Here is a 125,509-nt window from a genome sequence, read left to right on the forward strand (position 1 = left end):
GACAGCTGATCGTTGTGGTGGCAGCGATAGCGATATCGATGGTATTATTGATTATAAAATTACAATTAACATCGATGCTGTTATCGATTGCGGCTTGTTACTATCGATTGGATACAAGTGTGCGCGCCAGCGAAAAATTGTTTGAAATGAATGAATGAAAATTCATTTCAAACAATTTTTCGAGAGATCGAAAATGAAAAACCTGCGAATATAGGATATAGATATTCTTGAATCTACTTTTAAAAATTAAACTAAATACAAATATATAAATATACATACCTCTTATACTATTTGTGACACAAGGCGCGCAGCTTGAAGTTGATCAGCTCTACTTTGTTCAAGTTGTCATTAGAATTTGATTAAATTCTGAAATCCGAAGAGATGCGGTGCGTACAAACATGGTAACGCGGAGTCGGGGCCACATCAACGTCAGAGTTCCACTAATGGTAATGGTAATGATTGTGGCAAATCTGCGACAAGTGTCTGCCAGTTACGGACGCAATGTTGAAAATGGAGCTTCGGGGATATGGCAAAAACGACGGCCAGATCAAGACGAATGGCTTGATCCTTCGTCATTGGATTTAAAAAAACCAGTAGTGGACCCCGAGCTCTTGTTCCAACAGCAAGAAGAATTCGATCAATTCGGTGATGCAAAAGTACTGGACAAGGGATACATCTGGGGCCTCAAGCCGAACCCAGCCCAACAGCTGCAGAAGGAACAGAAAAAGAACAAGCTGAAAGACTGGCTAAACCGTTTCCACGAAAATGAAGTGTTAGATGGAGCACGAGGGAACCAGGAAATCGGCGACTTGATTACGGGGCCGGTGATGAAGGATTTCAATGAGAAGAAGGACGAGAGCTCGCAGCAGCTCGAGCAGCGTCACCGCCAAATGGAGGCTTTCAAGAATGCTGCTGCCGATTTAGCTTTTGACCGAATGATAAATATCCAGAAAGAACAGGGCAAGGGCGCTAAGACTGTGTTCCTCCCCCTATATCCCTCTGCAAAACCTTCATTGGTAAAAATTGCTCCTGCAAAACCCTTAAATAGAAAAATCAATTTACCGTCTAAAGCCAAGTGCCAGAAGCCACTGCCATCTTCCCCAGTAACGTCTCGACCAAGCAACTGTCCGGCAACGACTTTTCGGCCACCCACAACCCGCCACACCAAGATGTCCTCTCCCAAACCGTTGGCGCCGCCGTCCAGGCCGAAGTGCAAGCACAGGAAGGGCAAGAAGAAGCCAAAGAAGCTTAGTACTTCCTCAGCAAAGAGCATCGAGAAAAGGATCCTGGCCTTGAAGCAGCATGCCCTTTCCATCCTCAAGAACTTGAACTACCTGGAAATGGAGGTGCTCAGCCAATCGCCAGACATCTGCCCTCGTCACCAGTCCCAGCGGAAAGGCAAAGGCCCCATTCCGAAGAAGAAAACAAAGACCGGCGAGCGACTGGACAGACCTACCCAGCCGTCCTTGACCCAGTCGAAGCTGCATCGTGGCTTCTTCTTTGGCATTCGACCGGCGAGCACCAAGGAGAGATTGGCAGACTTGGCTGCCTCTCGTGAGGAGGAGCTCAGACTGCAGGAAAAGGTGTGGCGTGAGCACCTCCAGCATCTGATGGCCAGAAAGCGGCCCTTCCCAAAGGCAAAGCGGTTCGAGGCAGCCCCAGCAGCAGCCGCTAGCATGCCAGTAGCATCTGACAAAAAGGTCGCCGTTCGAAATTATGAGCTTAATAGCAACAACCGCAGTCCTGCCAGAAGGAAAAAGAAGAAGAGAAAGAAGAAGAGAAAGATGGTAGCTCTACTGGCGGATGATAACCCAATGCGAAGTTGAAGTAGCTTTAATTGCATTTTGTTAGTTAATTATTATATATTTCTCAATATTTTATTTTAAATTGGCGCCTTTTTTTCTTGGAAAAGGGTCACGCTATGAATACTGCGACTAGTATTTTCACAAGGTTAGTGCTGGGTAAGGTTCGTTTTTTTCAGCGGTGTATGTATAGTATATATTGAAAATAATGGGGTATATTTCGGTAGGGTATATTTAATCGAAAAGACCGCGCTCACACCGCACAATTCTGGGCCGCAAACCAGGGTGACTTTTTCTAGTATTTTTAATACTTTTTGCTATTGTTTGAGGTCAAAATTGCACCGACGGTATATTTACGGTATATCGGTATATAATGGTATATTTTGTCGATTTCATCAATATATTAATTTAATTTTCAACGTTATATAGAAATCCAATAAAAGCAAGTATTTCGAATAGGCCAATCATGTATAGAATTGATTCATCAATCGTACAAAATTGAGTGGGCATGGCTAAATGTTCTATATAGATAGTATTATTCAACGGAACAAAGAATTGGTCGTTTTTTGAATCGAATTTGAGTTCGCCGCAGTACGCTTTAGCAGCAATGAGTCCCATTCCATACACACTGTTATGGCAACATTTACTTGAAAACCGTTTTTTGGTCAAAATAAAATACTTACAAGCTATTTAAAGAAGCAATCTTGTAGAAAATGCATTTATAGGCAATACCCGATTCGCATCAGTTTCGCTTTAGCAACAATGAGTCCCATTCCATACACAAATGTTGCTAATTTACCAGCAACATTGCAACTGTTTTTTTGTTGAACTATTTTGCTTAAACCTTGTTTAGTCAAAATACAATAAAAGCAAGGACTAAAAACTGGCCAGTTAATAAGAAAATTGATTCATTAATCGTATAAAATTATGTGGGCATAGATAAAGGCCCGGTTGACAACATTTAAATCCTTGTCGCTCACATTCAAAAAAGTTCAATTTGGCGCGCACCACTCGGTATATTTTTCAAATGAGACCGTATATGAGGGTCATACTGTAGAAACAGGTTTTCGCCGCGCTCCCATGTGGTGTTTTTTAGTGCTAAATGGTATTTTTGTCGTTTATTAATTTCATTTTCAATGTTATATAAAAATCCAATAAATGCAAGTATTTCGAATAGACCAATCATGTATAGAATTGATTCATCAATCGTACAAAATTGAGTGGGCATGGCTAAATGTTCTATATAGATAGTATTATTCAACGGAACAAAGAATTGGTCGTTTTTTGAATCGAATTTGAGTTCGCCGCAGTTCGCCGCAGTTTCGCTTTAGCAACAATGAGTCTCGTTCCATACACAAATGTTGCTAATTTACCAGCAACATTGCAACTGTTTTCTTGTTGAACTATTTTGCTTAAACCTTGTTTAGTCAAAATACAATAAAAGCAAGGACTAAAAACTGGCCAGTTAAGTAGAAAATTGATTCATTAATCGTATAAAATTATGTGGGCATAGATAAAGGCCCGGTTGACAACATTTAAATCCTTGTCGCTCACATTCAAAAAAGTTCAATTTGGCGCGCACCACTTGGTATATTTTTCAAATGAGACCGTATATGAGGGTCATACTGTAGAAACTGGTTTTCGCCGCGCTCCCATGTGGTGTTTTTTAGTGCTAAATGGTATTTTTGTCAGCTATTAGTTTCATTTTCAATGTTATATAAAAATCCAATAAATGCAAGTATTTCGAATAGGCCAATCACGTATAGAATTGATTCATCAATCGTACAAAATTGAGTGGGCATGGCTAAATGTTCTATATAGATAGTAATATTCGACGGAATATCAAAAACGAGGAATATGTAAAATAGAACTTTAATTTGTCAGTATATTTACGGTATATTTTTCAAATGAGACAGTATATTTTGGTATATTTCTGAGGGTATATTTGATCGAAAAGCCCGCGGTCACACCGCACAATTCTTCGCAAACAACAATACGTCGATTTTTTTCCGAATTAAAAATTGAAAAGGCCGCAACAATTGAATAGCTGTGAGTGTGGAGTGTGAGGAAAGATAACATAATGTGGATGCGTTTTCAGTGAATATTAGAGTTAGATTTTAGTGCTAAACTCCGAGGCGTTGTTCCACCAAAACATCCTTCTCTCGCAAAAAGGCGCATACAACCAACGACAGTGGTGTATTAGTGTATGAGTGTTTTGTGTGTGGTGTTGGTGCCGCTCTCCAGCAGAGTTAGTATTATTAACCTGAATTAAAACTCTTCGTGCTGAAAAGATCTAAATATACCCAAAACGAAACTCCCTTTCGCTTCCTGCCAAGCGTTCGGGTAAAAGAGAGGGCAGAAAAAAATTTCGTGTCTCTACTCCTTGAAAAGGAGTTTGCTATTGCTGTCGGTGTTTGTGTGTTTGTTTCCGTGCGTGCGCGCGTGTTTGTGTGTGTGTGTGCTGGGAGTTGGAAACCAAAGAAACGTAATTTAATTAAAATTAAAATTAAACATTTTCTTAATTACCGCAGAGAGTGTAAGAATCAAGTTTCCCTCTGCCAAGCAGAGACGCATTTCTCTTTCTTGTGGGTGGAGAGCGAGCGAGCCAGCGAGTTATAGAGTGAGAGGGTGAGACGAAGAGGCCGAGCAGACGCCGCCACGCACCAATACCAACGCATTTTCGCTGTGGAAACGGAATTAACCAAAATGCTGTGGTAAGTTTTCTTTTTGCAACATTTATTTATAACTCTGCAGTTCTGTTCCTGCTCTCCTCTTCTCTCCTCTCCTATCAACCAATCCAATCGAAAACTCCACTCTACTTTCTGCGCATGTTTTGTTTTACTATTTTTTCCCTTCCTCTTTGCGCCTATGACTTCCGCTTTTTGCTCCGGCGGCGACAGCGGTGGCGGCGGCTGCTGCTGCTGCTTCTGCTGGTTCATCTTCCCTGGCCGTGCCCTGCTCCCTTTTCTGCTTCTTCCTCTCCTCTTCTGCTTCTTCTTTCCATACAAACACGCCCTTTTTTGCGCACCTCGCATGCGTCCGTGTGTGTGTGTGTGTGGATAGAGTGCAGTTTCTAGCCGAATAATTTATGCTTTTTCTTATGCTTAGAGTTTTGCAAATTAGTGAAATGTTTGCTCTTCGTTTCGGTTCCCTCTGCTGGCAGCTTGGCTTCGAACAGCTGTCGCTCTGCTGCCTGCCGCAAAACCTGTTTCCCTGCACATTTTGTTTGTGGGGGGCGACGGCAGAGGAGGCTGTGCTTTAATTGTTACTCTCATGTTACTCTTCCTTCTAGCCTGCTCTCTCTTCCTTTTTCGGTGTTGTTATTCTTCCCCTGCTTGTTGTGTCTAGCTTTACAGAGCATCTGCATTCACTCTTGCGTCTGATGGCTGCTGGTTCTTCCCCTTCTTCCTTAATTCTGCCACAAAAACAAACAAAAACCTGCCAATTGAGTTAAGAGAGCGGCAGCAACAGAGAGCGAGAGAGAGTGTAAGTGTGGGTGTGTGCCAGTGGGTGGGACGGGGGGGAAGAGAGCGAAAGATGCGCAGCATGTGCGGGTGGGGCAGCCTCATTTTCTTCCTCTTTTATGTTTGTTTGAACTTTAATTTATGCCCAGGCCTCAGACCCCAGACCCAGCTTCAGCTCCAAACTGCGGCTTCCTTTTGCCGCTGCCATAGCCACAGCCACAGCCACAGCCGATGGTGCATTGACATTTAAATGTTGCAACAGCAACGATTCCAGCCAAGGCCTGAGCCCATGAAATGGCAGGCAATTTCCATGACTCATTTCTTGTTTTATTTTTTGTTCGCTTTTTGCTGCCAAATGAAGCGGGCCAAAGACCCGCCACTGATACACACACAAACACACACAGACACAATCGTGGATATATAGGGCCAAAACAAAAACCCGTTCAGAAATAGACGAAAAATCCCAGTTACAATTGAAACGGACAATGGCCCGAACGATGGACGCTACTAGATGTGCATTCGCCATGGCTCTTCCTCGCGTACCCTACTATGGCTACCTACTTGCCCTCCATCCATCTTCTGGTCGGCAGCATACGTCTGGCGTTTCCGCGGGCCAAACCAGAAGCACAGAATCTGCCACATGGTTGCATGCAACGAGCATTTCGTAATTGTTCCATTAGAACAGGGGAAAACAGAGAGAGAGAGAGAACAGACCGAAAGAGAGCCAGCCGGCGAATGTCGGTAGCCATTTCTTGGGTGTGACGACACAGTTATTTGAACACCGTTAGCCCAGTTCCAGTTCTAGTTCCAGCTGCAGCTCCCCCCTGCCATCACCATCAGCCTCTCCCTCTCGCTCCCACCAACAGCTGCAATTGGGGACGTCTCAAGATAAGATAAAACCCAAACCAAAGCAAAGCAAAACCAAAACCAAAACCAAAAACACACATGTCCCTCTCCCACCACCACCTTCTCCCCCTTCAGTCGCTGTATGATTCGCTTTCGTTAATAGCAAACACACAAATTTGTTGCTCCATTTCCATTCCATTCCATTTTATCAGCATAGCATACGGATATGTGTGCCAGAGAGGGAGAGAGAGAGAGAGACAGTAGATAGGACACCCTACGCCCTGCCTGCCCCCCTCGCTTTTGTTGTTTACATTACGCTTTTGGCAGTTTTACGATGACTACATTTCGTAGGAGGTGATGGGGTACGCAGGAATCGGTGTTTTATTCAGAAATTCCAGGTATTTCTCGTTGATGCACCACACAAAAACTACGCGGGGAAAAAAGAGTCGAAAATCTGAATCATAAACCTGCTCCGTCACTCCGTCTGTGACTAACGTGAGCGGAGTGTCGCAGCAGACAGCTTTGGCGCGTTGTAGCTGCAGAAACAAAAGCGTAAGGGAAAGAGAGACAGAGACAGAGAGCGAGCGAGAGTGAGAAAGAAGGATGGAGAGGCGGATGGTCTTGTCAATGCATTGAACTCTGAACTCGAGATGCTGGCCCGAGAGTCGAGAGTGGAGGGTCGCCACCCACCCACATGGATGTGGATGCCACACACACACAAAATCCAATTAACATTTCCGCATTGTGGCTGGCTATCCACTTCCTCCCACGTTGGCAGTCCAGCAACAACAAAAACAAGTCAAATCCCAGCCTAATCCCAGTCCCAATCCATTCCAATTCCAATTCCGATTCCAACAGCTTTGTTCCCTCCGATTTCAGTGTGATATATGGTGATGCGGGACCATCATGAGGTGGGGAGAGGGAAGGAGAATCTTGAGACATCATGCACTCTCTGTCGCTCCGTTACCGCTAGCTTCCTTCCTACTTGAGAGAGCGAGGAAATGGCTCCCCTGCTGATGGCACACTTCTGCGGCCTAATGGTTCCATTACTGGTCCCCAACTGCAGCCACTGCAACTGCAACAACAACAACAGCATTCAGCATTGCCATTTTTCGATAAACAATTCTATTAAATATTTGTGGTATGTGCGTCGTCCACTGCATAATTCATGATTGGATCGGATCGGCAATCGGATGTGAGTGTGGAACGTGTTTGGGTTTACTCATTAGACGCCAGCACAGAGCCCCCCTTCCTTCTCCACCCATCCACACAATCTCCTTCCCCCTTCCCCGACTAATTAATATCTTTTCTTTCACTTCTCCGCTTGTTGATTCAATAATTTGTTATTGTTTATATTTCTGTTTGGACTCTTCCTCTCCGCCTCTGCTGGGTTCTTCCTCAATTGAGGAAATGATTTGATTTGATTCTATTCGGACTGAAAATTGGCGAAAAGTGAGTCACAAAGAGCGTGTGCCGTGTGCGGGCGCGGGTTGGTGGGGGGGGGGAATAGATAAGACGATTCACCTTATCGCAGATGGAATTTTATCATATCGTGTCAAGCGGCAATTAACCAACATAACAGTTCATGGAGACCGGCAGAGGGAGGATGGATCTACCCTGTAATAGTTGGGACTGCTCTGGGCATCGTCTGCTGCTCTCAGAAATCGCAACGAGGAAAGGCCGCCACCGACTCAGATTAAACAAAAACATTCAATGGTTCTTTGTGTGTGTGTTTGTGATAATACATACACACATAACATACATATATACAGCATAAATTGTAGATACAACTGAAACGCAAAGAACTGCATAGATAAGCAGAACTGGCGGCGGCAGAAATGAAATTTCGCTTAAGTGGGCAACATTTGAGGCGTTTCGGTGGCATTGTCTTGACGCCCCTCCACAACGGGGGAGCAGGGGAGCAGGGGAGTAGGGAAGCAGGGAACCATGTTGAAGAGGAAGCCAGAATGCAGGCCAAGAAATGTGAGAGAAGAGCAGCCCAGAGGATGCCTTTGCCTGCAGCTGCTCGATGCTCTCTTTCAAGCTTCGGACTCTCCAGCGGGGGGCTCCACTGTACTCGTTGGCCATGGGCAGCGCGTCATACTCAACCACGGTCTCCCCAAGTTGTTGGCCTGGTAATTGCTCTGGCGTTTAACCATTTTTTACGGCCTAGATATGCTCTGCCACAAACAAACACAGAAAACCGAAACAGAAACGTTGAAAACACGGACCTAGCCCCCACCATCACCCCTGCGCCGCCTCATCCTCCCACCTCGCCTGCTTTTACGAGTGGTGTGTGCTTCTTACCACTTCACGGTCTAACGCTTGGCTTGGCTTGGTCTCATACCCGTCCCGCCGCCTGCCGCTCTGTCCTCGAACCGCCGGCAGATGCAGTGCCTCAGATATCCGGAGCCATACAATTCCCCAGAGTTGAAGATTAATTAAAACGAAATTATGATGTTTGCAGCTAATTTGGGATTATCCTAAGAGAAGAGAGTCTTCGGAGAGTACGGGAAAGCTCTGCCGCCCTGCCATTTTCCCGTAAGTCATATATTTGGCCAAAACCATAAACAAATGGGTATTGTAGTATTTTTAGCCTCTATTCTGGGAACGAATAAAACATTGAAAACCAGAAGTTCTGGCTGCTCTTTTTTGGGCTTTCCAGGCAAATTGCGATGTGAAAATTGATCGTGAAAATGTGCAGAGTGGATGAACGTTGGATCGTCGGATCGTCGGATCGTAGTGCGCAGCAATCAAAATTCGTGGAAGGGTTGTTGGGACATGTGGCAAGATCCGACTCCGATTCGGTGCAGCATTGACACCGAAACCCCCCGAAGCGGGTCTCGCCCTATCGTCCGGGGACCTCGCTGCGAAGGCATTCCCCCCTTGACCGAGATTAGGCCCACACTTGGCCCTGGGGATGGAGTGCGATCAACGCGATCCGACTGGCAGCTACCCTGGAGATACGAAATCCGTATCCGAATTGCGACAGCCAGCCGAAGTTCCCGTCAAAGCTGATAGCAAAGTCAATCCAGCGACCCTCTCGTTCTCTCTCTCTCTTTCCAGCCTTCGCACTTTGCCCAATGGAATTGCAAGCACTTGAAGTGCTTCCGGTCTGTGGGGTGGGGAGGGGAGGGGAGCGAGGGGGGGTTCGCCGGTCTGAAGTTTCCAGCACCAGAAACAGAAACAACAAAATGGAATGGAATTTCTTTTTGTTTTCAGCTAAAAGCTTCCACAAAACTTACTTTTTGTTTCTTCCTTCAGTTTCAAGCTTCGTTTTCCTGGAAACGGAACGATAGAGAGGGAGAGAGAGAGCGGGAGCGAGATGTGAGGTCCCCACAGGTGGCGCTCCCTCTCTCTATCTTCCCTTTTTCTCTCCTGCACTGCCTCCAAGGTGTATTACGTGGCAGGTGAGTGGCCCTCGCTCTCTGTCCGGCTGCTCTCCTGCACTGGCCCTACCTTCTGGTGGAATGTGCCTTGCATTGGACCTGTACTTTTTGTAACTTGAACTCTTTTTGTGCCCCCCATCCCGCTCTCCTCTCTCCCCCTCCCTTCTATTGTTATTTCTCGCTCAATTGCTGTGACTTGCAACTGCATTTCTCCCCCTCTCTTTCGGCCTCCCCTCCCTTTAGATTATATTATGATTATGATATTTTTATGACGCTCCTCACTTGAACTTTGTGTCGCCCGCCGCATCGGATTGTGGCGGATGGAAGGCTGGAGGGAGGGGCCGTTGCATTGTCACAGGGTTCCCCGCTGTCTGCCCCCCGGTCCCCTGGTCCAGCAGTGTAATAATTTAATAGAGCTCTTCGCCTTTTGTAGTGAGAAATGTTTCACATTCTGTTCTGCTGGTTCTGTCTGGTCTGGTCTGGTCTGGCACTATTTTTTATCAGTCTGTAGAGGAATCTACAATACAAATACAACAACAAATACAATGCCATTCTCCGCCACTCCGCACTGACAATTGAAACATTATTCAATAATTATCGGAGTTTCTGCCACTCCGAAAAGCCAAGAAACACGAAAGATACGATACGATGGAGGAGCAGAAAAGAAACAAAGATTTGCCGCGCTCCATTAAATGTACGCGCTGTCGGTCGCTGATGCGAGACAACAGCAACAACAGCAACAACAATAATCTGAAAATAATGTTTTCCAAATATGTAGACAACACTTGGCCGCCCCTCGCACCCATCTCCACCTCCACTGCCCCAAAAATTGTCCGCCACGAATCAGAGCGGAGATTATCGACTCGAGAGACGATCGGTTGCCTAGGGTTAATTGCAATGGCGGGGTCTGCTGCCCAGCCACGCCCACAATCGAAAGTCAGTGACCCACAAAATGTTGAAAGAGCCAAAGAGCTTTGGCAAATTAAAATCTTGTAGATACATTTACTAATTTGCAGCTAAAGGCAAAGGCAAAGGCAAAGACAGAGAAGCCAAAACCATGAGAAGATCATCATCATCATGGCTTGCCGCTTGGTCAGCTCTGTTCTCCGATATGCCTGGGAGTTTCATTCGCCTCGCAGTGGCATTCAGGTCAACGGGAACAGCTTCCCATCTATGCCACACATCTGCACATCCATCCACCCAACCATTCAGTCGTTCAGTCGTTCAGTCGTTCATCCCATCCGATCGATTATCGCATCTTCTCTTGCCAAATCGATCAATTAGATCTTTTTCCAGTCGCAGTCGGGAGACTTCTGACGCGCCGCGGAGTACTTGTTCGACCCAAATACGCAGCCAAATTGAGGCACATTTCGACGGGGGCCAACACGTGCACCCGTCCGAGTACCAGTTCCAAACGAGCCCCAAAACCAGTTACCAGCACCTCCATTGGGCCTCGCCTGGGGGGGGGGGGGGAGCAGGGGAGGCACACAACAGAAATTACCGCACAAAGCGAGTGGCAAGAAGACAAATGGAAAGGGAGCCGGACTTAATGAGGATTTGTTTGGACTTTTATGAGGTGCAACTGAGGCTGGCTGTAGGTGGAGCTGTGGCAGGAGTTTCGGCTGGGACTGACTTGACTCACCGGAAAGGCCCTTCGCCATCCCGTGACTAGGACAAAGCGGTTGTTTTTTCCCCTGACAAATCGTTGGTATCACGCGAATGAGGGGAGTGGTGTGGAGGCGGGGGGATGGACGGGTCGGGGGCTGAGTCAGCTCCTAACCCCCGACTGTCTGACATCATCGCGAGACCAGGGAAATTCCAGGGAAAGCCTTGCGTACCGCAAGGAATCCCGCAGTACGGATACCATGGTCGTCCCATGGTGTGGCCTGTCGCCACCCTTGCGGCGAATTCGCTGGTGCCCTTCGGTCGAAATTTGAACTTGCATTTTGTCAATCCATTTTTGCACCCCAGTAGATCCCTGATCCCGGACAGAGTGTACACACTCGTAGCCTCTTCCCCCACCGCGACTTTGATAGAGAGAGAGAGAGCGAGAGCGAGTCCTTTCCAGCGGGGTAGTTGTCCCAAATCCACCCCTCTGTGCCTTGCCTCTCTCTCGTTGGTCTTTCCGTCCTCCCCTTTTTGGGCGAGTGCGAAATATTTCACTTGTTTTTAATTTTCTCTCTCTGCTGCTCTGCCGGTCTGCTGCTCAGTGTTTTTGTTTTTTCAAGTGTATTTTTTGGGTAATTGGCCAACCCTGTCGCTGCAGGACGAGGAGGAGGAGGAGGAAGCGGTACATGTGCGTCCCTCCCCCCGCCCAGCGGGTGCAGGTCCTTCAATGGCTTTTGCTTGCACAACAGACGGCACACGGAATACCCGAAATTAACTCGCAAAATGTTATCCCATTAACAGGACACCCCCCCCTCCCCCCCCACGCTCGTCCCTCCCAATGGTACGAGCATTTCCCATTTCCAATTAACGAGCAACCCTCGCTGTGCCACTCCATCCCCCTGCCGTTGCTCAAAGCAAGACGTTGCAATGTTGCACCAAGACTACTTCCGGCTCCAAAAAAAATAGTTGAGCAAGTGCGTGCCACCAGCGAAGGTTCTATGGAACTATGACGCAAGCAGAGTGGGGGTGAGGGGCAGGGGGCAGGGAGTGGGGCAAACTAGGTCAACATTCTTAGGAGAAAAGCAGAAGCTGAAGCTGCTACTGCCGCGGGGCGTGGCCGCTGGGTGGGCTGCAAAGGAGGCTGCTTCGAGGCTCACCTAGATCTTCTCTAGAGAGCTCTGACCTGATTCCCGCCCTCTTCCCCTCTTACCCACTTCTCCCATTTGGCCACCACATTTGTCATGTAAATTTGCTACCTTTTGGCTCCATCCCCCCCACTCCCCTCTGTTCTTCCATTCTGTGGTCTTCTATTATGGAACCATCTTTTGTCACTGTCCCGAAAGAAAGAAAAAGTAAAAAGCCCCCCCTCCCCCTTCAGTCCCCAGTTCCCGAGGGTGGTGGAACTGGGGATTCTCGTTCTGGTTCTATTCCACAGTTTGATTGTTCCGCGTCTCGGGGTCACCGGGCTTTCGGCTTTCGATTCGCTAATGATTAATTCAGAGTCGAAGCTTTCACTGCCGGCCAGCACGGCGATGGTTAATTGATGATCCATCCTGCTGGCGGCTGGCAGTATTTTTCAAGGTTCCAATCCATCGATTTATCGATGGAGCCAGAGGCAGAGCCAGAGCCAGAACCAAAGGGGATTGAAGTTTATTAGATTCTCAGAGAGTTGGTTGACCTCCATCGACCTCTCTCTCTCCCTCGCTTTCGTCCACAGAAATTGGTTTGTTCATTACGCAAAATGCCTCATCAAAAATGTATCTACAGCTGCGCCGAAAAAAATAGCACCAGGGGACTAATGTTTCTATATTGACGGGTTTAGCTTAAACAATGGTTCTAATGAACGTTGTTAAGACTAATATGTAAACTTTAAGGTATAATTTATCGTATCCCAGAGCACTGGTATGATTTGCAAGCTCCAAATGAAAATATTTGAAAAGAGAAGAATTTTATCAGAAATTTGGGCACCAACAAAAATAGCACCAATTTACAAAGAAATCAAAAAAACTATAAAATACAAGGAAACTTTCCAAATTTTTTTGTTAAATATGTTACTTTAGTTGTATTTAAAGGTTGGCGTTTTGTTGTAAAGCCTTTGGCAGCAACAACAGCAGCTCAACATATTGGCACTAAAGCTCACCTAATTTTCGCATCTTTTCATTGGGATATTGATCCACGAACCATGCAGGATACCCCAAAGATCTTTATTGCTCTTTGGTTCCGCACTAGCAACATATTTTTTAACTTGACCCAAAATATTAGCAATGGGGTTCAAGTCTGGAGACTCTGAACAGGCCAATCCATTGCACTAAGAGAATTGTGCTCGAACCACTTTCGAGCTCTCTTTCTAGATCGTTTTGGGTCATTTTCCTGCTGGAAGACACACAAAACAACTCTATTTCGTATTCTGCATAAAGAATAAAGAATGACTGTTTCTTTGATATTGACAACAAGTCCCTTTTACACCAAAAAATAAATTTTGGCTTTAGTCGGACCACAGGATGTTTATCCATTTTCTTTGGCCCAACTTCAGTGCTATTTTGCATACCAAAATTTTGTTGCCCTATGCCTTCCCGTGAGAAGTGGAATTTTCCTCGGACTACGAGTACCCATTTTACGTTCTTGTAAACAAGATCTAACTTTCCTGGTACTTGCCGATTTTTTAAGATCCTTGCTTTATTGGAAACATATTTCAAAGCATTTCTAATCATTTCTTTTGAACAACCGACAATTTGTCAAACCTTAGCATAGTTCCTGCCTTCTGAAATGAAATTTTTGATCCCTTGGCTTTTTCCTTCACTTTAGTGCTACTTAAATTTTGTAACTTTCTTGTCACAATCACCTAAAGTCACCGATTTTTAATTCAGTCAATAACTTAAAATATCAAGACGCTCAGAAAAGTAGAAGCTCTTACATAAAACAGTTGCTGGTGCTATTTTTGTTGGTGCTCCATTTCGCTCCTCTTTCGCAAAATTGCCTAAAGTTATAAGAACCGTGAGTGTGTGTGTGTGTGTGTGTGTGTGTGTGTGTGTGTGTGTGTGTGTGTGTGTGTGTGTGTGTGTGTGTGTGTGTGCGATGTGTGGCCAAAACCATCCAAACAGAAAAAACCAGCAAAAAAAAGTGTGTGGGCTTCTCTGCTCCTTCGATGTCCTCTCTAGCGGAAATTGGCAAACATTTTGCAGACTGTGTGTGTGTGTGTGTGCGTGTGTGTGTGTGAATAAACTATCTGCTGGATAGTCACACGTGCCTGCTGTTGATTTATGAGACGATACTCGACTGTGCCAGACTGCCACTGTATCCTCTCCGACACTTGCTCCTCTCTTCCGCAGATCTCAGTGTTCCAGAGCAGAAGGCAGCCGCACGAGGAACCGACACTCCAGCCCAGCCCAGCCCAGCCCAGCCAGAGGAACGGTACAGAGCCAAGTGGAACGTGATCTGGGATCCCCCACCTTTAGATATAGAGAGAGAGAGAGAGAGAGAGAAGCAACTACTAGAACGATAGCCGCAGCCACAGAAGAAACCAAATTGAAATGACGTAAGTTTACATTCCCCGACTTTGGCAATCAATAGATACTTTTTCTACCCCCCCGCCATCCATCCCACTCCCCATTCATTTAGAGATTCATTCACGTCAATCGCCCGTGAAGGACATTTCAATTATGAATCCCATTCAAATTGAGTTCAATTCACAGATTCCTCCTCCTCTGACGTCTCCTCCTCCTCCGTCTCCACCACTTTCCCACCTTGACGGGTCTTGGCACCATCTTTCACGGAATTTATGGGTCAACTTTCAACCTTTTTGTGGCTCATTTGCCCCAGAATTTATGCGAAAGCCCGCACCCAGGGGAGCGGGATGGACAGTGGACGACGGCGACTCCTTCCTTCCTTCCTTCCGTCCGTCCGTCCGTCCGTTTTTTTTTATATTTTATTAATCCCCATAATTTGTTTGTTTGGTCTAAAGCGGGGTGCGGCTTCCCATTTGGGGAGCTCTCTCATCCGATCCGATGTCTGTTTGCTTAGTCAGGGCTAAAACAGTGCCCCCCCCCCAGACCACCCCATCCACTCCTCCCCCCACTGGTGGTAACTGAATTGTGAATAAGCAAAAACGCAGCCAGCTTATTTTTTTTTGGGCGTGTCATCATTTTGATGTCTCCAAGGAAATCCGGCCCTCGCTTTAAACTTAATTTCAGCGTTTCAGCAGCGTCCAGGGGCTGGCTTCCTCGTATTCCGTGGTCCGTCGGCCGTCTGCCGTCGGTCTGTTCTATCGTATTTCGCGGCTCATAATGTGCATGCGGTGCCCGGTGCCCAGTGCCAGTGCCAGTTCCAGTTCCAATTGCGCCGCTCGATGGGTAACATTTGTCCCACGGACCACGGATCGGAGCTGCTCGGTGAGGGACCATCAAGGTACTCGTCCAAACGGATAGGGGGCTGTGGCAAGTGCTTTGTTCCAGCTTGGAGAGAGATTCCCTCTCTAATTGCTGGAAATCATTAATTGGAGGCTCTTATCGAGTGCATTAATCGATTCGAATCGATTCGGTTTTGAGTGCGGCAAAGAACTTCTTCTGGGAGTCTAAGGGGGAATCAAAAACAGAACCCAAATAGATTGTCGGGGTATGTTATTTGTGTGTTGGACAGACTCAGAGATTAGCTGCAGCTTTAAGCTTGAGAGTGCCAGAGTGCCATGATTCCAGAGTCGATTCCAATTAGCTGACTGCACCACAGCACCACTCATTCATTCATCCACCCATCACCTGTGTGTGAGTGTGGCGAAAGGGTGACCCAAATCGCAATCTCTTGTCGTCGGAGGGATTATTATGATGGAGCTGCCAGCGGCAGCAGGAATCGCTCCTTCGTGCAGTGATATTGGATATTGATTCCGTTCCGTTACCCCCTTCTGGCTGTTTGCCTGGAGTAAACTGTTTCCATCTCCTGGCTGACTCCGCGCCCTGCCCCGCCCTGCCCCTCCGCCCCTGCAACCTACTTTCTGTGCGGTGATTGCTCACATGTGGGGCCTTTTGTTTGCTTTGTCGCTTGTCTGCCCGCGGGTCTAACCCCCGCCCTCCCAGACACACAACCAATGGAAATGGTATTACCAAAATATCAGACAAGAGAAAAAACAAAAATATTTAGTTGCCAAATCATTTAAGCCGCGGCACACGCTTAGGCCTAGACCCTAGACCCTAGACCGAAGGCGGAGCGGGTCTGAGGGGCTACCATTCTGACAAAGCCATTAAAGCAATACGATAATCGGCTGCCTCAAATCGGGGCAACAACAACAATGTTAATTGGAAATTACATTCAAGAACTGAGACGAGAAGTTGAGGGGCAAAAAGCCGAAAGCCTCAACGCTGGAGCTCTGAATCTCTGAAACTCTGAAACAGATCTGAAGCTCAAGACCTCTCCAGACCGGAGCACACAGTCGCGGGATTTACAATTTTATATGAATTTTTCATAGCATGCCACAAGCTGTGCACCGCCTCTACCCCTCCACCCCTCTGCCCCCCTACCCGTCTCTGCGCTTTCCGCCGCCAAAGAACAGTTGAGAGAGAGGCAGAGGCAGAGGGAGGAAGGAATAAAAAATACTTGTAATAGTCACTCGAGGGGGAAATATAAATTATTGAGCTCGTTTCTTAAGTAATTATCGCACTGGCGGACAAACGAATGAAACCACCAACTGACTAACTGAACGAATGACCAAGTGACGAACAGATTGACGGTCATGAGAAGTTGTCGCTGTCTAAACAAAAGATTGCCCGCCAGCTTTGCTCTGGGACGCTTTTCGTATACCCTTTCGAAGAGACTATGGAACTATTCGTAGCCTGATCTGGTATAAACCCAAGGATAAACCTCAAAGATAGTCTTTCTATCTCTCGAATGTGCTTGTACTACGCCTCTAGATCTGTTTGGGAGATCTTCTGGGATAATACTTGCCTTGCCAGAGACTGCCTCTGGTATGAAGCCCGTGAGGCATGTTGCAGCCTCTGTTGACTAAGCGATCTGCTCCACTACCTGGCCATCTCTCTGGGTCTCGCTCATCACTCATCCGCCATCATCTCATCATTTCTCATTATTTTATTGACTTTGAAGAGTAATTATTTGCCTTTTAGACGGATTCAAAGTGCTCAAACAGAGCGACTATTATCCACTCGCTCTCCAACCATCCAACCATCCATCCATCCTCTCTCTTCTGCTCGCATACTCTCGCTCCCGCTCTCGCTCTCTTGCTCTCTCTGTTGGCCATTGGCTGGGCGGGAGAGTGAGCGTGAGACCCGTCGTCGGGGCCAGAGAGTTGTCTTGGCCTCCGACTGGTGCGAGTCGAATGCCAGAGCCGTTTAGTTTAGTTTCGTTTCGTTTCGAGCCGCAGTCTCAATCTCAATCTCAATCGCGGTTTCAGTTGGATCGGACGTGGCACGAGAGCAGAGACACCGACCGCAGACACCAACAGATCCAAGATCCGAGTGGGAAGAGGCAGAGCCAGAGGCAGAGGCAGTGGCAGTGGCAGCGGAGCCTAGACAAACATAAATTGGATATATCTGAGATCTTTGATAGCTGATCGTTGATCGTCGGTCGTCGGTCGTCGCTTTCCGAGTGTTTTTTTGTGTCTGTGTGTGTGTGTGTGGGATCGTGGGATCCCAGCTGTGTGCGTGTCTGCCGCCTCTGCAAATATTGGCCAACAGTTAATGGCCATGAAGAAACTCTATGCCAAGACCTCGTTCAGCAGCAAGAAACCCAATGCCGTGGTGGCCTCCTCGGGCCCCATCCTGGCCTACCACCAGTCCTCCGGCCCCGCCGGCGGCATGTGCGAGTTCCAGGCCCCGAAGGGTGTCCCCGTGCCGGCACCCGGGGCTGCCACACAGCCCGCCGGGGAGTTGATTCGTCGCAGCCAGAGCCTGCACCGCGTCAAGGGCCTGTCCGAGTACTACAGCATCGAGGAGCTGCAGGAGCTGGATCTGCTCGACTACCGCCACCCCATGTACCACCACTACCAGCAGCAGCAGCAGGAGCTGCTCCTGCGCCAGCGGTCGGCCTACCACGAGCACGAGCAGCTCGTCCTGCAGCTGCCGAAGGCCGACCGGGGCGCGGCACCCATCTACGAAGCGCCCCACCAACAACACCAGCGATCCGTCCAGGATCAGTCGTTGTATGTACAGCCACCATCAGCCACATCTGCCCCAGTTGCAGCACACACGACAGCCACTCCATCCACATCCACATCCACATCCACATCAGCATCAACCTCCCATTCCAGTGCTTCGTCCTCCTCCTCGTCTTCGGTTATATTTTCCACTCTACGCAAATGCGTTTCCCCCTCCAATCCAACGACCTCTAACCCGCCGGCTGCATCTACCTTCTGCCCCACTTCTTCCACGAGTGGCGCCACTTCATCCGCCTCCGCCTCCTCCTCCACTTCCACTTCCACTTCCTGCTACTACCCTTCTAAGGCTGAGCCATCGAGACTTGGCTGTTCCATGTCGTTCTCAATTAGAACAATCCCATCATCATCATCAACACAGCAGCAGCAACAGCAGCAGCAGCAACATCCACATAAACAGCATCTCTACAGCAACATACATCATTACCTGCAACAACAGCAGCAACACAACAGCAACAACAACATGCAACACAACATAATACAGAAACAACAACAGAATCAGCAACAAATCCTCCCTCAGCGTCGCCATAATTCGGTCAAAGATAAATCCATTGGGGGCATGACAACAATTTTTGCGTATGTTTTGAGTCCCCCCCACAACACTTTCCCCACTGCCCCTCCTACCCCCTCTTTGGCCCTTTCGCCAACGTCCTTGGGGGGGGGGGGGGGGGGGGGGGCTTGGGTGTTGCAGGGGTGGGGTGGGGTCTCTCCGGCACGTAGCAGCATAGCTTGGCATATGGCAATGGATGAAAGAATTCGTCATCTCAGCTTCGTTCTTCATTTCAGCGAGAAATCAAAGAATTCGCTTTTACTGCTACACGTAGACGTCGCCCTGCCCCCCTCACCCACCCCCCCCCCACTGGCCCCCACTTAATCATAATCATAATTATAATTTAACGCCAATTAAGTTGGAAACCACTTTCGTGTGTGCTGCACCACAGAAGCACACAACACAACGAATCTGCATGCAGCTTAACGCACGACTAACTAAAGTGCCCCGCCGTGCCCAATTTCACCTGCCTCCCATTATAGCCCGCCCCCTGCACCACCCCAAAGAGAGCAGCAGTTCAGTGCTCAGTGCTCAGTGCTCAGCAGCGCCTTCCCCGATCTCCAGAGCTACAGAGCTGCCACATGCTCATTTGTTTGCCAATTTTCGTTTTCTAGGATTACTCACCTATGGCCAAGGAGGGGGGAGGGGTGCGGGTGTCAGGGGAAACACAGGCTTCACTTCACTTTCGTTCGAAGCAAATCGAAGTCACAGAGCACAGAGCCCCCTCTGGCCACCCCGCGAGTAGTTATATAAGGAGATCTACGGCACAGCTGTGGCCGGAGCTCGGGTTCGCACAGAGATTTCTGCCTGCCGTCTGTCTGCCCCGTCCGCGGAGCTCCATATAAGTGCAAAACTACTCGCGGCTTTTGGCTTGGACCAGGTCTCGCGAGTCGCCGAGCTAGAGTCTGGCTAAGGCGAGAATTCTGCAGACTCGACTCGTTTTGTGGTCGGTTTCTGTTGCTGCTTTTGCTGCTGCTGTCATTATCTCTTTCCCCCACTAACACACAACTCGGAGCAGTGCAAGACAGCAAAAAAACAGGCAGAACCGAGTCGCGGGGCAAGTCAACAACTCGTCATCGCCTTTGCATTTTTCCAATGAAGGCGTTCGTTCGTTTGTTCATTTGCTGTTTGCCTGCCTGCCACATGTTTGCTCAAGTACCCGATCCAAACCGATCCCCTTTCCGCTTTAATTGTCAACTGAAGAGAAGAGGGAAAAATGCTAAAGGTTGAGCATCATCAGAGCAGCAGCATATTAGAACTTTCATTAGAATCATTTAATCGTTCCGTGAGACTCGAGAGACGGAAGACTGGAGACTGTAGACTGTAGACTGGCTGCATGACAGGTGTGTGAGCAATTCCCTTCGCCGCAAGGCAAAGAAATGCATTGCACTTCCTGTGTTCTCCAGTTCTCCAGCTCTCCAGGTGTGGGGAGGGACTGGTGGTATAGATACATAGATCAAAGCACTCTCGGGACGTGGAGTCGTGTGAAAAGTGTGTGGATCGGAGCAAAGCGGATCCACAGAAGAAGAAGAAGAAGAAGAAGCTCTAATGACATTCCGTTTCTTGGAACAGACTCTGGGAAATCCATTTAGTAATTGTTATTGATCTCTTCCTTTGAACTCATTATATCATCATTCTCTTCTCTCTTCTCTCCACTCTACACCACTCCACTGTCTAATCCTCTGTTCTGTCTCTTGTGATTCCAGTGAGCAGAGCATTATCGGGGCACGCGCCTCTGTGATGGTCTACGACGACAACCAGAAGAAGTGGGTGCCCTCGGGGAGCTCGTCGGGACTGAGCAAGGTGCAGATCTACCACCACCAGCAGAACAACACGTTCCGGGTGGTGGGACGGAAGCTGCACGACCTCGAGGTGGTGATCAACTGCTCGATCCTGAAGGGGCTGAAGTACAACCAGGCCACGGCCACGTTCCACCAGTGGCGCGACTCTAAGTTCGTCTACGGCCTGAACTTCTCCAGCCAGAACGATGCGGAGAACTTCGCCCGGGCCATGATGCACGCGCTGGAGGTAAGTGCCGCTTGCTCGGGCCGCTTCCCCACCCCATCTATAGACCGTCTCTCAATCGCTGCAGGTGCTCAGCGGCCGGGTGGCCAACAACCCGGGCGGACAGCCGACCAATGGTAACGGGTACGAGGAGGACATGGGCTACCGCACCATGACCAGCGAGGATGCGGCCATTCTCCGGCAGAACAACGGCATTGCCGGCCACATCACGCCCTCGGCCCAGACGCCCACTTCGCAGACCAACCAGAACAACATACCCCAGAGTCCGCCGACGCCCCAGGGCCACCATCGCACCAGCAGGTGGGTACCGCTACCATCTCTCATCCACCGCCTCAGGGATCGATTCCCCATTCGATCGCGCACTCATTAATCCATGCTCTCACTCTCTCATCCTCCCGCTCATGCCTCATCCTTGCATGCGATCCTCCGCTGAAATTTGCTCACTAAAGGAATTCCCTTAGCGCACCGCCGGCCCCCCAGCCGCAGCAACAGCAGCAGCAGATGGCCCCGCCCGGACCACATTACAGACCGCCCGCCGGCAACGGACCCACGCCCAACGGCCTACCGCCGCAGGTGAACCCACAAATCCCCCCGGCCCCGGGCCAGGCCCTGCAGCAGCCGCAGCAGCCCCAACAACAGCCACAGCAGCCGTACCAGCAGCAGCAGCAGCAACCCGTCTACGCCGCCCAGCAGCAGCAGCAGCAGATGGTCCAGGCGGGCTATCCGGGTCCCTCTCAGGTACGTCCAGAACATACATACATATGTCCAGATCCTGGCAGATCCCAGATTCAGATTCCTCATTTCGCTGCCACGTGTTTGTCTTTCTGTTTCATTTCATCCGCAAATTGGCTTGATCCACCCCTCTTGATCCACCCGAACCGTCCGCACCACCTGAACCCACCACCAATGCTCCAATGCTCCAATGAAACACCATCAGTACCAGCAGCCGCACTACGTGCTCTCCAATTCTAATCCCAATCTCAATATGCATCAATACCCGACACAGCCCCCACAGCAGTCTCTGCCGCAGCAGCAGCAGCAGCAGCAGCCCCAGCCGCCGCATCAGAACGGGGGCGGACCCATTTACGTGGTCTCGCAGCCCGGCCACGGACACGGCCACATCCCGAGCTCGGCCAGCGCCAACAGCGTCGTGTACGCCAGCCAGCAACAGATGGTCCAGCAGCAGCAGCAGCAGCAGCAGCCGCCACAGGCGCCGGCCATGCCCGCTCCCGGCTACGGTCCGCCCCAGGCACACCCACAGCCGCCGCCGCAGCAGCAGCAGCAGCAGGCGGAGAATCCGTATGGCCAGGTGCCGATGCCGCCGCCAATGAATCCGTCACAAGGCCAGATCCCTCTGAACCGCATGAGCAGCCAGGGCGGGGGCCAGCCCGCTGCTCCAGCCCCGCCCCCGCCGCCGCCCACCTTCGGCGGAGCTCCGCCAGCGCCGCCACAGATGTTCAACGGAGCCCCGCCTCCGCCACAGCCGCCGGCTCCACCGGCGCCGCCAGCCATGGGTGGACCGCCAGCTCCGGGTGGTCCCGGGGGTCCTGGCGCCCCTCCTCCACCGCCTCCGCCCCCGGGAATGGGCGGAGCGCCCAAAAAAGATGACCCCCAAGCAGATCTCATGGGCTCACTGGCCGTCCAACTGCAACAGTTCAAGCTCAAGAAGAACAAGGTGAGTGGGGGACCCATCCTCCGGCATTGGAAGATCCTAGTAAATTATATAATCGCTTATGCCTTATCCCTTATCCCTTATCCGTTCTCCGTCACAGTCCACGACCTCCGCTCCGGAGAACAGTGGCAGCAGCACCTCGAGTGGAGGCAGCGGAAACTATGGCACAATCGGACGCAGCTCCAATGGCATGGCCTCCATGATGGACGAGATGGCCAAGACGCTGGCGCGTCGTCGTGCCCAGGCCGAGAAGAAAGAGGTGAGTGCACTGAAGTGGGCGTTTCCATTTAGCTAATTCCTTGTTCTTTCCGTTTTTAGCCCGATCCTGAGCCCGAGGTGAAGCAGCGTCCGTGGGAGAAGTCCAACACGCTGCCCCACAAGCTGGGCGGCGGTGCCGGAAACGGCTCTGGGACGAACGGGCCCAACGGCAGCTCTGGCGGAGCTGGCAGCAACACAACGAACAGCGGCGGGGAATCGCCGCGACCCATGCGAAAGCGCTTCGGCAGTGCCAGCGAGGAGACCATTCTGAAGGTGAGAGATCTCTTGGAGTTTTCCCTTGAATTCGGCACAAGAGGCTAATTCTTTCTGTTGTCTGACAGGTGAACGGCGATGGCCTGTCCCTGGCACTGTCCAACGGAGACTTGGAGACACTGAAGGCTGAGATAGTGCGCGAGATGCGCCTGGAGATCCAGAAGGTCAAGACCGAGATCATAGATGGTGGGTGGATTAATTCCTTCTCTGATCTGCCGATGGTTTCTAATAAAACTTGTGTGTTCTTGCAGCTATCAAATCGGAGTTCAATCGCAGATAGATCAACACATTATCAAGATATGCGTGGGCCCCGCACTCCCGAAGGTCCAAGTCGGAGGAGCAGCAGCAGTAGGAGCAAGCTTGAATGCACTCGGTGACCGAAGGAGTGGGGAGCGATGGCATGGGCATAAATACGTACACAGAAAAGATACATACGAGTAAATATGTATAAAGCATATGCTCTAGGTTATATGTAGGGTTACATAAACACAAAACACAAACACAAAACACACACACAAACGCAGAATAGGCGTATGAGGTGGAACTTTAGTCAAAGTAATTATATTTTTAGTGGGAACTGCTTACCGACTTTTAAGTTACGTCTACGTATACTTCTATCTATTCGGCGACCCTCAGTATGTAATTAACTCTACAATTGTACATTATTTTGCATAAGTCTAAACCAATTTTAGTGTGAGAACCAGAATTCTTTCGTTTATCCTCTCCTCTCCCAATCCCTCGCTCCCACCAAGCGGATTTCTTTTAGTTTGTTCTCTGTCAACAGTCCCCCCTACCCTCCCTACCAAATTTTTTTTGAACCACTTTTGTAATACATACCATTTTGATGTATCTCTCTGGATCGGTGCACGAATACACAGACACAATCAAACACACGAACACCCCATATGCATACGTACATATAAAAGAACACCCTTTCATATATACATAACTTTATATAGTACCTATATATGGGCATGGCATACTCATTAACCAAACCTAAAAGAAATTAAGTATTACGATTGGAGGCGAGGCGAGGCGAAACAAAACTATTCCACAAATGTCATCCATCAACGCTCTCTCTCTCTCTATCTGTCGATCTCTCATACTCCCCCAGTCGTCTGGTCTGTGGAGGAGCAACGAGAGAAAGGTCACTTCACTGCATTTCCCCCCGGACAACAAAACCGAAACCAATTTCCTAAGCACACGATCTCATACGAACTCAATTTAAGCAACATCGGAACAAGAACCAGCAAGTCTTCAGCAAAAACAGAAACAGAAACCGAAACATCAACAGTTCAAAGCGGAATTGAGTGCGGTGTTCAGGACTCTGACTCTCGAGCAACTTAGCGTTAGATATACAAGTAAACATGCATTACCCCTGCGATCTAAGCGATCTATACAGCGAAATTAGAAAGCTAAATAAACAATTGACTGCTGCGTATTATACATACATAAATATATATATACATACTGATATATAAATATAAAAGAAAGCCACTAAATATTGTACACTCCTCCTCCACTAAATATTGTACACTCCTCCCCAGATTCGGCGGTGGGCGAGCGCCTTCCCGTCCGATCTTGAACATATGAGTACCGATTTCAACTTCCATATACATACGACTAAGACTAAATAGTGAAATTATTGAATGAACGCAGATAACGAGGATGCGCGGAGGGTCTGGCCTGGCACTAGGGCAGAGGAGGAGGATGCGGAGTAGGAGCAGCAGAAGAGTTTAGTTCTTAAGGCATACAAAAGTGAAATTGTTTATTAAGTGGACAAGAAATTTATTTATACTGCGGATCGGATCGGATCCGATTGGATCGATCGGTGTAGTTGTGTATAATTCGAATGCATATAAATACGTTTAGTTTTCTGTAATTTAACGATCATTTGATGTAGTACATATATATTGACTGTACTGTGCAAGGTGGCGTCGATATGCAGACGTACGTACGAGTACGAGTATGAGTATATAGATTATATGGAATACCTAGTTATATGGCGGCCAGACGCGTCAGTCGGAGGCGTATGTAAATGTTATGATTTTTGTATTTTTATATATGATCTTTGCTGCAGCGTTGCGGCAACAATGGCAGGCAACAATTTAATATTAAAAACACACACGTAAACTATTTTAAACAAGAGAGAAGGAGATCGAGCAGATCGAGGATACCCGTGCGCGGAGCGAGCGCATACTTTTTATGTATTAAATTAAATATATATATTATACACTTATATACAACAACAAGAATATTCAATATACATACGTGGCGAGGCATATGCAGATGCAGGAAGAGACATTGAGCAAACATTGACTTGAGATCAAAATATATATAAAGTAAATCAGCAACGGATTCATTTAGAACTGTAAGAGCGGCATAAGTTATAGCGGCGGAGGAGTCGAGTCGTGGCGAGGCGAGGCGAGGCAAAAGGAATAGAGGCGCAAACATTATATGCATATTCAACAAAAAGAGCGTACAGTGAAATAAACAACCAACGTTTGTATGTGAAAACCAAATGAAAGTGTGTTTTTATTACTAGTTTCTTTACGGTACACAGCGTTTTTGACCATCTTTGCCGAAAACTTTTCGTCTATGCCCATCTCTACCGTAGACTACACGGTATGTTGGAGGAATTACTTTTTACTCATTAAAAATTTACTTAATTAACTTAACTTGTAGCAGGTGCAAGCCCTGTGGCACATGGCAGCTGTTCCGAGAATCGACAGCTCCCACATTTATAATTACAAGTCCCCAATGCCACCAATAAACACATTCCTGCTTGCGTCCACAAAACTTGCATTCATAGAGAATTTGAATTTTTAATGGAAGTAGTTTGTAAGAAAATGTACGGAGCACTAATAGATGCAATGCAAGTCTAATGGCGTCTTCATGGGTATGCTCCTGGGTGTGGCTGGGGCGACAAGGAACAGCAACAATGACCCTCAAGCGTTTCGTACGAATACAAAAATTTAAATTCTTTCATTTCAACATTGAACCAAGTTCAAATTCTCCCGCGCTGGTTCTGTGATCTAAAAGCTTTCTCTAACAGACCTCTGTTGAGCGAGAGAGGAACTCAAAAGCTTACAGTCCCTTACATTCAGGATGACCGTTTACGGCATTTTTAATACTTTTCGGTATTTTTTTGGGTAAAATTAAACCGAAACCAATCAACCATACATTAAATTAATAAATATAGGAATATTTAAGAAAATATACCATTTGTAAGAACAAAGGGTATAAAAACTTTCATATGTAGGTTTTTTTTATTGTATTCCAATGAACTACACTTAAATCCGCTCTTTCACTTTCAAAAAATGTATATTTGGCGCGCACCACTCGTATCCAGTCGATAATCGATAACAAAACTTGAATCGGGTAAGGACCTCTTTCACCCGGCTCACACAAACATGTTGCTAATTCCATGCACACATACCCTGGGGGAAATGGATGTTATAGAACTGTGAATATGTTTGTCATCCCAGGCAAAAACAATGTATTTTCAATATATTTTAATATTATTCAATATTATTTAATATTATTTTCAATATTTCCACGATATTTTAAAGCTTATTGTCTTCTTGCAGAGACCAAGAATAGGTATCAGGATCGAGATCATTTACTCATCATATACATGAATATGCCTAAAAAATGTTAATTTGAGAAAAGGTCTTTATTAGTTACGTTTTATCTCATATCAATATTTATACTTTCATATAAAAATAACAAAATAGGGTATACAAGGGCCTATACTACGGCTTACACGCAATATAGCGACTCTTTTTTTGTTAAACTTTTTCGTTTAAAAACTATTCAATCTTGTAGAAAATTTATTCATCAATGGGATAAAACTAATGGGGCATTGCTGAGAGATTTAGTTAGTCAGCATTATTCAATGGAATATCAAAATTGAGCAATATGAACGAAATTCCTTTTCCGTTTGTTTTGATTGACCTATTTCGCTACTTGTTTTTTGTTTGACTTATTTCGCTAAAACTTCTTTTTACGCAACATGCAATAAAAGCAAGTATTAAGAATACACCAGTTAAATAGAAAATTGATTAATTAATCGGATAAAACTAGGTGGGCATGACTAAATGTTCTATCTAGCTAGTAATATTCGTCGGAATATCAAAATTGAGCAATATGCTTTCCAATACTCGATGGAGAACGATTAACCCATTGCAAGACAAGGGGGTATTTCAATTTTCCACCGAAAATAATGAAAATTTAATAATGTTAGCGTAGTTGAGGTGAAAGTTAGCGTGGCTATTTTTAAGTTTAGAGGAAAGATGGCATGCATCCACAAAACGAGTTTACAATCATTAATATTTTCCGTCACTTGCCGCGGGGGGTTTAAGTGGGCTAATCTCGATTTCTTATCGATATACGATAAGTCAAAGTTTAACGAGTAAGGTTGGTTGTTTTTTTGGTCTCCGGGAAAATTAATGAAATAGCGGCGGCAAAAGTTGTACGGTAGCGTTCTGAAGAACACGAAAATAAAGAAACAAAAACAACACTAAAATCATCAAGTCAAGTGTATTCGTGTGTGAGTGTGTGTACGTGTGCCTGGGACTGCATTGGTAGTGGAATTTTGGCAAGAACCGCAAATATTTAAAAAGCGTTGCAAAAATAAAATACAATTTACATACATATAAGTGTGAGCGCGTGTGTATGTGTCTTAACATAAAACAATTTGTAGAAATGTCAAACTCGAAATAAGCAAAAATCAAACGGTATTAGGGCTGCTGCAACAACAACAACCGCAGCATCTGCATTGAAGCTGCAAACAGCTGATCCGCTCTCATTGATACTTGTGTGGTTGTTGTTGCCGCTGTGGCTGAACATTCAAATGTTGGCCAAGTATTTGGTGGCCTCTGCTTGCCTGGCCTAAACTGGCTACAATATGTGGTGGCTAGTGGCCCAGTAACGTGGCAGTGAAATCTAGATAAATCTGAATAACTAAATCTATATATTAGGGTGTGTGTGTGTGTGTGTCAATGTAACGGCAAACAGCAGCCAGCAATACAGTGGTACTCCAAACATTACGATTTCTTATCGCAAGACATTGAGAATTTGAATAACAATATAAACGAGTTTCATCAAAGCGGAAGCAACCCTCAAATACACACAATATAGCATTGAACTTTATGTCTTATGTGAAAAGAAGACGTGACAAAAGATCCGTTTGTGTCTATCTCTCTTTTAGTTCATTTTACGTGCCTTTGTAAAATTCATCACAGCTCTAATCGCCTCCCCGACGCCTATAACCCTTGGGCATCCAAAGGAGCAACGAAATAAAGTGATAAAAGCATCCAAGGATCTGTCCCGCTTTGCCGTCACGCAAAGAGTGCCTTAAATAAGAACGAAAGAGATTACAAAACGGCGTTATTACTAAACGAAAATAATCGTCAACGTTTTGGTTAATTTGCCCCATTTATGGGAAATTGGCAGTGCAAAGGTTCTGGCTAGGAATACTTACGCCACCCTCCGCCGGAGTGCTAACGTGGCCTTTGGCATTAGCTGATTGGTGGTGGCCCGGGTGAGTAGAGAGAGCGAGAGAGTGGACGATTTGCTTACCATGTGTTCCAAGCTTTTCCAACCCACTCCACTATTCCCCTATTGATTTGCATTACATTACCCCCACCCAACAACCTGTCCCAACACACAAGCAGAGAAATTTGTGGCCCAAAAGTTTCTTTAATTGGAATTTATCGAAATTTTTCGGAGCCCCCTTCATTCAGGTGGCACGTGGATTGGGTCATTCCACACAAACACACACACACACACACACACACATCCACTACATATTGTTGTCACTAATCAATCACAGAGCATTTTCCATGCTGTTTTTCCCCACCAACCCCGCACACATGAGGAAATTTGGCTAAACGAAGAAATAGAAACGGCAAAATTTACTGTTAAAATAACATGAACAGATGATGTTAACATGCCTCCTCCGTGTTTCTCCTTAATAATGCAATCTATTTTTACTTCCACGAAACATTACAACGCACATCCTGCGGACAAACCAACAACAACAACAACATCAAAACTTATTACACCGCGCTGCATGGTAAGTAGACCAACCAACCCCCTGGCCCCTGCCATATTCGCGCCATCCATCCCCCTTTTTGCGCACATACTTAAATGGGGAGTTCTCCCTGGCGGATGGGATGGGCTGGCTGGGTGGACTCTCTTTGGGTGTGTTTGCTGCGCGGTAGGAAGATGTGCCAGCGATCGTCCATGCGATAACGAGAGGGGGGATGGGGTGGGGTAGTGCGTGCGCTGCCACTCCAACCCCCATTCATTCGGTTTAAAAGCCACCCCCAGATGTCGAAACTGTGTCACAGGCTGTTGAAGCTGCTGGCGCAGGAAAAACCGGGCCGACGGTTTTGACGGCTGCTGCAGTTTTCCGGCCTCACTCCACAGCCTGCACCCTGCACGAGCCTGTGCCGTGCCGTGCCTCTCTTATACCGCCTGCCTGTGTGTGTGTGTGCCGGCAGCAAAAGCTCCGCTTCTGAGGCAAAGCTTTCGGAGGATAACAAGTAAACAAACAAACGAAATGGACCCATGAAACTTTGATGAATTCTCCTCTGGGGGCTCCTCCTGGGAGCGCGGGAACGTTGACAAATCAATTTGAAATGTCGCTCTGTTCACACGAATCCTCAATTATTGATGGTTGGCCTGGCAACCCCGGTTGGCCGCGGGTCCTGGACTGGTCAAAACACTTGGTGGCGGGGTTAAAGTGCCTCTCACATAGGCCGAGCAAATTACTCCGCACAAAAGCGTGGCATTCATTTGCCGACCAATCGGGAGACACAAAATCAATCGAGGACATATGTATCCTTGCAGCCATGCGTAATCCGTTCGCTTCTCTGGTCCAATTTTCACACTCAAATCGATTGGTTCCTTGCCACTTTTGCGAGCTTTAATCGATAATTGGTGTATGGGAACGGAACGAGTTTTCACAGAGAACATAGCACAGAGCCCAGAGTCGAAAGTCGAAAGGTTCTCCAGCTCTCGCTTGTCTGAGAGTTGGGCAAAATACTCGTAGCTGTAGCTGTAGCTGTAGATGTTGTTGTGTCTTCTGAACTTTGTCTTTTGTGTCGAACTCTGGCTGTTGTGTTGTATAAGCACGCAACTCTGGCTCCCGCCACCCCTTGGGGGTGGTCATCGGACTGCATTGGGGAGTAGAGTGCTTGCGTGTTGATGTTGGCCCCTCAGCTCAGTCGTGCCCCCGTGTCCCCATAAATCCTCATTCGCTTATTACGCATACGCCCTGTTTTGGCAGAGCTTCCAAAAATAGACCCAGCCTTGACACGCTCGAATGGCAAGACAGCCAAAGGTCAACCGATATCGGGGAATCGAACGAGCCAGAAATTGAAGTGCAATTTGGTTTATGCCAGGCACTGCACGGCAGCTCGATTAGATCTCGATCCCCATGCCCCTTCCTCAGAGGCAGAGAAGTCGTAGAGAGCCTAGTCCGATGCCTTATCAATTCGAATGGAATACTCGCATAGAACGCTCTGAATGTTCGATGGGATGACATCATCGAGTGTCTTTTCCACGGTCTACGGTGTCGTAATTTGGCACATTTTATTGACCCATTAATAGGTGAATAGGAGACAGCCTGTTGCTGGTGCTGTCACTGCCATGGCGAACTCCCGAGATCCGTATCGAGCGGCACTTCACATTCATTAACAACAATTAAACGCGATAAAAGGGGGGAAGAAGAAGGCGAAGAGGCGCCTTCCCTGCGATAAGATTAGAAGGCCAGAGTCAACAAAGGTGGAACCCCGTCTGCAGTGAGTCAAGTGGCAGACAGATAATCAAAGTCCCATCCCCCCCCCACAATTTTGATTCATCTGCGCGGCACGACCTTCGCCGGCGCTGGCTGTGGCTTGTATTCCGATGGCCGATTGCCGATTGCCGATTGCCGGCTTCGGATTGCCGCACCCCATCATCATCTCTATTTATAGACGCTTGCCGCTTGGCTACGCAATCAATATTCAATATTTATTCGCATTTTGAATGTGATTAGCTATTCGGAGGTGCACTCTAAGTGTTTGCAATGCCCCAGCCGCAATCCCCTTAGAATTTCCCCATTTGCGGCATTCTGTGAACACGCAGGTGAGGCAGCTGCTCACCCGAAGGGGGCATTCAACCCGAACCCTTTGACCTTTCGAAGCCAGCAATTAAAACGGAAGTGCCGGCAACCTGTTGCTGTTGCAAGCTCCGAGCGGTGCGGCTCTGGTGGCTCATTAAATACAAGAGAAAGAGTGGCTTCTGGGTTGCCCAACAAAGAGTGTTGTTTGCATGTGTTCCCACATGAAGTGGCAGTGGCAGCCAAGAGGTTTTGCTTTAATTAACTTGGCCCCAACGGCACTTCTGGCCCATCATTTTGGTAGCAGTTTCCTCTCAAGAATGTGCGTGTTGATCCCAGAAGAGATGTGGACACTCCATACCCGTTAGAGGATGGCTGATCGTAGATCGTACACTGCTGGGGCACTGCTGGGGCTGTGGGGCGTGACAGACCGCCGCCCCTTTGGCAACGGGCGGATTCCTCTGGTGCCCCGATGCTTTTCTTGGGTTAAAAATACCCGAGAGAAGAGTACTTGTTGCTCTCGTAATCGCCCTCTCGACGCCCCATTCAGACCAGGGCGAGTGCCCCCGCCGAAAGGGGTCAATAGACGCGCCAGTGGCTGCGAGTCTCTACTTGGAAAACCCAGAGCCAAAGCAAGAGAATGCCCAAAAGTCAGCAGCGCAGAAAGCCCAAGAAAACAAGAAGATTCTTCCGAGCCACAAGAGAAAGACAAGACGAAAAGATATATAAATAGAGAGAGGGAGAGAGAGAGAGAGAGAGAGAGAGAGTGAGAGACAGAGACAGAGACGGAATGGTTTCTATTGATATAAAACAGATTATCGCATGCAAAGTGGCGTTTTGTTATTGTTTTTTTCGCGATTGAGCGATGGACAAATGGCCGAAATGTTTCGCTCGGCATTTTCCTCTTGGCAATGGCAAGCTTTTCACGAAAAGCTACAACAGATGGGATGGCATGGTGTGGGGGCAGCAATCGATGGGGCACGAACTGAACAATGTTCAAATATTAACTGCAACAAGTGCCAAGGCAGACGGAGGTGGGAGGTGGGGGGGTTGGCACAAGTATTTTCTTTTCTATTTTCTTTAGCCGTTTTGTTGAATGCAAATTCTCTCAAATGGTTTCTAATAAATCCGTGTATAGGGGTCGCATTCGGCAGTAAGAGAGAGAGAGAGAGAGGCAGACAGAGAGGGGGGCGGGCGGGAGGGGTGGTGCGGTGGTACAGAAATATCTAAAAATAAAGCCAGAACAAGCGCAGTATAAACAATCCGACGAAGTCGTAAAAAGCGCTTCCCATTCCTCCCCTCCCCTCCCCACCCCTCCTCACCTCGAGCCCAACCTCCGATTCCCTTACGTCATTTATTCTCTCTCTCTTTCTGTTTTGTGTATCTCCTCCTCTACTTTTCGGCGGTGTTTCGCTGCGACCTAAAAAAGAATAAAGAATCATGACGTCAGCAGCAGTCCCAGCATGGAATCGTTGAATCGTTGGAGTTGGAAACGTGCCCGAGTCACGAAACAGAGGCAGGGGTAGGGGCCGGGGGCAGGGGCCGGGGGCAGGGGCCGGGGGCAGGGGCCGGGGCTGCCTCCCATCTCTAGGGAGAGCTGCTGGCGTCGGCGCACGGATACTTCTCTCGTACGAGTGCAGATCCCATTCGGATTCGGATTCGGATTCGGATACAGGCAGACAGGGTCGACAGTTCAGTTTCGGTTTGGTTTCCGTTCGGTTCCGTTTTCTGCCAACGTCTTCGAGTTCCTACAAATCCCTATTTTTTTTTGGTGCAGAGTTCCTTCCATAAAAGATATTTCAAAGATAATAGATTCGATCCGATCCGAGAGCTATTGGGTCAGTGGGTGATCCTCCAGCTGGTTTCCTTCTTCTACTGTGGACACGACTCTTTGTGAGTGGCGATATTTTTCATATTTTCATTTTCATGAAAATTGTTCGAGTTCTATAAATAGGCACGCCCAGCGGTGGGGCTGCGGGTAGGATGGGAGGGATGGGAGGGGAGGGGAGGTCTTTCATGGCATACAGAAACCATGGCATCTCTCATCTGTTGCTCTCTCGCTCTCTCTGTCTGTGGCACATACCACGAGTACAACTATTTCTCTGTCTGATCTTCGGCAGAACACCGACTACAACGATGATGAACCAACGCCTGGACCTCGGCTGGAACTCGTCCGTCTGCTGCTAAACGATGGATCTTGCAGACCAAATCGATGACTATATCTGTTCGTTCGAGGGACTTGGTGACTTAACAATGGACTCCCTAGCCATCTTCATCTTTCTGTGGGCCGTGCTGGCCCTCTTCTCCGTCTGGCTATGCAAGCTGCTCTACCGCAAGTATCTCAACAAGGAGAAGACGCCCAGTGCCGCCAACAGTCGCCAGAGCAGCGTGGCCCCCGGGGCGGCCGCCCTGGCCCTCGGCGGCTCCTCCAAACCGGAGAAGCGACTCTCCGAGCCCAGGGACATGCTGGCCACCAAGAGCAAAGTCGAGGATCTCTCCAAGCCTCTGACTGGCGCCTCGGCTGGCCGTGGTCGCTCTTCGGCCTCGCCCCTAAGCGGTGGTGCCGCTGGCGCCGCCGGACCGCGTCGCCGCGTGGTGCGCCAGAGCTCCACGGGGCCGGAGAATCGCAAGAAGCGCTATGTTCCACCGCCCTCCAATGTGGTGGGACCCGAAACGGTAAGAAAACACACACATTTCTCGAAATGGAGCCCTCTATAATCTGTGTGCCTTTTGTGTCTCTTCAGAGCTCTGTCACGTGGACCAGCCAAGTGTTCCGCTGGCTGTACAGCGATCTAGTCATTGTCAACGAGCTGCTCATGTCCTGGGTGATAGCCATCAACGACTCGCTCCGCAAGTCTGTGGAGGAGGTGAGTGCCCATCCGCCGGAGTGACATCAGCAGCCAGCCAGCCGGCTTTGACATCATTCACGCCACCTTCCTGGGGTCTGATGTCATGGCCGAGCTCCAGCTTGGTCTACAGCGTCCATTGACCTTTGTTCTTCAACTTGAAATCAGTGTTCGACCCTCCCCCCTCCGCCCGTCTTCCCGCCCGCCCGCCTGAGAGCTCGCTCAGCCGTAACCGATGTCGAAACGTGTTTTTCTGTTTGTTGTTTTTTGCCTCTTACATTTTTTTATCGCCTTTTACGCGCTCCCCAGCCCCGATTCGGAGCCGGCCGTAGGCCAAGGTCAGCGCGGAATCGTTAGTCACTCTCGACTGAGCCTCTGACTCGCGCCCCAAATGCGCTCACTTCTGAGCCCCAGTCCCCAATCGCGTCGGGTTACGTAATGCGCAAGCAATCCCCAAAACCAGATATCTGATTCTCTCTCTCTCTCTCTCTGTCTGTCGCTTGCAGCATGGAGTGGCCGTGGAAGTGGTCCGAGTGCTGCCCGATAGCCCTGCTCCGGGCCTGAACAACATATTCTGCAACTGCGATGAGACTAATCCTGCGGACATGGTAAGTCGTGAGATGAGGCCCCAGACTGGACTAATTTCGAGTTTCCACAGCTCATCACGTTCGACTGCGACGCCATGCCGGTGCTGCAGGTGAAGACCTTCCGCCAGAAGTCGGGCAAGGTGGAGACCTCCCACTACAAGGTGACCGTGTCGCGATTCCGCGCCCGCATGGCCATCCCCATGAACTACAACAGTCTCAAGGGCGAGATGCGTGTCGAGGGCTATCCTGATGTGAGTGTGTGCTGTGGCCCTCCGTCCATGGATAACCTTTCGTCTTTCGTCTCGCCACAGGTGCGCATTGCGATGAACAGCGTGGGGGCCATCAAGGCCATGGACCAGGACGAACAGCAGCTCCAGACGGTCATCAGCGACATCCTGACGACGGCCCTGCGCGAGACCGTCTACCCCGTGGACTTCTCCATCTACTCCACCTGCCCGCGGGCCGAGGTGGAGCCCCTGGATCTGCCCGTAATCTATCCCGTTCACTATGACTCCCTGGCGGTGAGCGTTGGGAGCAGTGCGGAGTGCAGCCTCTGTTTGTTGTTGTTTCTGTTTCGTGTTCGACTGTCTTTCCAGTTCGTCGTCATTCCACACAGAACTCGAAAACAGGACTCTTTTTACTGTACAGTGATTCCACTCTGTTCCCCCTTGGCTCCACAGACAAACAGACAAACAGACAAACAGACACTTCTCATTGCTCCCTCTGTCTCCACCACCCCCCGTGTATATCTGTCATGGCTTCGTTTATGGAATTCGCCTTCTTTCTCTCGCCTCATCCCCCTCTTGTTGCCATGTGCGTATCCGTATCCTGCCAGTAAAGAACTCTCTCTCTCTCTCTCTCTTTTGCGCTCTCTCTTTTCAGGGGAACCAATACTTTCAATATTATTACAATTTCTAGTGAATGTCACACAAGTTGCTAATTAAAGGCGAATTTCATAAGCCCTAACCCAAAACAGCCTCAGTGTCTCTCTCTCTCTCTATCTCTCTCCGTCTCTGAGCCCCCTCTCTACCCACCCATCTCTTTCTCTCCTGTCTGTCTCTCACGCACTGACTCATTGCATGCTCTGCCTCCTCCACACACAGCACAACATGGAGCACCATCTGGGAGGCGTGGGTCTGCGGGACTCGCAGCACATGGTGTCCGGCAGGCGGCTGCTGGTGAAGATCGTCAAGGGCGAGGGCCTGAGGGACGCCCACGACCCCTATGTGGTCATCGAGATGGACGAGCCGGCCCAGAAGAACCAGACGGGCACCCAGCGCGGCAGCAGACCCTACTGGGATGAGCACTTCCTCTTGTGAGTCTTTGAACAGCAGATCTCCTGCTGGGGATGCCCCGGACTCATCTTCCTGTTTTGTTTCGTTTCGTTTCGTTCCAGTGAACTCTCCCCGCAGTCTGCAGAGATACTCTTCGAGGTGTACGACCATCCAGTGATCGCCTCGGATCCGCCCAAGTTCCTCGGACTCGGCCTGGTCGGCATCGACGAGCTGGCCGTGGGTCCAGCCTCCACCCAGCTGCTGCAGCTCCAGCCACGCCCCTACGAAACCCAGCCCGTGGCCGGGGCCATCACCGTGGACTTTGTGTTCATCGAGGGAGTCGGGATCCCGGCGGGCGCCCGTCCACAACGCCTCAAGGAGGCCCTGCGCCTCAGCACGCCGGCCATCAATGAACACATCCGCAACGGAGCGGACCTGGCCGACGCCGCGGTCCGCGCTCTGCAGGACGGCGCCCTCTCCGCCACCGGAAACGGGGGCCAGCCCAGCAAGAGCACCCTCATCATCCACAGCGTCCAGCGGGTGAGTGGGATGCTGATGCTCCACCAAGCATTGACTCCATTATCTCCCGGTCTCCCGGCTCCCGCTGTCTCTTTGGTTCTATAATTTCGTTCTCTCTTTGTTTCTTTCATTCCATCCCCCGATCCCGCACAGAACTCGGGCAATCCGAATGCATTTAAGGTAATTCCAGACCCGATCAGCCTCGAGCCTCGGTCATCCGTTTCGTTTTGAGTTCCATTGAGTTACTGCGTCTCTAACCCACCAACGACCCACCACCCACAACCCCCTCATGATGAGCACCGTCATGCAGGATTAGAATCTAGTCAAGCTAATCTCAACTGTTTCTCGTTCTGTTCCATTGCTCGTTCTTGCCTAACCCCCGCGCTTCTCTAACCACGTCCACGCCCACGCCCCCGTTCAGGTCGAATTGAACAAGGATGGCCGCATCTTTGAATCGCCCACAGAGCTGGACCAGGCCGTGGCCCAGGCCTTCGAGCGGGCCGCCAGCGAGGCAGCGGCCGCCAAGGCCGAGCAGCTCCAGCTGGAGCTCGAGCTGGACCCCGGCACGGAGGTCCAGCCGCTGGCCAGCGGCGGCGGTAGCGGCGAGCCGCACAACGAAACAGGTAACGGTAGTGGTACCGCCAACGAGGACAGTACCGCGGAGGTGAGTTCAAGAGAGTTCCCAAAAGACTTGGAGAAGTTCCATGGCATGGCATGGCGTAGCATGAAGTTTACAGTTTTCCCCGCACCCCCACTGAGTCCTCTGTTAATCTCTGTGAGTGTTCTTCCAGTTCGGGCAGCCCAATGCAGCCTCCTCGCCCATCGGCAGCGGCTATCACAACAACAACAACCTCAATGGGAGCAGTGGGCTAGCCGGAAATGGCAGTGGCAATGGCAACGGAAACGGCAGCTCCAACATCAATGGCGGGGGCTACAGCATGAACAGCCTGCCGCGGAACGGGGCCCATCTGGGGCATCTGCAGGCGGATGAGGGCATGGACGTGCTGGACGACCGCGGGCGCAGCAAAAAACGTAATTTCTTTGGCACCCTGAAGAAGCGGCTCAGCCGCTCCAAGACACGCACCCTCTCGGCAGATCAGCCCAATAGCAATCACAAATCACTATCAGCCACCAACTCGAACTACGCCAATACTACAACAACATCGACAGGACTACCCCGAACCGCCACCGGAACCCTCAATGGTGATTCTTCCCGTTCATTATCTGTCGATCGTGCCACTCTGTCCAAAAGCAATTCACTTGGTAATTACCCAATCGTCCACCCAGTCCCAGCCCCCAAGCACCAGCATCACAGCATCCTTCCCAGTTCTAACCAGCCATGCATCTCCCAGAGCTTATCCGCACATTTCGGACTTTTCCTGCATCTAATCCGCAATAAACAATTGGATCAAGGGTTGGGATAGCCAGGACCAGGACATCCATCCCATCTGACGTTCAATCATGTCCCCCGTGCATATCCCAGCTGTTGCCTCTGCTGCCCATCTGTATCTATCCCAATGTTTAATGGTTAATCTATCTATCTATCTGTCGGCTAAGCACCTACCATTATGTTTAAGTCTTTGATCGTTCACTTGTATCCGCATCTGTATCGTTAACCGTTTTGTATCTATATATCTTGTTTGTCTTGTCTTCTCTCTTTATCTCCACACTCTCTCTCTCCCCATCAAATGCTAACCGAACTGTGTCCCAACACAAATCTGTATGTATTCCACGGTCCTCCACCTACACTACACACACACACACACACACACACACACCAAACACACACACCAAACACACCCCAACACAAACACGTTTGAATATTTTGAAACATTTTGCAAACATTTGGCTTTATTTTGGATTTGGATATATTGCGTTTTTGGATCTGCTTCTCTTCGGTTCGCATACGGCTTTAACGATCATTATTTATAATTATTTCTCACATTCTCTTTTGGTATCTTTTTTGTTCTCTCTCTTTTTATTTTCATATGAAAAAAAAAACATATAATTTGGTCTAAACCGGTTGCTTGGTTTGTGTGTTACTCTCCAATCTGTACACTCCACTGTGGGAAATGCTATTCGAACACACTATTAAAACGAAACACTAAATTACGCAGGACCCCGCATGGGCATTGGCTCCGCCATCACCGACCATTCACGACGCTCTTCAATTTCAGAATCCTCGGCCATCTCAGGTTTCTCCTCGGCCAGCAATAAGACCTACGTACACGAGGCCTCCACCTTGGTCCTGGAGACCAGCGAGAACGGCGTGAAGAGGTGAGTGCTGAACCGAATCGAGGTCTTCCTTTGATTCTCACGCATTGCATTCGTTTCAGCCACTTTATTGTGCCTTTGGCCATTGCCCAGAGACCGCGCTGGCGCCGCAAGGGCACCAAGCTGCACATCTACAACGCTCACACCTTCATAGCCAAGCATTTGAGCGGGTAAGTGGGACAACTGACTCCCCTTTAACCTGTATATTCTTATGCCATTCCTCTGGCTCTTACAGAAGCGGCTTGCAGTGCTCGATCTGCATGAAGTCCATACCTCGGAGGCCGGGCAAGCAGGGATACGAGTGCCGCGACTGCCAGCTGATCTGTCACAAGCAGTGTCACATACGGGCGCCCCAGGCCTGTCCCAATCCCACGGTGCTCTCCATGGAACTGTAAGTGGCCGGGCATCGCTGCCCCCGGGCTTGGTTGCGCCACCTCCTTCTCCCTTCTTTAACACTGACTTGGGGAGTGGCCCCATACTAATTTACTGATTTCGTTTTATTTTTTCTCTTTCCACACACACAAAACACACACAAACACACAACCCTTTGATCCTTTTAGAAACTCCTATCCGGTACTCACAGAGAGAGATCTGAACCTAGTTATCTAAAGCATTATCTATTTGTCTACCAAAACTATCTAAATACTCGTAATTCTTCTTTTGTAAAATCCGCCAAATGCAGTTGAATATTTACCACGAGCAATGGCAATTTTTGATTTACTTTAACCGTGGAATTGGCCTCGGCAGAGCGTTAAAAGCTCTGTTTAAATTTTGCTTGATTTATGTACTATTTTGGTTCGGCTTCTGCTGACTGCTAACCATCCAGAACGATCATCAGATCATCCCATATCCGATACTTATTCATCCATCAAGCTTCGCCACGCTATAAATTCAATTCAGTTCCTTCTGTTGTCTTCTGTTTCGACACTAATCCGAGCTCTTCTCTCATCGCACCACTCGACCGCCACACAACCACCTACTCGCACCACCACCACACGGACACAGGATGGCCAGTGAGCAGTAGGCTTAAGTGCAGCAAAATCAACTTAAAACTTAACCATATTCAAACTAGTTTGAGGGCGGCAGCGGCCGACATTTAAGAAAACAAAAAAATTCTCCTTCTTCTGAAAACTCCTCCATCCGTCCTTCGAAACAGCCTCAGTTCTAGATTCGTTCGGCTTTGGGAGAGAGTTCGAGAGTTATCCACTCCTTAGGCGGGTAAGCCATCTGCATGGAAGTTCCTTGTTCTGCTCTTGCTCCACCACTGTGTTGTGTACTAAATTAACACCCAGCTCCGTTCCGTTTCGTTCGACTCGATGCGGTTCGCTTTCGATGGTTCAGGCTGTTGCGTGTGATTCGGCAAGATCTTTTGTTGTTTGAAGCTTTTTATACCCCTGTTTAGGGGTTGATTCTGTTGGATGTTCTTGCCTCTTCAGACTCGACTAACCCAATCTCTTTGCGTTTCCTTCACAGAACCAACATTAGCTCGGCTGCGGCGGATCGGAGTATACGGAAACTGTAAAGGAGCCCCCAATCCATCGTCCATCCCAGCTCCGACGCCGGGTACACTTAATCGAATTACTATGCTTAGAAGGAGGAACACCGGGACACTTCGGCTATTGAAATCTTTGATACATTATGTTATTTATTTATACACACACACACACACCCACGTGCAATAAGTTCTTTGGTTTCGTTTTTAACCTTTCTCTGTGTCAACAAGTAGACCCCTTTGAGATTTTTTTTTTTGTATTTTCTACAAACACGAATAATAATTGTACAAAATAAGAGCGAACTAAGAATTTTTCAATTAAAATTACTGGTAAAAGTACATTTGCAATTTGAATCGGAGTTGGTTGGGCGCCAAAGCAATATCCATATCCTAAATACGCTTATCGCACAAGAATATCGAATCCTGTCAATATCGATGACATATCTAAAATAAATAGCAGAAAAATAATATGAAAATGCCCTGAACTGGAAAAATATATCCAACCAATCTTTCAAATTAGTTTGGAAAACAGAATTTCAATGAATTTAAAAAAATAGGGTATAAAAATGTCCATTCCATCGGCTGACCAGCAACAAGTGTTCAAATGACGTTACGTTGCACACTACGTTTCATTTCATGCCCACTACGTTTCAGCTATGACCTTATTTGTTAAAATCCTATTTTATACACAATCCCAATACGACAGAGCCTTTAAAAATAGCCAGTCATGTGGGAAATAGATTTATCATTCGGATAAAACTATGTGTGCAGTGCTGAGGATCCTATTTAGCTAGTAATATTCAACAGAATATCAAAATCAAGGAATATGTTATCTGATTATGGACAGAGAACGATTAACCCACTGTCGACTAGTGGGGGTATTAAAATAAAATAAATTTTTAACGAAGTTCGTGGTTTATCTTAAGTAGAAGGGAAAGACAGGAAGAAACCATTTATAAAAATTATTATTTTTCGCTGTTTACAGGGGGCTCAATTCATTCTTTCATCGGTATATTTACGGTATATTTTGCAAGTGAGACGGTATATTTCGGTATATTGCTGATGGTCCGACGGTATATTTTATCGAAAATAAAGTCAGAACAGAGTAGAAAACGATCGTAAAACTCCGTTTTACGGACTTTAGCTTTTGTGTATAGAGCTTCAAATAACCGACGAATAATGTTTATCGGTTTCAGTTATCGTGCTACACATCAGCTGGGAAATAACCTCTTATCGATTTCGGACTTCAGTATTTCATTGAAAGGTGTGTGACCTAGCGGGGGTCCATACGAATACGGTTCTGGAAAACATGGAAATTGATTTGGGTCTTGCCTACAACTGCAGCTGGTCACACTGGAGAGAAGAACAACAACACTTTTGTCATCTATTAATTTCATTTTCAATGTTATATAAAAATTCAATAAAAGCAAGTATTTGGAATAGGCCAATCATGTATAGAATTGATTCATCAATCGTACAAAATTGAGTGGGAATGGCTAAATGTTCCATATAGATAGTAATATTCGTCGGAATATCAAAATTGAGCAATATGCTTTCCAATACTCGATGGAGAACGATTAACCCATTGCAAGACAAGGGGGTATTTCAATTTTCAACCGAAAATAATGAAAATTTAATAATGTTAGCGTAGTTGAGGTGAAAGTTAGCGTGGCTATTTTTAAGTTTAGAGGAAAGATGGCATGCATCCACAAAACGAGTTTACAATCAGTAATATTTTCCGTCACTTGCCGCGGGGGGTTTAAGTGGGCTAATCTCGATTTCTTATCGATATACGATAAGTCAAAGTTTAACGAGTAAGGTTGGTTGTTTTTTTGGTCTCCGGGAAAATTAATGAAATAGCGGCGGCAAAAGTTGTACGGTAGCGTTCTGAAGAACACGAAAATAAAGAAACAAAAACAACACTAAAGTCATCAAGTCAAGTGTATTCGTGTGTGTACGTGTGCCTGGGACTGCATTGGTAGTGGAATTTTGGCAAGAACCGCAAATATTTAAAAAGTGTGACCGAAAAATTTTTCGTTCGTGAAATTATTATAAATTGACAAATTGGCAAAATTCTCCGTCGGCCAAAAAAAAAAAAAAAAAATTAAACAAAAAACTCGTCAGTAGTCACGTGCGTCGGGTGCGTTTCTCACAAATTTACAAGCAGCAGCCAGAACAACAACAACAACAACAACACAGTCGTCAGTCGACGCCCTTGTTTTTGTTGTCGCGTGTGTCGTCGCAGTTCTGTCTGTCTCTTGTCTGTCCATATTCCTAATGGGGCAATGCAATCTATTCCTGTAGTCGAGCGCTGAGTTTAGAGACTTTTGGATCGCTTGCCCCCGCAAAGCGCAAGGCGCTCACCACCCCCCCGCCAAAATACGCTTTCTCTCTTGCCCACTGCTAAACGCTGCAATGCGTTTATCATTCTACGCAAGGTATTTTCAAGTGGAAGGTGGAACCAGTCCCAGCTTTGGGAGGCCGCTCTGCCCCACTGCCATACCTTTCGATTTGGCATTCCTTGTGGTTGTGGTTGTTGTAGTTGTTCCTGGCTGTTTGATTCGGTTTTTGTTTCCATCATTTTCTGCGTCACAATCTCGCGAGTGTCGCTGCCGGCGCAGCCGTTTCCCGCAGCCGTATCCGATCCCGTTCTGGTTTTTTTTTTAATTTCGTGTTTGCTAATTTCAGTTTGGGCTAATTTCGATCTGTGTTCGTGCTCCCGTCTATATTCAACACGGATTATATATGTATAGACAAAGAAGTCCAGTTAACGTTACGCAATTGAAATTGTGTGTGTGACCGTACGGGAGTGTTTGTGTGTGTGTAATCCGCCCGCCTGCCCCTCTCTGCAGTCGGACAAAATGCAGCACGATCTCTATCGATGGGCGTCCACAAGTCATCAGTAAATTAAAACCAAAGAAAGGGAGTCGCTAGTGAGTGAAAGGCACAGCAAAGCACGCGAAAGAACGGGCCCAAAGAAGAGCCAGAGAGAACATCAGCTGGGTAGGCTTCGACACCTCGAATTCGGACTCCGATCGGGGGACTCGACTCGGTCCCAACATGGCCGCCGCGCACAGCCACCACAACGCCAACCTCCTCAGCTCGGACATCTCGCGGCGCAATCCGCAGGACGAATACGAGCTTATTCAGAAGATTGGCTCCGGCACCTACGGCGACGTATACAAGGTGAGTGATGCCAGAAAAGACACGGGGTACGCGCAGGGGCGCCACTCGGCGTAGCACGGTATGGCCTGCGCTCGCCATCTATCCCGGGAATGTTTCGCACACACAAAAAACCAACTGAAAGCGTGCCTCTGATTTAGAATGCTTCTCCTCCTCCTCGCCCCATCTGCCCCATCAGCCGCTTTTTGTTTTTCTTTGCATTCCTGCTGCCAGCTTGGGTGCATGTGCAGCCACCGTCTCCCACTTGGCACATTCATTTGTACATCTGTTTTCCACCGCCTGCATGCTCCACTCTCCACGACTCCCCCCCTCTCCCATCCTGTTTTCCCCGAGTTATTCCAGCACAAAATATGCGCAATTTTAGTTTTACTTTTCTTTTTTCCCTTTTCCGCCACTGCTGTCTCCCTGCTGCATGCTGCCCGTCGCAGCCTTGTGGGGAAATATGACAAATGCTCTCTGCCCAAGAAGCTGCCCTTGGGCCTTGGGTCTGTGCTCTGTGGGGCGTGGGCAAGGCGTGGCATAATGCATTTTCGCTGTTATGGGGCGGCTCCACTGCTCCAAAGAGGAGACAGCCCTGATCCACAGTGGTGCAAAATGTATACGGAGGATCCAGATTACTCTATTCGATAGGTTGCTTCATTTATTATCGGCTATCGGGGTCACCCATGAATCTGATGCCCTCCTCTCCTCCCCTTTGCTCTTGCATTGATTATGGGGATTAATATTGGGAATGTGTTATTTATTTGTGTTTATCCACCCCACCGCTCCCCTCCTCTTCTCTTATTCTGGATTGTCTCTCGCTCGTTCTCTTGGAAGAGGAGGAGGAGGATGCGTCATCCGCCAAGTCGGCGGCGCATGCTTTAGCTTGGGTTTCGATTTCGATTTCGATCTCGGTTTCAATTCCAATTTCATTTCCCCTTTTTCCATTCTTCGTTCTTCTGTCTTTTGTTTTTCTTTTGCGGAATTTTTTGTTGCCAGGGGAATGTATGTACACACAACATGCATACAAACATGCATACATACATGCTCACATAGACATCGCATCATCAGAACATTCCGCTGGCAATTCTCATTTCATCTCTCATACCTCCGCTCCGTGTTTACAAATCTCTCTCCTCTCTCTCGTTGATTTTTTTGTTTACACAAAGTTTTGGCATGGAACACACTCGTTTCGAATATTGTACAGATACTTATCGGCCAGAACCTACACTACTATATACATATTTATGCGTCTCTGATAGGGAATGGGGCCCAAGTGCTTGGGCAATCGAAATGCGTTCTCCCGTTTGCGCTCTCGTTTGCAGCTCGTTTCGCGATATCAATTTACAATGGAAATGTGTGTGTAATATGCAATCATAATAATGGCAAAAATGTTGACAGGCTATTAGGCCATGAAGAGGGTAGGCAGGTCGGGCAGGGTTTCCATTGTGCCACCAATTGCTCATCGATTGATTCCTAATACTCCATCGGATCGGGAAAACAAAAGAGTGAGAGAGAGTGAGCAACTAAATTGCACCTGTCAAGGTGTGTGTGTGTGTGTGTGTGTCTGTGTGTGGGTGAAGGTGTTCCAACAAGGCTCTCATTACCGGAAACTCGAGTGCGAAACGAAGCAGAGGCAAAAGTCCAATAAGTGGACTCTGCTGCTCCAAGGAAAGCGCACAAAAGGAAAAGTGCTCGGTTACAGTTATGCAACGGAAAGTAGTACAAATACAAATACAAATACATACATATCTTATGCGTGCCGCCACTGTGTATGTGTGTGTGTGTGTGATTGCCTTTGCCAGGCACTTGACTTCGCCACACAATATGTCCATTGTTGTTGCTGCTGCTGCCGCCGCTGCCACCGCCGCCACACTCCAACAATCATCCTCGTCATTGTCGTTGTTTCTCTCTGGCTTCATACCCTTCGCACCCCTGGGGTACCCCGATTATCAACGACTTTTTGCCACCATTCAGTAGTAGGATCTGTGGAAGCTTCTGTGCTTCATGGGTGCATCGTCATGGATCAGTTGGAATGACTAAATCGGGACATGGAAACAATCGACCTGCATGCAGGGTATCCACAGAGCTTCTGTCTTCCAGCCCTGAAAGACCTTTTCTTTTGATTTTATTTTGTTTGTGTTTTTTTGTTCATGCAACACGCATGAAAACATGAAAAAATTGGCGCAAAGCTCTCGACACGAGAGAGAGAGAGAGACGGAGGGAGGGAGGGAGGGAGAGAGAGAACGAGACTTGGGGGAGGCTAGAGAAAATTACTAGAGAAAAGAACGAAGTGAAGTGAATTTGAAGCAGCGCCGAGAAGTGGCCAAGTGGGGGGTGTGGATGGGAGGGGCAGCGCCAGGGGTAGGGGGGGACGGAATGAAGGAGGTCACGTAGCAGACGCATGTGTGGGCGTGGACCAGAGAACATGCATTCGTTTGTATCTCTATCTCTATATGTATCTGTATCTATGTTTGCTGGGAAATTGCAGCTTTTTTTGTTGATTTGTTTTCCCTTGAATTTACCGCTTTTTCCCTCTCCCTCACCTACAGTATATCCTCTCTATTTCGCTCCATTTCCAAATTTTCCACAAAACAAAAACAGAATCAAAGCCAAATCATTTGCACCGAAAAAAAACCAACAGCTTTGTGCAGTCTAGACAACGGAGGGAGGGGGCTACGGCTGAGGGGGAGGCATTGTCTGTGACTTGCCGAAAAATGCTTGCCTTGAACTACGTTGCGGTACAGCAAACAAGAAGAGAGCCAGCAGCCAAGCGAGCAGGATGTGGGGAAGGGTGGTGGTGGGTGGTGGGGTGGTGGGGGTGGCAAAAGGCAAACAGAAAATGTCAAAGGGTTTCCCTAGCCTTCCTTGGATGTTCCTTGAGCAAAGAATAGCAAAGGATCTTCTGGGTTTCGCTGGATGAATAAATGAATGAATGGATGGCAGGAATGGATGGAGGGAGGAGGGAGTTGGGTAGGCAGATATGCAAATGGATCTTGACACGCCCACCTCCAATGGGCGTTGAGCAAACACTGAGACAGTTTCAACGCCTCCGCATTCGGTTCCACATCTAGTGCCACATTTAAATGTTAAATGAGGAACGCGGCAAAGTTTTTCCTACTGGCAGGGAAAACAAAGCGCAAAATGTGTGCGGGAGTGGGTAGTGGGTGGCAATGGCAACCCTTAATTTAGCAACAACAAAGCGCCATAACAATACAAGCAACGACTGGGTGGCAGGGAGGCAGGGTGGCAGGGTGGCAGGGAGGAGGAGGACCAGTGGCAGCGGTAGAGGGACGTCGCCATGTTGACCTAATTCTGCCGTGGCAATAATTTGCACGTCTTCAACGGGTTAGAGGCAGAGATGGGGGGGGGGGGGGGAGCAGGGGCAGGGCAATGGCAGGAGCTGTGGCAAGCGCAGGGGTAGGGCCAAAAGGGCGCCCGACTGTTGCAATGTTTTGTGGCGGCTTGTGGCTGTATTCTCTCCCTCTCTCTCTCTCTCTCTGTCTCTCTGTCTGTCTGTGCCTCCATCTGGCTATGGGGTGGTGTTTCAGTAGCTCCAGCTGTGTCTAATGTGGATGCACCAACAATTGTGGCAACATGTTATCCATTTCCACTCATTACACGCTGCTGTTCATCGACTTGGAGGCAGGTGTGGGGCCAGATATCGATTGCCATATCCACCGATCGAACCCAAGGCTTTTCCGATCAAAATTCAGGATCATCTTTTGCAGCTGTAATCCTGGCTGTCCGCTGTCGGCCGTGGGTGGACTCTGGAGGGAACAGTGCCTTAATTTAGTTTGAACATAACACCGTACGTTCCTCGTGGGGGGCAACACGAGACGGGAACATCAACAATTTGTGGCAATTAGCAGGGACACTGCCAATGGGGACACGTGTTCAAGTAGTGGACCATCCGACAGCCCCAGCAGACCCAAGGGGGAGTCCAGCAGGAGTCCAGACAGATTTCCCTGGCATCCTGGCAACGTGCCACCTCTGCCGCTTATCGTTGCCTCCATCTGTGTGTACTTTTGCTCCTGCCGCTTGTCCACTGAGCCTTAACTAATCCAGTCGGCAAATCAACTCAAATGTACGAAAATTTAAATAAAAACCCAACTCCAGGGACTCCCCTTTCCCCTGCCCCCTGGCCCCTGCCCCCTACCCTGTCTCTGCCGCCGCAAAACCCGAAAAATCCCAGTTGTGCAAATATTAGGATTGCCTGCGGAAGAAGCCTTCTCCTGGCCTTTTATTCCATTATCCTTTCGCTTTGAAACATATCAGAAATATTGCATCCCCCGCACGGACAGCCCCTTGGCCCCATCACCGACATCAGCAGACGTCCCCAAAGTCAAATAAAAACGAGGGAAAACACGCACCAAATAAAAGAGATTTTCCCCGAGTCTAAATCGCAATTTTTTCTTGGCCGTGTTTAAAGTTGGGTTTTTTTTCACTTCTGGGGTGGCGAGGCAGACACGCCTCCCGTTGGGGTAGGGAGAGGGGGAGTGGGAGTGGGAGTGGGAGAGGGGCCTTCCTTTGTCGCTTTTTGCTGGAACATTGTTTGGAACTTGTCACTTGTCCTCCTCGGGCACTGTCCCTGGCTCTGTCCTCTGTCCTCTGTCTCTGGAGCAGGAGCAGGTCCTAGGAAGCGGCAGACGCTGCTGGCTAATTTCACCTTCTTTCTAGGTCTGTGTCTGTGTCTGACTGTCTTTGACCCCGGGAAGGCTGTGCAACGTCTAAATGTCGCCATTCATCTTGGTCCAAATGTCTTGGAGGGAGATGTCCTCCCTGCTGTTTCTGCTTTAGTTTTTCCCTTCATTTCCTCACTCATTTCCGTTTGACATTTTCCTTGAATATTGGACGGCTCTCTCCTCCGTTCCTCCGTTCCTCCGTTCCTCCGTTCACTCATTCGATGGCTACTTCCCAGGAGAAGCTGAAGTCGGGGACCCGTCTGAAGAGCAGCTCCCATCAATTGGATGTATGCCAGAGCCTCAGCCTGCAAATGGTGGGGAGGGGGGCAAGTGTTTACAGCCTTTCTAGCTCGTTATTTGGCCAATTTCGTAAAGGATTTAGCCAGGGTTTCCATCTTTTCTCGTAAAGTCTGCTCCTGCCTGCTTCCTCTCTCTCTCTCTGTGTGTGCGTGTGTGTGTGTGTGTGTGTGTGCATATGTATAGTGTATGCCAAAACTTTTTCCTTCATTATAACTTGGCTTTGGCCCCATCCTCTGCCATCCTCTGCCCCACTCTCCAAGAGTTTTGCAACGCCAAGAGTTTTGCCATATTAAAATCATCATCAACGGCGTCCAAACATAAACTTATGCAAGTGAAGACTTTCCTTCTGCCCACCACCCCCCCCCCCCCCCCCCCCCCAGCCCCCTCCACACACAGCCCCCTCCCTCCCAGAATGAAGTGGGAATAAAAAATCAAACGAATATTTCAGACATAAAGTCACAAAGTTGTGGATGGCGGGCGGGGCAGCAGCGGCGTTGCGCAGGCGCCAAAGAGTTGAAGCTGCTGCATGTTGCACGGGAGAGCAGAGAGAGAGAGAGAGCGACAGAGAGCTATCGATGTCATGCTCGAAGCTCAGCGAACCACCGGGTAGCGGGGTCTTTGGAGAATCACTGCCTGAAGCGGGAGAGAAAGAGAGAGAGAGAGATGAGATGCAAGTAAAATGAGCTACTTATAAACTGGAGGCAGGAAAGGGCTCACTAGCCAGGCAAAAAGTTTTGTTGTTTATTGCTTTGCATAATTCCATTAGCCACCAAAACCAAAAAGTTGCGACGAGTCGAAAACTTTCTGGCCAAACTAATTCCCATTAAAATGTGTAATTCCAATTTGCAGTCTGTTTCCAGACAGAGAGAGAAAGAGAGAGAGAGTGGGGGAGAGTGGGGGGGAAGAACAATGAAGAAACCCGAGTCTGGGGCAAAGGGGCAAGCAGTGGGGCATGCAAATGGGGCAATCGATTTGCCAGAGCCCAGCTGTGGCTCTACTAATTATGGAGTCCACAAGAGAGCGAACGAAAGAGAGGGATTCTCGAGGATGTCTGGCCCCCCCCCACCCCGCCGACTGGCCGTTGACAAAATAATCAAAACAAACAAACAAAAATAATGATTAACCTTTAAGGAATTTGCATAAACTGAGGAAGAAAGACCGCGGCGGACCTTCAGAATAATTAATGAGTGACAAAATCTCCAGAGAGAGAGGGAGAAAGGTTCTTGGTTTAAACCGCAAAACACTAAACTGACTTTAATTGAGGGAGACATGATGAAATTATTAAAATTATTATGACAGTTGGGAGAGAGAGAGAGAGAGAGTGCAAGAGAGCGAGAAGCGTGACGAGAGCTGGAAAAAGGCGAACAGTGGGAGGAACAACAAGAGACAAAGCCTGGATACAGAGGAGGGCCTTTCGGAGACACAGAAACACAATTAAACGAAATAATTGCGCTTGAAGTCGAGTCTTTTCCTTTGGGGAACAGAGAGGGGAGAGATGGGGAGATTAAGAGAGCGGAATATATTCCTAGAACACCATATGTGACGGGGTGTGTGTGCGAGAGCGGGAGAGGGAGAGAGCCAGGGCTGATGCTTCGATTCTTAAAACCGTTTTTTTATTGAATCTGAAAACAGAAACCGAAACATAGAAGAGTAAACCCATTAGGGGAGGGCTAAAGGGGGACAAGAGCCACCGAAGAGCCAGCCGACGGGTCGTCAAAGAACAGCCATCAAAAGTAATACCCGACGAACGAGGGGAGAAATAGGGGGAAAAAAAAACTTATTGAAGTTTTATTTGTAATAGTAGGGCACCGAAGGGGGAGGGGGGGGGAAGAAATGGTTGGAAAAAATATGATAAAAATGAAGTAGTCGCAGACAAATGGCACTGCGCGGAGAGACCACGAAGGAAGGTAGGGAGGGGAACAAAGACAGAAATACGCAGCAGCAGCAGCAACAAAAAAGGGAATGGGGAAAAGAACAACAATAAAAGTAGAAAGAATAGGCAAATGAGGAAGGAGAGAAGGAGGGAAAGAGCAGAGAGGAACCAAAGGAAACTTCAAGTCAAATAAAAAGTCTTTAGCAACGCTTTTGCCTCATCTAAAAATGTATATATACATATGTATGTATGTATACATGTATATATGTACATATGTATTTGCCATTGTCTGTGGCCATGGAGGGGCCCCCGCCCCCCTCTCTCTGGGCTTCTCTCCTGCAGATTGAGTCTCTGTCCAATAATGAACATTGTTTGCCTCAAGTTCAAAGTTTGCTGCTGAAATGCGCTTCATTAGAGCGAGCGAGACAGTGGGCAGTGGGCAGTGGGAGGGATAGAAAGATACTTAATTTGAATAAAAGTTTTGCTATATTTTACAAACACCCCACTCCACCCCCCCGGTAAACCGCCTCTGCTATGCGCTGCTCTCTCTGGTAGGCATCTGCGTCTGCCGATGAGCAGAGTACCGTTCCGTTCCGTTCCGTTCTGTTCTTAGATGCCTTTCATGAGAGAGCGAGAGGCGGATGACCTTGAGCTTCCAGCGCTTCCAGCGAAAAGATAAATGTGCGAACGGAGCAATCGAGATGACGGATGACGACCGCTGAGCGGTAAATGATGATGAAGCGGGCCGCAGGCGAAGCTCATTTGAAAGTCGCGCGACTGCGTGAAAAGCTTGAGCTGCTCTCTCTCCATCACTCTCTCTCTCTCCGCGCGCTCTTTCTCTAGGCTGCTCTTGATTTATGCCTGTAACAGAAGGCAGGCAGAGGTGGCGGTGGGCGAGGGAGGGGGGGGTGCTTGTTGATGAAGTTCCTTTTCCAGCACATTACGTAATTTAATGCAGAACGCAAACTGTTGTCAAATATTTTATGTTGCACGCCACATTTTTGGCTGCCTCTCAAAAGCGGGCATTGTTCCTCCTCCTCCTCCTCCTCCTCCTCCTCCTCCTCTTCCGCCCCCAACGAACAGCCTCAATCTTGAGTCCTGAATGCTAATCTCCCAATATAAATGTTTTCCATTTGCGGCAGGTAAGCCGCTAGATTTCGCCCCCTGCTGGCCCCTCCGCCCTTTTTTCGTTGCAAATCAATTTTCCTCTTATCGCTTTCGGTTATCAATTCTCGGGCAAGGACACAGAGTGGGGGACGTATCCGATATGGAAAGTAATTGCCTACAACATGGCTTGCCCGCTTGCCCCACATTTAAGGCACTCAGACTCCGATCTAAATGGATGAAAATTGTCAACTATCGAGCCGTGCACCCCACCCCCCTCCCCCTCCCCCCGCTTCCTGCAGCCCACTGTGCCCCAAAGTGGCGCCAAAAGTAAATAATAAAATGGAAATATTACCGAGGCGTTGGCTGGGCTTCTGCTGCCGGAACTGATAAATATTCGTTTTTGGGGGCCAAAAGTTTTCTTTCAAGGGGAGGGGGGGGGGGTGGGAGGCGGCGGGGGTTTATGTTAGGAAATGAAAAGTTTCCACAGATTTTCCCTGGTCTTAGGCTTAAATTATGAGCCGTAGAGACACTCTCAATGAATTTATGGCCAACGGGAAAACTGTCTGTTTTCTGTCTTTGAAACGAAGCAATAACCGTTAAGAACTGTTCTGCCTGCCCCTCACCCCCACCCCCCTCTTGGCCTGGTCGTTGGTCAAGCAGTCACGTTCCGATGGAGAGCCAGCCAGTGGCAGGCGACAGAGCTATTGCTCATTTCAAGGTGATTGATGAACAAAGAGGTGGCAGGGGGCGGGGGGGGGGGCAGGTAGCGGGGAGAAAGTGATAAAAGTTGACATTCGACGCGTAACAGGTGGTGGGTGCCCACCAGAGGGATTGTGGAGGAGGGGGAGGTGCCCAAGAGGCAAGGGGAAATGGCAGAGAATCGATATATCGATGGGGCGGCACACACACAGAAAGCTGTTATCTCTGTGTGTCTGTGGGGGAGGTACTTACGCAGGGAGGGGGGGGGCAGACATTCCCGAAAGTGTGCCATTGGCATTCCCAACGTGTGTCTGCCCCTGCCCCTGCCCCTGCCACAGCCATAGCCTGCCTGGCATATTAAAGCCGACAAGTATCCCGCGCCGCTTGATGTTCATTCATTTGCCCCATTCACCCGGTCCTCCATTGAGTCGGAGACTCGACGACTCGTCGACTCGACGACAGAGGCTTGCATCAAACAGGGAAATTAGCATACTCTTGGAAGGTGGATGGCTCGAGGGGGGGAGGCAGAGGAAGAGGAAGATGTTGACAAAACAACGTTTGCCATTTATATAGGCTTATGGCAGAAGCAGGGGGCAGGGGGCAGGGGGCGGAGGCGGAAGCGGAGGCGGAGAAGTGCTTTAATTACGCTGCCTCTTGGCTGGAAATTGCCTCTCTGCCACACCGTATCGACAATGATGTGGCATCATCATTAATGAGGCATCTTGCTGCTGCTGCTGCTGCTGCTGCTGCTGCTGCTTCTGTTGCCTGTGCAACGCACTCTTTGTGGCATAATTTGTTGCATGAGATTTTGTTGCTGGGCTTTGTTTCCCCTGGATTCCAATCGGATTTGGGCGTTTGGTTTATTGATACAACCGATGGCTTCCGTACATGCGGCACATGTCTTCCGGTCTAATTCCATTATTCCCAAAGGTCCCCCCCGAACGCACTCCTGAGGTCAGAGGTTATCAGTGCAGCTGGAAAATGGCATTCGATTTGTTATTCTGATCAGAGATGCATGTGTGTTGTGCCTCCTGCTGTTGTGGCTATGGAAATGCATTTCCCATCGTATCCTTTGGGGTCGTTGGCGGGTGGCATGGGGGCGTGTGTGGGGGCGATGCAGATGCAGATGTATCCGGCGTGACAAACTTTGTTGCGTGCACTTTGGTGTAAAGAGAAAATTGCTGAAATTTCTCCTGAATTCCCTCCTCCTTTGGGTATGGGGCAGGGGACGGGGACAAGGACAAGGACCTTTCACCTTTTTGCATGCATGCTGCCGCAGGGCAAGTGGCACACAAAGGGCTACCTTTTTTACACGTGTCTCCGAGAGGGAGAGACGGGGGCACAGCCTTCGTCGTCCTTTGAGTCCTGTGAAATTGTTAATATTTCGATGGACTCCATAGAGAGAGAGAGGGAGGGGGGACATTCGTCCTTTGGCAGTTGTAGACTTTTCAATTTGATTGCCAAACGAAAGGCGTTCAAGAAGAGCAGGTGATGCCTGCTGACCCCCCCTGACCCCCCCTGACTAAAAGTAATTAAAGTATTTTCCCAGGTCGGAAAACAACGCTCTGAAAAGGGGGTGGGGCTGGGGGCTGGGGATGGGTGTGGCCCGCAGCTGCCGCAAATGATATTCAATTTGTTGGAAATGTTTTCCAGGCGGACGGGCGGGCATCAAAACAACAAAATGCTACTAGAGGGGTGCGGAGGGGAGGGGAGAGGCAACATAATATGCATAAAGTAGGAGACTAGGACTAGTGGTCTCTTCCTTTCGAGCCTGTTGTTTTGCTGCTGTTTGGAGGCCAACTTTTGCCGAGGCGGAGGCGGAGGCGTCGGAGGAGCAAAAACTTTGCCCAACACTCGACATTTCTCTCTCCTTTTTGGTTTCTATTCCTTGGAGAAGGAATGTCCAATGAATGCAATTTGGTTAAGTGAGCCAAGGCCCCCAGGTTCTCCGGGCGGCGGCTTACGGATGATAGATGGAACGGTGGAAAAAACGGAAAAACAAGAAGTGAAATGGAAACAAAGTGGAGCTGGGATTAGTTTTGGCTAATTGAATCGTGCGTTGCAGCGGGTCAATGGGTGGGAAGGGAGGCAGAGACGGCACTTGGATAGTGCCATCTTCCAAGGGGGGCGGGGCATCTACCCCTGTCCCCTCCCCACTGCCCCCACTTTTCTGTCTATCCATCTGTCGTTTCTGTGAGTTTTCTAAGCCCCATCCAGGGAGGAGGCTGGGCGGAGGACTCTCTTTGCATTTGGTCTTACATTTTTGATGGCTCCACACACACACACACACACACACACACACACACGCACAGGAACTGCGTGTGTGTGCTAATCGTTTATTTACGAGCCATAGCCAAAGCCGGAAGCCATGGGCCATGTTGTTGGGGCTGCTCCGAGTCCTGCGAGTCCTGGCAATTAATAAAACATGAACTCAATTAGTTTAAAAGGCTCACCGTGATCGAAGGGCATAAGCCAGTGACGGCTGACGGGTCGATGGATTTCTGGTCGAGAAGAGCGGAAATTACACAGCGAAACGTTGACAAAGTGCAAGAGAAAGCACAGAGAGAGAGGGAGAGAGAGCGATAGAGGGGCCTAGGAAGTGGGTGAGAAAATAGGTTTCCTTCAATTAAACAGTCGCCGCGACAGCGAGATCCTTTCTGGCTCCTGGCTCCTGGCTCCTGATTTCTGCTTCATTTTCCATTTCCTCTTTGACCTCCTTGCTGGGGCAATTAGAGACGCCAGGCAGACAGGACCTTGTGACCATTCGCTTGACAAAGCCTCACAAAGAGAGGGACATAGGGGGTGAGGGTGGGGGGCAAGGGGCAGGGGAAATCCTTCAACATCGAAATTAATTTACTTCTTTCTCAATTTTCTTTTTCAATTTCGTTTTCGTTTGGGTTTTCCGCTCTGCTTTAGTCCTGTTTGTTTTTCCTTCCTTTCCCACTGCCCCGTTCCTGCCCCGTTTTGGCCTTCTGCAATTAGCCCACAAATCTCGCAGCAGTCGGAAAATTAAGTCCGAAATGCATTCGATTCAAGAGAAAGAGAGAGAGAGGGAGAGAGAGGGAGAGAGAGAGAGTGAGGGAGAGCCCGCTGCTGGGCAAAGTTTCTCTCATTGAATTTTAAATTCATTTTAATTAAATTTGTAACTTTTTCGGTCGCGTTTTAATAGTCTGGCCTAATCGGAGAGAGGCTGCAGACGGGGAACCCGGGGAAAGTTTCCCGTCTCTGCTCAAAGGTATATTTTGATTGATGCGACCACGCCCATCAAAGGGAATGGAACGCCTTCAGCCCCCCGCCAGTGATCCGGAAGCGTAAGTTTTAATTGCACGGCCGGACAGTGGGCGGCTGTAAATCAGGACAACATATGAGCAGATTTTGAGGAGGCTCTTCATCGTGACGTTGCATAATTTATGGACCGGTAGGGAGCTAGAAAACCGAGGAAAATCTACAATCAATAAAAGCAAAAACCACAACAGACGAGGGAGAGCGGAGCGGGGCAGAACGGAACCGGGTTAATAACGAACCTCTCCGTTAGACAAGAAGAAAATGGAACAGGAAATGCGCGTCCTGGTGCTGGCCAGGAAAGTAATTTTGCACGCAAGCCCAAGCCTGCCAGGGAAGGGGGGAGGAGGAGGGGGGGGGATAGGTAAACGGGGAACACAGCAACGGTAATGGGAATGAGAATGAGAACGAGAACGGAGTGCTGTGGGTGGTGAACGCCCTTCTCCTGCTTACTTTTGCCCGGGACTTGAAAGTTTTCCTCTCCTCAAATTGATTGCCAGGACAATGAACTCTGACTCGAGCGTTGCAGGAGGAGAGAGTAGGCTGGGGGGGGGGGGGGGGGGGGGGGTATCTTCTATGCACTGATCGACGCTATCGAAAGATGATTCGTTTTCCCATTTCGCCGAGATATTAGCTCCTCGAAACTTCCCTCCTCCTTCGCACACTTTGGCTCCGACTTTGGGGGGAAACTTTCTGATTGCACTTTTTGGCGGATGGACAAAGTTTTCGTCCTTTGTTGTCGGTTGCAGGGCGAAAAGGGGCGGGGCATAGAAGTGTGTGGTTTCAATGTAATTAAGTGCGACACTTAATGCCTATTCTGCCACGCCCACATCGCAGCTCTAGTGTGGCCACAGAATGCAGGCCCCGTCTGTCTGTCAGTCTCTGTCTGTCTGTCTGTCTGTCTGCGGTGGCCAGAGTCCTTTGTGTTTTTGTGCGGTGGAATCATCCTTCTGTCCCAAAAAAGTGTTATCCCCTCACAATCCCCCGATTACAGTCCCCGTTCCCGTCCCCGACTTTGAAATGACATTTTTGCGTAGTTTTCCGCTCATTTCTCTCTTTCATTTCTCCTTGTGTTCTCTGCGGATTGTTTTCATCCGTTTGCATGGCCATTTTCCCACTAATTTCCCCAATTGTTTATAAACACGAGCACACACATACATATGTTGTGTATATCTGTCACACACACACACACACACACACACACACAATCGAACACACGTATTCGAACACACAAAATCCCACCGCAGGCGTCCATGTTGTCGACGCTTTTTGCTGCATAAACTCGGGCGCACAACTTTTTGCGGCTTCCCCCTTCCGCTCCCCCCCCTTCCGTGCCCCCCTTCCGCTCCACCCTTTGTTTTAACGTATATTGAAATTGAGGTTAGTTTTTGTTGATGCCTCGAGCATCAGTGTTGCTGTTGTTGCCCGACCGATAAGACAATTTAAAGTTTTTAAGTGGTTTAAGTGCCACTCCCCGGAGGATGTTGTACGATGCCCGCTCTCCCCCCTTCTGGGGGGGGGGGGGGGGGATGGGAGAGACTAACTTTACCGTTAATGATGATGATGAAGTGTTGTCCAAAGGGGGGGGAGGGCAAAGGGATTTGGGGGCACAACATATGGCCAGGGGAGCAGCGAGAAATGCGAGAAATTTGCCAATACAGCGACGCGAACAGAACAGAACAGAACAAACAGCCAACAAAACGGCAAGAATTTCTCTCAATCGACTGTGCCGTGATTCTGCCTCTCCGCCCTCTGCCCTCTGCCCACTCCCCACCCCTTGACTGGTGGCTGGTGCCTATGCTGCCTCGTCCAAAAATAAAATGCGCTCTGCGTAAACAAACAGTTGGTTGCCACTGCCTCTGCAGCCTGCCCTGCCCCTTGCCTTGGGTGGAATACCCCTGCATGTGGGAGGGTATAACAGATTTGTACAAAGTCATGGCCATCTTTCGTTTTATACCAGAGCGCCCTGCACCTACATACATATGTTTCCGATCTCTTATCTCTTCCTGAGCCGAAGAAATTTCGTCGCACCTTCGTTTGTTCTGATCTTCGTGCTTTCGGTTGAGCCCGATTGAATATGTCTGTCCCAACGATTAACAGCTTTTGTTGTTGCGAGAGAAGCGAATAACTTTGCAAAGCTTTTCGCTTAAGCAAACAAACAAAGCCATGCCCAGCTTTCGTTTTCTATCAGTGCTATGTACCTGCACGCATGTTTCCAAAGGTGTGTGTTTAAGAGAGAGAGAGAAGCAGCCGATCTCTTATCTTTCCCTGAGCCGAACACATTTCGTCGCACCTTCGCTCGTGTGTTCTGTGTGGTTCCTGCTTTCGGTTGAACATGTCTGTCCCACGATCAACAGCTTTTGTTGTTGTTGTTGTGAGAGAAGCGGAGAAGCTTTTTGCTTAAGCATCAGCACACAGAAACAGAACCGAGCGTGTCTTTTTCGTCCACTTTGCATTGTTGCTGGTTGTCTGTTTGCTATGCAAAAAGTGTTTTCATGATTGAGGGATGTGTACAAAATGCCCTAGGATCCATGGATATTCTAGGGTATGTAAAGATTCGAGACGCCCCGAAGGCTGGCCTTCCTTTCTTGTGTTTTTGTTTGTGTTCTTCCCTCTTCAGAGCGAGAAAATATGTGGAAAGGTCGATGGATCTGTGTGCGTGTGTGTGTGTGTGTGATGGATGCCAGAGATGTGGCTGGTGGGGGGGGTGCGCCGTGGCAGACACTTGATGAACAGCGCCAAATATCCAGAAGAAATAAATAAGCAAAAAATACGAGCAAATCTTGTTTCAATAACGGATTATTATTCGATTTGGACCCATCCGTGCCGCCACGAACCCGACTCCGATTCGAATCAAATTTGGGAAATATGCTCCACGCTCTCCTGCACCTCCCACTCCTCTGCTCCTTTGACGTGGGCCGCCATGCTTTCGCTTGGCTTATTAGATGAAAATATGGAAATGTTGCTAAAAACTAAAATTACATTTTCGACCTCTTCCCGTTCCCGTTTCAGGTAAGCATCCATGGGCGTCCATTAGCATCGAATTTCGAACATCAAAGGTGGACTCCGGACCCGGATCCCGTATCGCCGTAACTATTCGAATCCGCGTCCTGGCATCGCAGGTGAGCGACAAAGCCGGCGTTTAATTATGCCCCTCAAAGGCGGCAGATGCGCAGCGTCCAAAAACTGTTTGAACTGCGATGGAAAATTGCATGGACCGGCCACGGATAAAGGGGTTGTCCAGAAAAAAAAAAAATGAGAGGGGGCGGAGATAGCAGCCGAGCAGCTTAATTAAATTGCAATTTTCCCGCCGGCGACAGCAACAGCAACGGCGACAGCGACAGCGACAGCGACAGCGACAGCAACCTCGATGGCAAAGTCAGCAGGAAAATGGTAACTGAAAACTGAAAACTGGAAACGGACAATGGCAATGTCGGAGTCAACAATAGTTCGGGGTCTCCGTCCTGTTGCTGGGGCTGGGGCTGGGGCTGCGGGTGGCGCTTGGGGCATAACACGACGCGACAGAAGAGTCGTGTGAAAATGCTGAAAACAACAAAAACAGCGCCACAGCGGCAGGCAAAAAACTAAAAGTGACCCAAAAACAACAACAACAGCAATGGAAAAGCGTGAAAATTCATTATTTTCCCGAGGCTCTCGAAGTGGCAAAAACTGCAACTTTTGTTGCAACGCCAAAGGAGGCATGAAAAATGCAAGCAATGTGCAACAGCGGCAAAAAAAAAATCCAGTAAAATGCTTCAAATGAGGCAAATGAAACAAATGAAAAAAGGTGGCGAGTAGCCACCTCCGGGTGGCTGGGGGGGAAGGGAAGGGAAGGGCAAGGAGGAGTCAGAATATATAATATTTTCCATCCTTCACCCTTCAACGGCTTCGTGCCGTGCCGTCCTCCACTCGAGAAGCGAAGAGAAATCCTCAACTCAATCTCAATCTCAATCATTTCTTGTCTGCAAACTAATTTCTCTCCCGCTTGCTTTGTTCTTTTCATTCATCTCTCTCTCTCTCTCCCGTTGTCTCTCTCTGGGTCGTGGGGGTCTCTCGAGCTCGCACGCGTTTTATCGCTTCGTTCCGTGTGCCAAATCTGGAGGAGAAGCAGTGAAAATAATTAGAATATTGGCTCAATTGTTCGGAAAATGTGTGAGAGCTGTGCAGAAGAGCCGAAGAGCAGGGCGTGCGCGTCGATAATCAGCATAAAAATCGATTGAAGCACTGGAGAGGCCAGTGGAAGAAGCCATTGATGGGGTCATCAGTGGGAACGATGATGTCGATGATGGGGCTGATGTGGATATACATAGATGATTATGTGGCTATGGCTCTGTGGCTCTGGCATTGGAAGTGGATGGAACTGAATGATGTGCATTCTCTATATAGTATAATTGGGGCTTCATCTCTCGCCTGCTGTTCCTCCTCCTGGTGATCCAAATGAGACGCGCGTTTGGCTAATGTGGCAAGAAGAAATGTGAAATTTGGGGAAAATAATGTGAAGGATTTTCCCCGTTTTCTTTTGTGTGTGTGTGTGTGGGCGACGGATACAAATCGCAGGGCCATAAATCAAGGGCAATTCCTTGGCCCCAACGGAACAGATAAGCGCCTTTATGAATGGATAAATGCCACACCCGAGCCTCCTGCCGGCGCGGGGGTCACTAAGGGGGGTGCCCCACCGTGGGGCTAATTGAATTGCCGCCTTCTGACGTATAGAAAACCTACTTATCGGATGTGACAACATTTTGTGGGGGGCGGGGGCGGGGGTGGGGCCCAATCCTTTCTATAATTCATAACACCGCAGCTTCCTTTTTGTGGGCGTCGTCGCCACGTTTGTGCCTCGGAGCGGTGCGAAAAACCAATAAAAATCGCACATAAATTGCGCCCAAGCATGGCCCCTCCTGCTACTGCTCCTCCGTTCGTCCTGGGCTCCTTGAGGCGCTGAGAAGACACAAGGAGACAAGGAGAATCGCTTGCTTGCGTGAGCTTTAAATATTATAGCATACTTTTCGGCGCCACCGTCGCTACTGCAGAGGCGTTCGTGCGCAAATCCTTGCTAAGGATAAGAGGGGGAGACAAAGAGAAAGAGAGAGAGCAAAAGGCAAATGTCGGAGGGAGGGAGGGAGGAAGTGGCGGACGAACAATGACTCGCAGCTACTCCAATATTTACGTAATAAAAAATTCAATTTAGCGAAAGTTTAAAAAAAAAGAGATAGAGAGAGAGTTAGAGAGAGAGAGAGAGAGAAAGAATGGAGTAAAATTGGCTTCGATGCGGATGCCGGATATGGAGTCGCGTCGCATGAGGCAGCTGCAGTGGCAGCTAATGCGGATGCCACTCCGCCCCCTTGGAGCTCCTGCGCGGAGCACATCAATTTCGATCCCCTTCCAATAAATTCGATTTGCAAGTGCCGGGCAAACAGACCCCCCCCTCGCCCCTCGCCCCTCTTCCCGTGGGTCCATCGATTACTCTCTGATAGTTTGTCCCGTCGCCTCCCCTCTGGGGATTTGCGTGCCCCCTGCTCAATTTTCAGCTTGAAATGTAAAAAGTAAAAACTATGCAAAATTCGAAACTGATTGCGCCCGAGGCGAATGACAAACACACGCGCGACGGACGCACAGACGAAGCACCGGAGCACCGGAGCAGCGGAGCACCTAAGCAGATACGGGCCCGATATACATACGTATATAAGTAGGAGCTCTTTAAGTGTCGTGTATCTCAGTGCGAGTGCCACCAGTACAGTACAATACAGTACAAGGATGGATGGCTGTGTGTGTCCTGTCTTGTGTCGTGTGTCGTCTGTCGTGTCGTCGTCTTGGCTTCCACTTTGACAGAGATTTTCCTGCTCTTTTTACTGCTGCTGGCAGCGAGAGGACGCAAGATCCTTGAGAGCTCGCACACACACATGGCTCGCATGGCTTGCCGCTGGGCAGCCAAGAGTGATGAACGAGGCAGAGGCACAGGCAGAGGCTGAGTGCTCTCCCTTGAGGGTTCAGGGTCTTTCACTGGCCCCTCACTCAGCCATTCATCCATCCATTCAGTCAGTCAGTCTGTCTGTCTGTCAGACGTTCCTGATGTTTGGGCCAATCCGTGTGCAACACGCTTCGCTCCGTATACGTGTGCTTGGGGCCAGACAGTGCCCCACTCTTCTGGCCGCTTGTTGATAAGCCATTTATGATTACGGCAATTGATTGGTGACTCCCCCGTCTGCATTCCTCGGCCGATTGATGATTACAACACGAACAAATTGAGCCGCCGCCGAACCTATCGCTTTCAGGGCCAATCAAATACAAGTAATAGATGTCTAGAGATGTATCTGAGAGATACATTTGCTGGGATGCTGGGATGCTGGGATGCTGGATGCGATGCCTTGTCGATTGGTCAGGCGGTAAATAAATTAAATTTCCGCCACACTGTCATCAGGTGGCGATTGGGGGGCGGGCGGGCGACCCAGGCGGATCCCATGAATATTTCATTCGTTCCTTCGTTCCCCCGCCCTTCGAGGCCATTGGTCCTCGCTGCCTGTTTGCACTCTGCTTTATTAGCTGGAAATTTATGGGGTATTTTGTATTTCCCGTAGCGGCAATTGCATCGAAGTCACTTCCTTTTGCCCTTGCCCCCCCCCCCCCCGACTGGCCACCGCCTGGCCACCGCCTGAGGCGGCATCTGCTGGAAATTGCTTATCAATTTATGCAACGGAGGTGATAAATTTCTGGCCCGCCGCCTCGGCATTGTATCTGCTTGCGGCACGGGATGGGCCAGGAGGGAGATTATGCAACCGCAGCTGCTGACCCAATTCGGACTCCGCCCAGGATGGCATATGGGATTCCTCTAGACTATTTCTGTAGCTGACCGCAAACGCGGCGACTCTTTGGCCATTTTTAGCCGCTGTTCCCTGCAGCTCCCTGCTGCTCCCTGCTGCACTCTGCTGCTGCTGTATTGTTGCCATTCCGCGGCTATTTTCAGGCAGACAGGCAGAGAGACACTTCTTGGATACAGTGCCACAAATTCATTTGCGCATCATCATCATCGTCGAGTCGTTCAATCGCAGTGGATGCTTCTGGTAAAACAAGGCGAGGGAGGAGTAGGAGACACGGCAGACTACACCTTGGATGGAAGCAGAAGGCAGAGAAACCCAAGGAAATTGCCAGGAGAAATTATTTTAATGCCATCAACAACACGACAAAAGCACGCCAGAGCCAGGGCCAGAGCCAGAGACCAAGACAAAGACAAAGCGGGGTTAAGTGTGTGGAGGCAAGGAGCAGCCTGGGGCATGACAAGTATTTTCATTAGTGTGGTGGGTCCCCCCCCGGGCCCCCTGCCGCAGCGCCCTCGTCTCCCGGCCAGGCATTTTACTTTCCGGGTTTTTGTTTGGTCCTGGAATCCCCGTGCGATTTGTAGTTTAATATGCATGGGAAAAGCATAATTTAATTTCCATGATTATCCTGCGGGATCGCGACCTCCACCGCTGCCATATGCCTGTCACAGCCTAAACCTTCTCTCGGAACAGAGAGAGAAAACGGAAAAGAGAGAAGACCTTCTTCCACATCATCCGTCTGGGTCTTAGTTTCGGTCTCAGAATCCGGTTTATCCCTCGAGTCTTTGGTGGTAATCCCTGCCATGCCCTGCCTTGGGATCCCTTTGGATTGTTGCGTGCGTGGCCAGGATTTGGGACTGGGCCCCAATTTCATTTGTCCCCGGCCCTTGGCTTTGCCTAATTTGCCGTCTAATTGGAGTTGGACGCTGGCAAATGGCCCGGAAAGGCTGAATCCGTCGTATCATGCACGGCATGGGAGTAATTTCTAGCAGGGAATAGCATTTGAGGGTTTGGAACCTCTGGGAAACCTCTTGGGAATCGAACAGGAGAGGCTCTCGTTCGATCAGCAAACAGATCTCTACGGGGACTGTGCCCCTTGGGTGTGCCTTGGGTTCAGCGAACGAATTTTATGGCCAGCTGAAAATTTCTTCCGCTAATCATCCGTTTTGTGTTTGCTCGACTTTTTATGGCTCGTACGGCACACAAATCTCTCGCGTTGAAAGGCGAATTTGTAATCGTACGAGTGCCGTGCCCCACGTGCCCCCAGCACTGCTTCGAATCGAGGCACATGCAAAAATGAATCATACGCCCCGTTGTACCATCGAACCAGCTGCTCGTAAAGCAAGAGGGAAAGAGGGAGAGGGAGAAGGGGGGAGGTAGGTTTTTATGCGTCGCATTTCGCACTTTGTACCTCTGTGCCCCTCCTCCTTCGCCCCCTTCTTTCGGTTATTTCGTAGTCGCGACACGGAATCTCTGTAGCGGCGGACATCCGGCGGGACGTTGCCTAAAAGCCGGGGCAGCACTCAACCGAGGTAGGGGTGGGTGGGTGGTGGGAAGGGTGCGGTAGGGGCTGTCAAACTTTAATTCATGCAACAAAACAGAGCCACTTGAATCTCTTTTGACTATCTTTCCCTCGCACTCCTCCCCGGAGGCTGTAACACGAGGCAACTTCTTGTTTTGTCTCTCACTCGAGGTGCCAGCCCGAAGGAGCACAGAGTTGACAGGGGGCATGGGGCATGGGGCATGTGGCAGGCACTCGACCAGAGCAAATTAGTTTAGCAGCTTGCAAAATGTGCGAGAACTTTATGTGACTGACTTAATGAGGTGCAGGTGAAGGGTTCTCTGTTCTCCCTGTGGCACACACACCCAATCCTGCCCCTGCCTCATGCATATATGCAACGGGTTGAAAGGTTACTGAACATCCTTTTGACTGAAGGTAAAGGAAAACACAAACACCACTCGAGTGATGGTCGACACACTTTGTGGCTGCCTCTATGGCTCTCCTCTCCGGCGGAGTATCCTCCACCGTTCCACCGTTTGGCCTCCTGACCAAAGCCTATAAGAGAGCGTCGCTCCGCTCGTCAAGGCTGCTCCTGCCGGCTCCCTCGCATGTGGTTGAAGGCCGAACCGAACTCCAGCATCGACTGGGCGCCACGCCCCAATGTTGTCAATGCATAATGCTGTGCGAGTAAAGTAGCTCATGCATAAACCAGTTCGTTAAAAATTTTGTTGCTTCAATTAGCCTTTCGAGGGCTGCAGCTGCTGGATGGAGGCTTCGACGGAGTCTCTTAATATGTGAGGGAGAGTGCTCTATAACTCGCTCTCTCATTGCTCCCCCTCCCCCCCCCCCCCCCCCCCCCCCCCTAGCCCGGCCACTTATTGAAATTTATGAGCAGAGCTCTCGAAATGAAATTAAAGCGCAAATTTTGAACCTGTTGACCGACGGAAGCCAAGCCGGGCCACCGACACGCGTGCCATACGCGTATGCGACGCCCACGCCAGCACCAAGATGGGGCCATCGCCAGCCAATGGCGATGGGCAATGGGCGATGATGTGCAAAAAACGTTTGAAATGAAAAGCAAATAGCAGAAGGCTATAGGGGGGGGGGGGGGGGGGGGGGGGGTCAGGGGAGGGCTACGCCTGTAATGGGACGGAGATTGGGGTAAAGGCGTTTCCAGAAGCCAAAAGCAGCTTGTTTGAACACGAGAGTGTGAGAGAGAGAGAGGGAGAGACGAATGCTCTGTGACACATAAATACAGAACAAACTGTAAACGAGCTCTTGAGGTGCGGATACAGACGAGAAGCAGTGCACGAGGAGAGGCGGAGAAGAAGCCATTAATAACTGTGAAACGGTTGAGGCAGCAACGGTTAATCAAGAGACAGTCGAAAAGTGGAGCACAGCATAGCCAGTGGCGTAGCGGTGCGGCGGATGCAGGGGCTGGGGGCTGGGCGTTGGCCCACTGACCAGGACAACACTCTGAAGGACTCGACAGTTTCGAGCATAATCCCTACGAATGTTCCGAGAGTCATTCGAGTCACATTTCGCTTATTTTCTCGCATGTCGTGCCATCGGAAAGCTCTCGCCATTAAAATATAAATTCCGAGCTTTACGTGACCCACTGTCCGCTGTCAGATGATCCTATCCCCGTGCCCTCGCCTCCCCTCTCCCACTGGATCAGAGCTGCTAAGTGGCGAGCTGCGTCACGCCCGCCTTGTGGCGTGGCTTGGGTTGGGGTTTGGTTGGGGGTCGCATGCAAATCATAAACAATAATGGATCTAATAAGCGCGATGGTCTATGGAAACAAAGCGCAGGGTGGCAGAGTCCTCTTGTTAATGACCCTCCGAAGGGTTCAAAGCACTCGGGAGTCGTCTGTCTGCCTGCCTGCCTGAGCGAGAGGTTTAACTGGACATTTCCCTCATTTACGCCGAAGCTTTGTGCATGCTCGGTCCTGTCCTGTTGTGCATTATCTTTGTTGTCTGCCTTAACGCAGCTCTCCCGTCTTCCTGCTCTCTCCCTGCTCACTCGCGCTCGTTGCTCTCTCCCTGCCCACTCCCGCTCGTTGCTCTCTCCCTGCTCTATCCCGCTCACTGCTCGCTGCTCTCTTCTTTCTGTCTGCTGTCTTTCCGAGTCTGCTTCTGTCTCCCTGTCTCTCTTTGTCTCTCTCTGGCTGCTGTGCATTTAACTCGTTTTATCCGCTGGCGCCGCGTTCGAGCGAGCGCTCATTATGAATATTATCGCCTGACGGCAGGCTGTTCGTTTGCAAGGTATGTAAGTGGTAGGGTAAGGCAGAAGCACTTACTGTTTCCCTGGAGAAGGGCAATGCCTCACCCTCTGCCCAACCGCGACAGACATGCGGGCAGAGAGCAGGAGAGTTACAGTTGCACACGGCTCATCTCTTTGCTTTGCATCTCTTCCTTTTTAATCTGTTTATCGACTGTCGGCTAATGAGATTCTCTTCGGCGAAGAGAGTGCACCAGTGCACCAGTGCACCAGTGCACCTCCGCGGCTGATTATCTGCTAATTACATCGAATGCGCACATGTCAATCCGAGCAGAAGAGTCATGCGGGGTCGAGTGTTGCACACAAAGCAAATTCGGGTTCATTACCACCGCCCCCGTCGACTGACCCTGGATTGGCAGAGCAGAGGGGAGGGAGGTAGCACCCCCTCAATCACACCACATTCCGCAATACACGAATAAACAATTTGAAAAGCTGACATAATGCCCGCATTAAGCGGCAAAACCGACGGCGAAAAATGGCAAATATTTGTTGCGGAAAGTACAATATGGAAAAGAGGGAACAGAATCTCTGGAAGCGGAAAGAGGAAAGCAGAACACGGAAAACAGAAAACAGAAGAAGCGACCCGCAATAAGCCGCGGAGGAGGAAGAGCGGGAATGAAAAAAGCTGTTCTATATTTGGCAGACGGCATGCGTGGGCGTGGGCCTGAGCGTGGGCGTGGGCCTGAGCGTGGGCGTGGCTGATACGACAACACACAGAAATTGTGCTCTGAATGAAAATACTGCACATTTTGATCGTTCCCAATGTTGATTCAGTTGGGATAGTCCCCCCCCCCCCCCCCCCCCCACCACCGCTCCAAACACTCACGTATATCCTGCCTCTGACGGGGTGTATCCAATGTAGCATCGATTGGGGGCCTTTTTGATTGATTGATTGTCTCATATTTTTTGGTCATCCAATGGCCCTGTTAGCCCCGTTCGTACGATTGCGCTGGCAATCGTCAAGATGCCAGCATTGTCTTGGCAATGACCCAGACCCCCACCAATTGTTTGGAGGGGCGCCAGCGCCAGCGCCAACGCCAGCAGCCGCCCATTTGCCTCACTTCTGCTTCTTCTTCTCTTTTTTGTTGTTGTGGTTTTGCGTGAAAATTGCCGGTAAATTGCGAGCTCATCGATAAACTCGAGTGGATAATATGAGTTATCGCGGCTGCCGGAGAGACTCTCGAGTGGCATGCCTCTGCCCCTGCCCCGCTCCAGTGTCGAGTGCTTCTCCATTCCTCCAGTAGAAATTCAATTTCAATTGAAAGAGAACCTAAAAGCGAACTGCATTTAAATGGGCTGTAAATTGAATCAAATTCCCGCAGGGGGGGACTGCTGTCAGCTATACCTCCCCCATCCCCATTCGAATAATATCATAAACAATTTGCATCCATTGAAAAATAAACGAAAGCGGCTCTGGGAAACGTACAAGGACAGGATATGTGGACACCGCGACGTGGCCGAGGACGTTTGCGATTTAAGCTCATTTCATGTGATGTGCAAAATGAATTTCCAGCGGAATCCCTGAAACTGAATTAAGTCCCCCACGTGAAGGACACCACCTTAAAAGTTTTCCAGCGCTGACAGAGAGAGAGGGCAGTAGGGTATGCCATCGTCTAGACCTCACCGTATCCCCTCCACGCCGTGCAATTAGCAAACAATCCGGGAATGAAAATTTGTGCTTAACGCGTAAAATGCATTATGTAAAATAATGTAAAAGAGCTCCCCCCCCCACCCCCCACCTCCTTTGGGGCCGCAGGATTGCTTGCTTATCCAAGCATACACTCGTATGTGCATATGTCGGAAATTGTAACGATTACACGCCGGACGCACACAGACACACACAAACAGGAAACGGCGTAACCAACCATTCATCCATCCATCCACTCCTCTCGCTTGTAGCCAGAGAAGGGAGGGAAAGGGGGGGCGATCATCAGCTATTGATTGGTTCGGTCTCGGTCTCGGGACCTGCTTTACCGCAGCATACATTACAGCGGGGAGGGGCAGGGGGCAGGGGGAAGGGGGGTTGGGGCATCGTATGTTTTTCCTTTGTCCTGGCTGGCCGGAGGCTGGAGCATTTTTCATAATAATTACACGCTGAAGGGCCGGGCATAAATGGCTTTTTAATATATCCCTGCTTAATGGCCTTTGGACAATGATTTAATACATTTTTAATTAAAATAAATATGCAGAGCGACGGAAAACAGGAATCAATCGCAGTCGCTCCTCCAGAGGCGGAGATCAGAGCGACAAACAGTCCTGTAATTGAACCCCAAATAAGTCGTTAAAAGTTTGTTTGCGATGACTTTTGCAGTCGAAAGTTGCACAAGCAAACACCCCACTGCCCCCCACGTAAAACTAATGGTTGGGGGGGAGGGATGGGGGATGGGGGAAGACGTTGGGTTGACGTTGGCGCAGCTCATTATAAATTTGTTGATGCTGCATATCTTGGCGCTGGCGGGCGGGTGGGTCTATCCTTGAAGGATAGCAGCATAGCAGGATGTGCTGCGCTCACTTCCTGACAGGCAGTGGAGCAAAAGCAGCTTCTACCGGCTTCTGGCTTGGCTTCTGCATATCAGCAGCTTTTTATGCTTACCACAGCTGGGGCAGGAGTGGGAGTGGGGAGTGGTAGTGGGAGGCAACACATTTCATTTTCATCTCAGCTGCCAACCGCCAGAAGCCGCAGGGAACTTGTCTAAAAATCACGCATAATTTATTTACCATAAACAAGACGAGCAGAACAGAACAAGAACAAGAGGAACAAGAAGAGCCGACGATGGCCGCCGCATGACAAGTCGAAGGGAGGGGCTGTGTGGCTGTGTGGCAGTGGTGGCAGTAGAGGCAGCGGTGGAAGCGGGAGAGCCTGCTCCTACAGCCTGCTGTAAAGTATGCAATACAATTTTTGGAAGCAAGCCCAGATTGCAACAACATCAAAAATGCAACAATACTGAAAGGGAGCGAGGAAGGGAGGGGAGCGAGGGAGGGAGGGGAGCGAGGAAGGGAGGGGCGCGAGGAAGGGAGTGGAGGGTAGGGGAAGCGAGACACCGAGAAGCAATCAGCGTGGCATAAAAAAAAAAAAGAGAACCTAAGCACGATTGAAGCTGCAGCGCAATAAAAATCGCTTTATCTTCATTAAGTCGAGGAAGATATCATTGCAAGTGCACCTCCCATCAACCCCCCCTCACACACACACACACACACACACACACGGGGGGTGGGGGAGGCGGGGGAGCGCAACACACAACAGGCAGGACAAACAACAAGGTAGCCACAGCCAGAAGCCAGTGCCAGTGCTGAAGTCCCATCCTGGCTGGCTAGCAGCCACAGCATTGAATAATAAATGCAACGAAAATAAAAATAAGAGCTTCTGCTGCTCCTCGGCCTCCCCCTCTGCCTCCTCCTGCCACAGGAGGCGGAAGCCAGCAAAGGAGTGAAGTGAAGACAGCCACGAGGGGGGGGGGGGGGGGGGGGGAAGGAGGCAGTACAGAATAAAGTACATGACGCAGGGATAAATGGTGGAATCATGTAAACGTTACACCCACACACACACATACACACAGCCTCACGTCAAGGATAAACAGAGCCGGCCGGATGGCAGGTGAGGGAAGGGCTGAAAGGACGCCAGAGCCTCCGAGTGGATACATGCATTGTTGGTACACAGTGTGTGTGTGTGTGTGTGTGTGGGCGAATCCTTTGCAGACCCGCCAAGGCTGGTGCTGATGCTCCACCCCCCCCACCCGAGGACTGACGGCGCACCAGAAGGAAGCGAAGCGAAATTATTGCAACGAGCGCCGAAGTGGAAAGCCAGACAGGGACGCCGACACGGACGCCGCGCGGCTGCTCTTAAATGGTATCCAATGGTCACAGTGGCAGCTCCATGGCAATCGAATTCCATTTAAGATCAACGGCTGGGGCTAGGGCTTGGGGTTGGGGATGGGGATGGGGAGGATGTTCGGTTCTGGTCTGATTACGATTACAAAATCAGAGAACACGGCAGACACAACCAGGCCCCAGTGGCAAAGGTCAAACAGATTGAAGCTCTCCATAATTGACTGTAATTAAAGCGCAGTTCTGTCCCCCCCATCCACTCATCCCTCCCCTCCCCATCTCCCCACCTTCTCTTCTATGAGAAAAACCAATTTGGCTCAGTTTTCCCCGCTACCAAAGGAGCATTTTAATATTCTTCTCAGGCGCTGCACCTCCCCCATGGTGGATGGTGCCCCATTTCATTGTTCTATGCAAATAGTACAAACGGTGGAGAGGGGAAGGGGGAGGGGGGATTCGGCGTCGTGGTTACAATGCATTTTTATGGCGAATGCTTGCTAAAAATTTATTGAAAACGAACCAAAATATTTGCATGAATGAAGATGAACAGCGTTCGGGATGTGGGATGTGGGATGTGGGGCACAGGATGCTGCAGGATGCTGCAGGTGCAAGTGCAGGTGTGCTGCTGTTACAAGCCAATGAACAGGGACTGCCATCATCACTTTCATTGCCATTGTTCCATGTTCCACGTTCCATTCCTTACGTATTCATTCATTATTCACAGCCCAATTCGTGATTCACGATTCACGATTCCATGTGCCGTCTCTGATCTCCGTTTTCCCATTCTTTTGCTTTTGCAGGCGAAACGAATACAGAGCAATGAGCTGGCCGCCATTAAGGTCATCAAGCTGGAGCCCTCCGATGACATACAGATCATCCAGCAGGAGATCATCATGATGCGCGACTGCCGGCACCCGAACATCATCGCCTACTACGGGTCGTATCTGCGGCGGGACAAGCTCTGGATCTGCATGGAGTTCTGCGGCGGCGGCAGCCTGCAGGACATCTACCAGGTGACGGGACCGCTGTCCGAGAACCAGATCGCCTACATGTGCCGCGAGACGCTCAAGGGCCTGGAGTACCTGCACTCCATGGGCAAGATGCACCGCGACATCAAGGGCGCCAACATCCTGCTCACGGAGTACGGGGACGTGAAGCTGGCCGACTTCGGGGTCTCGGCCCAGATAACGGCCACGATCAACAAGCGGAAGAGCTTCATAGGTGAGTGGAGGCCCCCCTGAGGCATCTTCTGCCATTCGATTTATGCAGATTCACAGATCGATTTCGAAACGGGGGGGAAACGTTTTACGCCAAGGACATTGACAGGCAACGAATAGTCGACGATTCAGGCTACGAGTTAAAGATGGAAATGGAAATACACAAAGTGTTTATCAATTGTGGGACTCTGTGCTGCCGCTGTGTCCTGGCAACAATTGCGTTTAACGCTTCTCGACTCTGGACGCTCGACAGAGAGGAGGAGGAGGAGGAAGACCTGTCAGAAATGACAGAGCACAAAACCAAACAACAAACAGCAAACAATCAGCAGCAGGACAAAAGGATGCTTGGGAAATGCTGGGAGTACTCGAGCTCCACTGTAGGGGAATTATTCGAATCGGCGATGCACAGTGGGGCCCCCAATTGAATGCAATTCAATTAGGAGCACGCATTATAATGGATCCCGAAATATAATCAAAACGTTATAAAGGCGAGGGGAGTCCTGGGGCTTCCATGGGGGAACAATTCAATTTGCAGGACATTTCAAAACCAGACGGAGATGCAAGGTGGAGGACTCTGGAGGGCCCGCCACAAAAGTAACCATTCGACCGACCAGCAGGTGGTCCGGTCTTTGTTTGGCATCCTGCTGGAGATGGGACTGGAGATGGGGCTGGGGATGGGGATGTGAAGGAATGCTCCTTGTTGTCGACCAAAACTGAAGCACAAAAGCAAATAATCTTTGAAAAATGTCCTCAATTCGAGAATCGTTGGCCGACCATTGGTCGGTCTTAGTTTTGTGGATACTTCTTTTGTGGACGGCTCCGGCTGCAGTTCCTCTGCTGCCTACCCCCCCCCCCCGCCCCGCCCCTTGGAGGCCTCAAAGGCCACTTCAGCTGCTTATTTTTTCCTCCACTAAGAGATTTCTCCGTTCTATTCGGTTCGGGTTCTGCTCCTGTTTCTGTTTCTTTTCTGCTGCACTGAGCGGAGCTAAGCGGCTTTCAGAATCCCACAGAGTGGGGGCAGGAGCGGAGCTGCCTAATGGGGAGCAAGCATGTGCAGGCGGATGACAGGCGGGGGGGTGGTGGTGGGTGAGAGTGGGGTTAATGGATGCTTTAAAATGCTTGCCAGGGGCTTTAAGCCGAAACTGAGGCGAGGCCACGCGTGGCATACACAATTTGAATGTAAATAGCAGTTTATCAGAGCCAGGAGGGGCGTAGGAGGAGCTGGGAGGGGCGTAGGTGGAGCCAGGAGGAGCTTGGGAGGAGCCAGGAGGGGCGTAGGTGGAGCCAGGAGGACCCTAGGAGAAGGAGGAGTGTCTGCCACTCGCTGCGTAGTTTGTCATGACAACTTGCAATCTGTTGAAGCGCAGAAGGAGCAGCACGATGATTGGCATGAGTCGCCCCGGAGGTATGCTCCTCCCCCCCCCCCCCCCCCCCCCCCCCCCCCTCTTTGGATGGGATGCTGCTTCGTGCCACGTCATCGCAGGACCTTTTAAGACTTGGCAAATGGGATTCTGCGGTCTCTCCGCGTGGCCTCGCAGCTCACAATTAATTATTTCAAATGCCTTTTCTTTGCACTTAATTAAAAATCCTCGACCTGACTGGACCCAACCCAACCGGAGACTCCTTCGGGCAGCCTTTGACACTCTCCGGGTAATTAAGTTACCACTGCCCCCTCCCTCCCCCCCCCCCCCCTGCCTGCCAGTACCTGGCTTAGAGTCCTCGAGCCAATAAAAGCCAAAGCCGAAGCCAGAGTTCATGACATTTTGAGTTGCGGGCGGCGTAAAACGGAATCAGATTTGATTTAATTTACGCCAAATTGGATCTATCCAACGCATAGAAGGCGCTCCACAAAGCAGTTTAACTTTTAATGCCGTCTATTGTCCTTTGTGCTTTGTCCTTTGAGCTGGCACTCGTAAAAGACAGCCCCATAAATTTGAGCGCCAAGCGCTAATTTGATTTCGGATTTATACGAATGGACGAGGTCCACTCCACGGTGCAACGTGCATCGGTTAAGGGGGGAGGGGGGCTGAATCCTCCAAGTTTAACGACCTTGAGGTCACACTCTCTCCCCATCTGTCTCTCAGTGCAACACTCTGTTTCTTTGTTGCCACTTTCGGGTGCATTTTCATGATGTTTCAGCGCTGAGCGAGCATCTTTTGTGGCACATGTCAATGGGGGGGGGGGGGGGGGGGGGGGGGGGGGGGGTGGGAGGTGCCACCGAGTGTGCACTGCAGATGACAGCAGCAGGAGAAGGGGAGCCCTCGTAGGTGCTGTCTAGGACATGTTTGTGTCTCTCTGGCTGTCCGCCTGTCTGCCTGTCAGTGTGTGCGCCAAACAATGTGACGTCCGCTTACTCTTATCACTTGGAGTGGTTCCCCCCAACCCACCCCCCCTATCAGTGGTGTTGCGACTGCTGTGACAAATGTGGTGATAAGTACACACACACACATTCCCCTCCCTTGCACCACACACGCTCTGCAGAGGAAACCGGGGGTCAACCCATCGCTGGGGCCCTCAGCTCCTGGAGAGCCCATTTTGGGTTGCAAGTCTCCTGGCAAAGCAGACACTATCCCGCCCGTGAAGGGTATGCCGCGAGGGGAGGCAGGCGACAGCCTGACGCTTTTATTATTCAATAAAAAGGTGCTTACGTTTGTGTTTAGTGTCATTAACGAGTCAATGGCAACAAACGACGAGCAGCAGCAGCAGAAGCTTCCACCTCGTTGCCTCCGAGACGCCCATTACCCCGCCCTTTCCTCTGTGGCACAGCCACAGTTATGCCATAAAGATGAATGTGAATGTGAATGTGTGGTGGGTGGGTGGGTGGATGGGTGGATGGGGCGTAGGCGTGGCCGTGTGTTGTCTTAATGCCTCCCAGGACGCGGGGCTGACGGAAATGCGTCTTGGCATTAAATGGGATGCAGCCTAAAAGCCTGCCAAGGCCCACATCCTCTCCTCTTCCGTTGGCTTTTTAACAAAATGATACTTGACTTTCTCTTCTCGCCTCTCGTCTGTTTCCATCCCAATCCGTATCTGTATCTCCGGCTGTGTATCTGTAGCTGTTTCGTCGTGTATCTGTTTGTGTTGCGCCTTTAATTAAAGTGTGCGGAACACTTGGCTGAGTCCTTCATCGATGAGCTTCCATTCCGGTTCGGTTCTCCTTTGGAGAAACCCGTCAAGAGCAGAAACAAAGCCAGGGCCCAGACCGAGACCAAAACCGAGTCGGAAACTTCCACTTGCAGCAGCAGCCTTGGTCTCCCCCCCCCGCCCATCAAGGAGCAGGCATTAAACTTGATTTTCCACCTTCGTTGTGGCTTAATTAAATTGAAAATACAATTAACTTTGAGTTCGTGTTCGAGTTGGTTCGCTTTACCTTTCACCATCGCCGGGGAGATGAAAATTCATTTCACAGAACTTTCGAGAAAGTGCGACAACAGATGCTCTGGCCCTGGTTGGGGCCATTGGCTGCAACATGGCGTATGAGTAATGGACGCAGGATCATAAAACGTGCCCCCGAAATGAGGCGCCCCATCCTGCCGTGCTCTGCATAATTCAGCAATTTGTTTATTCGCACAATTTGCACAATTGGCAGATTGCACCGTGAAAAAAAAAAAACAAATTAAATTATATTATATTAAAAACAAAACGAATGCGCATGAATAAATGACATTTGCGGCACATATTCGGAGGCAATGAAATTAAATGTGTGAATGTTGCATAATTAGCAGGAATCGCCTGCCATGCCCCAACCAGTGGCAGCTGCATTGACAACCGATTCTCCTCCATTCGCAGGGACACCCTACTGGATGGCACCCGAGGTGGCCGCCGTGGAGCGCAAGGGCGGCTACAATCAACTATGTGATATTTGGGCCTGTGGCATCACGGCAATCGGTGAGTACCCCCCCCCCCCCTCTGCGGCTGACCCCCTTTAACCACCCTTTTTGCAGAGCTTGCTGAACTCCAGCCACCGATGTTCGATCTGCATCCGATGCGTGCCCTGTTCCTGATGTCGAAGAGCGGCTTCAAGCCGCCCACACTGGGCAACAAGGACAAGTGGAGTCCCACATTCCACAACTTCATCAAGACGGCGCTGACGAAGAACCCCAAGAAGCGACCCACCGCCGAGCGCCTGCTGCAGCATCCCTTCGTCCAGTGCGAGATGTCGCTGCGGGTGGCCAAGGAGCTGCTCCAGAAGTACCAGAGTCCCAATCAGCAGTTCTACTACTATCTCGACGGCGAGGAGGAGGTGAGCAGTGGCGCCTGGTCAGCCCTAGAAGGTGGAGGAGGGGAAGGAGCTGATGGCTTCCACAGCCTGGCTGTGGCACCTTTTGTGTAATTTATTTACGCTTTTAGTGTTGGCTCGATGACTCGTTCTCGCTCTCTCTCTCTCGGGCCTTGGTGGCTATTTACTGGGCTTCCCTGCCTTGGGGCTTGGGGCTTGGGGCTTGCGGCTTGCGGCCTGCGTCCTTGCAGGAGAGACCAAGGACCAAGATTGCTTTCTGCTTTCTCAAGAACAGAGATTTAGTGCGCCATTAGACACCTTGGGAGCCCCAAACTCTAGGTTTTGCCGGCCACTGCCCCAATTTATTCCCCCCCCTCCAGCTGTCTAGACAGACGGGCAGGCAAAACTTATTTAACGACAAATGCAAATGGAAAATCAAAATCAAATTTAAATTTAATGTCCATTTCCCCCCGCACCCTCAACAGCAGGCTGTGCTTGTCAGGGCTTGTCAAGTCATAAATCTTCAATTTGTTTCGATATTTCACAAACTTTGAACGAAAGGAGGAACTCCACCCCCAAGAGGCGCGCAGTAGATATTCAAATTTTACTTAGTGCCCCACGTGCCCCCCGTGCCCCACATTCCTCGCGTAACTTGAAGAAAGTAATGCATGACGCTCCAAAATTCCAATCCCAATATGATTTTGATTTATGGGCTTCCATCGCAGGCTGAAACTTTGCGACTGCCACTGACGATGCCTGCTTAGCTCTTTAGCGTTCTGCCCTTGTTAACCCGCATCCTAACGTGTCTCCTCCCTTAGACGGTGGCCAGTGTTCCGCATCGGATACCCAGCAAGATGACATCACGCACCAATGGAGTTCCAGCCCAGAATCACACGCTGAAAACAGGCAAGACTCCGACGCCGAGAGGCGGCTGCCAGGCATTTGCTAATCTCTCACCTAATCTCCCCCCTTCCACACCGCAGCCATGACGACAAACTCCATGTGGAACGAGCGATCCTCTAGTCCCGAGACGTTACCCAGCGACATGTAAGTCCAGCCCTTGCACCGCGATCCTCCTCCTTTGTATCCCGCGTATACTCGAACATATCTCTGCTCTGCCTGAACCTGTGCCACAGCTTATGCCTTATTTCTTAAGTACTTGCGCGACAACGGGTTCACTTTGCTTCAGTTTTGGTAATTTGGTTTCAGCTCTCACACACACACACAGACACAAACACACACATACACACATACACTATATATGTAAAGCCGGAGGCATTCGGAATCCATCCATCAGCCATGGGATCCATTGTTATCCACTTGTCTGTTTCTTCTCTTTTCTTTTGTAGATCAAGACCAAAATTAACGGGCACCCTGATTATGAAAATGTCCCTAAGGTTAGCGAAGGCTTCCACCAGCCACCAGCAGAGCCCCAGATTGGGGGAATGCCTCCCCCCCCCCAGCCGTTTGGGGGCTGGCACTGCGCTTCCCTCTGCATGTGGCATGTAGCTTGTAGCTTGTTGCATGTTGCGCTTTTTATGCACCGCCTGACTGCTGCCCCGCCGCAGCACGCGCATTGTGTAATTTGCCCCGGCTTACAACTTGCCACAGTCAATTTTACAGCTGCTGCACGTATCCCCAGAGCTGTGTTTACTTTCGTATTTTGCTGCATTTTCATGTGTGTGGCAGCGGCACACGCTTGCGCTTAGTTGCAGTTACGTGCCGGAGCTCTCGCAGGGTCTGTCCGGGCTTTCAAACTTGTGAATTTTTCATCCATTCCACGGTGGAGTCTGTGTCCGAGTACGAGTCCAACTCAGAGTCCGAGCCAGTCCCCAGAGTGTGTGGCTGGCTGCCTGGCTGTGTATGCCTCAAACTTGTGGGATATTTAATTGGCAGCCAGTCGGAGTAATTACTTAACCAGGACGGCGCTGGGGCGCCACTAAGTATGCTGCACCATAACATAATAAGCAGTCCCAGCGGAACAGGTGGAAAAAGCGAGAGAGCGGCGGACAGAAGGGCCAACTGGAAACAAGAAATAAATTGAGTTCAAGGAGTAGAAACTTTTGCCAGGAAATCAATTAACGACGGAGAAGAAACGGAATATCGAAGTATCAATCATACGCCATGTTGTACGCCACATCCACGAAGGCAGCTTCAATATGCCACGAGCTAGAGCTGGAGAGATGCTCCGGATGATGTGCCATTTGTCATATTAAACGATTACACATTGTTGCCACGCTCCCTGTGGCAAGGCGTGGCGTCAAGGGGCAGCATGCAAAGTGCTCGATGTGGCAAACACTTTGCGGCAGCCGCCACTTGAGCGCGCGCGTCCCAGACAACAAAAGGCAGTGCCTGGCTCTGTCTGATGAGTGCGAGTACTACTCATGAGTACTCCTGCCCCTGCCACAGCCACTGGCACAGACAGGCGGCGACTGTCGCGATTCTGCTGCCCAATTTTTATTGGCTGCGCCAATTTTTATGTACTGAGAGTCGCCTACAAGCGGCAAGCGGCAAGCGACTTGCTGGCTAAGTGCCACACCCTCGTTTCCGCTGAATGGCGCCCGAAAAGTTGGTGGGAAAAAGCCTGTCTCGTCTTACTCGGCATCCTTCCTGCTGCGGTTGTCATGGTTAATTTCATTTAAACCGTCATAAGCGGAAAGTACAACAAGGATACTTTTTCCCCTTTTTTTTTGTTTACGCTCACACAAAGGCGGCGGGCGGGAGGAGGCGTAGGAGGCGGGGAACATTAATAATTTCCAGGGCGGAGCAAAGAACATCCTAATCATGGGACACAGGAGAAGTTAGCCTGATCCGTTTAATTAGGCCGCAAGGAGCGGCTTCCTTCCTGTTGCTGCTTTTCCGCTTGGGACACACTGAACGAAGGCCTATCCTCTGGCCACACGAACCACAAATACACTCCGATATACCGATAAACACACACAGAGATATTGTATTTATAAGTAGTATAGTAATGCTTTCGATACACGACGATCGGCGGGCAGTGGCTTTAGTTTCGTTTTGGGGCTTCGCCCTGAACTTTCGAGTAATTTTCCAAACTAAATAATTGCGTTTACATTTTCTGGAGTTCTTTTCGCTTTTGTTTTTGTATGCGAAACTTAACACAATGAAATTTTTGTTTATTTTCTTTATCCTTTTTTCCGTATCTTTGTTTTTTTTTTTTGTATTTGATTTCCGTAGGAGCCTCTTACAGTATATTGATGAGGAGCTAAAGCTAAGGTAACTACATCCCCCCCCCCCCCCCCTACCACCACAATACCCTCAAAATACAAATATTGCGAGCGAACATCAAGGCTCTCGGTGGTCCCCCGTGCCACCCAACAAACACCACACACAGCCCCCTGCACACCCCCAAGCGCACCCACACTTACACACACACACACAATAGACTTTGATTTAGCGTTAAGTTCATTTCACATACTTCCACTTCTTCCACTTCTACACTTCTCTACTCCTCCACTTCCATTCTTCACGAGAGCAGCGCAGCCGGGGAAATGCAACTTTCGGGGGGCCCTGCAGAGCACCTCTTCCGCTTCTCACATGTGTGTGTGTGGGTGTGGGTGTGGCATCCATCAAGAATATGTACGAATATCTGCAGAGGCAGCATCATTATCGTTATGAACCAGACCAGCAGCGGCAGCGGCAGCGGCAGCTCATCATGTGGGCCGCTTTGGTTTATTACAAACTACCGTACCGTATCGTCCCGTCCTGTCAGGCTGTCCTGTCCTGTGCTGTCCTTTCCTGTCCCAGAAATAGCAACATTTTCATTACGCTTTTTGTTCGGCCTTCATCCATTTAAACCATATTAAGTTACGGCTGCTGTTCGGCTGGGCTCTGTTCTGTTCTGATTTGCCTCCTCCATGAGTGAGTTCTTCTTTTTCTCGTGGCATTCCCTCTCTTTGTTTACTGAACTTCTTTTGGGGGCGGGCCTTTGTTTCGTCGGGGCTTTGTTCGTGCCTCTTATACCGCCTAAACTTTTGCCTTTGTCTAACGATAGAGAACGAGGCAGTTGCACAATCCGGAGAGGGAGAACGAAATGTTGAGCATACGCACCGTGGGCCGGCCCCATCGATGGCTCAATTATATTCCTGGGCGGGCCAGCAGAAGGCAATTCTCAACTAATTTATACAGAACAATTGGTTTATATTTTGGGCGAAATTTATGCCCCGATCCGGTCCCCCATTAAATGCGCTCGATTTGTCCTTTGTCCCGAGTCCCGAGTCCCGAGTCTGTCCGCACACCCTTTTGCCCGTGCATATTGTTTATTTATTTGATGTGTGTGCAAATGGGCGTCGCATTGGTTTTATTGTTATTATTATTGCGAGTATTTCTGGACATCCCAGTGGCCGTCAGGCCTAGTGCGAACGAGTGCTCCCAGGGACCTGTCGAGAGCGTAACTTTGCTGCTGACATCCGTCCCCAGGACTTGCTCCTGGGGCTCTGCACTAAAATATGCCACATGCCACATGCCACAAGTAGAGGCACATCCATACTGCGATTGAAGATGGAGCCTGGCGGATGGGCATCTTCGGGGGGCGATTCGGGGGGGGCAGGGAAAGAAATGATTGCCCCAGGGAATGGGAAAAACAAATTGCAATTATGTTAACATAAACTGAAAATTCACGAAACTAATTCGGAAAATGGGATTCCTCCGGTCATTTCCTGACGATTCCCCACACTCCAGCCCCCCACCCTGTTGCCTGCAAGCAGCTGCTGAGGCTGAGGCTGAGGCTGTGGCCCTGCCTCCTGTTTGTTTTTTGGGGCGTGTTTGTTCTCGTCTCGTTCTCGTTTTGGGGCAAAATTGTTCGCATTTTGTTTTTCGAATTAATTTCCCCAACAATTTCTTCATTTTATTCGCTTTTCATTTCATTTTTGTGGCTCCTTTTCTTCTCTGGGCGTTCCACATTTTAGTTGCTCTGTTGCTCTCTCTCTCTCTCTCTCTGGGCTTTTCTCTGTCTCTTTCTGTGGCTACTGCTGTGTTTCTGTTTCTGTGCATTCATGTGCGAGGCTATTTTCTATTCAAGCATTTCCATCCGCATGTGTGTCTGTGTGTTTGTGTATTTTGCATCTCATGCATAATTTATGGCTTCATATTAGTTTATTTATTTATCTTGCGCCCAATGCAAAAAACACACACACTCTGCCGCTCCAACCGCCACGGAGAAACCAAATAAAACCTCCCTCGATGGGCGGAATGGCGGAGGCGTGACCAGGAGAGCCGACGCGTCGGCTGGGCCGCAAATAATTTCATTAAAAGCGTAATCCGCTTACCCGGGCTCGGTCTCGACCCTGGGCTGGTGGCTGCAGGTGCGGGGGATTGCGGCTGCGGCTGCCCAAGGGAGTTTATCATTTCGATTGCATGCGCTGCACACACACACACCACACACACACACTTGCATGCCTGCTAACAAGAATGTGGGTGGAGAACAGGAAGAAGAACAGCATCCATCACCATCCAGGGGGATGAAGGATATACAGCGGCCTCCTCTCTGTCCACACTAGACACTAGACATGTCAGACCCCACCACCCACCCACCCAACCACCCCCCAACCAACAACAACAACAACACCCCCTTCACGCTCACAGAATCGAATGTTTTGCGCGGTTATCGATCGAAGAAGCTCAAACACTTGGCATTCTTTTCTCTCTCTCTCTCTCTCTCGCCCATGCTCTCTCTATCCCGCATTCTCTCTCTCTCTCTCTCTCTTGACGTCTCTCCGCGTGTCTGCTGTGTCGCGATCCTGCTCTGCAGAGCCACTCTGCCATTGCACGACACGGGATTGAAAGATTCCATCGGCCCCGAGTGCAGCTGCTCCTCCCACAACGGGATAGTTGGCGTAGGAAGAGGTGGAGGAGGAGTAGCAGGAGGAGGCGGAGGTGGAGGTGGAGGCGGGGCAAACGGTAGCAGCAGCGGAGGCGGTGCCAGTGCCCAATATGGAGGCGGAGTCGCAGTCGGAGTCGGAGTCGGAGGAGGCAATCATCACCAGCAGCCCCACACCCACCATCATCATTACCATCAACTGCAGCAGCAGCAGCAACAGCAGCAGCAGCAGCATCCACAGCCACAGCCACAGCCACAGCTACAACCACAGCAAGCACATCAGCAATCGCATCAGCATCCACAGCATCAGCATCTCCATCAGCTCCATCAGCAGCAATCGACCACCGCTTTGACATCGTCCAGCACCAGCAGCGCCTTGGCCACCTCGGCGGCCCACAATCCCAATTGCAACTCGACCCCGATCAGCTCCTCCGCCTCGCTGGCCTCGATGCCGGATCTGAGCTCCTATCTGGGCCTGGGCCTGGGCATGGGCGTGGGAATGGGCATGGGCCTGGGCCTGGGATTCTCCAATCTCCGCACCACGAGCATTGGCGATGGGGACGACGACGGCCTGGTGGATGTTGACATTGCCATGAATAACGCTGCTCCAACGACCTCGGCTGCTGCCGCCGCCGTCCCAGGTTCAGGCATGGTTACTGGGTCCGGCTCTGGGTGCTCCGCCTCTGCCGCGCATTACCTGAGGCACAGCAGCAATTATCGCTCCGCTGCGGCTGCGCAGGCGTCTCAGACCGCCCATCCTGCCCCCTCGCCGGCGTCTGCGTCTGCGAATCCGAACGTGAACGCGAACGGGCATGGGCACGGTCAGGGCCAGGGCCAGGGCCATGGCCACGGCCACGGGTTGATCTCATCCAGCATATCGTCCTCCGCGTCATCAGCTTCGTTTTATAATCGCCTACTACTCCTCGATAATTCCAGCGGCGATGCAGTTGGCGGCAGCGGCGGAGGTGGAGGCGGCGGCGTCGCCGGCGGCAGCTGCGGTGTCGGTGCCACCAACGGTGTCGAGGCCGTTGCCACATCCCCGCCCGTGACGCAATCGATCGGCGACGGCTTCGTGCATTCCAGCTGCCCTACGGCCAGCCTCGGAGCAGCGGCGGCGGCCGACGACGCTGCGGCCAGCAGCTCCTCGCATCTCTACCAGAATCTGCTAAGGAGCAGCTCTGGAGAGACACCCGGCAGTGGAGCGGCGGGCTCCTCAGCGGGCACCAACTGTGATTACCGGCACGAGAGCAACCAGGTAAGAGAGAGAGAGAACCAGGCGACGTAAAACCCCAATGGGAGCTCCCATTAACCACCCCCAAACTCTCCTCTAGAACGGGCTGGAAGACTCGCCGCGGCGGCATAGCTCCATGGATCAGTTGATCGGTCTGCTCAATGACATGGGAAAGTCTTCGCGGACACGCAGCCTCAGCGATGGTGGCACCCAGGACGACGAAGAAGGTGAGTGCACAAGGTAATCTCCAGAGGAGTCCAGTACTAATTCCAAACCATCCCATTGCAGTGGAGAAGGAGGCGCAACCAGATCTGCTGAACAACACACCTCCTGTGCCGCCGAAGCGTTCGCACAAGCGTCGCCACACGCCGCCCAGGCCCATCTCCAACGGACTGCCGCCCACACCCAAGGTGCATATGGGCGCCTGCTTCTCGAAGATATTCAATGGCTGCCCCCTGCGAGTGCACTGTACCGCCTCGTGGATCCATCCAGAGACGCGGGACCAGCACCTGCTGATCGGCGCCGAGGAGGGCATCTACAACCTGAATATGAACGAGCTCCACGACGCGGCCATCGACCAGCTGTTCCCGCGCCGCACCACCTGGCTGTATGTGATCAAGGACGTCCTAATGAGTCTGTCTGGTAGGTGTCCGCTTGGCTTGGCTTGGCTTGGCTTGGCACATATTTCGTCGGCTATCGCTAACGATTCCATCGCTATTTGCAGGCAAGTCCTGCCAGCTGTACAGGCATGATCTGGTGGCTCTGCATTCCAAGCAGACGGTGCGATTCTCGCTGCACATGAACAAGATCCCCGAGCGGCTGGTGCCCAGGAAGTTCGCCCTCACCACCAAGGTGCCAGACACAAAGGGCTGCACCCAGTGCTGCGTAACAAGGAACCCCTACAACGGATACAAGTATCTGTGCGGGGCGACGCCCAGCGGCATCTTCCTGATGCAGTGGTACGATCCGCTCAACAAGTTCATGCTGTTGAAGCAATGCGAGTGGCCGGCCATCAGCATCCTGGGCGGAGGTCACGGCTGCGTTCAGAACGGACACACGCCCGTCTTCGAGATGATCATCACGCCGGAGCTGGAGTACCCCATTGTGTGCACGGGAGTGCGCAAGGCGATGAACGGCTGCCTCAAGCTGGAGCTGATCAACATGAACAGTTGCGTTGTGGATGCTGCTTCGGCAGAGGGCATGGGCAAAGGAGGTCTAAACGGGATTTGTCTTGCAGGTGCCAGCTGGTTCCACTCGGAGGACCTGGAGTATGACGCCATGGCCACGATGGTGCCGCGACGCGACCTCCTGAAGGTGGTGCGTGTGCACCAGGTGGAGAAGGACGCCATTCTCGTCTGCTATGGCAATGTGATGCAGGTGGTCACGCTCCAAGGCAACCCCAAGCAGCACAAGAAGATGGTATCGCAGCTTAACTTTGACTTTAACGTAGACAGTATTGGTAAGAGATGGCACACCCACCGCTGCGCCTCCACCTTCCATCAGTAACCGCCACACTCGACCATTCTCATTCCAGTTTGCTTACCAGACAGCGTTTTGGCATTCCACAAGCACGGCATGCAGGGGAAGTCGCTGCGCAATGGTGAGGTGACGCAGGAGATCAAGGACATGAGTCGCACCTACCGGCTGCTGGGCAGCGACAAGTAAGCACGATCCATGATCCATTCAGTTGGTATCACATTTGATATTCTCTTTTTTTTGCAGGGTTGTTGCCTTGGAGAGTCAGCTGCTTAGGACTGGCTCCCTGGGCAGTGAGGAGGGGCACGATCTGTACATTTTGGCCGGCCACGAGGCCAGTTACTAGGCGCCCGCGTAATCCACTTGTTATATTTTAAATATAATACGCTACACAATACGTTTTAATGGCAAGCAGGCGCCGTTGTCGTCGTCGTCAACTAATAACTGTAATTTAATTACTCGTAGAACTAAGAATTGGATTACTGATGATAGATGGATGGTATATGATAGACGATAGATGATAGATGATAGAGCCACTTACATACACTTACATGTCGAGAGTTCGATAGCTACTTAGCGCAATTTTATCGCACGTAGAGGCAGCATCCATACGCAAGAGATCCCACACAACCAATACACAGAAAAGTCTTAATCCCAATTCATTGCGCTATACTTTGCCGATACACTCGATATATATACATACAATAGATACTTGTAAGTCTAACAGTCTGCGTCTGCTACGTTGATTCCGTTGTAGTTCTATTTTTGTATTACAAAGAAATGCTTTAATTTATACAACTAACTTTAATGACCTACCCTACGGTAATCAATAGTTATGTTAGAGATTTGTGTACACGCTTCACAAAGCCAATAAATACGTTTATAAATAGTCAGCTGCGGGCGAAAGCAACAGAATCCAATTATACATATTTATACACACACAATTATATATACATACATACATTACGAGATCCACTAAGGCAATTAGAAACTAATAAATATTACATAGTCTTTAGCAATTGTAAATCGCAATGTTTTTAGGTGGTTAAATCTGCTTTTGAATTGGCTCAATAACGAAATTGGTAGGATTCGATGCGATCTGTTGCACATCGTGAGAAGGGTATGAATGAATGACGAGTATTTAGGAATGCAAAGCAGATACGGTTTGTTGGGAAACAAAAATAGAAAGTAAGACTTTTCTAAACTAATAACACACAGAAATTACATGCAAATTGAACACATCAACTAAATGGCTGAAACGGCCCCTATCTGTATTGTGTGTTAAACTGATTGTCGTAGTCACGTTTATAGGCTATACGAAATCAAAAAGAAAACTTTCCGAACAGCACATTACGTCTTCAGTTGTAAAAATATTCTCTAGATCTTAAGTTATTTAGTTCTTATGACAAAGCGTAAAACCGAAAATTATAAACTAATACAAAAAAAAGAAAACAGAAACACAAAATTGTTGAACTCTAGTTTAGTGCAAAAATAAAAAGTATTTGAAAAAACACTGTACGAGCGGTTCAGTTTTGAATTTGGCGCCCGTCAAAACGCGCTATGGTATTTCTCACCAATGCGTTTTGTCTCACTCACTTGCCAAACGCACTAGCCCATTTAGTGTCGGTCTCACGTGTTCCACACATTTGTTTACAAAATTCTGTTCAAGATGCCGTTTGAAGTTCCTCCCTGGGAAGATGGAGCCGAAATAATTGACTTTATGCCGATGACCTCGGCAGGAAACGGAATTGGTGCTACAAAGAAGTCGAAGAAAAAAAAACCCAAGAAGAAGAAGTCAAAGGCGACAGCTGAGGCGGAGACTGCCACGGCTAATGGCGGATTTCGCTACAGACCTGGTGGAGGACCCTTGGCTCCGCCAGCAGACACCTCGTCCGACGATGAGGCTGATGACGAAATGCGGGCCATGCACAAAGTGCGATCTGGTCGCGTGGAAAAGCAGCGTCCTCCTGTTCAAACGACGAAAGGTGGCAAGAAACAACTGGGACTCAAGCCGGAGCTGGCGCAGGCTGCACTGGAGGCAATGGAAGTGACGCCGGCAACCGCTGAGGCGGCACCTTCGCTGGCCAACAAGCTCCAGACGGAGCTCCTGGGCGGACGCTTCCGATACATCAATGAACAACTCTACACTATGAACAGCCACAAGGCGGAGGCCATGTTCCGCTCAGATGCCTCCGCATTCGATGCCTACCATGCCGGCTACCGACAGCAAGTGGAAAAGTGGCCAGCGAATCCGATAAATCGCATCATTAAGACTATTAAACGACTGCCCAAGACGACAATCATTGGCGACTTTGGCTGTGGAGATGGCAAGCTGGCCCAGTCCTTGCCCAACAAGGTGTTCTCTATGGACTTGGTGGCATCTCGAGGCGACATCATAGCGTGCAACATTACGAACACACCGCTGGAACCACAATGCCTGGACGTGGCTGTCTATTGCCTCTCGCTCATGGGTACCAACTTAAACGACTTCTTTCTGGAGGCAAACCGTGTGCTCAAGCTCCATGGAAGCGTCTACATTGCGGAGATTCAGTCGCGCTTTGAGGATGCCCGAGACTTTGTTCGTAGCGTCGGCGCCTGCGGTTTCGATCTCGTCAAGAAGGATGTGGCCGTCAACTACTTCTACTTCTTCCACTTCAAGAAGATGCGGCATGTGGACAAGTCGGTCAAGCTAAAGCCATTCTCTCTAAAGCCTTGCCTCTACCGCAAGCGATGAGGATAAAGGTAAAAAGTGCATACATTAATTAAATGTAGATAATAGAAAGGCGTAATAAAATTCAAACTTGTAAATCCAATCAGCTAAATCGTACAATTGTTTTAAAGCGAAAACAAAACCGCACTGGAATTAATATAATTGAACGCCTAATTTAGTTATACCATTTACCATGCGTTCGAATGCACCTAACACCGTACCTTCTGAAAGAATTTACCATGGGCTAGCGAACCACCCTCAAAGAAGACCGTGAGAAACTAACAAAGAGAGAGCCATGCTCAGTTTTGCGTTTCAGTGAAGTATCTCAATATTTTTTCAACTGCGAATCCGAACGGTTGGGTTTGGGCCTACTCGAATATTATTAAAGACGGTACGTTTCGGGTTGCCAGCACTTGGCCGAGAAGCATCTGCGATCCGATCCCAAGATCCCCATTGCGAATAGAAAAGCGCGCAATTCGCCAGTGTGTTTAAAAATAAATTGGAAATTAATTTGTTAGCTACCACTTTCCGTGCAGTTTTCTAGTTCTCCCACTCGCCCACGCCTATATTCCCACCCTCGCTCCCCCTGTCTATCGCTCTCTCTCTCTCTGTCCCTCTCTTTCACTCTAGTCTCTATTACTCACTCAAACTCACGTAAAATTTCAACAGGTATTCAACGACAACAACAAATTATCTTTTTTCGCGTTCAAAAGAAAAAAGTGTCCAAGAATTTGTTTATTTGCATAAGCTTGTGTGAGTGCAGTAGGAATCGAATCGAATTGAGAACGGGAATCGGGAAAAGTAGTTGGTGAAAGTGAAAACAAGAAAAAACAGCTAAAACCACAGCCACAGAGTATCTTCATCTACGTATCCTTCCCGTGGATTATCAAAAGGATTCTAGAGCGACGACTTCTTGGTGAGTATCTGAAAGTTCCACCAGAATCGCGCCTTTTGCTGGGCTGCTTAGATTTTTTTTTTTTTTTTTTTGGGCTGTGGTCGGGAGTTTTCTGTGGCTTTCGGTCTCCGTTTCGGTCTCATTTTATGTTTCCGACACACACATATACACTTGGGCCAGAATGACTTCATAGCCACTCACTCACAGTTACATACACGGGCTGAGAGAGCCGCTCTCCGACAGAGCCAAAGAGAGGGAGAGAGTTGTTTTTTGGCCATAGTTGTAGTTGTAGCGCTTGTATTTGTATCTGCAACTGTATCTGTGAGCTATCAAGCTTTCCGAGTATCTTTTGGCACGGTATTCTTTCCATTTCTTGTTTTGTCCACTGTACGCGTGTATTCGTCCCACATTGTTGCTTTTGCTGTTGCTGTTACTGTTGTCTCGCCTTACTCCACTTTTCCTTTACCGAATTTTGTGTTTTCCTCAGTTCCTTCGCATTTTGCCATTTGCTGTGCCGCCAGCCAGAGGCATTGCAACAGGGGAGGGTTCCAATTGGACAGTGGTAGTCAAGGAAACGTTCCACAACACCGATCAGATACAAATGTATCTGAAAGCAATTTGTGCCGCCCGTGTGCGTATCTATACATAGAGGCGTTTGTAATTTTGGAATGCGACTTATTTCACAGGGTGGATAGATCCCATCCAACTGCGTGTTCCATTTGTCCCACGTCTGTCGCTTTATAGGGGCTACCATGTCGACGTCACTGGGACCAAAATAGATCGCCTGGGGCCATGGGAATCGATCGGCGCGCCGTCGGGCAGGTTTTCAACTGCTTATCAGCCATTGAGCGGGTTTTCGCATTGGCATTTCGATATCGAAGGCCTAGCATAGCAGGAAAACCGCAAAGCCTTTAGCCGTACCGTACAACTAGGGGAACACGGCTAGAATGCGGCTGATAAGATAGCCACCAAAACAAAGGCCATGCGTGTGTGTAGTTATGAGTTATGAATGGCAGGTGACTGTGCCCCTGCCTCCTCAGCCATGCGTCATCGAAGACCAAGACCAAGACGATTTTCACAATCCCCGGAAAACCTGGGGCGTTGACTTGCCAACGGTTCTTCGGGGGGGCGGAGCCGGGCCTGGCAAGAAGTTGTTTACGTGGCAGCGACCGCGAAAGGGGCTGAAGAGCTCTGGGCTTTGACCCAAATAGTTGTAGACATTAACATAAAGACTTCTTCATGCAATGTACATACATATGTACATAAGTGGAAGCCAGACAGAGAGAAGCGAGCAGCGAGAGAGCGAAGTGGAGCTTGCATTAGAAACCGGTTGCAAGCCAAGAAATTGGCTGCACAGCAGACAAACAGATAAAGCAGCCGAGCAAAGCAAACGAGCGCTAGACCTGCAGCTGGGCCTGGGACCGGAGCTGGCACTGGCACTGAGGTGAGGAGAGTGCCAGCGACTTAATGCTAATAACTGTACAACAAAAACGAGCTACGAAGCAAGTAGAAAATTATCATAAAATCCGAGCATACTCGTAGTGAGTGACAGAAAGAGGGAGAGAGAGAGGGGAGAAGGAGAGCGAGAGCGCTAGCTAACGACTTGGCAGCACGCAAACATGGCCAAACAACAAAAGTCGGAATCAGAGACAAGTCAGCGAGTGGAATGGAATGGAAAACCTGAATTCGTTGGCGGAGAGGCAACAAGGTGTGTCTGGGAGCGTTAGAAGCTCCCCAGAGAGCGTTCTCCAGAGAGAGAGAGAGTGAGTGAGTGAGCAGCTCGAAGAGAGGCGAAGAGCAAGCCTGGCTTTGAGAATTGAATTGCATTGTAAACTGATGTTTTAGGCCACGGGCCAGAGTGGCAAGATCGCATCGATGGGGAGATGTCCACGAGTCCGAAAGTGTAATCGAAATATAGGATGCTTCTCTCGTATTCTTAGCTCACTCTACCAACCCCCCTTTCCCCCTCCGCTCTGCCAATGGAACCAATCTAATCTGTCAACAAACTCAATCAGACGGAAGGCAGCTTTTCCAGCTCGCTTCCAGCTACTCTGCCTCCTTCCGTGCGCCCCCCCCATCATTTTGCATTCTATTTTTATTTGTTGTCGCATCGATTTTTACTTTTGTTCTGGAACGGCGGTTGTGTCGCTGGCGGGACGTCCATAGGTCTATGATTTATGTGAAAAGCGCTGAAGTGGACAAAATTCTCCACTGTGGCGGCTGTTTACTTGCCGGAGCCTTGCTCCCAGCCCTAGTCGGGCTCCGCCCTCCCATTCCGGATGAGCAGAAATCAAATTGCGGTGATGTGGGTGCGGCAGTGGCAGCAACAGCAGCAGCAACAGCAGCATCGACTGCATTCAGAGTTCGTTGGCCAAATGGAGTCGAGTGCTTTAAATAGCTATTGACAGAGTACGGGTGTGTGGGTGACGTGAGGGTCTCTCGCGGTTGTGCTAGCTGTCAGCGAACGCCGATCAGAGCATGCTGGTAATTAGCCAACCGACACTGGGTAAAGCTGCCACTTGAGCTGGCCAAAAGTGGCAGGCGATGACAAGAAACCCGTCACGTCTGCTCAAGTATCAGCTCGGTCCACTTTTGTCGATGGCCAGCGATTACACTTCGTGGTCATCCCCGCTGCAGGCCCCAGGCTGGTGCTCGATACGGTTGCGAAATGGGAACGGATCTGGCTTATCGGGTCGCCTGAGTCGCCTTCCTGCACGGCTCACACAAATGCAGTTCCGTTCTGCCGATAAGTCACTGAGTTTCCCAAGACAGAACACACCCTCTTGCCGACTGTATTGATTGACCCACATACACGCACGTCCAGAAGGCGCGAATGTTTACGCGTTTCTCATTCGATTTCCCCTAGCTCGCACCCCAAGAAAGCAGCAAAAAAGAAGCCAGAGAGACCCCGAGAACTCCAGTGGAACTTTCAGTGTTGCGTGAGTCCAGAAATACCTCCCAAACTCCCAAAGATCTCTGCTCGCGGAAGCGGGGCCATGTTTATGGACGGACGGATGTTGAGCACTAGCCTGTCAAAAAGCCACTTTGAATAGCAGCACATTTTAGACACAATTTATTGGCAACGGTTCGTTGAGTTTGGAAAATGGCAAGTCCGACAAGTTTTGTGCATTTTACCGGCGAGGAAAAGCTTAATGCTGATGGGCTTAAAGCGAAAGTTCATTCAGAATCCGGGCAGGGCTACCGAGGAGTGCTCCGCATACCCTGCAAACTGTCATGACGGCACCGCCAGGTGACATAATATGATGACAGACTGTCAAGTGGAGTGTGAGAAGTGAATGAAATGAGTAATAACTATAGATACACCAGCTATCCGTCACTCATACTCCCCCCCCTTCGGCAAGCGTTTGTTTGCACAGACCCAATGCAAATTGAATTTGATTTAAGTTGTATTAAATGAAACTTAATTAAGGAGGAGCAGACGCAGCTGAAGCAGACTACGCCCAGAAGCACTCGAGAGTGGCAGTCTCAATTGGGATGACCGGCGAGGGCGAGGGCTAGGGCGAGGGCGAGGGCGAGGGCGAGGGCTAGGAGAATCTTTTGTTGTGCTGTTCATTGTATGTGGATGGAACTTTGTTACATTCATAATATGTATACAGAAATATTCTTCTACATGTGTATGCACAGCGCATAGTACGTGCCGCATTGTTTGTCCGTCCATCCGAGTCTCTTTCATACAGATGTATCTATTCGCACCCCGACTACAGCATCGCCGTCATGATTAGACACTCGCCCAGAGCCAGCTTCTGGCTCTCGCACTTGATGGATTTCACCTCGACCCCCTTCAATTGAAGCGAATGCTGTTCTCTTCTGCTTTTTTGGGTGTCGGCACCTCTTGCAAATATTTCAATATACTCTAGAAATAGCTCTCGATTTCATGGCATATTCTGACGCTGCGACGATGATGATGTCATCGTTAATGCGATATGAGCATAAGGAGCATGCTCGTGCACAAGTATTACATGCTATCTGCTCGATTTGTTTTGGATTTGCTGTCAAACTAATTTGCAATGCGGTGCCCGGAGATAATGAGGCTGATTCACCGGTCGGCGATGATCACTCAAGTGTGCCCTCAGTCACATCTCGCTACCGCTCTCAATCGAATCGAAGCCAATCTAAGCGAATTGCAATTACGAGTACCAGTAACAGCAATCCAACAATTGCAACCTTCTCTCGATGATGTCAACATTGCGTATGCGCAACCTTCAACTATGGGAATAAACACACAACACAGAACAGCCGAAATAATGCTATATAGAGCCAAACAGACACACTTACATACACATAAACATGCTCCTCGTGATATACAGAAGAAAAAAAAATAAATAAAATACAATAAATTAGATGTTTGTCTGCTTTTCTGGTTCTGGGTCTGCTGGTCTGCTTCTCAACATACATATTTTTTTGTGAGTTTTCGTATAATTTTGAACGCACGATGACGCCACCAGAGTTTATTCTCTTTGGGGTCGTGCTGTCGCCCCCCGTCCGTTCTGTCCGTTGTCCGAAATTGAAATTGTGTTGCGATGTTCTTTGAGACTTTGTTTTTGCGTTTATACTGTAAATTTTGATCGCTGGAAATAGTCGTTCTCCGCAGCTGTGCCTGTAAGTCTGGTCCATCAATAAAACTCTGCAAAACTGGTTCAGCTAGCTCTTTTTCTCTCAGTGAGAATACTCGTGCCGTACCCCCACTCATTTGCATCGTGGTATACCCCATTCGAAATCAATTAAACACTAAATTGAACTCGCAGTGCAATCGGTCGGTGCATCTTCTGCCAATTGACTTTCATTCCTTTCCCGTTAACTAATGCCTCAATCAGCGTTGATTGAAGGCTTCAAGAGGCTTCTCTGGGTGGGGCCAGCCCAGAGCTCGGAGAGAGCACACCGATAGCGACGTTTCACAATTTCAAGTCCCGCTAAACGTAAACCGCAAACGGAACGAGAACGGGAACGGGATCCGGTGAATGCGAATGCGAATGGGAACGGAATGGGATAAGAAGTAGAACATGACGCAGCCCCGACTAGCCGGCTTATATAACACAAAACACACACACACACCCACATACAATCGTATTCGATTGTATCCAACGTTTGTCATTGCTGAACTTCAAGAAACGTGAGCTTGAAAAGATCATTTGACTTTCAGCTTTTGCATAGGACTTCCGCTGAAAGTCCGCTCAGGCCTCGCTTCAGGCATACAACAGCACTAATTAGGATCTGGGAATCTTCAGCCTCTGATGTGCTGTTTATGGCCTGGCTCGAAAGCTTTACGAGTACGCGACTCGTTTCAGTCTGCACTTGTTAGAGGGAATGGCATGCGGCTGTGGCTTTCGCTAGTTAAACTTTAACCATTTCAATTCAGCATTTAATGGGCCTTTTCTCGACTTCCCCATCTTTGCAGCTCCCCGACAAAGCGCTAAATCACTGGGAGCTGTTGCAGAGAAACTACTGAGCCAGCTTCAAGTAAGTACCGACTAGAGCCCCGCCAGCGACATGTCTTCGCATGACATCATAGTCGCCACGGCACAAGCGCTGGCTGCCCCAGAGGGTTGAAACCCCTGGTAGCTGGTAGCTTCCTTGCTGGTCTGTGCCCCATTTTGTTTACGAACGCCAGGCGCCAGGCAAATTGAGCAACTTTATGGCATGTTTTACGCTCTGGCTGCAGACGCCTAATGAGCGAGGGCGCCCACACACACACACTCGACCAGAAGGAGTGGGCACATCCGGCCGTCCCCTTGTGCTGGGAGCCAGGGGCATCGACTGTTGCACCAACTAAAGTTTTCCCTTGCTTGCAGCGTCCTCCAAGCTGCTGGCGTAGCCCCCCAGAAGAGAAAGATGCCAGCGGAAATTAAACCGTCCGCGCCCGCTGAGCCGGAAACTCCGACCAAGAGCAAGCCCAAGAGCAACTCGTCGACGTTCTCAAAGGCCGCTCTAGCCCGCGTTACCCTCCTCGATGGGTCCATTCTGGACGTGACCATTGATGTAAGTATATATACATATTCCGGCAAGCGCGACTTATCGCAATGGCAATCAATCACACACACACACACAGCGGAAGGCCAAGGGTCGCGACTTGGTGAACTCCATCTGTGCCGGCCTGAACATCATTGAGAAGGATTACTTCGGTCTGACCTATGAGACGCCCACAGACCTGCGCACTTGGCTGGACTTGGAGAAGCCCGTGGCGAAGTTCTTTCGCACAGACCCGTGGCCCCTGTCGTTTGCCGTGAAGTTCTATCCCCCGGAGCCGTCGCAGCTGCAGGAAGACATCACGCGCTACCACCTGTGCCTGCAGGTGCGCAACGACATCCTGGAGGGCAGGCTGCCATGCACCTTTGTCACCCACGCTCTGCTCGGCTCGTATCTGGTCCAGTCGGAGATGGGCGACTACGATGCCAAGGATATGCCCACTCGCGCCTATCTGAAAGACTTCAAAATTGCTCCCAATCAAACGCCGGAGCTCGAGGAAAAAGTCATGGACTTGCACAAGACCCACAAGTGAGTGAAACGCATTCAAAGCTGGTGCTGGGCATCATTTGACATATCCTACTCTTTCAGGGGCCAATCGCCTGCCGAGGCTGAGCTGCATTACCTGGAAAACGCCAAGAAGCTGGCCATGTACGGCGTGGACCTGCACCCGGCCAAGGACTCCGAGGGAGTGGACATTATGCTGGGCGTCTGTGCCTCCGGTTTGCTGGTCTACCGCGACAAGTGAGAGCCTCGCAAACTGAAGCCCAACAATTCGCTAATTCGTCGTCTCTTTCGCTTGCAGACTGCGCATCAACCGCTTTGCTTGGCCCAAGATCTTGAAGATCTCGTACAAGCGTCACCACTTCTACATCAAGATACGACCGGGCGAATTCGAGCAGTACGAATCGACCATTGGTTTTAAGCTTGCCAACCATCGGGCCGCCAAAAAGCTGTGGAAGTCCTGTGTGGAGCATCACACCTTCTTCCGCCTGATGACGCCAGAGCCGGACAATAAGTCCACCATGTTCCCCAGGTTCGGGTCGAAGTACCGCTACAAGGGACGCACCCAATACGAGACCAGGGCCACGCCCGTGGACCGTACGGCGCCCAAGTTTGACCGAACCCTATCGGGGGCGCGCCTCACGTCGCGCAGCATGGACGGTAGGACTTGACTAGCTATATCGCTATATCGCAGTTCTGATGTCTCTCTCTCCATTCCCATTTAGCGCTCGCCATGGCCGAGAAGGAAAAGGTGGCTCGGAAGAGCAGCACCCTGGACCATAGAGGAGACCGGGCAGACCGAGGAAATGATGCGGACGCGCACAGCCGCAGTCCAATAAAGAACAAGAAGGACAAGGTAACTGACGCTGCTGACTGAGGATTCCGGCTGGCACTTGCCTAGCTTGACCTTAGCTTGAGATGAGATGACCGTGTTTAACGATTTTCGGACCTAACAAAATATTTTTTGTACTTTCTTCTCGGTTTGTTACTAACTCACTCACAAACCAAACCAAACAAACACACGCACACGCACTTACAACCACTAAATACCGATACAACAACATGGTGTACATCTTCGTCTTGGTCTTCGTCTCTGGTGACCCACCATCCATGATAATGATAACGATAATGATAATGATGTGCTCGTAATTCTGCCTGCCCCCTTTGTGGCCTGAACTGACTCGCCCTACCACTCCATACTAAAACCCCGAATCGTACATCCCCCAAAAACTAACCAGTTAATACGCCAATCGAGCACCGGCACAGGTTCGGCCTCCTCGCAGAGCTCCCTCGAGGGTGACTACGAGCCCCGCATCGAGGCGGCCGACGCAGGCTCCGCCGAGATCGAACTGTCGCCCCAAGTTCAGGTTAACGTGAACACTTTTCTACCTAAACCGTATCAGAATCGATTACTTCCCTCGATTTCTCCTAATTTACTTCTTTTCGGCTTTGAACTCTCTGCTTATCGAATGTTGTGAGCTTAAGTATGAAAGGATTTTATTTGAAGACTCCCCCGAGGTTTATTTGTTCCGTTCAGGGCTTACCACTTGCATATATATCTCTCTCTAAATCTATATATTGTTATATATTATTGTATTTTATCAATCTTGTGAACATATTAATTTATTTATTTTTTGCTTTGATTTCATAAACGACTTTCCCAAACCCCGGTAACCACTGAATGCGCAGTTCCTTGATCTTGAGATGGTAATTTCTGTACAAACAAAAAAAAACCTCCTAACTGTGCCGTCAATTGTAGTCCTTAAGTCCTTTTCTGTGTGCATTCATTTACTCTATCTTGATATCCGACTTCTTTGAGTGTTTATCTATATTTTTTTCGTATTTTGTGGCGTCAATATCCCCCAACCTTTCCCGAGCTGTAAATACCATTTAACCCACTGCAGGCCAAACAAGTACAGTCTACACAAAACAATCATTGAGCAAGTAGTGCATATGCAAGTCCTCACATCCCCATAGCAATTTCCACGCTTGTATATTATTCTTCATTTATTTTTGTGTAGCAAGCCCCCGCCCTTATATTGCACAGCATGTTGCCTTTTCTCCCGAAAATTCGTCTATTCCGTCTATTGCGTCCACGGTTTTGGAATGGGCTCTAACTTATTTCTTACTTCCCGCAGGACGAGGAGAAGGAGGCCAAGCTCCGAGAGAAGAAGCTCAAGGAGAAGGAAGAGAAGGAACGCAAGGAGAAGGAGAAGAGAGATCTGGATGAGAAGAAGAGGGCAGAGAAGGCTGCCAAGGCAGCCGCTGCTGCTGCTGCTGCTGCCGCTGCAGGGTCGGGGGTCAATGGTGAGTATCTTTGAGATGGAACATAAATGAAGTCTCATTCTTCTGCAATTGTTTAGGCAATGACGAGCTGAACGACTCCAACAAGTCCGACAAGTCCGGCAGACGTGTAAGTATACATCCGATGTTTAGATATTAAGTCTCGTAACTCGTAAGCTAAGGGATAGACTCGCACTGAATGCGCTCGACCTTGTGTACATATCCCATCCCATTCCACCCCAACCATACCCCAAACACCTCACTTAAGTTTTACCCGTAAGTTCCGTTCCGATAGTTTGTAGATAATCCGAATCGATCTTAAGTTATCCTTATTATTATTTACGTTGTGTACGAATTTTAATTTTGTTTTCTCCCCTCCAATTTATCTTTCGTTTTATGTTTGAAACTTTTGATTTGTCGCCATTTGGGGCCTTCACATGCGACCAGGGCGTTGGCATATTCTCCTCGGGTCGCAAGAGCAAGAGCGGTTCACCATCGAAGGATGGCAAGGACAAGTCCGGAAAGGACAAGGACAAAGAAGTGGGTCGACTTGGTCTGGTAGTTACTTCGGGTCTCGGCGAGCAGGAACAGGATGAGGCCAACAAAAATGCCGCCAAGAATCGCGGTTCGGCGACTCCCGGCGTCACACGTCCCTATGAGTACGCTGTGGGTACCGACGGCAACACTAGCCCCACACGCAAATCCTACACACCGGGCGGCTTCCGCTACGACCAGGATCCCAATGCCAAGAACCTTGGTGCCGATGGTCAAGAGCAGCTGTCGCCAACGTCACAGCAGAAGAAGATTGGCTTGGCCTTCAACTATGCTCCGGGCAACGAGAATGCCCTGAAGGAGACGGCCGAGAAGCTCAAAGCTGGACAGCTGTCACCCCGCACCCAGGACAAGCTGAACCGCGGCCAACTGTCGCCCAAGTCCAGGGCCAAGCTCCTGCAAGACGGCAATCTTTCGCCCACCACCAGGGCAAAGCTCCAGGGCAGTGCTGTGGATGCCGCCGCTGTACCCTTGAGCGATGCCCAGAAGCGCTCCTATTCCCCAACCAAGGGTCCTCAGGGCTATTCGTCCGGGGCACCGGGCAGCTATAAGCCCATATCTGATCCGACATCAGATTTCCTTGAGTCTCAGCGCTACAACAAGGAGCCTGGCTACGTGGGCTTGGGTGATGCTGGTGCGACTGGTGCTGCTGATGTTGGAGGTGCTAAGAAGCCTGGCTCGCCCACAAAAACTGGTCCTGGTGTGGTTGCCGGAGCAGGAGCAGGTGCAGCAGCAGCCGCTGCTAAGCCTAAGAAGAAGCGCGTGAAGATAATGGTCATTATCTCGAAGTATGATCCAGCTACAAAACGCATTGATGCCGAAAACGGAACGATTGAACACTCGACAGGGATCCTGGATCCAGCTACTGGACGTATCGATACCAAGTATGGTGTGATTGACCCAAAGAAGGGCACCTTGGAGGCCCTCAACACTATGACGGGAAAGAAGGAGCTGTTCCAGGGCGATGTGGACATTAAAACGGGCAACCTGCACTTGGTTTCCGGTGTAGCAGATCCAAAGACGGGACGCCTGGATGACACGCTTGGCCAGATTGTGTGCATAACCCCGCAAGACAATCCGGTAGTGGAGCTAACGGTGATCACCAGCCGCATTGATCCCGCCACCGGCAAGATCGATACCGTCAACGGGGAGGTTGAGCGTTCTCTGGGAGTCCTGAATTTGGATACTGGCCTGCTGGATACCAAGTACGGAGAGATTAATACCCGCACGGGAGAACTGAAGGCCATCGATCCCAAGTCCGGAAAGATCGTGGTGAGCAAGAACGTCAAGGTCGATCCAGGCACTGGCCAGATCACCATTCTGGGTGTCATCGATCCTAAGACCAACAAGATTGATCCCAGCCAAGGCCGCTTGATCGAAGTGGGCCAGCAAATCGACCCGATAGTGGAAGTCACCTCGCTGGCTGGCAAGTTCGACTCGAAGAAGAACATCATCGATGCAAAGACCGCTCAGGTGGAGACTTCCGGCGGTCAGTTCGACCCGAAGGCTGGCAAGATCGATACGAAGTACGGCCAGATCGATCTGGTCAAGCACACGATCACCTTCAACGACCCGAAGTCGGGTAAGACAGTGACGCGTGACATTAAGATCGAGCCTGCCACCGGCCAGATTGTGCTGAAGAACCAGATCAACCCCAAGAACAACAAGCCGGACAAGGACTATGCCAGGATAATCTCGCTGAGGATCGTGCAGCAGCGCGTTGACCCCGCAACCAAGGCACCCATTGCCCAGGTCAGCGCCGCCAAGGACAAAGACATCATTGTGGATCCCAAGTCGAACCAGATCTGGGTGCCCACGGGTGCCAGCGATCCCAGCACCAAGGAGCAGCAATACATTTCCAGCAGCGTCGACCCGAAGACGGGCTACGTCATCACCATCTACGGCTACCTGGACCCCAAGACCAACGAGATCAAGAAACAGACCAAGCTAGACCCCAACACGATCAAGATCGAGCCCACTTCTGGAAAGATTTACACTGCCACCGGCGAGGTGGACAAGGCCACGGGTGAACCGCTGTACGCCGCCACTCAGGTGGATCCAGAGTCCGGCGAGGTGTACACGAAGCTGGCTCGCGTAGACCCCAAGACCGGAAAGATCGTCATCGTTCGCATCCTGCTCATTTCCAAGACCGATGAGCGCGGCCGCCCAGAGGAGATCGACCCAGAGACCTGCGAGATCGATCCCGTCTCCGGGCGTGTTCTTAAGTTCTTCAACAAAACCGTTTACGTTTATAATATGATTGACCCGGTTACTGGTGAAATTGTGCAGGTCGACCCCAACGATCCCCGATTCGCCGGAGCCCGCACCACTGTGACACATACGATGACCCTTACCGGCGAAATTGACCCCGTGACGGGTCGCATAAAGAGCGAGTACGGCGACATAGACCCCAACACGGGAGACATCGACCCGGCCACAGCCGTAACAGACCCGGTCACGGGAAAACTGATCCTTAACTACGCTCAGATCGATCCGTCCCACTTTGGCAAGCAGGCGCAAGTGCAGACCACCACAGAGACGGTGCCCATCACCCGGCAGCAGTTCTTCGATGGCGTCAAACACATTGGCAAGGGGGCACTGCGCCGTGACTCCGAGGGCAGCTCGGAGGACGACATGACCCAGCAATATGGCAGCGATACAGTCAAGGACATTGTGCTAAGCAGTCCAAGCCAGGCGGGCGCCAGCTCCAAGCTGGGGAAGCCAGTGAGCACGCCCACCGTAGTAAAGACGACAACGAAACAGGTGCTGACCAAGAACAACGACGGCGTCACACACAATGTGGAGGAGGAGGTCCGAAACCTGGGCACGGGCGAAGTGACCTTCTCGACACAGGAACACAAGGTTAGCAAGGGATATACTCTTCCTCTCCCTCTCTTTGTCTCTGTATTTCATTGTCGCCTTTATTCTAACGCTTCTAATAATTTCGTATGCCTCCATTTAAGTTTCCATGAACTTTCTTTCTTTGCTATTTGCTGTTGTTGTTATTGTTGTTGCTGCTGCTGTTGCTGTTAAATATTGTTGAATTGTACGCACTAACCCCACCATGAATCACGCAACTACCGTAGGCTGATGCAACACCAACCGATCTGAGCGGCGCTTATGTCACGGCCACCGCTGTCACCACCCGCACAGCCACCACGCACGAGGATCTGGGCAAGAACGCCAAGACCGAGCAGCTGGAGGAGAAGACCGTCGCCACCACACGCACGCACGACCCCACCAAGCAGCAACAGCGCGTCGTCACCCAGGAGGTGAAGACGACGGCGACGGTAACTAGCGGCGACCAGGTAAGACCGATCATTGGCTCCAAGATCGCATGACTGCACTTTTCGTTTTGCATGAATTGATTTGATTTTCCTTTCCTGATTTGTATTTGCCTCGCTGTTGTGACTGTTTTGCGTAACTTAGTATCAGAGACGGGACAGCGTTTCCTCGACCAGCTCGGGCGATTCGGGCACGCCCATCGATGGACCATATGATGGTTCTAGTGTGGTGCGCACAGACAACCAGGTTTGTTTTGCATCCCCTCCCGCCCCCTACTATCTTAAAAATCATAGCCTAAGGTGGTGTATGGTGTGCATGTTCGTTTCTAATCTAATCTCTCTCGACAGAAATCTCCGCTTTACTCGAGCGCCGCGACCACATCCACTGGCCCCCATGTGGAGAGCACCCGGGTGGTGCTTGGCGAGGACACACCCGGATACTCGGGACACGGCGAAATCATCTCTACCCAGACCGTGAGCAGTAAAACCCGCACTGTGGAAACCATTACCGTAAGTACTTGTGGGCCACCGACCAGCCCTGGCACTGACCCCATTCGCTGAGTGCGTAAGTATTCAGAGGTAGGCTCTTTTACTCGAATCCCTCTACAACCAATTTCCTGTGCTCGTACGCGCTCCACTGTACTATATTCCATGCATCAGTCCCTTGTTCGAATGGGTTCAGGTTGAGGCATCTTCCACAGAACACGCTAATCAGATTTACCAGATGGTTATTGACTCACATCATCACATCCTTCCTTCACAGTACAAAACCGAACGCGATGGGATTGTTGAGACCCGTGTGGAACAGAAGATCACCATTCAATCCGACGGAGATCCAATCGATCATGACAAAGCTTTGGCAGAGGCAATACAAGTGAGTATTATGCGGAATACATACTGGAAGTGTACTGGATATCCAATGACGTACTTTTGTTTTGCAGGAAGCGACGGCCATGAATCCGGACATGACAGTCGAGAAGATTGAAATTCAACAACAAACACAGTAGATTTTATACCTATTTCTAAAGATTTTCGAAGTAAACAGCACACTCCCACTCACTCCCAACACTCAACCCAACAACAAACATATACACCGACCCACGCATAAAATTACAACTAAAAATACAAAATCGAGATACACAGCACATGCAGTACACCTTTTATACAACCTATACGAGTATCTATATATTATAACGCTAACGAGCTGATGACCCACATGACATAAACACTAAGAAGTTTTGAAGTATCGTATCCGCAACCGTCTATGAGAAATGCATCCACATGTTTATTATTTTTATTTTTTTATTACAACTGTTGTTTATAATTACTCTTTATTATTAAATATTGAATGTGCAAGGCAACGTTGAAAAGAAACTCTATATATTGTAAACCACGATTGCATTCAAATACAAAAATAAAACCTAAATGTACACACAAAACGAGTGCCGGCTATCATCCTGAAACAATCGCGGTCTCAAAGGGACGAGGACTATTCGCACTTGCTGGAATTGCCATTCATTTTCAATAAGCCACAACGTCTGAATATTTGATGAACAGCCCAGAAGCACCGGCCACGGCGGCGAAGATATGAATCAGTAATGCAATGGGGCTGCATTTTGCACATGGATCCGGGCGGCGGGCGGCGGGTGGCCCGAGGCCCCACCCCCAGCGTCATCGCAATTAAGTGAAATTACCGGCCAAATAGAACACAAATGAACCCATTGCGACCCGTTCAAGCGCCCCTCCAGCGATAAGGACCCTGCATTAACATGAAATCCAATTCGCAGTTGCCTGCCACAAAGCGCGTGACGACTCGTGAGCTCCAACGGGGGAAAACGATTGTAATGCAATATTTGTGCATCCACGCCGGCGAGAGTGGGTAAGGAGAGTGGGCCTTGGCCAAGAATTTCGCTTTGCTATTTTTTGTTTCAGTTTTTCTGTGCAATTTTTAAGTCACGATTAAGCCAGAGGAGCCCTTGTGCTGAAGTCAAAGGGTCGGCATAAAAGGCGTAATTAAAGTCGAGCGTACAAGGTGACTGACTAATGCATTGATTCATAGTTTAGATATAAAGTGCGCTCCCCACCGATAAAATGCCGAACGAAAGCCGTTCAACTTGTGAGCCATGCCGTCAATTCGTCAGTCTGTCAGCCAGGCAGTCAGGCAGTCAGTCGGTTCACTTGGGCTTTGGGGCGCCTGCGGTTGCCTAGAATTTGCACCTGCATGTTCATGCCAACGCCCCTGCCCATGCCCATGCCCATGTCCGCCCCGGACTGGCCGCCACACACAGGGACACGATAACCGCATTGAGTGCTCTCTGCTCATGCATTTTTAAATGGCCCGCTGGAAAAATCCTCTTGCGAATATTTCGTTTTTCGTCCATGCAGCTATTGTTTTGACGAGCCTGCTGCATATTGCATGTTGTTGTGGTCAGTATAAAAGTTGTGGCAAATTATTGCATCAAGTTGTTGCCATTGTTTTAGTTTTTGTTGTACTTCGAGTTGTTATTAGTTGAAAGGCCAGCGGGTTTCCGAAGAACCCGAGACGCGAGAAGGATTCACAAAGTAATGGAATATCTAAGTAAGGCCTCTATGTGAACCTGCTGATTCGCTGATTCGATGATTCGCTGATCGTTGATTCAAGCAGCACAGCAAGGGGGTGTCCCTACCCAGCCCTGGCGTCCGTAATCCCCAGTTGGTATCGAAATCAGTGCAAAAAATCAAATGCAGACCGGCAATTTCAGGCACTCCGGCGCGACAACGCCAATTAGATTTGATGACGGTTGCGCTTAAATGTTATAAAACAAAAGCGCAGCACAGGAGGTGGTGGGAGGGCGTTGCGGCGGGGGTGGTGTTATCGTACAAAGCGAAAAAGAATGTTAAGTGAATGCAGTGGGACCGCAAAATGTCATGCGAAATGCGAAGGACCGCCTCCACCCTGCTACCCCCCCGAGAGGTGGGAGCAATCCAATTCTGTTTCATGAAACTGCAATTTGCATGTCTGTCTGGTCATGTTCCCGCTGCCTGTCCGTCCGTCCACGTATCCTTCCCTACCCACGTAGCTAAGTAATTGCCTTCGAATGGACTGCATGAAATGGACAAGTTTTTCGAGTCCTCCTCCTTCCAGGGGCACATGCACATTCGGGATTGCGCAACAAGTGGAGGTAATTATTGAAAATATTTGCATGGCAGCTCCCCCGAACCGGGATAGTGCACCCTTCCCGTGGTGAACCCGTTCTGTTCTCCAGTTGTTTGTAAACAAATGCCCAAACTCCCGGACGGAGACGAGGAAATTTCCTAACGCATTGGAAGTCCTTACGCTCTGAACAAGGACGACGCATGCGCATGCATGCTTTGTAAGTGTTATACGGGGATTTCTCCTGCGAAAGTTTACTTGGGGAAATGCTTACAGAGAGGAAGTTAGTAAATATTCGAGTGGGTGATGGTGATCCTTTCGAGGCTCTAGATATAGCGGCTGACTTTCTCTGAACGTACGAAAAAGAAGCGTTTATTGGAGTACAGTAGTCAATCTCTTTTTAAACTGTAGCCTAGAATGCGGCGCGCCTAATTGGCCCCTCACGCCACCCACAACCACTTAACACATTCCTTTTGGCTAATTAATAGACCATACTCTAATGGAATTTTCCGACAGGCAGGTAAACTGCTTCACTGGTCAATCGGCCAAGAAATCATCATTAGGCCTTTGACAGTATATTTGATTTGGTACGCACATGACGTCCCACAACTCCCTGGACAAATATTGAAACGCCGTAATTAGCGCTGGACACATAATAAGGCATGCAAGTGATTAATTAGTCGAACCGAACTTTTCCTGATTAGTAAGAAAGCATTTTCATTCCTTTTCAAAAGACTGTCTGTATCGACTGTATTTCGAATTCCCGGCACGCAGATCGCATAAACCTGAAGCCGAATTTGCAATCAAATTCAGAGAACGATAAAGGCTTAACTGGCCACTGGACCACGGGCTGAGCAATTTGGGTTTATTGGGTTTATTGGGTTTATTGGGTGCACAAATATTGAAAAGAAATTTGCGCTAAACGCCTCAAATTGCCAGCGATGATGGCCACACGTATCGAAATGGCAATAAATGCAAATGAAAAGCGATAAACACATATCCCAACAAACACACAGAAGTCAGGCCTACCTCGGCCAAGCCAACCCTTAGCTCTGACTCTCTCTAGAGTCAATTCGTGGCAGAGGGTTATGGTTATGAACAGAACGGGTTAACAAAAACACATTTTCAATAAATACCGATTATGATGAGCCGTCTCCGGCCCCATTCGACCACTTGGACGAGGATTGGACTTTGGCAGTTTCGATTTGGGCATGCGAAATATTGGACTGGCGCGTGGACTTTGTGGACTCGGTGGACGGTGGGGGTGGAGGGAACATATGGCTGTTTTCAGGTGGGTCATTCGATGGCCCATTTATGGAATTATGCCACAACATAAAAATTTGATGAGCTTCAGCGTTACAAGTGCTCTGGTCCCTGACTATCGACCATCAGCTCATTGAAAAGTGAACAACAAAACCAAGAAAAATTTCCACTGTTGGAAATTTTGTGGGCTCTTACGCAAGTTGCGGGCCCCACTCCTTGAACTCCATCTATTTTCTATCCAAATTGTCAGTTGCCTCAAGCATTGCATGTCTTTGGCATACGTGTGCCATGAAAAATTCATGGTCTCCGTTCACTGTAGTCCACATAATTAGACGGGCTGCCAAAAAAGAAAGCAATTTCGAAAGTATGGCATTTTTTGTCAAACTGATAGATACACTATGCTCCATCAGTAGGGGCAGCACTCTGCAATTACCCATGGATCCTGCTACTTTACGAATGCGAGTGTATGAAAGGAACACTGTTCGCTTGTCTAGTATACTCCCTCACTTCGTTCGGCAGCGGGTATGCAAATGGGGCACATGTCCAGTCGGGACCTCCCCCTGACAGGGGACGATTAGCTTTTTGTATTGGCTGTTGCCCCGAACCCAATAGATAGAGCCCATAAAAAACAATGCGGCAATCGTTAGATTTCCCCACGAAGATTGCGGCCGTTCCATGTCCTGAAATTTGCGCGCTTATCACTTTAATGTCAGTTGGTCGCCGTGCACCATGTGGGCACAGGGACACCCGTTGGTCGTTTCGCGTAAAGGTCATTGTGTTATTGCCCCCGCCCCAGCCCCATTCACAACCAACGTAATAGCGCACAATTTATATTATTAATGCCTCATATGAGTACGAGTATGAGTGGCCAGCTCGGGAAATCCTGAAGGCCCCACGGAGGTCCGCTGAAGGTCCCTCGACTTTGCCCAGTAAGACATACAGTTCTAGCTGTGCCCCCTCCATTAAAACTACTTTTTATCTATTTTTAAGTCGTTATTAATACTTTTAAAGCAGCGGGTGTCTTCCAGGAGCCAATCTGAGTTGTGTTTCAATATCGTATTTAGCTAGAGAAAAGGATACCTTTGACGTATGGCGCTTGGTGGAGGGGTGTTAAAAATAAAAGGCTCGTCACGGCAGCTAATTGACGACAGGGCTGTCTATTGTCCACTCGCTATCGTAGGCTCCCGGTGGGGGTGTACTTAACAAATTGCTTGGCCCAGTGTTGCATAATGAATGAAGTGCAAAGAGAGAGTGCTCGGAAAACTACGCAATGAACTGTGTCCACATACTACAACGCCCGAACTTGGACTTCATTTTTCGCGTTGCTAAAGAGGTCACCATATCAAACAGAGTTGGGTCAATAAAGCTCCCACCACCGGGTAATTTTGGACCTTTGTGCGATTGACACACGCATGTCAGTCCCCATTATTGGATCTCAACTCCACTCCACTCCGCATTACCATTACCCCACTCCTGTACTCCATCCCGAAATTGCGCATTGCCAGCAGGGTTTTCTTTGCACCTGAACTGGAGTGACACACCTCCACCCCTAAACCAACTCCTACCCTAACCCCTAACCCCTACCCCTCCCCGTTCCAACTGGGGCACACGCCCACCCATCGAAAAAGATAATTTACCAGTCGCCCATATCGATCGTGTGAAGCGCGCAATGCTTTTCCTTTCCAAATTGCGTGCCGTGATGTTCAATTTTCCGTAGAGTGGACAAACGAAACCGCAAATGGAAAAACTAAACCAACTATTCTAGATACTCCAGCAAGGAGGCGGGACAAAAGCAGTAGGTGGAGCGAGCGCGTGTGGGCGGGGGCGGGGGCGGGCGGAGGGTATCCGACATGTGTGCCGCACACATGAATTATTAATCGACAATTGCCGAAAATGTCCATTAACCATCTGGGGGTAGGAGAAGGAGGCCACGAAAATTTCAATTGCTGACTAATGAAAATTATGGCAAACGGGGTTAGTTTTTCCATCCACATGCAGGTGTTTTCATTTCTTTACCTTTTTATACCCTTGCACGGGGCGAACAGTTTGCTGCGTATTTACAACCATATAATCTCTTTTTGGGTCTTTACGAGCTGATGCTACCGAGCAATATCCGAATTTCAGACCATGTTGCACATTATTTAGGATATTTCAGGTTATCCGTTTACTTCAGAAAATGGGCAATTAATGTTGATCGACAGTCTGGATCCTTCTGGTTCTGGGTTGCTAGGCCCTTCGCCGATCTGACTTTGATTAGCCGAGATATGGGCCCATGAACTTGTGGCAAAGCCGATCGACAGTCTGCATAATCCCGATCCTGGAAAGTGGGCCCGTCCGGTCCGATCCGGCCGTATTTGCCCGAGACAGAGTATATGGGCATCGGTCTCTCAAAATTTACCCTATTTTCAATGGCAAATGACCATTTTCGAGTACTCCCTCCTATACTGGCATTAAATGGCCTATATCTAATTACCCTGGGTCCCTGGCACGCTCTATTGGCCAAATGATCAGTTTTGTTGTAATGAGTTTTCTATCAGCATCAAAGTTAGTGTCAAATTTTGAATGACAATTATTTCTAGATTTGTGTGGAGCACTCAAAAGCAACGAGCAAACGCAGAGTATCCGGCATTACAGCATAAATCTCCCTAAGAGCAATAGCAATACAGACACCGAAGCAGCTGAACCAACACGAAGAGTTGGCCAACAGAGAGTCGGCCGGTTTTGAGTGAGTGTAAGAGAGCGAACTGTTTCACTGACGTGTCATTCAACTCGATCGAGAACCAGAAGTAGCCGCTAAGAGCCGCACAGGTGAGCGAAGCGTAGGGGCCTCTCTCGTCGTGGCTATAGCAACTAAACAATATCTGTTGAGCGCAGCGGAAAAAGGCCAAGAGGTAAGAACAAAAACACTCCGTGTCGAATTTACCTCGACTTTGCTCTCGCTTCCACCCGCAGTCAGTTCGCGAAGAGGGCCGGCAGAAGAAAGGTCAAGTTCACACTATATTCTGGCACAAGAAGTCTCTTCTGCACATACAAAACACGAATACAATGATGAGGCTACTGGTGACACTGCTGCTGGCGGCGATTCTGGCGCGGCATGCTACGTGGGCAATCTCGTGTGCCGGCTGCGTGGACTTGGACGAAATCAACTTTCAGAATACCGTCGAGCGCTTTCCGTATGCCGTGGTCAAGTTTGACATTGCGTTCCCGTACGGGGAGAAGCACGAGGCATTCGCTGCCTTCTCCAAGGCAGCCCACAAGGTAACTGGAGAGCTGCTGGTGGCCACTGTTGGAATCAAGGATTATGGCGAACTGGAGAACAAGGCACTGGGTGAGCGATTCGAGATCGACGACAAGAAGTTCCCGGCCATACTACTCTTCAAGGGCAGCGTGGAGCAGTACATTTGGTTCCCCAGCCACTTGGATGTGACACTCGACAACCTGAAGGCCTTTGTCAGCAGCAACACCCCGCTGTATATCGGTCGCGAGGGCTGTCTGAAAGAGTTCAACGATGCCATCAAAAACTACGCAAACCTACCGGACGATGCTCAGCTTAGCTTGATTGAGGAGCTGGAGACCCAGCAGGAGAAGCTCTCCAAGCCGGAGGAGAAGCTGAGTGGCAAATATTACGTGTTGTACATGCGGAAGATCAACGAGAATGGATACGATTTCCTCGAAGAGGAGACTAAGCGACTGCTGCGCCTCAAAGCCGGCAAAGTGACTGCCGCCAAGAAGCTGGAGCTGCAGCAAAAGCTGAATATTCTGGAGGCCTTTCGCGTCCACAACCTAACCAAAGCAGCGCCCAAAAAGGAGTCATCCAAGGAGGATCTGTGAGCCGCCAGTACCCCCTGTACCTTCTGTAAAAACATAACAACATTTTAGTGATCTTCAAGTACACTCATTCTATTGAATCAGATTTGTATGTACATTAAAGCTTAGTTTAAACATATCTGCGTCACTTAAGTGTTTTCAACTACGATTACACTACGCAACACCAAATTCAAAATTTGAAATAAAAAATACCGCTAAAAATTATCAATTTGAAAGCTTAATATTTTCCATACGGTAAGCTGAAGCTACAAAGTTCTTGGGTCCGATTTATAGCTGCATTTATCAGCTTTTCAGAACTGCAATGTTCAATACAACCAGATGCACGATACTTAAATTATGTAAAAACATAAAGAACTACATCTGAAAAAAAATTTAAAAAAGAACAGTTTTTGAAAATGTTTTCAAATTAACCTTACCATAGAAAAAGATCAATTTTGTTGCCTAGTGTAATTATTGCTATTGGAATGTCAACTTTACATGGCTTCGATCTCTTATGTATTTTTACATGTATCATCGGCAACTAAATGTTGGGTGGCGCCAGTAGAAATATCGCCCGGCCAATTCTCGAACTAAGACCGGATAGCATTTTTCAAAGCATATTTTTGGGTGAAGAAATTAAATTAAAAAATTTACATGGCTAAAAAAAGCAGAAGCAGCAAAAAAATGGCTGCACGGGCCATGCAGTTTCTCGAAAGATCGCATGGGGCCAGCGGGAAAGATTGGGAGGGGTGGAAAGAGGGCTGAGAGGGGAGCCGCTGTTTTTTCTCTTCTTTGTTGTTTACTGTTTCTGGTGGCGCTGTGTCATGGGTGCGAGTGTATGTGTGGCTGTATCTGCCTGGGGCCATGGCTGTGTTTGTGCGTTGTTATCGCTCATTTTCACTTTAATATAATTTGTTGTTGGTGCTGCTGTTGCACTCTCTTGGAGTTTGCTCTTTTGTGCACGCTGTTGGGGCGGCCATATTTATTTTTGTTGTTGCTGTTGCTGTTGCCGTTGCCGTTGCCGCTGATGGAGGCAGACAGCAGCAATAAACGCACGAAGAAGATCTTGTTGTTGCCGTAGTCATTTTGTTTTTGTATTTTGTATGCGAAAGTCAATGAACTTTTTCGGTGTCTACGCATTTTTCGGCTAGATATTGTTGTTTGCGATAACCATTTGGGTGCACTCTGCTGTCCGTCGCAACGAATCCAGATACACACGCAGGGAAATGGGCGTGGGGAAAGTATCTGGAGATACTGGAGAAGTTGCCTATCAGTCGCAAGTCGATCTGCAGATAGTGCATTCAATGAAAAGTCGCAGCCAGCGCCCGCTTTTGCCAATGGACGCCCTTTTTTAAGTGTTTCCCAGATAAGCAACCTTTGACCCGCAGCTCTGCCAATTGGCAATCGCCGAAATAAAAAAGCGGAAAACTCAATTGGAAAAACGGCAAGCCCATTTTCTGCTGGTGCTCGCGAAAGTATTTTCACACACTCCCAACCGCAGCTCGGATTCCCACTCCTATACCCCCTCGACACCATCCACGAAGTCGACTGGAGGAGGGGCAGATGATGCAAATGTTTGCCTTTCCACGCAAGTGCATCCGTGCATCCATCGGCCAGAATCAATCAATCGCTTGCAATCAAAGACAACCCTTTCTCTGGCATGGGAAATTGGGAAAGCATTGAAAGCAGATCGCCCACGCAGACATAACCAAGCGCAGAAATTTGAACCCTTCTCCTTCTCACTGTCCCTCTCCACCTCCTGCTGCTGATCTGAATGCACATTCATTCACTTGCAGCTGAGTGCGCAGTTGTATATTTCAGAAATTGTTAGAATGTGCAGACAGGATAATCAGGAGCTGCAATCTGGAGCAAACCCGATCTCCCAAACCCAAAAAATCGGGCAAGGAAAAATTGAGAAATTTATTGTCGCCGGCGACGCCCTGAGCCAACTCGAAAAGTCATCATCAAACTCGTAATGTTGCAGGTCGCCATTGCCAGGCCAAGTCCATATGATCTCCATCTGCATCATCCGGGGACTACCTGCTGTGAGATTTACGTTTATGCATTTCATTTTGTCGTTTTGTTCATTTATTTTCGATAGTTTTTTGGCCATAAAACAGGTTCCGTCTCTACGATCTTCTTTATCTCCCGCTGCAGATCGCTGCACATTTGTGCAGCCCATTTCCAATACCAGTGCTGGTGCCAGTGCCAGTCCAGTCCCAAATGCATTTCGATTCCAAACTCCATCTCTCGCTCCAACCCCATCTCCCTCCGCGATTCAACACGCCTACAAGTTGTCAACCCATAAAGACGCGCAGGCACTACTCCGTATCAATTGCGGCCCTCGATCGAATGGTTAGCGCAAGGGTAAGGGTAAGGGTAAGGGTAAGGGTTCGTCGGGGTCAGTCCGAGGCAAATGCATAAATTGTGTAATCCCCCAGCTAGCGCGATACGAAATCTGGTCGGCTGCCTCTGACTTTGATGATGATGCTGACTGGGTTTCAGCCAAGAAAAACATTTTCACGACTCTCTCCTGACTTTTTTGTTGTTCCTATTGCTGTTGTTGTTGTTTTTTTTTTTTTGCGGCCTCTTTTGGGGCACCGGGACCAAACCGGCACAGGTAGCCCGTTCAAAACCCGATTTTCTTCATCGTGTAATGCGTTTTTCTTCTTTAGGTTTTTGAAAAATGTTTCATTTTGAGGTTTTTGCTTTCCTCCAACCTTCTTTGATTGCATTTTGTGGCAGCTTGAGCGCAGCTTCAGCCTGGTCTCATGGCTTAATTGGTGGACTAGACCTCTTAGATGACGGGGTGGGGCATGCGTAGGGGCGGGGGTAGAGGCATGGCCAGCGTCTTGGTCGATTGGCGTTCTGGGCCGCCAGCGTCAATGGCCATGGCCATCGCACCGCATGCAGATAGATACCTTTGCCAGAGTCAATGACTTGTGAGGCATTTTCGTGGGCACCCAGCACCCAAGAAACGCTTGACAGATTTATTCACGAACGTGTACCATGAGAGAGGCAGGAAAAGACTGTGGGATTGGCGTTCTCATGTGAAGGGAGCGAAGTGCAAACCGCCATAACCGAACAGAGCCGAACCGATGGAGTATTGATTGTTGATTCATGAGAGATCCGATAACACCAGCACAGATTTGATGTTGACAAGCCACAAAAGCCGGAAGGTAAACCATGCCAGTGAACCCTTCCCACCAGTCCAACCCTTCCCCGCCAGGAGCTCCAAGGAACGCCTGTACAATGCATCCTCGCCAATCGCGGAGCCTGTGCCCGCTGACCCTCATTTTCCGAGGACCTTTAATTAATGTGAAATAATTGGCAGAAATTTGTTTGCAGTTTAATTGTCCGACTTTCACCATTCACCCTCCGTATCTCAGCGCAGCTCTACGCCATTTCCAATTTAATTTTCACAATTTCTCAATCAATTTTTCTTTATTGACAAAGATGCGGGCGGGCGCAGGCGCAAGCGCAACCCGCGAGCTAAATTTGTGTATCAGATATCTTTTGGATTGCAATTGCAACATTTCATTGAGGCGCTTCCCTCTCTAGTTCTGTGTTCTCTGCTCTGCGAGTATGTTGGCATGTTTATCAGCGCCCCGTCCGGGTCATTGACTCGAGTTTCGCCTCGTGTTGCTTGTGCGTACGAATGCATCTTCTTAGAGAGCGGGGGGCGGGGTGCGTAATGAGGGCGGCAGAGGGAGCGGCCACATTCGGCGCGAATAAAATGAATCGTGTAGCTTTTCCGCCATCCCGCGAACGGAAGTCCATAAATAGTGTGTGCCTGGGTGTAAGAGTGTGTGTGTGTGTGTGTGCGTGTGTTTTTTGGATGAGCCTCTTTCTCACCCACCCAGACCGCGACCGAGGGTCATGAGCCAGCTGGAAGGTCCCTTTCCCAGGATCCTATGGTAACCCTGCATCAGACAACCTGCATCTTTGCGGTGCATAGCGGGGTCCCGCTGCTCAGGCGATAGCTATCAAACCACGTCTTTGTCCTTGGCCAGGATTCGCGGCGTTCCCACAGTCAGCATCAACAGAAACAACGAAAACCATTGTCTTCTGGTCGAGGTCGACTATCGAGTATTTTTATATCAAAATCAAAATCAACCGCCGAAAGTGCCAAAGAGACCCCGAAAAGTCAGAGACCCAACAATAGGGCCCAAAGGCAGAAAACGAAGGCATGGCCAGTGGATAGACAAAGTCAGAAATCGCTTAAGGTTATAACACATCGCAAACAATGGCCGTGCAAATGGACGGAGTGAGGATCGTAAGCCGGGAAACGGGAAAGGGGAAAGGGGAAAGGGAAACGTGGAGCTGTGCTCGAGCACGGGGACAAGTGTCGCGACCACGATGAGGGTATGAATAAACGAAAACCTGTTTCTTGTATCCCTTTCTTCGAGACAGCCTGTACCTGAGACCGACCTGTTATGGGATGGGACGGGATGGATGCCTTCCAAGCCCAATCCTAATTAGGGGAGGGGAAAACGCTCTCGGATGCTGCTGAGTCAGCAGCAATTGCTAAAAAGTAAATAAAAACGATCATCGGGACTCTCACGGAGTTGCAAGAAGATCGCGCAAGCATCGGGCATCGGGCATCGATGGATCGCAGCGAACAATCAACAACAATTCCTGGTGCAGGTGCCGAAGACAAACATCAAAAGTCACATACTCCAAAACAGACGGCGGACAATGGGCACAAAAGTCAGTGAGAAAACCTTAGCCGAAGGAGAAGAAAGAAGGAAATGGAAAGGGCCAAAGGAAAACATAAGGGACGGGCCCCGGTCCCGGGCCCGAACGGACGCACTGCGAGTGCACATTCTCGACTATAAAATTTATTCGCATTAATCGCCGTCAGAGATAAAAAAATGAACGAAGAATGGTCGAGGACGAGGTCGTGGTCGTGGAGGGGGGGACGCAGACAGAGGTCCGACATTGGGATGATAAGGCAACATTGACACCTTCACCGGGGACTGCGGGCAGGTAGTCCCATTGGCATTGTTGGCATCTTCTGATTGCGTGAGTGCCTCCTGCTTCCCTCCTATGTTCCTCCGATGCGTTTTCTGGACTAAAGAGAAAACAATTTGCAGTTCGAGTTCGAGTTCGAGTCTTAGTCAAGGATCTGTGCCGAGGACAGGACTGTACCCTGGATGTACACCTTGCCAGGCATCGTTTCTATTTCTGGTTTGGGCCTGTCCCAGCTCGTACTCGGCGGGGGAGTGGGGTGGGTGGAACGATGAGGATGACGGGGGCGGAAGTACCGCAAAGTGGAATGAAGCGTATGCGTGTGTAATTAAGTGTCGCAAAAAGACGCAGGACGGAGGACGGAGGCTGGTGTGGGCGTGTCTGTATCTAGTACACGTGATACGAGTATATCTTTGTATGTGTAAATAGAAAAAGCATGTTGTTGCTGTACTCCTGGTTGGATGATGCTCTCCCGGCCGACGGGGGGTGGGTGGGTGATAAAAATGTTGATGTAAATTGCAAAAAGCAGTTTTTATGTCCCGTTGCCACATTTCGGTGAGGGGGGGGGGCGACGAGTCTATGCCCGTAACGCGGACGGGGGTGGGGTGAAAGTGAGAGTGAAAGCCTCTGAAGTGGTGCAAAATATTAGACAAGGGCTGTTGCCTGTGGGTGGCACGGTGGGTGGGTGGATACGCTGGAGATGGGGTGGCTCGCTGGCTTTGATGTGACATTGTTTGCTTTAGTTTTCCCGTTCTAATAATGGAGCATCGATGCGAATGCTCAGCTTTAAGTCGGCCAGCACAAAACAGGCCAGGAGCGTGGACAATCTTCAGCAGCCAGGAAAGTATAGGACAGTAGCGATTACTGCTCCAACTGCTCCAACAGCTTTGACCAACCGACATAATTCAAATACACCTGCAGAGTCCAAAAATGGAGTTACCATCTCGATCAAGCCCTTGACCACGCTCCAGCGATGGCAAAAAGTCTCCACGGATATCATATGTAGTCTCCAGATAAATCCCCTTAATATATTCCATTAATTGCAATAGAGATCAGTGCGAGGAGTCATTGACACATCCGAATGTGCAAGGGAATGCAACATCGAATATCGTTGATCGGAGATCTCGGTCCTGGGATCTCTGCTGTCTTTGCCGCGATCACGTAGCCGGCAAATTTTCAAGAAAATTATGCAAATTTTCCAAGGTTCTCACGATCGAGGAGACGATGCGACCAGTGTACCTGACACCCAGCAGCTAAATTAGAGCGAAGATCCCGCAGATCAGGCAGATCTCGCATCTCTTCGGTGGCAGCAGAAAGAGTTTTCCACAAACAGGAAAATTTGCATAAGGTTTTCACTTGGCGAAAATAGGGTAAGAGATGTCCTCGCAGCCCCCCCTCTCCGTCTCCCCTCCATCTCCCTTCATTTCTATGATTCCTGATTTGCATAAGATACCTCGAGTTGCGAAACTGCCAAAAGAACCTAAATGGAAACGAAAGTGAAAATGAAAATGTGTAAAGGAAAAGGAAAACAGAGACAGGCGGCCCAGACAGGGGTTAATTATGCGCACAGTGGACGTGGACGGCGCCTCGCCGTCCCAGCATGCCGACACGCTCGCACACCTGAGTCCTGGCAGGGGGTTGAACAGTGAAGAGAGACAGCAACAGCTACAGCCACAGCGACGCTCATTTGCATAAGGTCCACATGAGATGTGCATGCAATTTACTTGGTTAAAAATTATGTAAATTATGCGTGCAAAAACCACCGAACGAAACGTTCTCACGCTCTCAACTCCTTCGGCGGTGTCCTGGACGTATCCTTTCCTTTCCCTTCCATTCCTTTCATTTGCTTGCCTATCTTGGGGTGCGGTGTTTGGGTTTCTGCACACCAGGCTACAAATCAATTTTGATCGATTTTCATTAAGGTCTCGATTGATTTGCATTTACATATTCCTTGGCATCCTCTCCACTCCCTTCCCGGAGATTCTCTTGATTGGGTTGAAAATTATGCAAATTACCAAACAAATCCTTTCTTGGGTTCGGACCCAAGATCGACAGCGGTGGACAGTGCATTTCCTGAGGGTTTACCATTCCAGTCCCTTCCCGTTTGCCATTTTGTGCGTTTTGCAACAGTTTGCGAGATGATTCGCTTGCCAGGAGCTCCTCCCACCGTCGAGTTGCCACCACCGAACCACCAAACCCACAACCCCTGAATCCCAGGCGGGGAACTGCCACAAACTTTGCAAAATCGCCAATGCGATTCGCCAAATCCCATCGCAGAGTCAGTCCATGTTGCAAATTGCAAAGGCCAGCCAATGCGAGGGCCATTCGCTGCAGACCCAGGAGCAACCACACCACCATGTCGAGTAGAGCCCTCCGCCTGTCCCCTGTTCCCTGTTCCCTCCTCTGTTTCCCGGCAGGAAAATATGAACTTTGGTGCTGCCACTGCCGGGTCAGAGCATAAAAAATCCGCAAAATGAGGGTTGTCTCTCGTAAAGTACTTATCGAAAACACCCCAAAGCCGACCCTCCCCTCTCTTCGACACACACACACACACAAACGCACACTCTTGCATTATTAAAAGTGGATTGTGCGTTACGTGTATCTTGTATCTGGCAATTTGGCAGCGGCAGCATTAGCGACAGCGGCCACATGCAAATTTTTTTGTCGTCGCTGCCCAGGGGTTGAAGTAAATAGGAAAAAAAAAAACCGGAAAACTTGGCCAAAGCCAAAACCAAGCTGCAATATGGGACGGGATAGAGCCAGACGCCGTAGAAGAAGGAAGCCCTACTGCCACCAACCCCCCAGACGCACCTTCTGCGAAGTTGTTGTTGTGTGGAAAGAGCTTCGACACTTCCTGCTTTTTCCTGCTCCGTTGCGGTTTGGTTTTCCTGGGCGCCAGGGTTGCCATTGCAGTGGCAGAAATAACAAGTCCTTCCCTCAGAATTCTCCAAACAACTGTAAACATCCAAATATGCATTACATTTTACCCGCAACGATCCCTTCTGTTAAACAATCCCCTAGAATCGTGGACAGGCTTTCCTTATCACACTCGGATCTGCAACTGTCACTTTTCATATGGAAACACACCAAGATTGAGGAAAGGCCGGGGAAAACGTGATGTCTGCAAACACCCACGACAAACATTCTCTTCTCTGCTATCATATTTGGCATAAATTACACGCCGTACGCCATATCTGTCGAGCCGTGGTGGTGCCGGGGAGCTATCCCTCGGTTTCGTTTTCGGTTTTTTGTGCAGCACCGCCATAAACAAGGCGAAAGGAAAATAAGGCAACCAGGGGAAATGAAAACAGATATGAAAATAGAAATACACGCACTCGTCGCGCTTCACACGCGCAAGGATCTCGAAAAGGATCCAATTACAAAGAACGTTTGAGAACTGAGAACTTTGACTTGAACAAAGCGACACACACACAAAAAAAAGAACGAAAAACTAAAAAACAAAACCAAAAACTGTTTGAATTTGTCGCGTTTTGATGCCATTCTCTCGATCCTGGGTCCATTGTCTGGACATGGAGAGCGTGTGTCAGTCACTCGAGTCGCTCGAGTCGCTCGAGTAGGGGCTATCGATCCTGGTTTCACTTTCGTTTGGTTCGCTCCGGTCTGAGATCCTTTTCGTCATTGAATGCTGGTCCTGCTGGACGAAACGGGGGAGAGAGATAGAGGCAGAGGCCGACCATTGTTTTGACTTATTGACCTTTGCGGGCTAATTGGACACATTCAATGAGCTACATTAGGCTGGCAGGGCAGTTATGCAATCAGCCCGATCGAGCGTTTCCAGCATATGAATGCCTCGGGCAGGAAAACTCGTGATCTGGCCGTTCAACGTGCGTTCATGTTGGTGTAGGGCCGCCACATGAGGCATGCAACAAACCGACTCCAAATTTGTATGCACGACAGCGTGTGTGTGTGTATCCACAAGTACGAGTATCTTGTGTTTTTACCAATTTCCCCTTGCCATCCATCGCAAAGATGGCGTCGTCGGGCACATCATGCACTTCCTCTCCGCCTCCTCCTCCTCCTCCTCCACCACCCCACCTCCTCACTCTTCTACACCCAACATTAGAGCACTCTTGGCATTTTATTTTTCTTTTCGCTCCCTTCTTCTTCTTCTGCTTCTTCTCCGTTTTGTTGACATTTCCAAAAATGTTTTATCGCGCTGCCGTCGCTGCAGTTGTTGCTTTTGCGTTTGCTGTGGATGCCACGTCTGTTTCAATAATGGCTATGTGCATGTGTGTGTGTGTGTGTGTGTGTGTGTGTGTGTGTGTGTGTGGAGTGCGTTTTCCCGAAATTAAATGCAACATTACGTCGACTCACTGCCGCTTGCACTCAATTGCGTGGTTAATGCTAATTATTTGTTATTCCACAGCGCATTTCCAGCAACGAGGAATGGAAAAGCGGTAGGAAAACGAGAAAATAGGAATAGAAAGAGAAAAACACACATTTTGGAAGACACGCACACCAGACGTGCAATTGCTGGCGATTTCCGGCTGCACAGCACCCAAGCCAAACGCCAGAGAACGAGAAGTGGTGACTGTACCACCCGATCGCAGTGGAATTTTAACGACCTTCAAGCTAAGACTAATACCATTCGCTCAGGGACGAGTTCATGGAGATTTGCCTGCACTCGAAATATCCTCTGACATTGATGTAATGCAGTCAATCTCAACCATATAAATGCCTCTGTGTGTGTGGCACTTTGATTGTAATTAATGAGCCGCAATATTTATTTAATAGCAACGAGAAGGAACGACACTTGGTCTCCGTCTCCTAGAGCACTCCAGGATCGCTCTAATGGCCTGTCACTCAACTGCAACAGCAACAGAAACAGTCACTGAAACTGCAACTGCAACTGCAGCATCAAGACAATTGTCTTTGTTGGACCAAGCAGACAATGCAAGACAATTTCTCGGCCACTTGTCAAAATAATTTGCGCCTCGCTTGGGCCGGGATGGGTAGTCGATAGTCGATAGTCGGATACCTGCCGTGCAATTGTTGACTTAGTTGGACTCCCACCAGATAATGATGGGAAGTTGGGAAATGTGTGAGAATTTCTTGGGCAATCCGAAACAGAGGCTGTTCAAAGAGGTGGGAAGGGTGGAGATGGAGGTGGAGATGGAGGTGGCGGTGGAGGGGGGTTACTTTTGGTTAGGCACAGCTCAAGGCGAACCCTAGTCTCGGTTGTAGTTGTAGATGCAATTAATGCGATTATGAATATACCCGATCCCCACAGCCTTTCGTACCTTTCCCCCCTGATGCTGCGACAAGTGATCACGCAGTAAATTCTCTTAAAATTATCACCTGTACAGTGGATTCGGGGAATCAATGGTTCAATAACCCAACAAAAGAAAACCAGAAGAATGACGAGAAATTATGGCACACACAAAGAGCGTTAGACAGAGGATGCGGACGAGGGACGAAGGACGAAGGACAAACCAAAGCGAATGCACAAATTGATTGCTGCTTCTGTTGCAGGGGCGAAGTGGAGGAGGGCGATCGTCATGCGATGCATGCAACAGGATACACACACGCACACGCACAGGCACAGGGACGCGCATGCGGGATGAAATCCCTGGGAAAAGTTAACTTTTTGATTCGATTGGAGAACGAAAAGAATCACACGGAAAAGTCACACGGATTGAGGGAAAAAGGGAACATGTTGCAAGTCAGTTGGTGCGCAGCAGCTGAACTGCAGCAGGTTGCCTCAGGTTGGGGCAGGATCAAAAAGGATAATAAGGCAGAACAATAGTCCGGGGCGGGGCTGAATTGGCTCCGCGATTCCCTGAGATTGTGGTTCTCCGTTCTCGACGTTTACTCTACGCGTATCTTTACACATGTCACCTGGAACTCGCGGGTTCGCAGCCCAACTAGATCTCGCTATTTCATACGTATAAGAGAAAAGCTATCAAAAGCCCGAACTTTTGGCAAAAGCTTATTTTTGCAGTGTTATCTCGAACTAGCTGTTTTCGTCTGTGGTCAAAACGAGACGTCTTAGTCAGTAGAAGAATCGAGTTATCACACTCAACAAATTTGATATACGAGTGTGCTTGCCTCGAGCCCTGCTGGCAGGTCATTGCACATTCATCGTCAATTCGCTGAAATAGAGAGTATACGAGTGTGATCATCCGCAGCAAAATGTTAAATATATTAATCAAAGGTCCAACTCAAGTCGGAGTGTGTCGTGTTCTTCCTCTCTTAGTTTCGCACACAGATCAGAGCTCTCTCCAGAAAGCTTTCGGCTTGTGTTCTATTCTTCTGCCGCTCTCGTTTCCACTGCTGCTCCCACTCTCTTCTCCGCTTGGACAGAAGTAGCCTAACCACGTGGCTGTGCTAAAGTCTGCCACTCACTTAATATTTGCTTTCAAATCAACAGAACACGGTTTCGGAGGAACTTTAGTTTTTGCGCAAAAATGGCGATTGAAGCTGTGCCAAAAATAGGCAAAATACCCGCTCTCGCACACTTCGGTAGCCTCGGCACGAACACAGGCACACCTACTCGGAAAGCTTGTATGTGAGCTTTTTGTTTTGCTCATTTTGTTGTCTTGTTTTTTTTTGTTTTGTTTGTGTGCAAAAAATGGCCTCTGATTGGTCGGATTGCGAATTTCGTGAAATTTCGCGAACGTCGGAGCGAATCGAAAGCTTGCACAAAAACCCGACTGCCGCTCGGCTCCGAGCGGGAGAGAGACTCTCTCCCGAGAAGCGAGTAAGCTTGTTTACGTCATTTGTTGTTGTTTGTGACTAGTTTTTTGCGTGTTATTTTTTTTTGCCGGCATTTTGCTCTTGAATTTTTGTTTTTGCAGCATTTCAAGTTCAAGTTTAGGGAACGCTCTGCCTGGCATTGCTGTTATTCCGCTAACCGTGCTTTCGCGCGCGTATCTATGTATCTATGAGTGAGGCAATGTGCGTGCGTGTGTGTGGGTTCGGTAGGGTTCTGGTTCTGGTTCTGGCTCTGGCTGTTGACGCAACTTGTGGTCGCTCTGCACCGAGAGGAAGTGCTTGTGCCCTTTCTGCACACATTCCATCTTCATGCATTTGGCATTGGACGCACTGTCCTTCCGTGTAGTCACGTAGCAGGGTGGCCCTGGCCTATTGAATGCTCGTTTTTGTTGTAAACAACTCGAGAACCTGAAGCTCCAAATTTGATTAATTTACTATTTTTGCGCCAGCAACAACAGCACACACAGACAGCAATTTGCTGTAAACAAAAATTGTGTAATAATCAAGAGTGTGACCCTGAAAAGCCCTCGACAGATAAACAAAACAAGCCACCAACTGGCGGTTTTTTCTGCTTCTGCTTCTGCTTCAGCCTCGGTTTCGGTTTTGTTTTCGATTCTGTTTTTTATTTGCAAAATACTTGCGTTGACTTCACTCTAATCGTGTGGCGCATAAGGGCCGAACTGATAATTCTATGCTCTCGGAGAGCTTTCCGCTCCCCAAACCAAACCTCACCGCCCCGCACCACACCGCACTGTCTCTTCCCCAGGCTGGAGGTGTAGATTTGTTGATTCTTTTCCCAGTACGAAACTTTTTGTTCAATTTGTGAGTCAGCCTATGTATACGGAGGTACATATATACAATATGTGTGTGTGTGTGTGTGTGTCTATCATACATAAGTATTTACATGCACATGTACAGTCAGAGCTTTTCTACACACGCCATTTTTCGGTGCTCTCTCCAGGCGAGAATCAGCAAGAAACAGAATCAGTCGGTTAAACAGCCCAGACCCAGTCCCCAGTCCCCAGACCCAATCCCTTGGCTAAATTCTGAACTCAAGGTCAGTTCTCGTAACGCTCGCAGAACGCTGTGTTCTGCCTCAGAACTTACAACGCTGCTCTGCCTCTCTCTCTCTCTCTCTCTCTCTCGCTTGGACACATGTAAACCTCGCCCTGCCTCGCCCTGCAGGGTCTCTGTCTGCGCACAGATACATCGTGCGGTCGTACATGTGTAAGCTCGGTAAAACGTTTCTGGGAAGTTGTTTTTCGCTGTTTTTTATTTTTTGTATCTTTTCGGCATTTTGCATACTGACCGCGGAGTGCTCGCAGCGATCCTCGCGAGTTTTCCCCACCAGAAACCCAAGTGAACGGCAAGCGGAGACCACAGAAAAGAATCGCATCGTCCGGCGTAATGCCAGTGAAAATGGCGGGCTCAAGCTCAAGCCTAGTGGAAACGTGGCGGAACTATTTGCGAAACTGCGAAACGAAATATGGTTAGAATCGAAGTTCTAGCTGGATCACACAGATACAATCGTGAAACGTGTTCGAAATCGAAATCCAAATCGAGAGGGGATACAACATACAAATTGCAGAACGACACATAAAACTACAAGATACAAGGTATGTATGTAAGATCGGTGGCGTCTCCACCCCTCACCATGTGACCGTGGCCATATGAATTCAAAAGAAAAATTCACAACGCTCGACTTGAAATTTCCCTCAAATTGCTAAAAATAAAATTCGAATTGCGTACTTGTGTGTGCGTGTGCGTGTCTGTGTCTGTGTGCGATAGTGACTTTTTGGTGAAAACATCGTGGAAAACGCACCCCATGCGCTGCTCTGAATGCTATCTGTACTTCTCGACCAGGAGTTGGGGGCGTGGCCGCAGCCGGAGCCAGAGGCAGAGGCAGAAGCAAGGGCCTCGCAACGTTTCCATTTCCTATTCCCAAATTTCCACATGTGCATGTGCAGCAAACTGCAACTGCAACTGCACACTCGAGTGGTGTTGGCGGCACAAATGGCATGGCCGTGGATCGCTATTAATAGCAAGCGCATAAGTATCTGCATGCTACATGGAGAGCATATGTATCTGAATGTATCTGTATGTATCTCTGTGGCAAAGCAAATGTGTGAACTATCATTGCAAACATATTTATATTTTAATTTCATTCGAGAACCCCGTCAAAGCTCGCCCCGCACAAGCTGCAGATACTCGTACAATTGGCCGCTTCTCCGAAGCCCTGTATGTACATGTGTACTAGTGTAAGTGATTGTATCTCCATCTGCGTGCGCGAGCAAAAAGATAAACGTTAAAAATGGCCGACCAATGCAAAGTTGCAGTTGCAATCGTTTCGCTCCCCACATGCCGCATACACACATGTATGTATCTGTATCTTGTTGGGGGCCCCCGCTCTCGCTCTCGCTCTCCGCCTGTCTGCCTGTCTGCCTGTCTCTCTGTTTCTGTTTGCTTTCGCCTAATTTTTCGTGCCTTTTTTACACAATTTTCGTTGAAATGTTGCCCTTTGCTATCTATCTATGCCTGTAGTATGCCTGTGTGTTTGTGTTTGTATTTGTATCTGAGTTATGCCTCGACTCGAGTCTGTGTGCGTGGAAAAAGTGCAATGACCCATGCGTAGCGCGAATGGGCCGCTCTTTGCTACCCGCTACCCGCTCCCCTCACTCCATCCGCTCCTCTCCCCTGCCACCAACACAATGTCAGCGGCGACGCGTCGCGACTCTACGTGCTACTTTCCATAGTTGCAGCAAAGCAAATGACGCGCGCGATAAATTTTCAACGTTTTCGTTTCTTCGCTGCTTTGTTGCTCTCTGTTTGTTTCCCCGTTTCCTCCTCATTTTCGTATTCGTATTCGTTTTTTTCTTGTCTTCTTGTTGCATTTTTATTCATTTTCGTCGGCTGCAGTTTTTGTTTGTTTTCCGACTGTTGCTCCAACACACACACTTACCCGTACAGCGATACTCGGATAGAGATGCACATGTAAATATGTATCTGATGGATATTTCGCCGTTTCCTCGCCTAAATGTGGGTGGGGGCGGGGGCAGTGGAGAGAATTTTCGCATCAATTAGCACCCATGTGCGAGCGCATCTTTATGGCCAGGATGGAAGGTCCTGTGTCGCTCAGAGCCGCTCGACAGGTTGCCATTGGCCGATGGCCGATGGCCGGCGGCGGCTTCTGTTTACCTTTGACCCTTGCTAATTGCTTTTGTATGGGAAATCTGGCCGTGGAGAATTTTCACGTGCCGATGCAACTTCAAAGATGCGTCAACAACTTCAAGCTACAAAAGGCGATACTTGAGGGCGAGACCAGAACCAGGACCAGGACCAGGACCAGCAGAAGCCGAGTCTGAACAAGGACCACCGCTGACGATCTGTCAAGGCAGCAGCAGGGTGCGGGAAACGAGGCAAAGGGTTGTCTGGGAAATGCGGGAAATTACGGCCACGTCTCGCATCATCGAAGCGGTTTCCTTTTGTTTTTTACATTTCCTTGGATTTGCATTTTTTTTTGCATGACAAATGAGGAATATCCGTCGTGGCTATTAAGATCCTCAGACATTGATCGAATCACCAACACAATCACAACCCAGGCAGACCAGCCCGGTTCCAGGAAAATCCTTTCGTTGCCATCCTGCAGTTCCACTGAACTATTTTGGCAACTTTTTGTGAGAAGCAATAAAGACATAAACCTTAATTTTCCGTAATTAAACCCTTTCGCCATGAGCCATAAACACGCGTGCAGCAGGTCAGAGCGGCACCGTCCCATGTGCTGACCAGACCATAAGCTGCACAAAGAACAACCGGACCCGCCAGAACTTATCGCGAAAATTACGAGACGCCTGCGAACCGCAGTTCGTCGTGCAGTTTGCAAACACAAATACGCGATAAGAGACAATGTGAGAACAATGCAATTTTGAGGATCTCCCTCCAGCAAGCGGAATTTTCTACTGCGAATTAAAGACTGGGGCAAGGGGAGGGGGAGGGGGAAGAGTAGCACAGCACACAGCAAAACCTACAAACACCTACCTGGTCAGGCAGTTCATTACGAGGACTCAGCTTCATTGAGTGACTGCAATGCGGTTGGATTATGTGCGGATTCTCCCTGCTAATCCCCCATAATAATGATCGCCGGCTCAGAGCCGGTAAACATCATCATCTTGGTGCTCATCCTTATCCACATCTTCATCTTTTAGTCAAAAAGTCAGCAAAGTCAACACTGACCAAAAGGCGGATAATAATTTGGGAAAATTCACGATGCCAAACACGTGTGGACAGTGGCGTGCCCAAGGGGGTTCCTCGGGAAGCAACTGAGTGTCCATCTCTGGAGCCTTTGTTCCTTATTTTACACTTTCACTGACACAATGATAGGGGGGGGGGGGGGGGGGGGGGGGGGACAGGGGGAAAGGCGTTGATAAGATTAAAAGCTGAGAAAAGCCGGGGGCACGCCGAGTGCCCCAGAGCCCATAAATGCTCGTGTCCAGATTATGGAGCAGTTGGTCGCTGCAAGTTTTCATTTTTTACACCCGTTCTCGTACTTTTATGCTGCTCTATCAGCTTCGAGCGCCCCGTGGTGGGGCGGGGGAGGTGAATGCACTTGCGAACTAGTTTCGGGCGAAGATAGCGCCCAACGAATCTCGCGGCCCTGCCAAAAAATGCAGTTGAAAAATGAACAGATAGAAACGGCTCCGTGAAATGCGGTTGACCTTAATTTCCGAACATGATTAATGGGCTTTGCAACGCAGGCCCAACGTGGAGGCCCAGAGGAAGCCCAGAGGAGCGGCGGAGGAGACGGGGAACAGAGGGTCGGATGGCGAGCACCGAAAAAATTAATGACGAACAATTAAAAAAAATATAAGTTAAATACATACAGAAAAAGTGGAGAGACGAGTGGTACAGCTGCATCATGATGACTATAAAAAAGGACCCTCTTGATCGCCGATCACTGCGTGAGATGGATTGCAGGTGCAGTACAGAAATTGCAGAAAGTTTTGTGGGACTCTGCCCCTTTGCCTAAAAAGACAACCCCGTCGACCGTTATTTTGCAATTTGCATACAATATCAAGAAATCGTACAAGGGTTAGGGCAAAATCGTAAGGGGCAAGCCCTTTCGACCCCGAAAATGCATTCAATTATTCATTGATTGCTGAAGGTCGTTACTTATCTTTAAGCCATTCGATTCGGAATTTGCATAACTAAGACGAAGGCGAAGAAGAGGAGAGGTCCTTTCCTACCTACTATGCCCGATTAGCGAGAGGGGAAGAGGGAGATAGAGACTAAACGAAAAGAAGAAAATTAAAAACATAAGCATTCATAAAAAAAAAAAAAAAATAACGACAAAGCATGAAACGCAGTCCAAAATGGCGCCGAGCTTCGAGGTAGAGTTTGCAGGGAACGGCACCGGGGCGTGGAAGGGGTCCCGAATAAAAAACCAAAAGCGGAGAACAACAAAAAATTCACTCAGATACCAGTTTTCCACGCACTGACAACCTGCCGACGTCCGTCCGGCCGGCCGCTCAAGCGGTTTGGTCAGTTGGAACAGCACGAAAAATGCAGTCGCCAAAAAAGGAGGACTGCAACTCTCTCTTTCCCGCTGCCACCGATATTGGTGCCAATGACAGCAGCAGCAGCAGCAGCCATATGCAACCCACACACACACACACAAGCCAGCACACGCACAGCACTCTCACGCACTGCAAGAAACAGAGAAACAGACAGGCAGTCAGAGAAAGAGAGA

The 125,509-nt window shown here is 49.4% G+C and overlaps 7 protein-coding genes across 53 annotated transcripts; all 7 read left to right on the forward strand.

The window, feature by feature from the left end:
* Nucleotides 1-398: 398 nt before the first annotated feature.
* On the forward strand, nucleotides 399-1,826 carry LOC108161017. Its single transcript, XM_017295329.2, has one exon. The coding sequence runs from the start codon at nucleotides 399-401 to the stop codon at nucleotides 1,824-1,826; it is 1,428 nt and encodes a 475-aa protein (XP_017150818.1).
* A 1,925-nt stretch (nucleotides 1,827-3,751) lies between these two features.
* Nucleotides 3,752-25,562, forward strand: LOC108158778 (protein enabled). 10 transcript variants are annotated; one of them, XM_017291452.2, is made up of 11 exons: nucleotides 3,752-3,851; nucleotides 4,334-4,516; nucleotides 14,439-14,644; nucleotides 20,519-20,840; nucleotides 20,884-21,137; nucleotides 21,287-21,575; nucleotides 21,775-22,512; nucleotides 22,610-22,768; nucleotides 22,828-23,040; nucleotides 23,109-23,226; nucleotides 23,292-25,562. In XM_017291452.2, exons 3-11 carry the CDS (start codon nucleotides 14,640-14,642, stop codon nucleotides 23,318-23,320), a joined length of 2,127 nt encoding a protein of 708 aa, XP_017146941.1. In that variant the 5' UTR covers nucleotides 3,752-3,851; nucleotides 4,334-4,516; nucleotides 14,439-14,639; the 3' UTR covers nucleotides 23,321-25,562. The 10 variants fall into 10 exon arrangements, with proteins under 10 accessions (XP_017146941.1, XP_017146939.1, XP_017146940.1 ...); XM_017291450.2 differs by lacking the exon at nucleotides 14,439-14,644; XM_017291451.1 differs by lacking the exons at nucleotides 3,752-3,851; nucleotides 14,439-14,644 and adding an exon at nucleotides 3,858-4,050.
* Nucleotides 25,563-27,494: 1,932 nt separating this feature from the next.
* Nucleotides 27,495-40,445, forward strand: LOC108158777. 27 transcript variants are annotated; one of them, XR_004472439.1, is made up of 17 exons: nucleotides 27,495-27,592; nucleotides 28,253-28,585; nucleotides 33,354-33,826; nucleotides 33,895-34,017; nucleotides 34,503-34,604; nucleotides 34,655-34,834; nucleotides 34,895-35,104; nucleotides 35,687-35,898; nucleotides 35,980-36,397; nucleotides 36,530-36,556; nucleotides 36,798-37,040; nucleotides 37,168-37,639; nucleotides 38,494-38,653; nucleotides 38,713-38,820; nucleotides 38,886-39,041; nucleotides 39,211-39,868; nucleotides 40,124-40,445. XR_004472439.1 is itself a non-coding variant. In XM_033391253.1 (16 exons), exons 2-15 carry the CDS (start codon nucleotides 33,341-33,343, stop codon nucleotides 39,257-39,259), a joined length of 2,946 nt encoding a protein of 981 aa, XP_033247144.1. In that variant the 5' UTR covers nucleotides 32,836-33,043; nucleotides 33,271-33,340; the 3' UTR covers nucleotides 39,260-39,298; nucleotides 40,124-40,445. The 27 variants fall into 27 exon arrangements, 8 of the variants coding, with proteins under 8 accessions (XP_017146930.1, XP_033247144.1, XP_033247145.1 ...); XR_004472433.1 differs by lacking the exons at nucleotides 27,495-27,592; nucleotides 28,253-28,585 and adding an exon at nucleotides 32,836-33,043 and having other exon boundaries at nucleotides 33,271-33,826; nucleotides 39,211-39,298; nucleotides 39,656-39,868; XR_001775274.2 differs by lacking the exons at nucleotides 27,495-27,592; nucleotides 28,253-28,585 and adding an exon at nucleotides 32,836-33,043 and having other exon boundaries at nucleotides 33,271-33,826; nucleotides 39,211-39,223; nucleotides 39,656-39,868.
* Nucleotides 40,446-41,920: 1,475 nt separating this feature from the next.
* Nucleotides 41,921-85,145, forward strand: LOC108158776 (mitogen-activated protein kinase kinase kinase kinase 5). Of its 7 annotated transcripts, none has more exons than XM_017291411.2 (15): nucleotides 41,921-41,961; nucleotides 42,831-43,328; nucleotides 70,466-70,886; nucleotides 74,672-74,770; nucleotides 74,827-75,125; nucleotides 75,920-76,007; nucleotides 76,085-76,148; nucleotides 78,300-78,338; nucleotides 80,872-82,195; nucleotides 82,272-82,398; nucleotides 82,460-82,813; nucleotides 82,896-83,339; nucleotides 83,409-83,630; nucleotides 83,706-83,832; nucleotides 83,894-85,145. In XM_017291411.2, the coding sequence occupies exons 2-15, from the start codon at nucleotides 43,203-43,205 to the stop codon at nucleotides 83,991-83,993; spliced, it is 3,834 nt and encodes a 1,277-aa protein (XP_017146900.1). In that variant the 5' UTR covers nucleotides 41,921-41,961; nucleotides 42,831-43,202; the 3' UTR covers nucleotides 83,994-85,145. The 7 variants fall into 7 exon arrangements, with proteins under 7 accessions (XP_017146900.1, XP_017146898.1, XP_033248337.1 ...); XM_017291409.2 differs by lacking the exon at nucleotides 41,921-41,961 and adding an exon at nucleotides 41,980-42,120; XM_033392446.1 differs by lacking the exon at nucleotides 41,921-41,961 and adding an exon at nucleotides 41,994-42,016.
* Nucleotides 85,146-85,258: 113 nt separating this feature from the next.
* LOC108159785 (ribosomal RNA-processing protein 8) lies at nucleotides 85,259-86,463 on the forward strand. Its single transcript, XM_017293349.2, has one exon. The coding sequence runs from the start codon at nucleotides 85,317-85,319 to the stop codon at nucleotides 86,379-86,381; it is 1,065 nt and encodes a 354-aa protein (XP_017148838.1). The 5' UTR covers nucleotides 85,259-85,316; the 3' UTR covers nucleotides 86,382-86,463.
* Nucleotides 86,464-86,645: 182 nt separating this feature from the next.
* LOC108159783 (protein 4.1 homolog) lies at nucleotides 86,646-101,296 on the forward strand. 6 transcript variants are annotated; one of them, XM_033392444.1, is made up of 17 exons: nucleotides 86,646-86,748; nucleotides 87,027-87,273; nucleotides 92,669-92,730; nucleotides 93,063-93,249; nucleotides 93,320-93,765; nucleotides 93,826-93,978; nucleotides 94,040-94,398; nucleotides 94,464-94,594; nucleotides 94,977-95,105; nucleotides 95,877-96,045; nucleotides 96,102-96,151; nucleotides 96,469-99,435; nucleotides 99,660-99,881; nucleotides 100,003-100,104; nucleotides 100,206-100,367; nucleotides 100,621-100,731; nucleotides 100,799-101,296. In XM_033392444.1, exons 4-17 carry the CDS (start codon nucleotides 93,103-93,105, stop codon nucleotides 100,862-100,864), a joined length of 5,214 nt encoding a protein of 1,737 aa, XP_033248335.1. In that variant the 5' UTR covers nucleotides 86,646-86,748; nucleotides 87,027-87,273; nucleotides 92,669-92,730; nucleotides 93,063-93,102; the 3' UTR covers nucleotides 100,865-101,296. The 6 variants fall into 6 exon arrangements, with proteins under 6 accessions (XP_033248335.1, XP_017148835.1, XP_033248336.1 ...); XM_017293346.2 differs by lacking the exon at nucleotides 94,977-95,105 and adding an exon at nucleotides 95,428-95,445; XM_033392445.1 differs by lacking the exon at nucleotides 100,003-100,104.
* A 5,600-nt stretch (nucleotides 101,297-106,896) lies between these two features.
* Nucleotides 106,897-108,289, forward strand: LOC108160826 (protein windbeutel). The gene is made up of 2 exons (XM_017295056.2): nucleotides 106,897-107,144; nucleotides 107,206-108,289. Exon 2 carries the CDS (start codon nucleotides 107,299-107,301, stop codon nucleotides 108,082-108,084), a length of 786 nt encoding a protein of 261 aa, XP_017150545.1. The 5' UTR covers nucleotides 106,897-107,144; nucleotides 107,206-107,298; the 3' UTR covers nucleotides 108,085-108,289.
* The last annotated feature ends 17,220 nt before the right edge of the window (nucleotides 108,290-125,509 follow it).

Source organism: Drosophila miranda, chromosome 3 (genome assembly GCF_003369915.1).
Source record: "Drosophila miranda strain MSH22 chromosome 3, D.miranda_PacBio2.1, whole genome shotgun sequence".
NCBI classification, from domain to species: Eukaryota; Metazoa; Arthropoda; class Insecta; order Diptera; family Drosophilidae; genus Drosophila; species Drosophila miranda.

Excerpts from the sequence above, each read along its gene's own strand:
- LOC108161017 (XM_017295329.2), top strand. The coding sequence starts at position 399 with ATGGTAACGCGGAGTCGGGGCCACATCAACGTCAGAGTTCCACTAATG.
- LOC108158778 (XM_017291443.2), top strand. The coding sequence starts at position 17,790 with ATGGCCATGAAGAAACTCTATGCCAAGACCTCGTTCAGCAGCAAGAAA. Across the intron at positions 22,769-22,827 it reads CCCAGGCCGAGAAGAAAGAG|CCCGATCCTGAGCCCGAGGT; the intron begins GTGAGTGCACTG and ends TTCCGTTTTTAG. Across the intron at positions 23,227-23,291 it reads CAAGACCGAGATCATAGATG|CTATCAAATCGGAGTTCAAT; the intron begins GTGGGTGGATTA and ends GTGTTCTTGCAG.
- LOC108158777 (XM_033391253.1), top strand. The coding sequence starts at position 33,341 with ATGGATCTTGCAGACCAAATCGATGACTATATCTGTTCGTTCGAGGGA. Across the intron at positions 37,640-38,493 it reads GTCCAAAAGCAATTCACTTG|GACCCCGCATGGGCATTGGC; the intron begins GTAATTACCCAA and ends TAAATTACGCAG. Across the intron at positions 38,821-38,885 it reads ATAGCCAAGCATTTGAGCGG|AAGCGGCTTGCAGTGCTCGA; the intron begins GTAAGTGGGACA and ends TGGCTCTTACAG.
- LOC108158776 (XM_017291411.2), top strand. The coding sequence starts at position 43,203 with ATGGCCGCCGCGCACAGCCACCACAACGCCAACCTCCTCAGCTCGGAC. Across the intron at positions 43,329-70,465 it reads CCTACGGCGACGTATACAAG|GCGAAACGAATACAGAGCAA; the intron begins GTGAGTGATGCC and ends TTGCTTTTGCAG. Across the intron at positions 82,814-82,895 it reads CGTCCTAATGAGTCTGTCTG|GCAAGTCCTGCCAGCTGTAC; the intron begins GTAGGTGTCCGC and ends CGCTATTTGCAG.
- LOC108159785 (XM_017293349.2), top strand. The coding sequence starts at position 85,317 with ATGCCGTTTGAAGTTCCTCCCTGGGAAGATGGAGCCGAAATAATTGAC.
- LOC108159783 (XM_033392444.1), top strand. The coding sequence starts at position 93,103 with ATGCCAGCGGAAATTAAACCGTCCGCGCCCGCTGAGCCGGAAACTCCG. Across the intron at positions 93,250-93,319 it reads TTCTGGACGTGACCATTGAT|CGGAAGGCCAAGGGTCGCGA; the intron begins GTAAGTATATAT and ends ACACACACACAG. Across the intron at positions 100,105-100,205 it reads TGGTGCGCACAGACAACCAG|AAATCTCCGCTTTACTCGAG; the intron begins GTTTGTTTTGCA and ends CTCTCTCGACAG.
- LOC108160826 (XM_017295056.2), top strand. The coding sequence starts at position 107,299 with ATGATGAGGCTACTGGTGACACTGCTGCTGGCGGCGATTCTGGCGCGG.